Source organism: Taudactylus pleione, unplaced genomic scaffold (assembly GCF_031769625.1).
Source record: "Taudactylus pleione unplaced genomic scaffold, aTauple2 ptg000007l, whole genome shotgun sequence".
NCBI classification, from domain to species: domain Eukaryota; kingdom Metazoa; phylum Chordata; class Amphibia; order Anura; family Myobatrachidae; genus Taudactylus; species Taudactylus pleione.
Window position 1 is genome coordinate 19,766,151 of NW_028284410.1, and position 133,669 is coordinate 19,899,819.

Below are 133,669 nucleotides of genomic sequence, written 5' to 3' on the forward strand. Positions count from 1 at the left end.
AGGCTTTTGCAGAAGCAGCTGGAGAAGGTGAAGGAGGAGCTAAGATGGAGCGATTCCTCTCGGCATGTGGGACTTGTGGATAAAGCCCTTCATTCGCTTTGCCAGGATTCCCGGGTGGTCAATCTGTTGAAATCAGACCACAACATTTTTGCCACCATGCTCGATCCTAGGTTTAAAGCCTATGTGGTGTCTCTCTTTCCGGCTGACACAAGCCTGCAGAGGTGCAAAGACCTGCTGGTGAAAACACTGTCAGCAGAAGCGGAACGTAACACGTCAACAGCTCCTTCTTCATTTTCTCCCGCAACTGGGGCTGCCAGGAAACAACTTAGGTATCCTAAGCAACCCGCTGGTGGTGATGCAGAGCAGGTAGGTTCAAGTTTGGACATCTGGTCCGGACTGAAGGACCTGGCAGCAATTTCTGACATGTCTACTGTCACTGCATATGATACTGTCACCATTGACAGAATGGTGGAGGATTACATCGGTGACAGCATCCAAGTAGGCATGTCAGACAGTCTGTACCTGTACTGGCAGGAAAAAGAGGCAATTTGGAGGCCCCTGTACAAACTGGCTCTATTTTACCTGAGTTGTCCTCCCTCCAGTGTGTACTCTGAAAGAGTGTTTAGTGCAGCCGGGAACCTTGTCAGCGAAATGCATAGGAGGTTGCTTCCACAAAATGTGGAGAAGATGATGTTCTTCAAAATGAATTATCAACTCTTCCAGGGAGACCAGCCTCCAGAAAGTACAGAGGGACCTGTGGTGGTGGATTCCAGCTGGGACTAATTAATACTCTGTGAGGATGAGGATGTACACAACACTGAAGAGGGTGAGGAATCGGTGGATGAGGAGGATGAGGACGACATCTTGCCTCCGTAGAGCCAGTCTGTGCAGGGACAGATTAATTGCCAGCTTGTTTTGTGGGGGCCCAAACGAACCAATCATTTCAGCCACAGTCGTGTGGCAGACTCTTGCGCTGAAATGATTGGTTTGTTAAAGTGTGCATGTCCTGCTTATTCAACATAAGGGTGGGTGGGAGGGCCCAAGGACAATTACATATTGCACCTCTTTTTTTTTCTTTGCATTATGTACTATTTGGGGACTAGTTTTTCAAACTGCCATCCTGTCTGCCACTGCAGTGTCACTCCTAGATGGGCCACGTGTTTGTGCCGCCCACTCGTGTCGCTTAGCATAGTCATCCAGCTACCTTGGTGCAGCCTTTTGGACTAAAACCAATATTGTGAGGTGTTCAGTGTTCAGAATAGACTGGAAATGAGTGGAAATGAATGTTATTGAGGTTAATAATAGCATAGGAGCAGAAAAAAACACAAATTCTGTCATTTTAGCTGTTTTTATGCTTTTTTTTCAAAAAAATACAGATCCAAAACACAAAACCCAGAACCCAAAACACGGAAGGGTGGTTTTGGCAAAACCAATCCAGATCCAAAACACGAAGAAAGATCCAGATCCAAAACCAAAACACAAAATACGAAAAGTGGCTGGTGCACACCCCTAGTACATAATATTTTATATATATATATCTATATCTATATATATATATATATATATAGCTATATATATCTATAATATATATAATATTATATACCTAATGTATAGTATAATATATATATATATATCATATATATTTAGGTTATCTCTCTCTAGGATGCCGGTGCTCGGGATCTAGGCAGTCAGCATCCCGACATGGTTAGGATACCGACACCTGTCGGTTGGTATCCTAACCCTCCCCCTCTCCTTAACCCTGCCTCCTTAGTGCATTACCCTGTCTAAACCTAATCTCCCCCCTACTACCTAAACCTAACTTCCCCGCTCCCTAAACCTAACCCTCCCCCCTTACTGCATTACCCTAACCCTTCCCCTAGTTCCTAACCATATACTGTATATGTAAGGTCCGGCACTCGCTGGTTTCAATGAAGCTGCTTAACGGGAGCCATGCCCCCATAATGCCGTGGCCACACACCCTCTAGGAAGGATGGACCCTGGAAGTTGCTTTACCGGGGCCAGTGGCGGGCTAGGCCGGGGGGCAGGGTGCCATCTGCCCCCCGGGCCGGTACAAGTGTTCAGCACTAGGGCCGCCACTGCGCTCTGTAAGTATATACCAGTGACAGCCGGGGGGTTCCTGTGCCTACCTCCCGGCTGTCAGTGTCAGGCTGTGGCAGTCAAGGCCGGCCCGACCATTGCGCAGCCGCATAGAGAGCCGCAGTGAGGAGTGCGCCATCAGCGTCTGACAGTGACAGGACAGTGAGGGATGCGATGAGGCGTCAGTTGGGCGCCGGGTACTAGAGGGCCGGTAAAGAATAGGTCACTTGCAGGATATATACCCCCTGATGTCATTAGGAGTTAATCGATCACATGATCAGATCATGTGACCATCTGAGCCTATGTTACATACAGTCAGTGTCCCCTGGTCCTGCATCTACAACTGCATAGTTTTTGCAGGCTGCTGTCTGCTTGCAAGTTCATCGCAATAAGGTAAGAAGCTGATAGGCATGTGAAACATGTCAGGGAGATGCTGGGGGCACACAGGAGACATGTGGGGAGCATGCTGCTGGGGAATGGCAGGAGATGGGGGCATTTGGAGCACAAAGTGACTAATGTGGAGGGGGCATATCAGACAATTAGGGCATAAGGAGGCATGTAGGGAAAATGCTGATGGGGCAGATGCTGGGGCTTTGGGCATATATAGAACATGCTGTTGGGGGGCATAGCTGCTGCATATTGGCCACAGGGGGATATGTCGGGCAGATGCTGCTGGGGGGACACAGACAGACGCTGTGAGCAATTGTGACATGGGGGCATGTGGGGAGGATGCTGCTGGGGAGCAGATGCTGGGGTTATTTGGGACACAAAAGTGGGGCGTGTCAGACATATTGGGCACTTGGGGGAATGTTACGAACATTAGCTGGAGGGTGTGCATGTCTCTCTATGTATCCCTGTGTTTGTTTTTCATGTGATTCATGCATTTTTAATTTTTAAAGTCCTGTTGGGGCCATTGTGTTTATTTTTTTCCTATCCGTGCCTATGTATTTTTTTGTTGCTGGTTTTTTTCATGTTTTTTATTTTTTTTCATGTGAAACTTATAGGGAGAATTCAATTAGGTGCGAGTTTGGACCTGCGAGCCGAATTACAGCAAATTCGCATTGCGAATTATATTTGCATTTCAATTCCAAACTCGCATTTCTGTTTCAAAGTAAAATCGCCTGTATTAGTTCGCACCTCCCTGAGGGTGTGAAAAGATAGGGAACATCTTTATTTTAAAGTAAAATGTCGGGGCACAGTGCAGAACCCTTTAGACACCCCCCTTAATGACTAATTAGGCATTTGAAAGTTTTCAATTAGCTTAATTGGACCAATAATTCCATGTAATTTTTGAGGTGAAAAAATACACTCTCGCTGTGAGTAGTACGAATTGGCATTTCTAATAAAATGTGTGTATCTCAGGTGCACACATGAAGGTGAAGTGTGCGAGTTTAATGGCTTTTACAAACTCGCAGCTAACTTAATTTCCCTGTATGTGTTTTATTTTTCCTGTGGGGGGCACACATATGTCTCTATTTCCCCTCCCAGCATGTTTGCCTTAATGCGGATGTGATAAATATTTTAAACCCAAATTCACAATGTGTGTAAATTAATATTTTCATGCAAATTTACTAAACTTACTCTTGCCAGGAGACGGGCTCCGGTAAGAACCTGTCCTGGTGAAGAGCTGGAGGCAGTGTGATAGCGTAACGCTATCACACTGCTTTATGGTTTGGGTCCACTGTCCACTAGGGCCCTTTTCTACATACTATAGGATAACGCCATCTCAAGATGACATTACCCTATCGAGGCCAAACTCCTAAATGCTTCACAATATGCTGGTAGAAAAGCCGGGGCCCCTTGCTTGTGTTTGCCCCGCAGGTTGAAAGTTGACAGCCAGCCCCTGGCCCGGGGCCCAGGATTTCTCTTGGCAACCCTGGTAAGTGAAAGGTGAGGGAGGAGATGGGGGTGGTTGGAGGGAGACACTAATAATGCCCTCCATGGTGCTGTCACACCCCCTCCAGCAGTATGGTTCTGGTCACAAGTAGCCCATTATAATTTCCACTTTCAGGCCCATGTGGTTCTGTTTGCCATTGTTTGTTAAATACACATTATAGGTCATGTACCAGAGACAAAATAAGTTCTGCAGCCTGCTGTGTCTGGGTGTGGGCACTCTAAAGATGTTCAGGCATGCCCATCCCTAGCTCAGGTTCATTGTGTTAATGCCAGCATGTATAGCTATGGTGCTCTGTGCATTTCACTGAGATCAGCATAGTAAGAGGATGGTGTAGGAGGGCACAAATACAGATAGTGCCTATCCATTCCCACAGACAGAGAAGCCTGCAGAACTTATTTGGTTTCAGTAACATTTTAGACATGTGTATTATTGAGTGTTAGAATTAGCCAAGGTAGCCAGCAGTTTTCTAATTTATTGCAGTGAAACAGCAGTCCCGTTGTGTGTGTGTGTGTGTGTGTGTGTGTATGGGCGTCGGAATGGGGGGGGGACAAGGGGGCGGCTTGTCCCCCCACGAAACATTTGAAAGGAGCAGCGGATGGTCAGTGGCTGTGCTTTACAGCAATAGGATGCACGGCCCCTGCACCGCATGGAGGAGAAGGTGTAATGTGCGGTCATTAAGTTACTGCACCGCACATTACTACCTCCTCCGTGCAGTGCAGGGGCTGTGCAGCCTGTTACTATAAATCATAGCCCCTGACCGTCCGTAGCTGCCGCTTAGGTAAGAAAAATGGAGGGAGGAGAGGAGGGGGGGCGGCAGAACAATTTTATGTTGCCCCCCCAACGTAAAATTGTTCCGACGCCCGTGTGTGTGTTCGGGGGAGGGGAGGATATGTATTAAAATGTGGAGAGAGAGATAAAGTACTAACCAATAAGCTTCTAGCAGTAATTTTTCAAACACAGTCTGTAAAGTAACAGTCAGAAGCTAATTGGTTGGTACTTTCTCTCTGGGGGAGATGTATCAAACCTTGGAGAGAGAGATAAAGATTGAGGGTATTTTAAATTAAAGAGACACAGAGTGGGAGCCATACTAGCTAGTGACCCAGACAATGAAGGGTCAAACATATAAGAATTGACATATCTGTGTAGGACTGCATATCTTCGCAATTACATGATCATATCATTACTGTAGTGAACATACGTTAAAATTAATGGCCGATTTTACCTAAGGGCTGCAGGCCCCCCAGTAAAATCCATTACTCCTCCATTGGAAGCACTTTCTGCTAGTCACACTTCAGACAGACTCACTCACCCCTGCTCTGCTCCAACAAGTCCCACACAGCCCCAGCACTTATCTATAATCCTGCCCAGCCCCTGCATGAAGCTATGGACCTGATTCAGACCCGCTAGCTAAGGCGCGATCGCTCGCTCTGAGCAATTTTCGCCCATCTGCGCATGCGTATAATTCGCACTGCGTGTGCGCAAGCCATTCGTTGCGATCTGAATTTGGTAGCTCGTAAGCCACTATCAGGTTGCTACTTTGAGTGGCAGATAGTGCCGTTTGTGGGCAGTAACAGGGGAAGGTGCTTGTAAATGGGGGAGTGGATGTGCGAAAGCAGGCTTGTCAGGCCTCCTAAACGGCGTTTAAAGGGCGTGCATAATTAGCAAAGTAGCGTCATTGTACACGTCACCTGCATGTATTTCTGCCAGCGCTGATCGCTGTGCTTGCGGCAGGCTAAGGCAACCCCAAGGGCTGCGAGCAGCTCTGATGGCTCACGATGGTCTCGATTAATCCTTAATTTCCCGGAGATGACGTGTGTTGCGAGAGGGAAGGGGGTGTCTTCAGACATTTGCGAGCGCACTTTGCCGTAGCTCGCTAAAACATAATGGGCGTCCTTACGCGACGCAGTGCGAGCACTTCATTTAAATATCCGGCCCCTTTTTGCCAGCGAGCGATTGCATCTTGCGAGCAGCTCTGAATCAGGTCCTATGTTTCCAATGGCTGTAAAACAGGGCTATGTTTCATTCCTTTTTACTTCCCATTTTTGCATGTATACTGCATACTTCCCAACTGTCCCAAATTTGGTGGGCAGTCCGTATTCATCAGATCGCAAAAGGATTAACTTTTCAGCGCAAAGCTTACACTATCATACTGCTTCCTGGTTTGGGTCATCTGTGCGTACTGAACATGCGCGGTTGCCAGTGCATGCATCTGTGAGGGGACACTGAGAGGAATCCGAAGAAACCCTCTGGAAAAACCCTGATACAGTAGGCCATGGACTGCTATAGGCTAACGTTATCTTCTGGAGCTTGGTATATCTAACTGCATAACAGCCCCCATAGAAACCTTTGGGGCTGCATCTGTGATCAGAAATGGACGGGCTGGGGCAGATATCAGATATATCTACTACAAACCCTCCTAGGCTCCTCAATATGTTTATGTTCATGTTGCACCCATCAGAGCGCCACAGTGAGGAGGGCGCTGCCATCCCGCAGCACGACAGTGACGGGTTGCCATGGGGTGGCAGGCGGAGGCCGGATCCTAGGGGGGCCAGGGTCGCATCAGATGCAATTACAGTGCTCCGGCATACTCACAGGAGGCAGCTCCTTCCTGCTGCTTCTCTATGGTGAGACACCCGTGGGTCAGAGGAGCGTATCCTCCACTCTGTCTGTGTGTGACCTTTCCTGTATGAGTGTGTATATCTCTATATGTAACCCTTCTGTATGTACCTATAGGTAACCATGCCTATATGTGTGTGTCTCTATATGTAACTCTGCCTGTATGTGTGTGTGTATATATGTCTCTATATGTAACTCTGCCTTTGTTTGTTTATGAGATGTCATTTTGTTTTATTAATAAGGATTCTGCATGGTCTGATGCATATTGGAACACTTTTGAAAATGGATCCAAATTTATATTATTATTCCACCTAAAACAAGATTATTACAAACTACACAACTACAAGTATTTATATTGGTTATGCATGCCAAGAGTCTAGTTCCAGGCCCAAATTTAAATTAAATGCGATAAGAACAAATAAACAAAAGGGTTTATTCCAACAAGGGGCGCCTAAATCTTCTTTGACTTACCAAAAATGTAAGCTTGGACTGGCCCTGTCGTGCAGTGTTGTAACAGGGTTCTATGCTGTTCTATGCCGCCATTGCCCCCTAAACCTGAAGTCATGATGTCACACCTAGGGAGTGGAGCCGTCGGCTCCGGTAAGTATAATACTGCCTGGGGTGTCCTAAGGACACTCCGGGCAGCTCCATAAGCTGCCTGCTTGGCGGGTCTGTGTGAATGGATTTACATTTACCCTGTTTAAATCATACTTGCCTACAGCCATGGCCAAAAGTTTTCAGAATGACACAAGTATTGGTTTTCACAAAGTTTGCTGCTTCAGTGTTTTTAGACCTTTTTGTCAGATGTTACTATGGTATACTGAAGTAAAATAAGCATTTCATAAGTGTCAAAGGCCTTTATTGACAATGACATTAAGTTTATGCAAAGAGTCAATATTTGCAGTATACCCTCATACTGCCCCCTTTGCCGCACCACGCCCCCCGCACCCTCCCTACTGTGCTGGCCTGTGGGGCAGACAGAAATTCGACAACTATGGTGTGAGTATACATTTACAAAAAATTTAATAATATACATTTTCTTTATATAGAATGCTGATATATTAAATGGAATAACAACAGCTTTACAAAATAATGTATAAAAAAATATATTTCCCCATTTTAAATGCATTTTCTTGAAGTAGCATATGGGTATCGGTCATTATATATAATTTTTTAAATATTTAGTTACAATTTTGAGACCTGCACCAATAATACATACAGCACAGAAAGTACATCTGGATGCTGTATATAATAAGATCAGAAGCATTTTAATTGTGCACGCTCAATAGAACTGTCATCAATAGCATTGATTTTATTTTCCTACATTGGTTTGACCTAAAAGGACTGTTCAAACCACAGCAAGAGGAAAGCTAACAAGGGAGCAAAAGAGCGTGCTGCAGGTTCCTCCATTTAGATATGACCTCCCCTGGGAAAGTACACGGAGCTCTGTTCTTCCCCTTGTTATCGGTATTGATGAACACAAATGAAGCAGGACAGTGATAAAAGTAGAAACATAAATAACAAGAGAAAATGCTGCAATCTTAACTTGGGAAATACTTATATCTTGTGTGAGAGATGTTCTAGACAGCAATTGTTCCCCTTCCTATCCTTAAAGAGGTTGGGTACGGGATGCCGGCGCTCAGGATCCTGGGGCCGGCGTCCCAATTGGGTTAGAATCTGACAGCTAGCAGTAAGTACCCCAACCCTATCACTAAACCTAATCCTCCCTCCATGTAGCCTAAACCTAACCCTGCCCCTAAACCCCAATACTAATCATCGGGATGTCAGCGGTTGGTTGGGATGCTGGTGCCAGGATTCTGACTGCTGTCGGGATTCTGGCACCGGCATTCTGAGCGCAGGCAACTCAACCGCCGGGAACAGAACTAAAGGACCGGCAAACCTAAAATTAAAATGTATTAAAAGCGCTACATGCAAAGAGAAACATTAAATATTTAGATCATTGCAAGGTTACAATTACTAGTAAGGTAGTGTCATGCTTGAGCCCTTAGTTTCTGGTTGTTTTCCTTGACTCCCAAAAAGTGACCCAGTCTCCTGCATGACTTCCAGAGTGAAGTGAGTGGCCTGGGGGTTGGATGATACAATTTGCATTGTAACACATCATTATAGCCCTGCTCCTGCTGCAAAATGCGGATTTGATCAGTGGGGTGGAGACATGACAACACAATTGTGGTACATGCTCCAGGACTTTCCAGGGGGCACAGAGGAAAGAGGTGTCATGTTGAAACTGGGATTGGTGACTGTTTCGTGTGGGAGCCATGGAATGTGACTGTAAGAGTGACCTGAACTTGTCAGTGTCTATGGTAAGGATATACAGTAACTACATTGGTACTAGACCATGTGCTGTATGGAGCTTCCACTTCAATGAGGTGCATTGTAGGATGCTACTGTGTATATCTAAATTTGCTAAAGAGGTGGGACTCAAGAGTTACTGTCTAAACTCCACTTCATTTGATATAGAGAAATAATGAATCATGTTTAGTAGCCTATGTTTTGCATGAGTGTTATGATGATGAAAGGTATTGCTATAAACCTCACTGCCAATTAGTAGGCCTTTGTCCTCTTCTGCATGGAGGATAACTGGCCTGAATTTATATGTACTTTTTTGTTCCCTGTATGTCTTCTACCTTTTTATCCTCCTTAACCGGTGGTACATTTCCACTTATGGGCAATCCCTATATCCATCCCAGAGCCAGGTCATCCATTAGGCAACCTAGACTCCTGTCTAGCAGAATTAAGGGGGGCATAAGTCCTTCCCTCCTACCTCAGACCACAGGCCACCCAGCCAGTGCCTGATTAACCATTAGGCTGAATAAGCTGCATCCTAGAGCACAAGACCATCCCATATACCCTGTTGTGGTACCAAAGTTTAACTACTTAGTTATACCATCATGCACCTGGCTCCCTGCAGCTGTCAGATCACGGACATCTTCTAATGATGCTGAGTGGCTGCTACACTGTCACAGTGTGCAGAGGAGAACACTGCATAAAACAGGGATTTGCTGCAAAGGCGCTTATAACAGCATGAACACTATATCAGACCAAAAAATTTTTAAATATATATTTAATATAATACACATAAATAAAACTAATAGCTCCCGGGAGTGAATAAATAAAGTTGAAATCCTTCAGTAGGGATAAAAAATAGTAGTAGGACAGTACATAGGAGAAGTCCCTTTTTACTCACTGCAATTCAGTCCTCTGTGTCAGACTCTGGTCTGAGTATATACCGTAGTAATTCCAGCGGCTGCCGGGCGCAGTGTAATTGCCGGGCCGTGGATAGAGGACCTGGGGAGCCAAATCCGGGACGGTCGTGATCAGCTGACCTCCGGTCTCCTGTGTAAATCCTGGGCCGCACTGGGCCTCCGTGAAGATGCTCCGGAACAGATGACACCTATAGCTTTCCCCATGGTACACGGCTTTATCAAGAAGCGTTACTCAGTTTGCTGGAGCAAGTGCACACATCTTCACAGAGATCCTGCTCACAGAGGCCCAGGATTCACACAGGAGACCGGCGATGAGCTGATCACAACCGTCCTCTGCAATGCAGAGGACTGAATTGCAGTGAGTAATAAGGGACTTCTCCTATGTACTGTCCTACTACTATTTTTATCCTTACTAAAGGATTTTAACTTCAGCTCATCTGCGGGTTATTCACACGGCTGTGGGAAGTTACCACATTTACCTTTTGCTACAATATAACACTGGACATCCAATTTTCACTTAGTGACTGTTATTCATTATCCAGTCTTACACTTAGCAATATTGGAATCTTAATTTAGTTCTTTTTCTGTTACTAGTCAATATCAGCTATTTAGCTCTCATTTTATTCATTTCATTGATTGTTATGTGTTATTATTTATTTACTCCCGGGAGCTATTAGTTTTATTTATGTGTATTATATTAAATATATATTTTAAAAAATTTTAGTCTGATATAGTGTTCATGATGTTAAAAGCACCTTTGCAGCATATCCCTGTTTTAGTCTTTTTGTTATTGGAGACAGGCAACCTCCAATTCTGCTAATTGGCAACTACATCCTCTGAGCCACATTCACCACAGGTCCCCACCAGGCGCCAAGGTTAATTTGTGAGAACACTGCATAGCCTGGACAGAAGGCGAAGCAAAAGGTCAATGCAAGATAATGTGTATTTAGGATAGATTGATAGATAGATAGATAATGTACATAGTTGAAAAAGGGCAAGAAGATGCAGATAGTGTGCCACTGTTTAAAATAGTAAGATACAATCTAAAGGAGCTGCATGTACATTGGATAGAGTTATATCACATTGACTGACAAATAGAATGTTTACATGATGCTGATAGAGACAGAATAAATGTCACTAACCTTAAGGCATATATAGCCTATCCCAAAGGGCTAGTGTAGGTGACTGTACTGGAATGGGTATGTAATCCTGGCAGTCGGGATGCCTGCTGTCAGTATACCGACAGCGGCATCCCACTGCTCAGGATCCCGACAAGGGTCAGGTAAGTATACTTACCCTCCCCCTTCTCTTCTCCTAACCCTCTGTTAACACTAACCCTCCTCTGATATCACACAATGGGCAGGGCAGACATAGTTATAGTTTCATACTAAGCATAATCGATTCAAGATACAAACTGTGCGGCAATATAGTGGCTTCCCAGCGTTGTGTCCAAGCCTCACACAGTGCCTCACGTCACTAGTAAGTAAACTAGTGGTTTAAAAACTAGTGGATTAAGCAAACAATCTTAGCTGACTATAACTAATGGTCTGAGAATTTGTTGTGGCTCTCTAATAAGTAAATTAGTGGATTCAATAAATAATCTCTGCTGACTGCAATATGTTAGTAATTGATAAACTATCAACAATCAAGTAATTTACTGACAAATATAACAATCCAATAGTGTACTGATTAAATATTTTTCTCTACTAACAAAAATCCAATAATGTAGTGATTCGATTTATTTTACTGAATGATAATAATAATTAAGTAATTTACTGAGTAAATATTATTTACATATAGAACAATAATTACATACTAAATACATGTAACAGACTAAGAGGCCAATGTATCAAAGCTGTTTGGTATGAGTGGCATGAAGGAGCCAGCATTAGTAGGGCATGCTGGTTCTAGTAGTGCTAGTTGGAGTTCCCAGGGGTGACTCCCAGGTAAGCTGGCTCTCAATGTGGATACATTTATGTATGTGCCTTTATCAGGAGGCCTTACTTTTGACAAAATTTATATGTGCCTTTATCATGAGGCCTTATAATTGGCATATTTTACATTTGGGGTGAGCGTTCGGGCGTAAGGTCCCCAGGGCTGGTCTGGCTGGGCCCCCTCATGGCATCACCACTTAATACACATAGTTGCTTTTTACATCACATATTATGTTTGTATTTTTTTCATGTAATATTTCACATATATTTTAACCCCTTTTTCCAACACTCATTAATTAGTCTTACACATCTATACTTTACACTGCACTGTCACTTTTTCCATTTTTCGTGTGATGCCCTGGGGGGGTCCTGGGCTGGATGTTTTTCAGGGTGCACTGCGCCCCGGACATGAACCTCCTAATGTTAGGGACTGCTAGTGACAGAGAAGCCGTGACGAGGCCTAGCAGCTTTCCATGTATTTGCAAATGCATGCAACTAATATCTCTGAATTTCTATGACCATAGTCTTCATATATTGTTGCAAGTACTATTCAGTGTGCTGAGGAACAATAGTGGGTTAAATCCCCCTCCTTTTTCTACTTAGTATGACCCCTCCCTTTCATGCACCTGATTAGTGCTGCTATATTGATTGAGCAGCTGCCATTTTTTGGTTAGAGAGAGAAAATTGTAACAAATAAATTACCAACCAATCAGCTCCTATCATTTTTTAAACACAGCCTCCAAAATGTAAATTGGAAGATGATTGGTTAGTACTTTATCTCTCACAGTTATATCTCACTCCCAGCTTTGATACATAGGCCCCTAACTCACACTATATTTTACTAACTATCCAACAACTACAGCCGTGGCCAAAACTTTTGAGAATGACACAAGTATTGGTTTTCACAAAGTTTGCAGCTTCAGTGTTTTTAGACATATTTGTCAGATGTTACTATGGTATACTGAAGTAAAATTACAAGCATTTCATAAGTGTCAAAGGCTTTTATTGACAATTACACTAAGTTTATGCAAATAGTCAATATTTACAGTGTTGACCCTTCTTTTTCAAGACCTCTGCAATTCACCCTGGCATGCTGTCAATCAACTTCTGGGCCACATACTGACTGATGGCCGCCCATTCTTCCCTAATCAATGCTTGGAGTTTGTCAGAATTTTGAATTATTTGTGGGAAAAATGGGAAGAGGGAGGAGCGCAGCACAGGTCAAAAGGAAGTTCTCCAAATATATAGAAAATACAATGTAAGAGAGAGATATCACATGATGTCTAACACAGGTGCTCCCACGGAGTGATAGAACTATATCCACAAGAAGGAAAGAGAAAGGTAACTCCTTTGTGTGGGGCACACTGTGTCACAAAAATAATAAGAATTAACTTTTATTACGATAAATTTAAAACAAAATAAAGCTCAGATACATCATGTTATCATCCAAATATATTAAGAAAACAATAACTCAATGAATGAACAATTCATGATTAAACTCGTTCAGAGAAGTGTAACAGTATATTATAAATAATTCAGCAATAGGGGATGTCAAAGTGCTTAGTGCAATCAAAAATATGTCCCTTGAAGATATATATCCTAGTCATTAAATAAATGTAATGACATTAAATTGATTAATAGTTAATTTAATAAATTGATAATACATATAGTCAAACAGAAAATATACACATTAGCAGCAGAGAACATCAAAGTGCTTGTGCAATTGAAAAATATCCTTAGGTAGGTATCAAGAGAACACAGTCAATAAACGTGTGTGTGCAAATTTGAGCAATGACTTAATTAATGATTGAACTGGTCATAAGAGTATATTTATATACAGAATTAGCAGCAAAAGACATCAAAGTGCTAAGTGCAATCAAAACGTGTCCCTAAAGAGATATATCCTAGTCAATAAATAAATAAAACAATACTGAACAATTAATTAATAAATTGGTGATCACATATAATCAAACAGAAAATATACGTATGTGTTAACACACAAAATTAGCAGCGAAAAATGTCAAAGTGCTAGTGCAATTGAAAGGGATCCTTAGGTGGATATCAAGAGAATACTCTCAGTAAGCATATATGTGCACAAATAAGCAATGACTATTGTCATACCATCCAATATTGATTCCACTGGTGAACCAAATGCAGAGTACAAGGTGCTAATATTTCACTTAATGCAAAGAAAAAAATACACATGAGTCACAAGAAATATATTGTGAAGCTGATCCTCTTGAGCAAGTGATATAACATAATCATATTAGTATAAATAAATACATTATTGTTTGATAGAACACATTTAATTAATAAGAAGTACAGTAGGCGAAAATGAAAACAAATGTGGACATAAATGTCATCAATTAATCAATTACTGCCTATATTAATGGATGCAGTAATAACACGGACCTGACAGTACTATAATTGTAAGATGAATATGAGGTGTCCCTCATTAACCATAAATTGCCCCATGATAGATTAATTAGAAAAAAAAGTGCCTGTGCATTTACAAGGGAATAGGGATCAGCTATTACCAGTCTTACATCTGCATTGGACTGGGAATGAGAGTCCCTGTCCAATAGCACAGTGAAGTATAGAAAGCACTCTCTCTGCTGTCAGCGCGGGCAGTGTAATCCCCCTGTTGCCACAGTATTGCAGGGTGGGAATAACAAAGCCGGCAGGTGATGAGTCTGTTGAAGAAAGAGTAGGACAGAAATACCTCTAACTGATACACTCAGCGGGGAGAGGGAGAGTTGCCTGGACTGCCGTCCGTGTGAACCGGAATGCCTGTGCGCATAGGTGCGCCCATGGCCCGACGCGCGTTTCGCTTAGGTTTTTTCAAGAGGGCTCACGTGTTAGTGTAATCGCCGGGGATAAATACATCCGGCCATCTTATGATTGGATAGGGTTCTCTGATTGACAGAGTAATCCTCCAATCCTCATTATAGTCACAGTGCTCCAATAGCATATTAAGTAATACGTCTTATGGGCGGGTCTAGTGTATCCAAAGGTCTAAGTAGAGACATAGATCAATCTCATGTATGTTAATCTATTTAACTACTGGATGTCTGAAAAAAGAAAATATTGTTAAGCAGTCTGTCTAAAAGAAAAATAAACTGCAGACTGTCTGTTGGAAAAGGAAAATATTTACCAATACAGAAAAGGAGAGGAGATGAGACCATAAATCTTGAGTGCTAGCTATCTCTCCATCATTTTAATTATATTATTCTAAGAAATTATATATGTACAAAGCATATTCCAATAAAGGTAGGTTGGTTATCTATATATATAAAAAAAACCTCATTTGTGGTTAATACATGTCAACCCCCATCACCTCACAAAACATAGTAATATCACAGATAATATAGAAATAAAAATAAATATAAAATATAATAAGGTGTTATAAATTACTCCATTAAATACGGAGATTGATGGGTGTTATGAAAATGGATACCAATAATATATAGTAATAATAAAAAATAAAGTATAATATTACTAAGCTAGAAACAACAATGGATATATATAAAGAAATGTTACATAATAAATAGTAAATAAAAAATTAATAATAAATAAATAAAAACTGTATATGATATGAATGATAAGAGATATAATTTTATAGAGGTGATGTGAAGAAACCATACAAATGTATCCACAATGTGACCAATAGTGATGGAAAATCAAAGTATATACAAAAAAATATTAATAATAAATAAAGATAAGTAAAAAATAAAAATTGGAAAGAGTGAAAATGTGAAATAAAGGTGAAGAAATTAAAAAAAAATAATAATATTAATACTAAATAAAGTAATAAAAAATGTACTGACAAGAAGGATGATGTGTATAACTGAAACTTTAGTTATATCAATGTGACTAAATGTAAGTGAGGTGTATCTACTAAAAGTGTGAAGTACATATAATGAGATTAGAGGTGTCATCAAAATATAGGTGTGATAGATGAAAGTGTATGAAGAGTGTGTGCAGATAAGGGAAGCGAAAAAGAAGGATGGGGAATTGAAAATTATGACCAATAAAATAATCTGTTGTAACGCCAAATTATGTATCCAAAATCAACCATAACATCCATAGCATAAAAAATAATAAATAACCAAATTAGTTCAAAAGTAATGTGAGGAAAGAGGAGGGAGGTGACTCTAGAAATCATGAAGAAAAAAAGGAAAAATACACATTAGCTGTCAAGTATCCAAAAAGGGGATGTAATTGATGATCTCATTGAGGCCATTTGGGTTTACTGTACCCATTCTGAATGTCCACTCACATTCCTTCTTTAGTAACTCTTTCGTAATATCGCTCCTCTAATGTCCAGTTGTATTTTCTCTAGGCCCATTGCTTTTAGGTCCTTCCATGAGCTGTTATGTTGTACCAAGAAATGTTTAGCCACCAAACTAATTTGTTTCTTTTTGGCAAGATCTACCGGGGCATGTTTAATATTGCCTATATGTTCCAGAATACATTGTTTTAGTGGACGAGTAGTCATGCCTATATATTTTTTGTGGCAGGTACATTCAAGACAATACACTACTGCAGTTAATGAATTGACATATTTTGTGGTTAATACCAAAGCGGTCCATGACAGAGTGTTGCTTCATCATAGGAGGACATGCTTTACAGTGACTGCAGGAATAAGAGCAACAAGTCTGAGGCAAATCTCCCTCTCCCCACTGAGAGTATCAGTTAGAGGTATTTCTGTCCTACTCTTTCTTCACCAGACTCTCATCACCTGCCGGCTTTGTTATTCCCACCCTGCAATATTGCGGCAACAGGGGGATTACACTGCCCGCGCTGACAGCAGAGAGAGTGCTTTCTATACTTCACTGTGCCATTGAACAGGGACTCTCATTCCCAGTCCAATGCAGATATAAGACTGGCAATAGCAGATCCCTATTCCCTTGTAAATGCACAGGCACTTTTTTTCTAATTAATCTATCATGGGGGCAATTTATGGTTAATGAGGGACGCCTCATATTCATCTTACAATTATAGTACTGTCAGGTCCGTGTTATTACTGCATCCATTAATATAGGCAGTAATTGATTAATTGATGACATTTATGTCCACATTTGTTTTCATTTTCGCCTACTGTACTTCTTATTAATTAAATGTGTTCTATCAAACAATAATGTATTTATTTATACTAATATGATTATGTTATATCATTGCTCAAGAGGATCAGCTTCACAATATATTTTTTGTGACTCGTGTATATTTTTCTTTGCATTAAGAAAAATATTAGCACCTTGTACTCTGCATTTGGTTCACCAGTGGAATCAATATTGGATGGTATGACAATAGTCATTGCTCATTTGTGCACATATATGCTAACTGAGAGTATTCTCTTGATATCCACCTAAGAATCCCTTTCAATTGCACTAGCACTTTGACATTTTTCGCTGCTAATTTTGTATGTTTGATTATATGTGATCACCAATTTATTAATTAATTGTTCAGTATTGTTTTATTTATTTATTGACTAGGATATATCTCTTTAGGGACACGTTTTGATTGCACTTAGCACTTTGATGTCTTTTGCTGCTAACATACTCTTATGACCAGTTCAATTATTAATTAAGTCATTGCTCATATTTGCACACACACGTTTACTGACTGTGTTCTCTTGATACCTACCTAAGGATATTTTTCAATTGCACAAGCACTTTGATGTTCCCTGCTGCTAATGTGTATATTTTCTGTTTGACTATATGTATTATCAATTTATTACATTAACTATTAATCAATTTAATGTCGTTACGTTTATTTAATGACTAGGATATATATCTTCAAGGGACATATTTTTGATTGCACTAAGCACTTTGACATCCCCTATTGCTGAATATATATATAATATACAGTTACACTTCTCTGATCGAGTTTAATCATGAATTGTTTATTCATTGAGTTATTGTTTTCTTAATAAATTTGGATGATAACATGATGTATCTGAGCTTAATTTTGTTTTAAATTTATCATAATAAAAGTTAATTCTTATTATTTTTGTGACACGGTGTGCCCCAAACAAAGGAGTTACCTTTTTCTTTCCTTCTTGTGAATATAGTTTGTCAGAATTTGTGGGTTTTTGTTTGTCCACCCGCCTATTGAGGATTGACCACAAGTTCTCAATGGGATTAAGGTCTGGGGAGTATCTTGGCCATGGACAAAAAATGTCGATGTTTTGTTCCCCGAGCCACAGGATATTTGGTTATCAGCTTGCCCCAAAGGTCATGGCTAGGTTCCATAATGCCCTCCGGGAGTATTCACTGTAACCTATCTGGCCAGTCCAGCCCTGACTACAAAGTCTTTAACCACTTAACTGATGTGGTCGCATAGGATGCGAATGCAGCCAGCTGTGCTTCAGCTGATAAAGTGCGATCGCACCGACTCGCTGTATTTTTGTATAGGAAATCCGTTCTACACATGTGTAGAATGGATCTCCACTGACTCTTCTGCAGACCTGGCAATTTCTGACCGGTATTGCCGGAAAAAAGTTAAGTGGTTAAACCTACTTCAGTGTAAACCAACCAATTACAGAAATGTTTTATGGAATAATTTTAGCCTTTATTTTAGGAGTTGAAATTATGTAAACTGGACCATCAATACGGACAATTTGAACCGCAGTGCAAAAGGTGATTTTTACAAGTGAAACAAGAATGGATCAACCCAGAGTAGTGCTTGAAATTCAGTTATCGCCAAGTACTAAAGTACATTTTCTTTAATGCAAACACCAAGTACACCCCATAAAACAGCCAACACATGACATCCTTTCAGATTTTAATAACATAATTACAATTTAAACATGTATAAAAAATGATCCTTCTGGGACCAGCAGTGTATTAATGTATGTTATGTAAAGTAGCTTAGAACTTGACCAACACTTAAAATAAGTCCAATCCTCAAATGCGCATTATTTCCTTGGGGAATGAAAAAGATGTCAACCTAAATACAAAAGTCTTTACCACCTCTTGCTTCATGATATAGTATTGTCATATCTTCAGAAACGATGCATGAGGTCCAGGCAGCATAGGGAGAACCAATCAAACTGGTTCTTTTAATGTAGAGAAATGCAGAGACATGAATAGGCTGCAGATGTACAGAACAGTAATGGGTTTGCCAGGCCCAGGCATCACTTAAATATCAAATATTGCTGAGTATTTATAGTTTATATTTCGTTGTTGTTTGTTTTTCAATATTATTTCTAGTACATATAAAAATGACTCAAAGTTATTGTTAGATAGGGACTTTGGCATTCCAAATTTACATAGCACAAACATAGCCCTGAAATCTAGCCACTTCACAGTCCTTCAACTATAGGTCACATCATGCAACTTACACAGTCTTCCTAAAACCTAATGTACTTGTCCAAAGATGTAAAAAAAAAAAACTAAAACTAAACTATTTTTCAAGTAAAACAATAAATAATGGCTTACATAATGCAATTGGTTATGAGGTTTTAGGTTATGTAACACCTTTCAAATCTCAATGATGTTTAAATTTGTGAGAGTATAGAAGTGTTTGTCAGAGATGAGGAAAGGTCAGCCCACTACTGACACCAAATTGAAGGACTCATTGATTAGCATTTACCGGCGTCTGCTCTCTGACTGGGACTTCTTAGACAATCCAAGTTTTTCCAAAGTGCCTACTCAGCTCCATGATTTGTTTAACAGTAATAAAAGTTGGATTCAGAACGGATATATATATATATATATATATATATGAATAAAAAAAAACACACACACAACAATATACAATACTGTTCTTCCTAGGAATCTGAAAAAAGTTTAGGGCACTGGAGACAAGAATATATTAAACAAAGCAGCAAAAATCAGAAAAGCGAAATAGGCAGCAATGCAGATCCAGAACCTGGGGTCTTTTATCAGGTTTTTGTCAAAGCAGCTGAAAACTGTGTAACCAATGGACATTCCAGCAAGTCCTCCAGCAAAGTGAGCTACAAACGAGACCTAGAATTGGTAGGCAAAGACACAAGGAATAAATGTCAAATCCATTGCGAGCTACAGGAAAGTTACAGAATTCCATGAAATGGAATATGTTATGCTGACTTCATATTGTAATATCATATTTTTTGCATTAAAAAAAATCTGATTTTGAGCTATAGGATAGGTTTATTTATAGAATTAAGTCTACAGTAATACTCATGCACACATTATTTTACATGCCACGTTTATCTTAATCGGGAGGTAGTTGAAATCCCAACAGCTGGGATGCAGGCACTCACAATGCTGGCTCCGGAATCCCAACACCAGTCAGAATCCCGGTGCCTTATTCTCTACAGTAAATAGTGGGTTAGGCAGCAGGGGGAGTGCTAGGGTTCGGCACTAGGGGGAGAGGGTTAGGCACTGGGGGGTGGGAGGTTAGGTTTAGGGTGCAGGAAGTGAGGGTTAGGGGGTAGGGTTAGGATACTTACCAACAGGTGTCGGTATCCTAACCCCATCAGGATGCCGGCATCAGGATTCTGACCACCGGGACCCCGAGTGCCAGCATCCCATACACAGCCCCCTTAAAATTTGATTTAACTCCCAGAAAACCGCTCAGAAATTGTCAGGTTTTTTTTTATATTAAAATAAAAAATAGATTTTAATATATTTAAATAGTTTATTTAAAAAAATATATATCTAGGGTGTGTTTAGCAACCCCTCCATCCCTCTGTGCCCGTAGGCCCCATTATAAAATAACTGCCCACCCCATATTGGCATGACCATGAAAGACGAAACTTGCCAATATTTGTTTTATCCCCTTTGGGGGATCAGAAGAAAGAGGTCCTGGTGTTACGTGTGGTGGTGGCTGTAGCCTCAAAATTGTGTAATTGTCAACTCCCCACTACTGCTCAAGGCCGTCATTCGTGCCATGCCAAGTTTCAGGTGGCTTATTTTTGTAGCGTAAAGCTGGCTTCACACCATATAATGGTGCGAGCCAGCGATGGAATGATGCGATGTAACAATACATTGCGCACGCCATACACACTGCACGATCTGGTGAATGACAGCGAGAAGTATCGTTACATGCTGCATGTAACAGCACAAGATCGTTTAGAGCATTGTCCCATCTGCTGTGAATGGTATACAGTATCACTCACAAGTTCCGGAAAAAAAAAAGCTTTTTCGGAATTTGATGAATGACAATTTTTACATCCCCATACTAAAGTAAGGGGAGTTATGGGGGGAGAATTGTAGCTGAGAGATATCAGTCATATCTCCTGCATTACATCTTAATGAATGGCCCTGAACCATAATTAATTACAAAAGTAGGGGAAAATAATAATTTTCACCAACTTTTGTAGAAATTAAGGGATGATTAATAAACCCCTAATTATTAGTGGTCTACATTATATCCATGTCAACATTTTGACTGTCTACAAATTGATTGTCTACATATAGTCCATGTATAAATTTTGGTTGTCTAAATATTGTACCTGTCTAAGTTTTGAATGTCTAAATTTTGACTGCAAATAATTTATCCAACCCATCAAAATCATGGAGATAATGTTGCAGACTAACCATACACTGTAAAAATTTGATTTTGTGTTCTTTAGAAAGTATATTATCCTTCATGGTGTCCAAAGAAAAAAACAATACACCATCTTACCTTTGGGCCAGCAACTTTAGAAATATATCTCCTGAAGAGGGCAAATCCCACATCAGTCCCAACTATACAAAAGGAGAGAGAATATATTTTAACTTGTCATATGTACTTCAGACTGTAATGGCAAGCAGCAAATTAAAAGCACAAACATATGGCCAATGTTCCCTATAATTTGAAAATGTAAAAAGTAATCAGGTTAGTGAAAATAGAAATGTGGGAGAGGTTTGCAATTTTTTTTATTTTTATTTTTTTTTAAGTATAGGACCTGTCCAGCAGGAGGATCTTATGGTTATGGAGAAAAAGACACCAGCAAAGTACTGATAGGGGTATTAAGACACTTACCTTTAATGATAGTACTAAGATTCAGTAACAGTAACAGAGAAAGTATGGTCCTCATGGGAGATTTTAATTATCCGAGTATAAATTGGAACATAGACACTATGCTTCTGTCAAAGGAAACCACATTTGGTATATACTAAACAGAACTACCTTTTGAAAGTGGCAGACTAGACTGGGGGGCTCTGCTTGGCCTGGTAATGTCTAATAAACATATATCAATTGTAAAAGTATTTGGAAAATAATGGGCACAACATGGCAACATTTGACTTGAGCTTCAACAAAACTCTGGATTTTCTGGCACCGTTTAATCAGCTCAGAAAAGCATTGACAAGTGGGCTTTTTAAGAAATATTATAAATATATACTGTGGCAAATACATATACTGTATGGCAAGAAATTTCGTATACAAGACAACGGCTGGTTGAATAAGAAAGAATTGCAGATCTGGAGAGGGTTCATCAAAGTTGAGTATACTTTCAAAAGGTTAGAAATACCAGGTTTGTTTTCTTTAGAAACAAATGGCACCATAGAGGTGACCTAAAATAGGATGTATAAATAAACAAGATCAATATAAATACATTCTAACAAGCCCACTGCAGCCGCTACCATTAGTTAAACACGCTGTTGCCCATGGTAAAAATAGTTGGGGGGATGACTAAAACACTGAATAAATGAAATAATGTCATTCATCCAGTGATTTTAATGTTCCTACGGTACCTCCTCGCAAAGCTATGGCTGCTGAGTTAATAAAGACACCACCAGTAGCTATTTACATGCTGTTGGCTGCTACTCCTACGTTGTCAGTGTTATGATGGAAGACTGGTGCTTGGCTATGATGTCACAGTTAATTACCACATTCAGTGTGAGAAGCTTGCATGTGTGCGTGTGTGCAGTGGGCGAGATCGGGCACCACCTAGAGAGCTGTCCAAGCTTGTACCAGACCTAAACAAACATTTTATACCAAGGGGGAGATTTATCAAACCTTGGAGAGACAGAAAGTGGAGAGAGATTAAAGTACCAACCAATCAGCTTCTAACTGTCATTTTACAGGCCGTGTTAGAAAAATGAGTTAGGAGCTGATTGGTGAGAGAGATAAAGTACTAACCAGATAAAAAACTTAGATGAAAACACGCCAAGAATGGGACACTTGTTCCTCTAGGTGAAATGCTTACACAATAGAACAAGGTTTCTTTCAGGGATACTTTTAAAATATCATGGGGCAAATTCAATTAGCCGCGGGGTTGAATTTGCCGGCCAATTGCCGGCCAAAATCTCCGCAGTACGGGGAAAAGCTATTCAATAAAATAGCCTTTTTCCCGCGTAAGCTGCGGAATCAATGGGTTTTTTCCCCGCACACGAGCCCAATTTTGTGGTTTTTCAGCGAATTTTACCTTGCGCCTCCATGAGCTGCGAGGTAAAGTCCGACTGCGGGGACTTGCGCGCGGTACATCCCCGCTAATAGAATAGGTCCAGCGAGGCAATTAGCTACGGGGTAAACCCCACGGCTAATTGAATATGCCCCTATATGTTTCTAGTGTATCTCCTCAATAATGGTCATTGTACCACTACACGCAGTCAGCCAATGATAAGCAAGGGGGCCACAGACGTCCACTGTTTCACACGTTCACAATGTTGACATGTGAAATGTAGACATTCTGCACAGATCGGCAGCGGAGGATAAGGGTTAGGCTGAGGGAGGGGTGGTTAGGGTCTGGCTGCAGGAGGGGAGATTAGGGTCAGGCTGCGGGAGGGGAGGTTAGGGTCTGGCTGCAGGAGGGGAGATTAGGGTCAGGCTGCACGATGGGAGATTAGGGTCAGGCTGCACGAGGGGAGGTTAGGGTCAGGCTGCACGAGGGGAGGTTAGGGTCTGGCTGCACGAGGGGAGGTTAGGGTCTGGCTGCAGGAGGGGAGATTAGGGTCAGGCTGCAGGAGGGGAGATTAGGATCAGGCTGCACGAGGGGAGGTTAGGGTCTGGCTGCAGGAGGGGAGATTAGGGTCTGGCTGCAGGAGGGGAGATTAGGGTCTGGCTGCAGGAGGGGAGATTAGGGTCAGGCTGCAGGAGGGGAGATTAGGGTCAGGCTGCAGGAGGGGAGATTAGGATCAGGCTGCGGGAGGGGAGGTTAGGGTCTGGCTGCAGGAGGGGAGATTAGGGTCAGGCTGCAGGAGTGGAGATTAGGATCAGGCTGCAGGAGGGGAGGTTAGGGTCTGGCTGCGGGAGGGGAGATTAGGGTAAGGCTGGGAGGGGAGGTTGATGTGGTCTATGGGAGGGGAGATTAGAGTTAGGCACTAATGTCTATGGAAGCGGAGGGTTAGGGCTGGCATACCACCTGAAGAGCTGCTGGATCTTTTTGGGATCAACATCAACTCACCGCAGGATCTGCTGTACCAGGTAAGTGCTCGAATGTCGACAATATATACCACAATAATAAGAAATAGGTTAGAAGTGGCACACAACAACAGCAACTGGCTTTTTGTTTTAGGGGGCCAGTGATTTTCTGACTAGAAGTGCTGCTTACATACTGTAGGAAACTCAGGTAGATTCTGTCAATCCCCATCCTGCTTTTCACGTGCTACCTAAACATTTGTATGGAGTGCGCTGGTATTATTGAGGAGATATTCTGGAGAGATAGTAACTTAAAAGTATCACTTAAAGAAACCTTGATGGGCATAAAACTGTTGTGTAAGAATGTGACCTAGAGGGACAAGATACCCGTTCATGGAGGGTTTTCATCTAAGTGTTTCATCTGGTGTGGCTCTTCGTTTTATCTGGTGACACATAAAGAAACCTCTTTGGTGAATAAATAAAGAATATTTGGTGTAAGCATTTACACACCTAGGGACTTGTTCCCATCTGTCCTTAGCACCCACTTAGATAAACGAGAGACATGCTTCCTACCTACACAATGGCTACAATCCCAATTAGCATCTGACAACTATCCACTCCAATCATAATACTTAGCTTAAATGACTCCTTGTTTTGTATTATCTTACATCGTGGGGGCTCCCTAGTCCTTGGCTCCCCGCATCCCTTTACTCTACTCCCCTACCTCCCCCACACTTTTCTGGATACTTTCTCCAATACCCCACCTTCCTTAATCTCTCCTCTTTCCTATCCTCCCTTCTTTTCTTTTTCTCCTTAACGTTTCCTTCCCTTATAATAAGACACAAGAAGATAATTCTTTTTGTTTATTCCTCTCTTTATTGAAAACATCTTTGTATATGTTTGTTAAGAAACTTACAAAATTGAAGACTTAGGTTAATGATCTTTCTTGTTAGACGCCCTTAGAGGAACTTGCACTATACCACAGACTTTCTTTTTGTTCGTTGCCATGATGATAAAGTCTCATAAAAAATACAGTCAGACTCACTCTCACTATTGTCTATTGTCACTTTGAGTTCTGTGGTTATATCCTTTGTAAGTATACTATTATGCTTGATCTATTTTCATACCTTATATGTGATGTTTTTTCATGTATTTCCTCATGATTGTAAATTTTCCTTTGTCTCAATAAAAAAATATTGATATAAAAAAAAAAGATAAACGAGAGGCACTTTACAGCTCTCTGATAATCCAATACAAACATCACACTATATATAAGAAGAGGCACTCGTATATACAGTAGGGTCTGATTCTGAGTTGGGAATAAAGCAAGAAAGTGTAAGTAACTGTGCACTGGACAAACCAAGTTTAAATGTGAGGGGTGCAAATACATACATTTTACATGTGGGGTAAATACTGGGTGCTTTTGCATGTAGCCCACAAATGCTGGAAAGCTTTATTTTTATACTGTCATTTAAATTTCCGCTTGGACACGTCTCTATCAAATCTAAATCTCTCTGCACATTACATCTGCCCACCTGCAGTGCAGCATGGTTTTACCAAGGTGCACAGTTACTTGCTATATCTTACTTTATTCCCAACTCAGAATCAGGCCCTACTGTATATGTGAACACCTCTTCTTGTATATAGCGTGATGTATGTATTGGAATGTCAGAGAGTTAGAACTTATTTTTTTACACCTATGTTGTCCATATAAATCGATCTCTCTAATAGTGTAGTAGTTCCATATAACTAATCGTTTATATGGAAATCAGGTTTCATGAATTTTTGTTTACTGGGTGAAAATATTATAGATGCTCAGTCCGTTCTATATGAGAAAAATGTTTTCTCGAGGAGAGTGTTATGTCCTAATAATATGGTAAAATACATCCTACAAAAATTATTTTGATCCAATCTCTAGCCATATATATATATGAATAGACATAATACAATCATATTCAGCCGGTTATTACTATCAAATGTCCATAATCCACCTCTAATTGAATTAGTAAATTGCTATGCCCTTAGACATCATAGTATCATGTTTGGCATATGAAGTGCCCTTATAAAACTAGCAGACATTTTTGGGAAAAAATAGATCTGCTGACCAAATTAAAATATGTGAAGCTCTGATTTTCTATGGCTGTTTCTGGACAAAATGATACATACACATAATAAGTCAGATGCCAATGTCAGTGGATTGTTATATCTCAATTGTAACAAAATATTTAGCAATTACCACAATTCTCATGTATCACTGTCTGTTACCATCAAGGGACTATAAATAATGTCCAGAGAAGTCAATAAATTCAAAACAGGGAGTTGATACTGAATTTCCCAACGTAGCTGCAGTATTTACACTTTATTACAGGCTATTATGCCTGTTATAAAAAGCAACAACTGCAATGTGCAATGAGATTGTTTCACTCTATCATCTAAACAATTTGTAATCAAACATCAGAACACTGAGTTATCTTTTAGTAGCAATGTAAATTAATCAGTTTTAAATATCTATCAATTGAGGCAGACGACTCTGTACCCTCACTGAATGTAATATTAAGAGTTATGGTAGATTTACCTTTGTAAACTCTATTTCTTCGAAGTCCATAGGATCCACAGGGATACCATGGGGTGTGTGTGGTCGGAGAGGTCCAGGCACCAAACAGGTAAAGGTTTAGCTCCCAAGATGCACTGGTCCTCCTCCACATATACCCTGCCCCCATCCACAGGCAGACCGTTTTGTAAACAAGCCCAAGGCAGGAGCAGGAAAGAGGAGAAGGAAGAACTGTATACTCAAACATTCTCCCAGAAGATGAAGGAATCAGTGATCAAGAGAAAAAATACCCATTGAAGCCAGGTGCGTCAGGGTGGGCGCCCTGTGGATCCTACGAACTTCGAGGAAATAGAGTAAACAAAGGTAAGTTTCTTCTTCAGGGTCCATAGGGGATCCACAGGGATACCATGGGGATGTCCCATAGCAGTTTCCCCTAAGGGTGGGGACGAGCAGAAAGGAGAATCCACCACCCAAAGGAAGCATCCTGATAGGCAAAGGTATCAAAGCGTAGAACCTGAGAAAGGTGTGGATAGAAGACCACGTTGAATGCGGAGAATACCCTGCAAGAATGTTCTAACATCAGGCAGGGGAGCAATCCTTCCCTGGAACCAGATCAACAGAGCAGAAACCTGAACTGTAAGGGAGGCCAGGCAGAGGCCGACGTCTAACCCAGCCTGGGGAAAGGCAAGCACCTGGGAGACCCTAAAAACTGTAGGGTCATAGCCTCTGGGGGAGCACCATTGAAAGTAAGTGTCAAACTCTGTAATAGATGCGGGCTGAGGCAGGCTTACACGCCTTGAGCATCGTCTGGACCACAGAGCGAGATAAACCTTTGGCTCTTAAGGGGGATGACTCGAGCCACGCCGTCAAAGACAGATGAGGTAGGTCTGGGTGCAGGCAAGAACCCTGCACTAACAGACCCTGCCTTAGAGGAAGTAGAAAAGGAGTATCTATGGAGAGACTCTGTAGGTCAGTGAACCAATGTCGCCTGAGCCAGGCTGGGGCTATTAGTATCACCGTGCCGCCTTCTTGCTTGAACTTTGGAAGAGCCCTTGGGAGGAGGGAGATCGGTGGAAAGAGGTATGCCACAGTAGCCACAACCTTGTCCAACTCTGCGCCAAACAGCCTGTCTCCAGAGAAGGTTAAGGATTTGAGTGCCTTCTTGGATCCCGTGTCTGCCTTCCAAGACCGCAGCCAAAGGACCTGGCGGGTGACTACCGAGATCACAGATGCCTTAGAGGCAAGGATTCCAGTCTCCAAAGCAGCTTCTTCCAAATAAGAGGCTGCTTCCTGAATATGGGAGATGTATGCCAGTTGTTCCCTAGTAGCATCTGATGGCAGGCTCTCTTTTAGTGCCTCCTTTGATAGCCTTAGCAACCCAGGCTGCAGCCATAGCCTGCCTAGTGATAGCGCCAGAAAGCAAGTAGACTGACTTGAGACAAGTTTCTAGTTTTCAATCTGTGGCATCCTTAAGGGATGATGTGGACGGTAAAGGCAGCATAGAGCTTCTGACTAAGCAGGCCACGTGCGAATCAACAGTGTGAGGGACTTCACACAGTATATTCCTTAGTAGGGAGAGGGTAAAAAGACGCTTGTCTTTTTGGGACCTGGAACCGTTTGCCAGGAGTACCCCAAGATTCTCCCATGAGTTCAGTGAGCTGTTTTGATTTAGGGAATTCAGACTAAACCAACTTTTGACATTTAAACATTGGGGTTTTAGGCCTAGGGGCCGGTTCATCATCCTCTATATTCAGGACTGATTTAACTGCCCTCACTAAAGAAGGAACATCCACGGTTGAATGACGGTGCTCCTCACCTGGGTGCGACTCGGTGAGAGAACCTTGTGCGTCATCTGCCTCCTCAGATGATGCATCAGAATTCAAAAGCTGGTTGGACTGAGAGGATGATACAGTCCACCTATGTGCCTTGGTGGCTAACGGTTTGTCCGCCTGTAACCTATGCTGATAGACGGCAGACGTTTGAGCCATATTCTGAACTGAGTGGGCATAAACATCCATCCAGGGAGGATGCCTAGGGTGTACTGACATAGTAAGTTGTAATAGCTGTGGGTACCCCATGGTGGGAAGCAGCGTGGGGACTGACAAGCAGTTCTCTAGCTGTGTCATAACCTGGGACAAGAAGGACGTCCAAGGTGGTTTCTGAACAGAGGCTGGTACAGTGGACTTCAAAGATGGTACATAACAAATAACACACAGACCATCCTGCACGAAATCCTGAGGGGACGAGCCCGCTGAACAGGATCTGCAAGTAACCAGCAATGCGGCCTCAGGCCCCTGTTTTCCCTTAGAAGACATAGTAATAACCAGCCAGCAACACACAATCACTGTATGGCTAGTAAGGCAGTGTGACACCCTTCACAAATACAAGTAAATGTGAAGTAATATTGAACCCCTACATACCCGGTAGTTGAGGGTTAAACAAGAGCAGCAGGGATATAACTGACAGTCAGAAATTTTTAAGATAGTATATCCCCACAGCAGAGCTAGCACAAGTCACATACAATTCATATAAATATACTTATAATGGGCACTAAATCAACTATTTAAGCCTCCTAGGGCTGGTAGGATTTGTGCGCTGTATAACATGGCCCAAGGGAGAGGTATACAGGGAGACTGGACCCAAAACTCCTGAGACATGTAGCTTCAGAAAAGCCCAGATTAATGTCTCATATGGCGAGGTGGGTGAGGAGAGGAGCAGCTCAGAGGTGGGAATGAGGGATCGTGATCTGGCCTGGGGAGGGGCTGCCGGGGGAGAGCCAACCTCTCCACTGCTGCATCAACTGCCAGGTACCGTTGGCCTCTACATGGTCCCCGATGCCAGCTTTTAACTGCCCCGGTGGGGGAGCAGACGAACCAGTCGCCCCACTGCAACATCCTCCGGCAGGTCTCCACCGCCAGAGGTAAGGACTGCACAACAAGCGTTGAATCGCCTTACCTGTACTTCTCCGTGTATCTGGCCGAAATCCTGGGTCCCCAGTGGAGCAGCTAGCCGAGCCCCACTGGCGCCTGCCGTAATCACCGGACCACTCACCAGTGTTGCAGCACCAGCGGAGGTACCTGGAGCAGCTGCACAGGCGTCCATTAGGACGCATTGCTGCTTGCTCAGGTAAATAAAATAAAAAAACTCATAAAAATAAAGCTTGGGGCTGTCTAAGCATTCCCCCTGCCTCAGGGAGCGACCGGTCCTGCCATCACCAAACGAAAAACTGTGGTATGGCTGGATGTCGGGGGACAGTGGTTTAACACTAAGCCTCTGACGAAGCTGTTTTACACAGAGAAACGCGTTAGTCGGACCTCACTTGCCACCGTGGATTGGGACTCGGTACTCCTTCACTGGATACAATACTGCACCACTGTCCCCCGACATCCAGCCGGACCATGGTTACATTCCTCACAGGACTATAGGATCTCCCGCTGCATCACGCACCAAGCTGCTCAGTGGCCGAGCTGTTACCATCGCCGGGAGATACCACCATATTCCATCATCCGTGGGACATGGATTGCCACTAAACCCACCTACAGGATAGCAGAATTCCCCCTGAAACGCTGCACAAGTTGCCCAGCTACTGAGCTGGTATTGTCATGGGGAGAAACTAAAGTACATCGATCACCAAGTGGGATATGGATCACCAGTAACACCAACCAGCAGGTTAGGTAACTCTCAAATATACAGTGACGTGCCTGAGAATTCTCATACTTTCCCATTTGGGACTTACCAATCCAGTCCCCCTTCTTTTTCATATGTTGATTTATCATTGATTTATTGAATTTTTAACTGTTCATTGCCTAAATTAATCTATATATATATATATTTATTTTTTTTTTTTTTTTTCATATCAAACGACTCATCTACTCATGATTACCATGGACAATATACATATTTTGAATATGTAATGTCGATTTCATTTCAAATTTATTAAATATATGCTTCTTATACATCTGCCTTGTGATAGGTTAATTAAGGGTTATTCCCTACACACACTGTCCATCCATTCTCTGCACACAAATCTGACCTAGTTTGCGCTATCACCATCTTTTCCTTTGATATATTCACCAAATGACCACTGTGTTATTGATAGCAGCAGCCTATTTCCAGTTTATTTAAAATTCATAGATTCAACAAGCTTTACTGTCCACGGCATAATGTAGATGATTCTTTAGCGCTGTCACTTTTATTTATTCGAAAGAGGCTTACAGGGTCCTGCGTGTGATCACGAAGGACCCATTGTGTACTTGCACAGAACAGGTATGCGCACCCGCAGATTCCCAATAATCAGGAATTTGCGTTCAGCATTGCACATACGTGTAATGCTGAATCAGGCCCAATGAGCAATCTCTGTCCATTTTGACTTCCATCGGGTATTGCACATGGCTAGGATCCCGATTCATAGTTGTACGCTATGCTGGTGTTTTCTGTACGCTATGCTGGTGTTTTCTGTACGCTATGCTGGTGTTTTCTGTACGCTATGCTGGTGTTTTCTGTACGCTATGCTGGTGTTTTCTGTACTCTATGCTGGTGTTTTCTGTACTCTATGCTGGTGTTTTCTGTACTCTATGCTGGTGTTTTCTGTACTCTATGCTGGTGTTTTCTGTACTCTATGCTGGTGTTTTCTGTACTCTATGCTGGTGTTTTCTGTACTCTATGCTGGTGTTTTCTGTACTCTATGCTGGTGTTTTCTGTACGCTATGCTGATGTTTTCTGTACGCTATGCTGGTGTTTTCTGTACTCTATGCTGGTGTTTTCTGTACGCTATGCTGGTGTTTTCTGTACGCTATGCTGATGTTTTTTGTACTCTATGCTGGTGTTTTCTGTACGCTATGCTGGTGTTTTCTGTGCGCTATGCTGATGTTTTCTGTACGCTATGCTGATGTTTTCTGTACGCTATGCTGGTGTTTTCTGTGCGCTATGCTGATGTTTTATGTATGCTATGCTGGTGTTTTCTGTATGCTATGCAGGTGTTTTCTGTACGCTATGCTGGTGTTTTCTGTACTCTATACTGGTGTTTTCTGTACTCTATACTGGTGTTTTCTGTACGCTATGCTGATGTTTTCTGTACTCTATGCTGATGTTTTCTGTACGCTATGCTGATGTTTTCTGTACTCTATGCTGATGTTTTCTGTACGCTATGCTGGTGTTTTCGGTACTCTATGCTGATGTTTTCTGTACTCTATGCTGGTGTTTTCTGTACGCTATGCTGGTGTTTTCTGTACTCTATGCTGGTGTTTTCTGTACGCTATACTGATGTTTTCTGTACGCTATGCTGGTGTTTTCTGTACGCTATGCTGGTGTTTTCTGTACGCTATGCTGGTGTTTTCTGTACGCTATACTGATGTAGTAGCTACAGGGACTGTGATAACTAGGCTGGCTATTTCCACAAGCGCATGAATCGGGACGGTGCTACCAGCTAATATCTGCATCTAGTTCCGTGCAAGCAGTGCGAGTACAATTATGGCCAACTTGTGTGCACCTGTGCATCAGCCCGAAAGCTTTATCTCTAAATGTGGCAGTATATAATTACTGGCCATTGGATAAACTATAGTCTAGCGTTTATAGAGTGTTGGTAATATTTCACTAATAAGTAAGAAAGAAACATCATATTATACAGACAAATAACAAGGTCATATTAATGTGTATGATTGCTGGTGACAACACTTACCTATAACTAAAATGACCAATATTCTAAAAATTCCAAACAGAGGTACCATATTTTTGAAATTCTGTGGAAAGAAATAATGTTTAAAAGCATATTATTTCTGTATATTTAAAAGAACACCTACACAAAAATGGTAAGTTGCCTAAATCAATTCATTGGTCCACTATAGGTGCTTGCGAGGGAGGGGCAAATCTAGGCAAGAAAGAAAAACACTGAATTTTCCCACTACACCATAATGGACCAGTAAATGAGATTTAGAAATATATAAATTAATCTGCTATTATCATGTAACATAAGAAAATACACAAACGTATGCCCCAAAGTGGGTGCTATTATCATGTAGTGTTAGTACCACCATATCAGACACACCTTGTAGTGGCTGGTGGCTTAGCCATTTATTTGCAAATATATGTAAACTGAGATCTCTGCATTACTACTATCATATAGGATGTAAATCTCTGTTACTGGTCCATTACAGTGTGCTGGGGGAATTTCTTATTTAAAAGAACACTCATGTATATGGGAAAGGTAATTAGATTACAGTTTATGTGGTCTACAAGCTGTTGTGGAAATATACATTCCAGAACACAGGGCCGCCAAGAGGAAGTTTAGGCTTAGATGTGTCTGTTACTTGTTTACTAATACCCCTTTTCCACCAAAATTCCGGGTCTGACCCGGAGTTGGAACAGGGGCCCTGATTCAGAGCCGGACGCTCTGACCAGAGCGCTCGCTCTGAATCAGGGCCGTCCTATTTAAATTTGGAGCGGCCTTTTGGACGCTCGCATAGCTGTGGGTGACCACCCACAGCTTATGCGAGCATCCATTATGATGGTCACGATGGTCAAGACCATCGCGACCATCGGGCTTGCGACGAGACCCTTGTGGTAGGGTCTCGCTGCCGCAAGCCCTGGAGTGATTTTGGCTCTATCAGAGCCAAAATCACTCCCACTGACATCACCCTGCTATTTACCTGGGTTGGATTGTCGGGTCACTCGACCCGGCGATCCAACCCTCTCCCTTTTTACACCAAGGAGCTGCCCGGGTATCCTACTCGCTGGAGCAATGCTGTATAGCTCCGACTGCTGAACAGCTACTCACGAGAAAGCAGCTGTCCCAGGAGCCTACACTGCCACTTTTGTTTACATGCATGTGTGACCTGTGACACCAGTGATAAACTGCAATGTACTAGTATAGCTAAACTTGCTTGTTGTCTATTTCATTAAACATTATGCACATGCTAGACATTACTGTGTGAAACCATTACTTTAAACATATTTGCTGGCCCTTACATTGAAACAGTACTAAAATTGAAATAAACTCACCACTATGACATTCATGAAGTAGCCCCCAATTAAGGCATAGACTCCCCCAGAGGCTCCAACCAGAGCTAGGTGTGGATCGAAGATGGAACTGGCCAGAGACCCTGGGGAAAAAAAAACAAATCACTCAAACATGGATGCGCCTGTGCTTAAAATGTATAACAATTCAAAATATGATCAGACGAATGCTGCTTCATGTGCATTATTGGAGACTAGGCATGCACAGAAGCCAGCTCAGAGGTTGCCGCTTTGGCATTTCCCCCTCCATCGGGTCATAGACTACCCTGTACAACCCTCCCTCTGGGACATAGAATGCTCACCGGGGCAGCCAGATGAGTCCAGGCGAGTAGTGTATATCACGGCGGGAGGGGGGGACAGGGTAGTCCATGACCCAGGGGAGTGGGAAGTGCCCAAGCAGCACCCCTGTGCCGGATTCTGCACCCACCTATGTGGATAATTAAGAATGTTTTTTGTTTCAAAGTCAACAGGATTCCTTGGTTTTTAAAGAAATCACCATCTGACCCATTTTCTCCTCTGTATATTCAAATTAGAGTATGCACAATAATCATAAAGATGCACATGGGAAGCCTATCTCATTTAATATACATACAATAGACAGTACAAGCAGAAGTTGTTAGTTTGAATAATATGGTAGTGTAAGGGTCTGGCTCATACAGATGTGTCCTTGCTCGTCTAGCCGCAATATGCCATGCAGCACGATGTGAAAAACAATATATAAAGTGGAGCGCTCAAACTGACACAGTTGATGAGTCTATTTTGCTCTTTTATTAAGATAATAATTAACATGTATTGCACATATCATAAAACATATAGGCCCTCATTCAGACCCGCTCGCAAGCGGGTCGATGGTTAGGGCCAGTGCACGTGCGCAAGCCCCGGAGTGAGTGACAAATTCACTCACTCCAGGGCTCGCTACAAATGGGACGGGGACAGCTCGCCCCGTTTTGTAGGCGGGGTGGCCGGACAAACGGAGGCTTTCCTGAAGGAACGCCTGCCGTTTGTAGGCGGCCCTACTGACATCACCAGTGATGTCAGTAGGGAGCTTCCTGCTCTGTTAGAGTAGGAAGCTACCTGGGGCTTGCAGTAGACGAGACCCTACCGCAAGTCCTGATGGTCGCGATGGTCTCGACCATCCCGACCATCACCTGGTCACTCGCTAAAGCTGTGGGTGGTAACCCACAACTTAGCGAGCGGCCATGAGGACATCTTTCAAAACAAAAGTGGACGCCCTCATTCAGAGCGAGCACTCGCTTTTTGCGAGCAGGCTCTGAATGAGGGCCATAATCCAATAAGAAACAATCTCCATCCTAAATGCAATCTGAAAATGCTATATGAACATATATCATATTCTCTATATGCATATAGGAATCAACATAAGGCTCAACTAATTAGAATGAACCAATGTAGCAGTCAGTGGCAACGTATATATATTGAATAATAAATGTTACTTGGCTCTAGGACAATAGCAATGTCTCAATAATGATATAAGCCAGTTATTGGTAGAAACACTCCAAGAATGCTGGTCCCATTAAAAAATATTCCTGTCAAAAAGGAGAGAAGGTCTTTTCCAATCGGCAGGTTGGTTCCAAATAAAGCACTCCTTGTGTAACACAAGCTGCGGCTGTTGTGGTGTCCTTAACTCCTGGCGCTCGTGGGTAACACGGCCCCGCTGGCAGATCACCACCAGTACCTGGTAGCCTTTGATGTCTCCTAGTGTCGGCAGATGGGGTTGAGTGTTCCAACAGGAAAGAGCACGGGCAAGCTCCGTTCTTTCAGTCAGTGCTTCATGTCAGTAAGTAGTGGAGAACGGTGGGAGCCAGCTGATATGTTCGGCGCAGACCCGCTGATAAGTGCTGTCAGCAGCAGGTCTCCTTAGCCGCCTCCTGGTAATCAACCAATATTAGATGATAGTATGGAGGAAAGGCTATTCCGTTGCTCACAATGCGGCAGTTGGTAACAATTAAATATGCAGTAGGAATCTAACCTTCTGAGGAAACCGGGGGTATAGAACCCAGAGAGACGAGTCAAGGATTCGTGCTGCTAATCTGCAATTTGTGTTCTCAGTCTCCTACTGCATATATAATTGTTACCAACTGCCGCAGCTTTTGCGAGCGGGCTGGAGACCGTTGCGATTATTGCGACCATCGGGCTTGTGACGAGACCCTGGGGTAGGGTCTAGCTTCCGCAAGCCCGAGTGGACTTCCTGCTCTAATAGAGCAGGAAGGCCACTACTGACATCATTAGTGATGTCAGTAAGCCCTCCTACAAATGCCAGGCATTCCTAAGGGAATGCCTGCGTTTGTCCGGCCACCACCCCTACCCGCCCACAAAACGGGACGAGCTGTCAATCAACATCGACAGCCGCCCCGTCTTGTTGTGAGCCCCGAAGCGACTGAACTTCAGTCGCTCTGCGAAGCTCGCGCATGCGCACGCCGGACGCGGCACATGCGCAGGGCTATAACATCAAGCAGCTTGCGAGCGGCTCTGAATCAGACCCATAATCAGCCCCTCTGTCCTTTATTTTTTTTCTGGCCTGCAGTACCTCTGTGCCACCAGAGGTGCTGCTGATGTATTCTGACATTTTCTCCTCACATGGAGGAGTTAATCTCACTCCCCTGTTTAATCACCTGCATCTGCCTCACAGACTATTTATTCCGGCATCTTACCATGCACATTGCTGGTCATTGATTGTTTTCCACAGTCTGAACCTGCACTCCTATCCACTTGCCTTCTGCAAGCTGAGTCTCCACTGCTGTCTGTGAGTCTGTCTCTTCTACTCTGCAACTATTTGCCTTTGGTTGTTTCCAGTCTGTATACCTCCAGCCTGTAATCTGTGCAGCTCCAGCCAGCTGGGGCCTCTGCAAGCTGTTTCCTATTGCTGCATGTGAATCTCACTCATCACTCTGCAGAATATGATTATTGTTGTATCCAGTTTTGCATAACTTCAAATTTCTGTTTACCACTGATTCCAGTCCGGTTCAAGTATCACTCCTGGTTTTTCTGCATTTCCTGGACTATGTTTTTGTTTCAATAAACAGTTTATTTTTCACTATGCTCCTGACTCCACAGCAGTCATGACAAGTATCCAGTTACATAACCCCCACATTCACTATAGTTGGATGGTCTATGCCCACGATTTGCTAATTAGTACTTGTATAGTTACATGTGAAACCTGCCAAAGGTCCATGGAGATCTGACCTCAGTTTAAAAAGTACACCACAATGGCGTAACTAGGGTATTTTGAGCCCAGGGCAAGATGAAAAATGGAGCCCCCCCCTCCATGTGCACGCTCTGACATGGTGGGTATGGCCACTTGCCACAAGGGGCAGGACCACTGGAAAATGGGGGTGTGTCAACATGACCCCACCGTTTCTCGCCACTCTGGGAACATTCTTTTCCATTCCATATGCACCTTAATGCTCAAAGTAGTAGTGCCCCTCTTGCAATGACCACTGTAGTGCCCCTTATGCAATTTCCCCAGTAGCAGTGCCCCATGTAGTACTGCCACTTATACAGTGCCCCGGTAGTGCACCCTTATACAGTGACCCTTATAGAGTGCCCCCAGTAGTGGTCCCCCTATGCAGTGACGACAGTAGTGCCCCTTATACAATGCCCCCATATTGCCCCTTATACAATGCCCCCAGTAGTGCACACCTATACAGTGCCCCTAGTAGTGGTCCCCCTATGCAGTGTCCCCAGTAGTGCCCCTTATACAGTGCCCCCAGTAGTGCCCTTTATGCAGTGCTCCTTATACAATGTCCCCAGTAGTGCACCCTTATAAAGTGCCCGCAGTAGTGGTCCCCCCCTATGCAGTGCCCCTTATACAGTACCCCCTAGTGATGATCCCCGCTATGCAGTACCCCCCCATGTGGTGCCCCTTATACAGTGCCCCCAGTAGTGGTTCCCATATGCAATGCCCCCAGTAGTGGTCCCCCCTATGCAGTGCCCCCAGCCAGTAGTGCCCCTTACATAATACATATACACAGACATAGACAAAAACAACTTAACTGAATCCCAACTCCTGCACCCGCCGCTGTCCGCTCCTCCCACTCGGCACTATGGGAAAGACATCCTGACGTCTCTCCCATTAGCCACTGCAAGAGCCGGAAGGCGGAGCTCATGAGTGAGCTCCAGCCCGGCTTTGGCAGTGGGTGCAGCAGCCAATGAGAGTCTGTCTGACTCTAATTGGCTGCTAAAGCAAATACACCACCGCCAGGTAGTACGAGTGTACTACCTGGCGCCGGCGGCGATGTGTTTGTTACTGTGTAGTGCGGACCGGTACACATTTTCTGATTTCTATGATTCATTTATATTATGCCAGTGGTCAGACACTTTACTACCATATTTATTTATATAATTTCCCTTTTTTTAGCGATGCAACTTTTTTTGTTTTTGCAATCCCTTTTCTTGGTAAAAAGGTAAATAGCAAATTAGGGATCTACATGTTCAAAGTAAGAAAGTAGCAGTCTTGAAGTTTTATCAAACACCTTTCACGCTAATACTATGCGGTTTACCCAGTTGTTTTAACTTGCGCCTTATAAAGGCTTCCTACCATTATAACCTGTTATGTGCACAGCCACAGATTGAACAAGGGACCGACAGAACTTCACACTTAATTGAATCTGCCACTAAAATTGTAACAAACTTTTAATAAGTATAATTTTAGGAGAGACTGCAGCAGATATCAGATATCTGCTGTGATCCCCCCATTTTCATTTACAAAAGCGGCACCCAATGCTTTCTAGGAGGACTTCTTCAATGCTGAATTTACTTTACATGGCATTAACCACTGTAGCCTATGGGCTATTTACACGCAGATTACTTCAGGAGAGGGATCCGTTACTGGAGACGCCCGCTTGGTACATGCGCTGGCGGTGCATGGGGCAGAACCAGGAAGTAAAGTGATTGCATATGTGATCGCTTTACTTCTTACTGATTGTTAGGACAAGCGCCTTTCATAGCCCCTTCCCAGTGACTCAGAAATGATTAATTATTCATTCCTGCTAATAAAGAGTCCTTATTGCAGGGGATAAGGATTTTTTAATATTGAGGCTGGCTGCAAAATGTAATAAATATGCCCCCAAAGTGTCTAGTACACTTCTTATAGACAGACAGCAATAATAGTTTGTATGCTGCCTTGTACAGATGAGCGAATTTGCATAGAAATTTAGTGCAAATAGAGTTTGGAGGCAGAAGTGGATGTTTTGCAGAGATGTGAAGTTCCAACAATACAACTTCCACTTCTGCTTTTGCTTCATTATCTCACATTGTATCTGTAACTTATGAAAAGAGCTAAATAGTACATTCATGCTGCAGTGTGGTGTGGATTTGGAAAGGACTGAGGGAGTCATTCAGACCCTCTCGTGAGCGGCAGTACGCTCGCAAGCGGGTCGATGTTCCCCCACTGCGCATGCGTACGACGGAGGGAGCTCCGGAGTGCGCAGGCGCGAGACCCGGCGAGCGACGGGCTCTCCATCGCTCCGGGTCTCGCACCAAAGGGGGCGTGCTGTCGATGTTGATTGACAGCACGCCCCCTTTGGTGGGCGTGCCTGCCAGACAGAGGCGTTCCCATGGAAACGCCTACCGTCTCAAGCCGGCCCCACTGACATCACTAGTGATGTCAGTGGGAGTGATTTTGGCTCTGATAGAGCCAAAATCACTCCAGGGCTTGCGGCAGCGAGACCCTACCGCAGGGTCTCCGTCGCAAGCCCGATGGTCGCGATGGTCAAGACCATCGCGACCATCATCATGGACGCTCGCTATAGCTGTGGGTGGTAACCCACAGCTATGCGAGCGTCCATGAGGACGCTCCAAAAAAAGGTAGGAGGGCCCTGATTCAGAGCGAGCGCTCTGGTCAGAGCGTTCAGCTCTGAATCAGGCCCTGAGATCAGGATGATCCAGAGGGGAAGTGATTAGGGTGACTGGTCCCTGTAACACTTCTCCCCTGCACACTACCGCTGTCCGCTGTATAGCAGCATAGTGGCACATCAGGCAGGGAGAGAGCAAAGACTGCTGCAAATTCTTTCTCCTGATCAGCACACAGCAGAGTGGTAGTGGGCAAGGGAGAAGTCCACCCCTGGAACTTTTAAGACCAAATTCCACTTTTGAAACATACAAAACATTATTTTGTTCATCTCTACTTCTTTATTAGAATGTGTTCCTCAAATCCATTAAGCTGACAAAAACAAAATCATACAGGTATCAGAATATGCAATGAACAAGCAAGGTGACCAAGTAGATTTCGGTCATCGACCTTTTGGCTCTACAGCTCAGTGTAAAAAGTTCATGAATAACATTTTTCTCCATTAATTGCAGCATACAGGGAGATTCATGCTTTAAGAGAGAACCTGAGTTCCAAGAGGGAGTGTGTAGAACCCAGTTAACAGTAAAGAAAAGTTGGTGACACTACTGTGAGTCATAGAGGCATATGCAATTTGGTGCAAGGAAAAAAAAAACTTGCGCCCTTTGCATCCAATTTTGGATTACCGCGGGTATGCGCGCTCCCGATACCAGCAGTATTAATTAAAAAAGTGGTCGCTGGGTTTTCAGAGCTGAAAACCCTGTGGTGTGTGAAAATAACAATTATACTTGCATGTCTGGGGGTCTCCATGACTCCCGGTGGCCTCCCCTCCATCTTGTAACTGGGGAGGGGGGTGCTTGGAGGCTAAAGGCCTGCTGGGAGATGTAGTTCTCCCAGTGCCAGTTACAGGGGACACACACACACACTCATATACACACGGACATACCTTGCTGCAGAAAACCCGGCTCCCGACGCTGGAGGAAGAAGATAGCGCTGCAAAAGGTAGGTAATTAAATACTAAGTAAGCTAATTGCAAATCTCCAATTGCATAATTAGTCCACAAGTGGGGTGCCACCGGGGTCCCAGAGCAAGTCCTGCTGATTTTTACTTAAAAATACTGATGTTAGGAAAAATCAGACTTGCTCTGGAGGTGCGAGGGAAAAAAAAACTCCTGGCGCAATGACACTGTACACTCGTAGTACTGATGTGAGGGAGTAGATGGGAGCTAAAAGGAAGAGAGATCCTCAAATAAGGTAAAACAGAGTATGACAATTCTAATCATACATGGAGGGAAATGTCACAGCCTGCAAGACGCAAGTATTTCCAAGGTCCTAGCAAGTCTGCATTAGTTTAAAAAGCAAAACCAACTTGATTTTGCCTTTGAAACTATCGCCACTTTAAAAGAACGGGCAGACTTGCTGGGATTTTAATGATGCCTTCTTCTCGCAGGCTGTGACATTTCTCCTTAGTCTCATCTCTGGAAATAAATAAGTGATTTGTATTACAATTATGGTTTAGGCAAGAAGTACAGTTCAGAAAATCTACTGTATATTATAAGTATTTATCAATGACGTCCATTAATATTGTCAATTGTTTGTTGCAATCATGTGTCGTGTGTATGTGTGTGTGTGTATATATATATATATATATATGTATATATATATATACATACATACATACACAGTCAGGTGCATAAATATTGGGACATTGACAGAATTTTCATATTTTGGCCTCTATTCACCACCACAATGCCTATGAAATGAAACAAACAAGATGTGCTTTAACTGCAGACTTTCAGATTTAATTTGAGGGTAATTACATCCAAATCAGGTGAACGGTGTAGGAATTACAACGGTTTCTATATGTGCCTCCCACTTTTTAAGGGGCCAAAAGTAATGGGACTATCAACTCAAAAGCTATTTCATGGACAGGTGTGGGCTATTCCCTCGTTATTTCATTATCAATTAAGCAGGTAAAAGGTCTGGAGTTGATTCTAGGTGTGACATTTGCATTTGGAATCAGTTGCTGTCGACTTTCAATATAAGATCCAAAGAGCTGTCACTATCAGTGAAGCAAGACATCATTAGGCTGAAAAATCAAAACAAACCCATCAGAGAGATAGCAAAAACATTAGGTGTGGCCAAATCAACTGTTTGGAACATTCTTAAAAAGAAAGAACGCATTGGAGAGCTCAGCAACACCAAAAGACCCGGAAGACCACGGAAAACAACTGGGGTGGATGACAGAAGAATTATTTCCCCTTCAGCTATCTGCTTTGAATGAGAATTGAGCATCAGTCACCAGATGTAGCACTGACCTCCAATGACGCCTGCTAGGTACACCAATCCGATCCGATGTCCTTTGTGGACCATCTCCAACGGGATTCCAAGAAAAAGCTGGAGGAATAGGTTGCCTATGATGTGCTGCACTCTGTGGATGATAAGCATACATAAATTCTATGCTTATCTTTATTTTGGTGAATATTGTTCATGCCCAGTACACAATCCCATGGGTTTCCACTTACTCATTGGAGTATAAACCATGCACCCAACAGAAATGATATATAAAATAGAACAAATACTAAAGAGTACTGCTTGTGATCTTATACTCTATAGATGTGCTTCCCCAATCCAGTCCTCGGAGAGCCGGTAAAAGTGTCTGTTAAAAACCCTGGTGCTGGTTAGTGGAAAGTCTGGGGCACCCCATGCTCTTTGCCCTGACAATTTTTCCAATACCAGCCAAGGCTTACAAGTCTAGGGCGGGTTATCAAATTGAGAGGGACCCCATGACCCCATACAAATGTATGCATTATCGTTTTAAAAAAGAATGCACACAGATCCTAGGGATTCATGCAGAGCATCTACAATACAAATGATGCATGTCGGAAGCAGGTCATTTTCTTGGGGCAGGTTTATACTGGTTTCTAAACCTGCTGTTAGTAAATGTGGGCTTAGTATAGTTTTAACAGGGAATATTCGGGATGGCAATTCCACATTTCGTTTAATATCTTTATTCCATTTTCAATTCTCATTAAGTTACACAAACAAAAAGAGAAGGATAATACATTCATATATTATGTCCAAATATTTTACAAATACCTTACATCACTTTATTACACAAATAGTATAATACTAAAATGTAATATCTAATATGCCCAATATGAACCTATTATTTACAAAACTAGTACCACTAAGGAACTTCGACACAAAAATAAAAATGATAAATGCGATACCTTTACTATATATTAAGTACATTATGCTGCAAAACCCACACCTATTTTCCATCTCATTATTACTCTCTAAAAATACTACTATAAATAACTGTTTAAATTAATATCGGTGCATATTCACGTCAAATATATAATACTTCCTATACATAAACTAAATAAAGATAGAAAAAAAAAAAAAAACCTATGCAGAAACATGTTCATTCCATAATAACCGCTTACTGATGTGATCATATCTCTGTATTCTCAGTAGATCTTTATACCTTCTAGTTTCAAAACTAATATTTCACATAAAGTGTCTGTGCATATCAAAATCCAAATATATAATCAATGTAACAAAAAGAATTATAGATAATATCAAAGTAAATAAATGAATCATGCCATCTCTAATAGTTCCAGAACTTTGGATCAGCTGCTTCATATCTTTCTCAATGTCCAAAGCTACAATATTCTTAGCTTATCGCTGTACCTTCTATTTTCATGACTAACATTTCAAAATATCCAATTTATATAGTTACTAAAGTATAAGTGCGTATCAAAGTCCCAATATATAATCAGTGAGATAAAGAAAAACAAAAAACTATGGCTAATGTCAAAAGGGGAAGACCAAGAAAAAAGAAAAATATATAGCTCAATCATACAAGCTCTAATAGCCTCTGCAATTCAGGCCAGTTTCTCCATTATTCCGCAGCATGTAAAGCCAGTATAGGACCCTTAAATTACCTTTTCCTGACTCTTGTAAGGTTAGGAGAATAAGTGATTAACAGTCTTAAAATCAATTTCCAGGGGGCTGAATCATATAAACTGAAATAGCTACCACAACTTGCTTCAATTTCTCCATGCATTTTTCAGCATCGAAAGCTTATCTAAAATCTTTAAAAGTTTCTCCCCCAAATACACGCTGGATACAATTGTGTAAATTTGTGGTCTAATTGAAACAAACCAGGACAGATGGGGGTGAATGCTTTCCTAGCCCCTGTAAGCTTAGGAGAGTAATCTTGAAAAATTTTAAACTTAAAATTGTTTCAGGATAAATTTCTTTACTGGTGTGGGGCTGTCCATATTGCCTCTTTTATGTAAATAATTAAGACAGCAGAACAAAATAGCTCTAGGTTTAGATTTAGTTGTGCTCTAATAGGCCCAGTCCTGTGAGCTTTTTCAATAACAATGTCGCTGCATACATCTTGTATCTGAAGAATCTCAGGTAGTGTGTTTCTCTAAAAGTGATACAACACAGGACCTTATGCGTTTCAGGCAAGACCACAATTCTCATATTATTACGCCAAGATCTGTTCTCAAGATTGTCTAATTTAGCCAATATTTGCTGGTCAGACTGTTGTAGTTTAGAAGTCAGTGATTTTAATTCTGCTATGAACTGAAAGTTTCCCCACACCTCTATTCCAACAGAGACACTTATCAACTGCTCTATCTGCTCTTTAATATCTGTTACTGCTTGCTGCAAATCTACAGCCTGTTCTTGTGCCCGCTCTTTAAGTGGAGGACTCAATGTTTCTTGTATGGCTTGCACAACAACTGCATATGTAAAGCTGGGTACACACTACGCAATCCATTGCACAATATATCGTTCCGATACGAATCGCATTGTTTGTACACCCGATTGCACGTTACCAAGGGTCGTTCATCACATCGTCACAACTGCATGCTCCTAACTGCACTCTGGAACTACACATCGCGCCATTGTCCACTGCATCGTGCTGTGTGTACGGATAGCGCAATGTATCATGCCGTTGCATTAAGCCATCACTGGGTACACTCATCATGTAGTGTGTACCCAACGTAAAAGATGTAATGTATAACTGACCGGGCTAGTCAGCGTTGGGGTGTGGGGATTATTTTTTGTAGAAGCCACAGATGCCCCACAGGATGCAGCGTTGGAGACTAGGCGTTTGATACAGCTGCAGCAACCACCTTAGCATGGGATGCCGCACGGCTCCGGTCTTGGCGTGTCTTCTGTGATTTAGGCATCGGGGGGCTAAAAATGTCTCCTTACACACCACTCAGTCTCCGCAGTCGGGGGGGATTGTTGCTACACAGTGTGGGGTTGCGGTATGCCAATGCTCAATATACCAGCACCGGAATCCCGACCGCTGGTAAGTATCGAGGGTTAGGGTTAGGCACTAAGGGGGAGGGTTAGGTTTAGGGTGTGCGAGGAGGTTAGGTTTAGGCAGTAGGGAGGGAGGTTAGGCACCAAAAAGGGAGGGTTAGGGTAGGGAGAAGGAGAGTGTTAGCATACCGTCCAACAAGTGTCAGTATGTTAACCCTGTTGGGATCCCTACGTCGGGATTCTGACCGCTGGGATCCCGACTCATACCCAATCCGTGTGATACCATTGAGGGTGGATATGATGTTATTGGGTATGTCACCAGAAGGGACCCAAAATACGTCAGAGAGAAGGTAAAGGTGTAGCAGACACAATTGCCTAAGTTTTCAAAAGCCTCTAAGGAGGAGTAGAATAATACTATAGGTAACATTACATGTACATTCTCTTGTGCTCTGTACAGCCAAGCGAAGGATATATTTGAGGCTACTTTTAATATTGGTTTTACCATTTACAATGTCGGAGGAAAGGCATGTGATAACAATATAATAACTTGGGGAAAAGCACTTCTGAAACAAATAGCCAGCTTTTGTGGTATTTTGTGTAAGACTGCGGAATACATTTTGATACGTGTACCACGTAAAAAACAATGTTTTTAGATAGGGGGTGGAAGATATAATTTGAATTTGGCTCATAAATATGTATTTGTGATGATAGTGAGCCACGGAATTATGTGTCGGACTGTAGTGATCGGTCCACACATAAAAGAAAAAGGAGGTGTGAACACACATAAGGGTTACCTTGTGTACAGAGCCCAGGTGGGGCTGATGAGGCAGACCAGTCAGGCAGCCAGAGGAGACATTCTAAGTAGGACTGTGGCAGCTAAAGAGCTCAGTGTGCCTGGAGGCCAGTGTCCAGACCTGCAGAAGGCAGGGAGGACCATAAAACTCTAATGCTGTTTGTGAACCTGTTGCAGCCAAGCTGCAGGCTAAGAGGCCAGTGTTCATACCTGCATAGGACAGGGTGGAACTAAAGAGAGACTTTGCGTGGCAGCCAAGCCAGGCGGCAGTGTCCATACCTGCAGGCAAGACTGAGACTGTGTTATGATTGCAGACTAGCTGCCCATTATAGTTAAAGTAGTGAGGTAGTGCCCTGCGTGAGGGCTAGGCTGGTTTTGTTTTTCATTCACTACTGTATGCTGACAGTTTATTTATTGAATCTGAAAGTTGTGTGGACCCGTAGACCCTTTTTTAAGCACCTAGACACTACACCACTGACCCCTCTACCAAGGTTGTCACAATATATTATATAAATACTGTATGGACACTATAGTATTGGACAAAGCTCCCCATACATAAAATGCAGATAAGTGTATTAGTATAAGATTACAACAATAAGGTGCCCATGTATTATTTATTGGGTTTAACAAATTAATTTCAACCCAGATGTATTAAAACTCACATCCAGGGACAAGCACACCGATAGCGACCCTGCAATGTGTAAAATAAAGTTATTCATCAGCAATCTCTTTACTTTATGCTGCGGACCTACTGCACATGTGCGGTCATTAGCAGAGACTGATTTAGACCTCTGGGGCCCCCCTCCCTCAAACAATCCATAGCACTATATTTTCATTCCTAATTCATGCCGCTGTACAGCATCCTGAAGGAAAGGTCCATCGCGGTCTTGAAACGTCGGCTATGGCGTATATTTACTAAAGAGAGAGTTTTTAGAAGTGGAGATATTGCCCATAGCAACCAATCAGATTCTACGTAACATTTAACTAGCACCTTCTAAAAGATAATAGCTAGAATCTGAACGGTTGCTATGGGCAACATATCCACTTCTAAAACTCTCACTTTAGTAAATATACCCCTATGTATTTACAATACACTTGATCTTCGCTAGCTATTGCTAAGCTTTTCCAAGTTTGGCCCCGCTGATTTCCCCCTCTATTAGCTCTCACTGCCAGCCCATTCCATATCACACTGACCCACTGCCCTCTCACAGCAATCATTCACTCAGCACACTGACATCCATCCCTGCTCATTCATTGCTCCCATAGCACACACACTGACCCAGTTACTGCCCATCTTACTATGGTAGAGCTTATTTCCCCTTCGTGCTGGGGACCTGGAAGTGACGTGAGTGAGGGTGGAAGTGCAGTTTCCTGCCCATAAAGGCCACCTAAAGAACAAACTTGTCCGCTCGCCAAGCTTCGGCCTTGGTGGCTCGCTACACTCGCCACAAGGTTGTATTCCCCCTCTAATCCCACATGGATGGTAGGAAATGAATGACGTTGGACAGTAGTTTATGACGTCAGGGTCCTGTCTGCGAAGTGCATCTAGCATTACCATATTTTACTACAGCACCATATACTGCCCTCTCACAGCACCACTTACTGCCTGTCTCACATCACAGAACCCCTCCCCCTTCTCAGCACCACTCTCCCCTCACAGCACAGACAACTCTCCCCTTTAAGAACAGACCCTCTCCCCCTAAGAGCACAAAACTCCTCTCTCCTCACAGCACAGACCCCACGCAGCACAGATCTCTCATCCCTCACAGAACCCTTCTCCCCTCACAACACAGACCCATTCTCAGCACAGACCCCCTTACCCTCTCAGCACAAACCCCCCCTTACCCTCTCAGCACAGACCCCCTTACCCTCTCAACACAGACCCCCCCTACCCTCTCAGCATAGACCCCACTACCCTCTCAGCACAGACCACCCTCCCCACAGATCCCACTACTAACACAGACTCCTCTGCCCTCACAGCCACCACAAACCACTTTAGCAGAGACACCTCCACCCAAACTTGACCCTTTCCCATCCCCCCACAGCACCTTTCTCAACTCCACGCCAAAATTACCTGCCAGGGGCGTTTGTATTAGCGCCTCTGACCTCCATGGCTCCTCAAGCGGTTCTTCCTCTGCCTCCGTCAGTGTAAATTGCGATGTGACGTGATGACGTCACATCACCTTACGGAGCAGTGCCTCCTGATAGTGCAGGGAGGGAGGTTAGACACGTGACTGAACGGTGCTCTAACTTGCCTAATGATTGATGCCGCCCCTGCCTCCTCCCCCGTGCTGCTGCAATGCTTACAGAATGCTGCCCTGTGTCCGCCGGTGTCCTCTCCCCTTATGGTGCGGTCAAAAGAAACAGCGCAGCCAGTAAGTACTTCTCCAGGGCCGGATTTCAGGGGAGCCCAGCCACGGGCCCCTTGGGACACGCCAGGCCCAAGGCGGCCATCTAGGATGGGTAGCGGTAAATCCGGCCCTGGATTAGACAGCGTATGCACAAGTGGCTGTTACTGGGGAGCAATTCAGAGGATCCCTCTCCCGGTAAATTGTGCAATGCATTCAGGGTATACTTAAATTTTGTGGGTATCCCCCCCAAAATTTTAGCTTTTGGGAGGATTTCCCACAAAATCGTATAATAAATATGCCCCTAAAACATAACTGTAACATGTGAGTGACTTACCTTCATGAAGAAATCGAAGAGAGAGGATCCACTCAGCTTCCACTCTGGCTGAGCTGTGCATGGAGACTAATTTCCAGCTGAACCCGGTGGGAAACGAGAAGAGGTGGAGGTGTGCCGTGAAGAGGGTGCTGCTGTGAGGAGGGGTTGGAGATACCACGAAAGGGGGATGCTGTGAGGAGAGGTTTGGTAGTGCCATGAAGGGGGTGCTGCTGTGAGGAGGGGTTGGCATACCTCCCAACATGACCCTCTCCAGGAGGGACACAATGCTCTGGTCCATGTAATTTATGATTGGTGGCGGCTCCAGAGGTGGGGCTGCAGTACAGTCCAAACTTCAAATAGGGGAGTCACACCAACTGCCAGTGAGTCCCAGCCAGTGATGTTTGGCAGCGGTTGAAATGGCAGTTGGTGTGGCTCCCCAATTTGAATTTTGAACTGCACTGCAGCCCCACCACTTACCAGGGAAGTCCAGGGCCAGAGCATTGTGTCCCTCCTGGAGAGGGTAATGTTGGGAGGTATGGGTTGCGGATACCACGAAAGGAGGATGCTGTGAGGAGAGGTTTGGTAGTGCCATGAAGGGGGTGTCGCAAGTGAGGGGGGGCACCTGGTCCAAGGGGGAGAGAGAAAGGTCAAAGTACATATGGAAGGTGAAGAACATATGACGTGGGAGGGGAGAATGGTGTAGGGCTGGTCCCAGAGGAGGGTTCAGTCCACAGTTACTAGCCACACACTATAGGGGTCAGAGCTAAGTGAAGGGGGGAGGAAGGAGCATATATATATATACAGTCATGTGCATAAATATTGGGACATTGACAGAATTTTCATATTTTGGCCTCTATTCACCACCACAATGGCTTTGTAATGAAACAAACAAAATGTGCTTTAACTGCAGATGTTCAGATTTAATTTGAGGGTAATTACATCCAAATCAGGTGAACGGTGTAGGAATTACAATGGTTTCTATATGTGCCTCCCACTTTTTAAGGGGCCAAAAGTAATGGGACAAACTAAACAATCCTAAATCTAACTTTCACTTTTTAATACTTTGTTGCAAAACCTTTGCAGGCAATTACAGCCTGAAGTCTGGAACGCATAGACATCACCAGATGCTGGGTTTCATCCCTGGTGATGCTCTGCCAGGCGTCTACTGCAAATGTCTTCAGTTCCTGCTTGTTCTTGGGGCATTTTCCCTTCAGTTTTGTCTTCATCAAGTGAAATGCATGCTCAATCGGATTCAGGTCAGGGGATTGACTTGGCCATAGCATAACATTCCACTTTTTAGCCTTAAAAAACTCTTTGGTTGCTTTTGCAGTATGTATATATGTAGTTAATAAACTACAGTACCCGGCGCTCCAAAGTAGATATCAAAAATAATAATATTAATCGTCCTCCTGCTAGCTAGTAGCAATCTTTGATCTAGTTGGGACCCAAAAAATTTGTAGAAACCTGAAAGTAACAAAACTGTGTAGCTACTGCGCAAGGTGGATAATGATACTTTATGTCTATACAAAAAATGAAATGAATCGCATTTGTGCTCTCTGTAGAAATGGATGGGAGACTGGATGAATAAAATCTCTATTTAATATCCAATGAATACACATATATAAACAAACAAGATCACAAGCCAATATGTAATAATTCCTCTAAATGACACTGTATAATGAAATGCCAATAACTGTTCAAGTGGCAGGTCTGATAAGAATGGTGTCAACTAGATAGAAATCACAATTGTGAACACATGAATTACATAAAATAATGCTGATATAAAGGTGCTGGCGTCCCAGCTACAATGTATAAAATATATTAAGAAATATAATATGAATTTAGCTAGATCTCTATGTAACCAACAATAATTACTTAAAGCATGGCCACGCTAAAGATGTACATACAGTCCCATGGTGATAATCATAGTCATATCAAGAAATCAAATGGGTATGGGGTGAAACTCACGGGATGCGGTGATATCCGCTGATGATATAAATCAAGTGCACTGGTAAAAATGCTCTTCTAATCCTCCAAATAATAATGCAGACACAAATGGCAAATACCGCTATGTGTAGAACTGGGAGGGCTTGCTGGGCGATATGTCCTCCAGTGACTCCTGACCCGACTGTAGATGATAGTGCGGCGGCTCCGGTTTCAGGCTGGGTAATCAGCAGGTTGTACCTCAGCTTCTGTAGCCAATTCCCAATGGTTGTAACTGCGTCCTAGGTAAAAATGGGTCCCAAAATGATTGCTGGATGGAAAAGCTTTTGGGCTGTATAATATCCTAGGTCTCCTGAACAAATGAAATCAAATGGGTATGGAGTTTCACCCATACCCATTTGATTTCTTGATATGACTATGATTATCTCCATGGGACTGTTTGTACATGTTTAGCGTGGCCACGCTTTAAGTAATTATTGTTGGTTACATAGAGATCTAGCTAAATTCATATTATATTTCTTAATATATTTTATACATTGTAGCTGGGACACCAGCACCTTTTTATCAGCATTATTTTATGTAATTCATGTGTTCACAATTGTGATTTCTATCTAGTTGACACCATTCTTATCAGACCTGCCACTTGAACAGTTATTGGCATTTCATTATACAGTGTCATTTAGAGGAATTATTACATATTGGCTTGTGATCTTGTTTGTTTATATATGTGTATTCATTGGATATTAAATAGAGATTTTATTCATCCAGTCTCCCATCCATTTCTACAGAGAGCACAAATGCGATTCATTTCATTTTTTGTATAGACAAAGTATCATTATCCACCTTGCGCAGTAGCTACAGTTTTGTTACTTTCAGGTTTATGCTTTTGCAGTATGCTTCAGGTCATTGTCCATCTGCACTGTGAAGCGCCGTCCAATGAGTTCTGAAGCATTTGACTGAATATGAGCATATAATATTGCCCGAAACACTTCAGAATTCATTCTGCTTTTGTCAGCAGTCACTTCATCAATAAATACAAGGGAACCAGTTCCATTGGCAGCCATACATTCCCACGCCATGACACTACCACCACCATGCTTCACTGATGAGGTGGTATGTTTTGGATCATGAGCAGTTCCTTTCCTTCTCTATACTCTTCTCTTCCCATCACTCTGGTACAAGTTGATCTCTGTCTCATCTGTCCATAGGACGTTGTTCCAGAATTGTAATGGCTTTTTTTAGATGTTGTTTGGCAAACTCTAATCTGGTCTTCCTGTTTTTGTGACTCACCAATGGTTTACATCTTGTGGTGAACCCTCTATATTCACTCTTGTGAAGTCTCCTCTTGATTGTTGACTTTGACACATATATACCTACCTCCTGGAGAGTGTTCTTGATTTGGCCAACAGTTGCGAAGGGGTTTTTCTTCACCAGGGAAATAATTCTTCTGTCCTCCACCACAGTTGTTTTCCGTGGTCTTCCGGGTCTTTTGCTGTTGCTGTGCTCTCCGATGCGTTCCTTCTATTTAAGAATGTTCCAAACAGTTGATTTGGCCACAGCTAATGTTTTTGCTATCTCTCTGATGGGTTTGTTTTGATTTTTCAGCCTAATGATGGCTTGCTTCACTGATAGTGACAGCTCTTTGGATCTCATATTGAGAGTCAACAGCAACTGATTCCAAATGCAAATGTCACACCTAGAATCAACTCCAGACCTTTTACCTGCTTAATTGATAATGAAATAACGAGGGAATAGCCCACACCTGTCCATGAAATAGCTTTTGAGTTGATAGTCCCATTACTTTTGGCCCCTTAAAAAGTGGGAGGCACATATAGAAACGTTGTAATTCCTACACCGTTTTAAATTAAATCTGAAAGTCTGCAGTTAAAGCACATCTTGTTTGTTTCATTTCAAAGCCATTGTGGTGGTGAATAGAGGTCAAAATATGAAAATTATGTCAATGTCCTAATATTTATGCACCTGACTATATATTATATGAAATTACAAGGGTAACTAGACTGCACTAAAATAAAACCTTATTTTAATTGTTCCTTCTTTATACCCTTATATTGGTTGTGGGCAGCTATTCTCCAAAAAAGGTCCCTTGCTAGTGGGGACCTATCAATGTCAATGGCAGTTTTTGTTTTTTGGAGAGCGCCAGTCAATATTCAATTTACCAATATGCAATGGTTATAAATGGTTGTAAATTAATACAACTATTTATATAATCAACTGCATGATATCATGTGTCTGAATATATGATTAGTATGTAATTTTAACATCAATACTAAATTAAATACAGAATACACCCAAAACAATTTTTCTAATTTTAATAAAATATTTTTAAAACCAATTTAATTGCATTAAAAGCAAAATTTATAAAACATTTTTACATAATACAAAATTAACATCACCCTTGTAAGGTACAGATTTTACTCTTATTACCCCTTTAACTTTTTAAAATTCTGCTTTTAATGCAATTAAATTGATGCAATTAAATTGAAAAAATTAAACATTAACAGGTGCTCTCCAAACATTTATATTTTATTTATATATATATTTTATTTATATATAATATATATATATATACACATACACATAAATACTGCTGCACTCAGTATGTCAAGGGGCTCTGTGACCTCGAAACATTGGCTATTTGCTATGCATGATTGAAATATAATCGGAGTTGAATCTCCTAAATCCTGGAGTGCCGCAGTATTTCTTTCCTTCCATGTCTGCCTTTATCTGAAGGCACCCGGGTACCTAACAGTCACGGCGTGGACAAGTGCCAGATTTCTTCGCACACACTATATATATATATATATATATATATATATATATATATATGTGTGTGTGTATGTATATGTGGCAGGGTCAGCATAGTTCCACATGAAGTAGATGTGGAATGTTCAGATATCTCCGGTTTCGCAGAGCAAAAGCAGTAGGACGGAAGGCTCCAGTTCAGGTGTTGCCTCAATCAGTTGTCATCTAAATAATTAAACTGCACCTTTAATCAGCCTTTAAGAATGTGTTCAGAGCACAGAATGGGGCTTCGGACGGTGACTAGCATCCAGAAGGAAGGTGTGGGATGTCAGGACCACTGTTCCTGTGATATGATCTGGAGCTGCTATGTTGATATACTGACAGGTTCCTGTGCAACTGTGAGCTGATGTGAACCTGTACTGCTGTAACATATGCTGTTTGAAGAACTGCTTAATAACCTAAACTGCAAGACTGGTGTATAAAGCTGTAACCTGTTTGTGCTGGTAATAAAGAGTGTTGGACTTTCATCCTGTATATGTGATTTCTTGTCACAATAAATTTGCCCCTGAAGCCTGCCGCTTAATAAATTTACACCAAGACCTTCAAACGTTCATACTCACCCAGCGTGAACCAACATATAAGATATAAATCGCCATGCTTGCTCTCGCTTATCTGGCCGGTAAATAAAGGGGCTATCCCAAACACCAGTATCCAGAGTGATCCATTGTTTCTGAGGCATCCAAACAGCATAGTATATAAACACAGCCAGCTGCATCAAGATAAAGGAAACAGACAAAAGTCAAAACACATTTCTTGGAACTAAGAGTTCTAGAAGGATAACAGTAACACTAGACGTTTTGTAATAGGTGCAATTCAACTTAAACAGTTAAATAATGTATGTGGTTTAATGCCACTTTCTGCTTCTGTGCAAATGATATATTCCTGAGTATGGTCACCACATTAGTACAGTGTAAAGTTTTAAAAGTCTTTGGGCCTTTTTTGGGAAGCATAATAAATATACACATTTCCATACTATGCATGCACACCAAAATGCTTCCACACTTTGTTTTTAGAATCGCTTAGACTTACGCTCCCTTAAACCTTGAGAGGCAAAAAGTGACAGGTCAGGCATAATTACATTAGAGGCGGTGTGTAGAGTTTATATAGTGATATATGCAGATTCTCTGGGGAAACTAGGAAGTTTGTTTCTGTTTGAATCTGGTTGTTCACATACCTCCCAGTGCCAGTCGTAGTGTGGTCTTGCGGCAAGGAGACTGGCCTCATGAGAAATGCCGTGCTTGTGAACCATGTCGCCCATTTTTACACACTGGGGGCATGCCCAGCACTCTGGGAGCTGCTGCCCATGCCCCCAGTCTCTCTCTAGAGAATAGATGCCACACGTATGTGTATGGTAACTGTCGAAGCCGGATAATTGGCTGAGACAGGATCGGTTTAAAATTAGATCTGCGCAACGCCATTTTGCAAATGGCAATGAGACGCCATATTGCGACTGGCCGCCCAATGCCATTTTAGTGAAAATCGCCATTATAAGTACATACAGCGATGCTATTACTTAGCGTTGTGCGATTCTCACGCAATAGAAAGAAGTTAAAAGTCCTCACCATGTAAATACAGACAGTCACTAAAACATAAAGTAATTATCCCTTTAAAACATGCACCATAATGTACTCCACAAAACATAGAGTCGCACAATGCTAACTAGCGTCTTTTCCCAATTCCCCAATACTTACACACTGCACACTTACATAAAAGGTTCCCTAGTATTAAAGTGTAATATTCAAGGTTTATTCAGTAATTATTAATTTTGTGTAATAAAGGTTATTTGTTATCTAAGGTTTAGTACATGGTAAGCAGACCGTGTCTGGTGTTGTACTGATCCACTGTGTCTCCACAGATTTCCGCTACCATCGGTGAGAAGATCGGAACCTGTGTCTGCAAACTATGGACTATAGAGAGTTAAAACATTAAAAATGTACTCTGTAATGTTAGCAGCTTAGATTAGCATGCAGCGGGAAAAAGGACACAAAGGGCGGTAGGAGGCTATTTGTGTCCATTTGAAATTGTCTTTAGATCACAGCGTGTAACCATCTGTTTTTATACTGAATAATAACTTTTTGTGCTTTGGAACCACATTCAAAGTCTGAAGGCATTTATTTACTGTGCGCTAAATTGCGACAATTTTAGAAGGTATAGGCAGGATTTAGAAGGTATAGGTAGGATTGCATAGAGGTTTAAATTAGGTATCAATAGTTGGGTGGTCGCAGTGTTAATCACACTACCGGTCACTTGGTAACACTTGGTAGCGATCTCTCAGCAAAAGGGTGGAGGCGCCTAACAGGAGAACGCATTGTGCCTTCGAAATCTGTTACCATTGTTGTTGCTGAGAGTCCGCTACCTGTTATTGTGGCTTTAAGAGCGCTGATTGAGAATCCAGGGACGAGGGAGGAGAAAGTTTGTTTTCCTTCATCGTTAGCTTTTTTTGTTTTGTGTGTTAAAAAAAGGGAAGTCGCACTATAGCGAAAAAGTCATTATACGTGTTGGGTAGTAGTCACATTATTGTGCATGCGACTAGTCGCACAATAGCGTATACGTATTTCTTGTATTGCTGCCACGTGTTTTAAACAAAGACGTTGAGAATGCATTATCAGTGTTGCCAATAGCTGGGTGAACGTGTATTCTTTTTCTGCGCAGGAAAAAAGTGTGTAACAGTGAGCATTTGTTGGTTTAGGGTGTAACACGGTTCCTAAAAGTTTAAGGGTATCGTAGGACCCTTAAGTGCTAGGCGCAGGAGATGGCCTAGTGACTCGGTAGTAGCTAACCGTTTATATACACATAGCAGGTGTATGGGTTGTTATTTTTGTTAGGGTTCGGCTCTCAGTGTGATTACAGTATTCAGTGATCAGTTACGGTTATTTGAGTATTGTAATTGAACCGCATAGTTTTGGCTAAACTGTGATTGTGAACTGAAGAGAGGGTGGAGGCAGCTTCTTCCATATGTGTGTGGAAGCATCTAGATTTTCTTCCATAGGGTTTGTGGATATGCCCTGTTTCCAAGACGTCCACAGGTAAGTGAAAGTGTCTTGAGTGTCTTTCACCAGTTTAAATCTTTATTGAAAAACGTAGGGTTCTCCCAGATGGGAGCCAAGCAAACGGTAGAGATGTTAGATGATGTGCTGCTGTTGGAAGCGCCGCTTGGGTCAGCACACCATGTTATGCATACTAAGTACGGTGCTTATGCAATTAGGTACGGTGATGTATGGTTTAAGATGATGATGAAGAGTGTTAGACCATTCCCCAGAATTGGTAGCTTTGATAAGGATGTATTGAACAATGTCTGAGATAGCATCTGTATGGTGCGTTCTCGAGTGAAAAAAGGTAAAATATATGTTTAAAATTATGGCAAAATAAGGGAGATGCGTGGCTTAAAGGTGTGCATGCGACGCAAACTAGTGTCTCGAGCACGTTACCGGAGAGTACACCCACAGCGCTAAACTGCGGTGCGTGTGCGCCGCGAGATAGTGTGCACATGCAGCAAGGTAGCATTGTGGAAGGTATTGCCAGTGGTTCACGCGCACCACCGCCGCCCTATGCGGATGGGGGTGCAGGTACAGTTGTTGAAAAAACCCATAAAAATGTAATAAGTAATTTGTACCCTCTCTTGAGAAATCATAAGGAAAATGTTTATGATGCGGATGATTAGCCTATTGTTATGTCTGCCATTTCCCATGCTGTACACATGTTAGATGCTCCACCACGACAACCTAAAGACCCGAGTTCAGACCTCACAACCTGGCTGGAGGGGAGTCACTGTAGACACCCTCATAGAATCCGCTATTGAACATGATAAGAACATCTCTAAAAAGAGAGAGACCCAGAGCGAGAAACTAATGGCTGTTAGTATTCAAGCTCTAGAAGGAATGATTGTAACATCACAGCCAGAAGACACACCTGCACCTGCACAGCTACACGTCCTCACCAATCCTGCACCACCGCAAACACAGCCCTATCCCACTTATCACACACAGCCACAAAACCCATACTATCCACAACCACCATATTTCCCTCAATATCCTTATCCACACACACCACCTTTTCCTTCTGCTCAACCCACACAGCAATCCTTTCATCCACCCCACTCACGAAAGTGCTTTAATTGCAACCAAGTGGGACATGTGAGTAGGAACTGTAGGGTGAAGAAGGTAGGACCCCCTAACCAGGGAGTACCTGGATATCCCCATACAGGATATGCACAGAGTACAGGAAACCCACAACAGTCACCAGCTCCAATTGTGGCCGTAAATTCTGTATTGGAGAGTGGAAGTCAACGCTAGGGGTCAGGTCATACCTGTAGTCTACAGATAGTCAGGTTAACGGGAAGTACTAGGGAAGAACCGGCAATGATGGTTGATGTAGCTGGTACTAAATATCCTTTTCTTGTAGACACAGGGGCGACTAGGTCAGTGATAAAATTTCCCGTTAATTTACAGGTAACCAGCGAGACAGTACCAGCAATGGGTGTAACGGGTAAAGTGCAACATTATCCTTTAACAAATTCCACAGAGGTCACTATCGGGCCATTGCATACCAGGCATTCTTTCCTCCTGGCAGCAGTGGCTCCTACTAACCTACTGGGAAGGGATTTGTTATGTAAAATGGGATGTGTCATATTGTACTACTGATGGTGTATTTTTAGATATCCCAGAGAGAGTTGCGCATGAGGTGAGGGATATATTGGACACTCCCCAAAGGATAATGTATCACTCTACTGGTTTAAGTGAAAATCCATCTCACGTAGATCAAATGTTATCCCAAATTCCAGATTCACTTTGGACCAAGGATGGCCAGGACACTGGATTAATGGCAAACGTAAGTCCCGTAATGGTAAATCTAAAAAGCGGCAGGCAAGCTCCAAAAATTCCCCAATACCCATTAAAACAGGAGGTAGAATTAGGGGTTTATCCCATAATTGAGCGATTGTTACAGCAGGGAATTTTAGTTCGTACAGCTAATGTAGCCAACAGTCCCATCTTTCCTGTGAATAAGAGTGGTGGGAGGGGTTATAGGCTGGTACAAGACCTTAGAGGGGTTAATAAGGTGGTAGAGAGCCAATTTCCCGTAGTGCCAAATCCAGTTGTCATTCTCATGCAGATCCCACCAAATGCAACCCATTTCACTGTCATTGACCTCTGTTCTGCTTTCTTCTCTGTGCCTCTTCATCCTGACTGTCAGTACCTGTTCGCCTTTACATACAGGGGTGTACAATACACATGGACACGATTGCCCCAGGGTTTCATAGACAGCCCCAGTATCTTCTCCCAGGCCTTACACGACTGTTTACAATCTTTTCAAGCTGCCAATGTATCTGTTCTAATACAATATGTGGACGATTTATTGTTATGTTCTAATTCATTTATGTCATGTTTAAATGATACTAAACTTTTGTTGCTTCATCTCTCGCAAACAGGACACGAGGTTGCTATGGACAAACTACAGTCATGCCAGTCCAGGGTTAAATATTTGGGACACTGCCAAATGGAGCATAAACACGGTCAGATTTGTCAGATGAACGATTGAACGATTTGACCAAAGTTTTGAATGATTTGAACGATTTTTGACTGCATTTAAAATGAATGGAATCGTCCAAGTCTGACTGCAAACACATCAGATGTCAGATATCGTTATCTGACAAACGGGAACGCACATCGTACATCGTTCAGACATGTCAGATTTTCCTTCAGATATGAACGACTGAACGATTTTTAAATCGTTATCGTTCAGATCTGAAGGAAAAATCTGACCATGTGTATGCACCATAACTCAGGGGTTACAACATCTCACAAACGACAGAATCCAGGCCATACAGAACATGACACTGCCACAGAACCAACAGCAAATTCGTACCTTCTTGGGAATGTGTGGATACTGCAGAATGTGGATCCCAGGTTTTTCTATTTTGGCCTTGCCATTACAGGACTTAGTCTCTTCCTCAAAGCCCAATCGTGTCATACACACAGAGGAATCAGAGCAGGCTTTCCTTAAACTTAAGGATAGTCTGACAAGAGCACCTGCATTGGGAATACCTGATTATGAAAAACCTTTTGATTTGTATTGTACGGAAGCCGATGGTTGCGCAGCAGGTGTCCTCACACAAAAACATGGTCATGCCAGTAGGCCCGTAGCATACTACAGTGCACAATAGGACACTGTGGTAAGATCACTCCCAACGTATTTAACAAGTGTAGCAGCAACTGCTCTATTGGTCAGTAAGAGTGAGGATGTGGTACTAGGCCATGATATGATTGTCTATACCCCCCATGCTGTATCTGCTTTGCTAAACTCAGCCCAAACCAGACATGTCTCGATAGCTAGGTTCACAACATGGGAACTAGCCTTAATAGCACCTGCAAACATCAACATCAAAAGGTGCAGTACGTTAAACCCAGCTATGTATTTACCATATGTGCAACATGATGCACAAAGGGTGGAGAGAGGTGAGCCGCTGGCAGCAGGTGAGTTCTGCAGGTATATTGATGCACATGATTGTATTGAATATCTGAATCAGACCTGTACTGCAAGACCTGACATACGGGATACACTTTGTGACAAAAGGTGACATTTTACATGGATGGGAGTTGTCATAGACAAACTGACACTGGAGAGTTATGTACAGGTTATGCTGTTGTAAATGACGAAGACATCATAGAAGCCGAACCTTTAGGACCACCACACTCGGCCCAAGTGGCGGAACTGGTGGCACTAAAGAGAGCGTGTGAATTAGCGAAAGGTAAATCTGCTAATATCTACACTGACTCTAGGCTATGCCTTCGGGGTAGTACACGACTTTGGTGCCTTATGGCATCTGAGAAAATTTATGACAGCAGCAGGCACACCAATTGCACATTCCAAACATATAAAAGGACTACGAATAGCAATCCAATTGCCAAAGGCAGTGGCAGTAATTAAGTGTAAAGCCCATACATGTGAAGATGATCTGGTGTCACTGGGCAACAACAGGGCAGACGAAGCTGCAAAATGGGCAGCAAGGTTAAAAATTAATGCATCAACTGAACAATCATGACTTTTTCCAAACAATTGATATGCTGAAATTAATTGAGATGCAAAATTTGTGTTCTATCCAGGAAAAGTCAGTCTGGAGGTCCAAGGGATGTGGGAAGAGTCCTCTGGACTCTGGAGAGACAGACAAGTTAAGCCAGTAGCTCCCAAGGCATATTACCCAAGCCTGGCTGAGGCAGCGCACGGTCTGACTCATCTGGAAAAGCAAGGTATGTGTAAATTGGTGAGAGCATACTGGTGCGCACCGGGTTTTTCTTCTCAAGTGGAAAAGAGAGCAAAGTCCTGTCTGACCTGCTTGAGGCAAAACATTGGGAAAACGATCCCTACCGAACCATCTCACATTCCCCCGACTGACGGACCTTTCCAGGTAATACAAATTAATTTCATCCAATTACCACCCTCCAGGAATCTCAAGTATGTATTAGTGTGCACTGATGTGTTTTCCAATTGGGTTGAGGCTTACCCAGCTGCCACTAATACTGCTGCGTTTACTGCCAAGAAAATTGTTCAGGAGTTTGTGTGCAGATATGGTATCCCTAAAATTATCGAGAATGACAGGGGTACTCATTTCACAGGTTATATTTTTCAAAATATGTGTAAGATGATGGGCATTAATAGTCGACTTCACTCACCCTACCGACTGCAAGCCAGTGCCAAGGTGGAGAGGATGAACGGAACTATTAAAAACAAAGTAAAATCATGGCAGAGACTGGACTAGGATGGCCAGAAGCATTACCGTTGGTTCTACATAGCATAAGGACCACTCCTAGACCCCCTCTAAATCTGTCCCCATTGAAATACTGTTTGGTAGACAACCTCATTTGATTATAAGTAAGCAGGAAGATTTGAAAGGTAACAACGAGGAATCTGTAAGGTATCTTATATCAATGAGTACATAGCTAAAACAGCAACAGCAGAAACTGAAATAGTTGTCCCATGATATGCCTGAAACAAACTGTCATGATGTTGAACCTGGAGAATATGTTATGATCAGGAATTTCTTGCATTCAGGTTGTTTGACTGATCGTTGGGAGTGTCCATATCAAGTGTTGCTGACGAGTACCACATCTTTGAAGGTGGCCGAGAGAGATACCTTGGTCCATTCCACTCACTGCAAAAAGGTCAACCAACCGGTGGAGAAACAAGGCGGAGACGAGGCAGATAACGTGGACCTGTCGATTGCGAGCTTGTTCCAGGAGGATTAAAAGGTTGGAGTGAGATATCTGAACTAAAAAAATTTGCAGGTCCTTGCTGAGGCAATGGACTGGTCTGCTGTGTTCATTTTTATATTCTCTTCCAGAGTTTCCATCATCCTGGTTTGTTCAGGGATTTCTGGTTTCTGTGATAGGGGACCGATAGAGGAAATGGGAGCTGATGGCAGTATGGATGGAGTGGAGTCGAAAGGAGGAGTGCTATGCCAATCAGGGGAGTGTTTATCCAAAATAGCAATTACAGTGCTAAAATTGGTCACTCGGGGACAGTGTGATGGTCTATCGTCTGAGGATTATTGTATGTGTGAGTTCTGTGGGTCCGTAATTGATGAGAGATGCATCCAACGTTGTCAATCCAACTATAATCAGTATTGGGGTGGGTATCCTTTAGAGGATTATCACACCATGGTGGGCAAAATTTTGAACCAAACCGACTGTTGGGTGTGCTCTCACATGCCCCAAGGACAACATAATGTAGGATTAGTGCCCTTCCCGTTAAATATCTCTGAAATTCTAGAATTGCAAAAAGGGAAGACACTAGATGGAAAATTTCTTAATACCAAACCACCCCATTTTAAACTCCACCAGTACCAAGTAGATAAATCACTTATGTTTAAACATCACCTCCAATGACCCAGGAAGTTGGGAGGTGACCGGAAATAATCAGATGATGACCTTCTCACAAAGAGCTGACCGTGAGCCTATGAATTATGAACTGTTACGCAAAATTAGGTCAGGTGGAAGACACTTCTGGTATAAATATACACTGAGTTCCACCAAAGAAATGGTTGGTAGAATACCAGAAAGGTACTGTGCTAAGGTTGTACAACCAGAAACATATATTTGCCAGATGGGAGAACCTGAGATAGGATTATTTGTGAGGGAAATGTGTCTAATGATCATGATGCATACTATTCCTTATGTTCTTCCCGATGATGTATATTTTATATGTGGAAGGAAAGCGTATAAGTGGCTCTCTCTGAGTTCCGAAGGTTTGTGTTACCTGGGAAGAGTAGTCCCAGAGATTATGGCCCTCACACATGATGAAATGCTTGGTATTCATAAAAACACACCATCACCATATCTTCACACACAGTATGAATACAGAGGCAAAAGAAATATGATACCTGGTGATGTGCATAAAGCCACACAGTTAATTAGTGAGACAACTGGCTTTCAAGTTTTGGTAGCACTGGATCCCACCAGGATCGCTCGGGGTACACTAAATTTTAGATATTATCTATTAATTTAGCAAAATCTTGGATATATCACCGAGATGTATGATGACACATTCAGGTATACAGGTAGGGAGTTGCAAGCGTACAAGAAAGAATTGGTGCAACACAGACTAGTGTTAAATTTAACAGCTGTCATTGGAGGGTATTGCGAAACTTTGGCCACCCAATTTGGAGTAAAGTGTTATGTACTTACATCACAAATGATACCAGCGACCCCAAGGAGGTGATAGACCGGAAGATGGATGAAATTCTGCAGCTAAAATGGGAATTTCGAAAGAACCATAATGCTTCAGTGGCTGAAGTAGAGGAGAAGGTAGAGGAATGGGTTTCATGGTTGAACCCAGAGAGATGGTTCTCCGGTCTGGGAGAATGGGTCCAGGAAATGATTGCGAGCATAGGTAAACTCTTGATCTTCATACTGGTTGTCATCATAGTAATTGGCCTATGTGTCAGGTGTGTTCATACTGTGTTGAAATGTGGAAAATGTAAATATAAGGTAAACCGGAAGAATGAAATTATGATGGTGGTCAATGGTAACAATATGAATACTAAGGTAAATGTAGGACTGCATTACAACCCTGAACTAGAAGGTACCATCGTATAATGTATAATATTTAGACATGCATAAAATGTGTTATTAAAATGTTATTGTTGAATAATGTAAGTCCCTATTCCCCCTCAAGACTTCCTTTATAGGATTGGTGCATCCCCACATCTTTCCCATGATCTCCCAAGATCCGCGGTGTGCATATAGGGGTAGTTTTATGTTCCCACATAGAGACACATTATTGAAGGATTAAGAACCAACTTGTGCCATCCCATAATATAACATTAAATGATATGTCATAATGTAAGCCTAAAATTAATTTTAAAATCAGAGTATGATAGCAAGATCGGTTTAAAATTAGATCTGCGCGACGCTATTTTGCGAATGGCAATGAGACGCCATTTTGCGACTGGCTGCCCAGCGCCATTTTAGTGAAACGCGCCATTATAAGTACATACGGCGATGCTATTATTTAGCATCGTTTGATTCCTACGCAATAGAAAGAAGTTAAGTCCTCACCATGTAAATACAGTCACTAAAACATATAAAATAATTATCCCTTTAAAACACGCACCATAATGTACTCCACAACACATATAGTCGCACAACGCTAACTAGCATCTTTTCCCAATTCCCGAATACTTACACACTTCACACTTACATAAAAGGTTCCCTAGTATTAAAGTGTAATATTCAAGGTTTATTCAGTAATTATTAGTGTTGTATAATAAAGGTTATTTGTTATCTAAGGTTTAGTACATGGTAAGCAGACCGTGTCTGATGTTGTACTGATCCACTATGTCTCCACAGATTTCTGGTACCATTGGTGAGAAGATCGGAACCTGCATCTGTAAACTATGGACTATAGAGAGTTAAAACATTAAAATGTACTTGTAATGTTAGCAGCTTAGATTAGCATGCAGCTGGAAAAAGGACACAAACGGTGGTTGGAGGCTGTTTGTGTCCATTTGAAATTGTCCTATAAACTATCCTGTAACAGAAACACCTTTAAGAAGAACCAATGGAATCATGCCAAACTTGTCTATTGTATTGCCTATCCCTGAAAGATTATATATGTGTGCTCTCTGACCCCAGTCTGGAGTCTTCTTGCTGATGCTGTTGACGGAGGTTTCTAATGCTGATGCCTGTATCTGGGCCCAGAGCGTGTGCGTATGTAACAACTGTACCTTGGGTCTGTATGATTTATTTGCGCTAATTGTCTTTAGATCACAGCGTGTAACCATCTGTTTTTATACTGAATAATAACTTTTTGTGCTTTGGAACCATATTCAAAGTCTGAAGGCATTTATTTCCTGTGCGACTCATTACGCTAAATTGGGACAATTTTAGAAGGTATAGGCAGGATTTAGAAGGTATAGGTAGGATTGCATAGAGGTTTAAATTAGGTATCAATTCATCTGTTCACCACTTGCAGAGCAGCTGGTCTCCCAATCTACCCCCCACCACGGGAACACGGGAAACTGCGACCAGCATATGGGAAAGTGCATTAAAAGTGGGACTGTCATTTCAAAATTGGGATGGATGGGAGTTGTGTTTTTGTTGCACAAAGGTTCCCGTATCACTTATGCTTCTATTACTCATTCCTGCTGTTGCTCACCCTCTACCACTCATTGCATACCCCATTCATCCTGCTTTTTGGCTGACAGTCCCGCTTTCCGGGCACTGCCCTGTGTCCCACCTGTGGGCCGTAGTATCCCACGAGGGAGGGGGGGGAGGGGAAGAGGCTGGGGGAACATTCAGCTGATGAATAGATGCTGCATCTACTCAGTGCGATGAGAGCTTGGGCGCAGTCCAGCATACCTGGGAGAAATGGGCACTCCGTCAGAGTGATGAAAACGGGGGCAAGGCTCAAGGCAATGCCCCTTTTTGGGTCCGACCTTAAACTCACAAATGCTGGGAGGTATGCTCATTTGAATATAATAAAAAACAAGAGTGGAGGGGTGATTATGTGAAATAATGAAGGGATGCAAGTAATAGCAGAGGTATAGTTGGGGGGGGTGATGAATTACAAGGAATGAGGCCTAATAAATGTGTGTGCTGTTGATTTTAATTTTTGGGAGTAGGGGTGAAAAATACCTATAACTATCCAAACAGGGCCCCAGTTCTCCAGGATTTAAACAAGCAGCATTAGAGGTTAAAATAGCAGCAGCAGCAGCAGGTAGTCAAAGCTGCAGGAACAAGTAGGAGACAGCAGCACAACTGCCAAGTGCCCTGATGGTTCTTCAATAACACATGTACCAGAAGCAGGTGCATTCAGCCGAGAAGGTGTTTTGAGGGGATGGGTAAGATGATTGGGTTGGCCCATACTTCTGAAGTACTAAGCATACCAACAGCTGTGTCACAGTCCCAATGCCCCCGTATATCATGACCACGCATTCCTCTATACTGTGAAATATTTTTTTTCATTAATTCTCGCCTTTTTAAGATGCATTTATGGGTTATATTCAACTCCAACATGACCCATTTCAAATCATACAACTTTATTATATATACTGTAATATAATTACCAAGTCATAGGAATTTGATGCTAGACATTTGTCATTTTGATTTTGTAACCACTGTTCTGAACGTTTTGTTGTACATGCAGTATGGTTCCTGCACATGCGCAGTCCACCCACCATTGGACCTGTACACAAACCAGCTAGTTTGCAAATAAGTCTGAGTCAGGCCCAATGTTCAGATTGTGCATATATGTAATGCTGGGCATACACTCTACAATTATGTCAGATATCTGTCTTGTGGGAAAGAATATCTGGTCCGCTTTCTAGTGTTTGGGAGCAAATTTCTAATGTTATTTGCTCCCATACATTACCAGATTTTCATTCCAACCAGCCAGATTGGACAGATATCTGACAGATAATTGCATAGTGTATGCCCAGCATAACTGACACTGCAAGATAAATGTTCTGCAGTGTGTGAGAAAGCTACAGATGTGTAGTATACATCTATCCTCCGTGCACTACAAGAGACGTTACACACCACATGAGACCTGTGTGACTTGGTAGCAGAGAGTATATTTTCGTGCAACTTTTTACCTTCAAATGTGTTTTATTTGCACTGTGATGCGACTAGGATGCACAAGCAGCTTTTGGTGATTAAAATGATATGCGGCATGCTTATATTCTGTGCGCATTTCTGGGTGCATCTGCATGCAAAATGCCAAGTTACAGTGTCAGCGGCTGTAACACTGTAACGTAGCGTTTAGCATGATGCAGATACACCCGCAGTCACACAGAACAGAGGCATGCTGCACATTATTTTGATCATCAGAAGCTGCTTGTGCATCCTGTTCGCATCACTGTGCGAATAGGATGCATTTGAAGGTAAAAAGTTGCACAAAAAGACGCTCTGCGCTATCGAGTCATTCCACGGCATGGAGCAACTAGAAGGGCTGTTTAATGTGCAAGGTGGCTAGGTGTACAAGGACACATCTATAATTTAAGCAATAATCTGTATTTAATAAGATAGTTAAACTGCTTAAAGGCAGCACAAGCAGGGTAACATAAAATGTACCTTAGAAATGATTCAGCATTTAGAAGAAGAAATAAAGGACTTTTAGCAGCCCTGCTAATCAATGGTCTCCTAGACAGCTATGAGACACTTGTAACAGCACTTGATGCTAGACTAGCTGACAGAGTATGTTAAATGGAAACTTGTGGATGAATTCAATCATAAAACAGAGTGTGCAAATAAGCATTATACAGCATTGAGAGTTCAGGACTAGAAGCACTAGTCAGAGACCAGAAACATGTGAATGCTTTGTGTGCAAGAAATCTGGTCCTTAAAGGCAGATTGCAGAGTCTGTAAAGTTATCTGAATCAGCTAAAGATCAAGATGCAAAGCAAAAAGTGACATAAAGGAGCTGAAAAGTACTTCTAATGCTGAATGTGCTTTCAATACAAAAACAGACAGTGATAAATGCTTGGTGTATTGACTTAGGAGCTACAAGTCATATGACAAATGATAAGAATTTCTTTGCTCAGACCAAAGTAATTCAGAAACATTAACCACAGCTAATGGTCATTATATGGTCTCAGAAGGAATAGGAGAAGCTTATATTTACTGTCCAGTCTTTCCAACATTTACCAGAAAGATACTTATGAAGAATGTCTTGTGTGCGCCTAATCCTGACAACATTCTGTTGTGTGTGAAAAACTTACCAAGCAAGGACATGCTGTGACATTTGAAGGTGATAAATGCATTATTATAAACAACAGACACACACTTGCAGAAGGAAATAAAACACAAATCAAATGTACCAGATAAATTCTAATGAAGCTGTTAATACAGCTAAGTAGGTGCATTTTAAGTGTATTTATGTATGGAACAATTGTCTATGGCACAGAAATCCAGACGCCAAGAATACTAGCCCAAGAACGGCATGCAAGTGGTATAAAGATTGATCCCTGCATCCAAAGGTAATGAAATGTATAAGATAATTAAAAGGGAAAATTACAAGGAAAAGTTTTCCAAAAACCAGTAACAGCAGAGCTAAGAAGTGCTCTAAATCTAATTCACACATTTGTGTACCAATGAAAAATGTCACCACAGGCCAAAATAAATATTTTCTCACATTCATTGATGATTACTAAAAGTTCATAACACTTTACCTGCTGCACAGTAAGGATGATGTATCAAAAAAACCTGAAGAATATCTTGCTCAAAGAACAATTTTGGAAGTTTTTCAAAAACACTACGTTCAGTTAATGGGACAGAATAATCAAGTGGCAAGACACAAGCCATTCTGAAAACATATGATAACTGTATTGTACAATCCAGAGCAGAATGGTGAGAGGATGATTTGGACACACTGCGAAAGTGGGCAAGGCATGCTCTTTGATGCCAATATGCCAACAATTTACTGGGGAGAAACAATTATGACATTCTGCGATCTTAAACTGTTTATTTTGAAAAACAATTGAAAAGACTCTTTATGAACTATGGAATGGACAGAAACCTGACCTACAACATATTAAAATATTTGGAAGCATTTGTATACATACCAAAGGAGAACAGCTCAAAGTGGGATACACGTGCAAAGGAGGAGTGCTTGTAGGCTACAGTGATCACAAAAGGATTACAGAATTCTGCATAAAGTGTTGTTATTGATGAAACCTCAGTGCATCAGTCATTTCATGAAACTACACAAGCAGAACAGCATGAGGAAGAAGTTCAAACACCACCACCAGAGGAAGGGAAAAATGGAATTGAGATTACTATGGTTTTTCCAGTTATTGTTGAAGAGGGAAGATCACCTTTTCCTTCAGTCAGGAGATCTACTAGGTGGAATAAGAGTATACCACCAAAGCGTTTATCTTACATACCCATGAAAAGGAAAGATGGATTAAAGCTGCTGATGAAGAGATGGAATCTCTCAAATAGCTCCAGACACGGGATATTACAGAGTTACCTCCATGAACCCATGCAATTGGATGTAAATGGGCTTCTTTGACCAAATGTAACTTTGGATGTAAATTTTACAGATTTAAAGCAAGATTAGTGGCAAAGGGGTATTCTCAAAAATATGTTGAAGATTATGATGTCACTTTTGCTTCAGTTGCTAAACAGAGTACTTTCAGAACCTTCATCACCATAGTTGCCTTAAGAACTAAGCAAGTGGGACATTATGACATCAGTACTGCTTTTCTTAATGGTTATATAGAATAAGAATTGTACATGACACAACCTGAAGCTAAAGTCAAAAGGGCCAAGAATTTTGTTTGCAAATTCTGAAACTCGCTCTATGGTCTTAAGCAATTGGCAAGAGCATTGAATTGTAAAATTAACAGTTTTATTAGAGCGAGATCCTTGCCCACACTCAAAGTTTGAAAAAGGGAAATGGATGTATCTGCTCTGTTATGTGGATGATTTGATTATTGCCTATGTAGATCACAAAACTAAGTGAAATTCTAGATTCACACTTTGATACTAAAGACCTTGTATGTACGATTCCACATACAGCAAGAAGAAGCAGTGGTGTCACAAGGAGGGTGTGGGCCGCACCCTTGGTGTCACCAGCCGAGGGGTGACACCAATGTGCCGACTCCTCCTCAGTGACAGGAGTCGGGTGCTGCACTGTAGCATTACGTGTAGCACTCGGCTCCTGACACAGTAAGGGAGCCGGCACTGCACAAAGAGTGGTACCCGGGGCAGTCCACACCTCCGGAACCCCCCAGAGTGACTAAAATGGTTCGGGTTGTGAGGCCACACCCCCTTTTTACCAATGCCCGCCCTGCTATACTCTACCAGGATTCTGCACCAGGTGTCAGCCAGGTGAGTGACGCGACTGAGAAGTAGAATGGAAGTTTTCTACTCAATCACCTTGTTAAAATAAGTACAGTTCTCAACGAGTTTGTAATGTCAGAAGCATAAGGTGTGACAACACCAATTGATGTATTGGGGTATATTTACTAAAGTGAAAGTTTTTAGAAGCTTTTAGAAGGTGCTATTTAAATGTTAAGTAGAATCTGCAAATCTCCACTTATAAAAACTCTTACTATAGTATATATACCCCATCATATCTGAAATTAGAAAGAGAAGATTTTCTCTTACCAAATAATTAATGGTATAGATTAGCAGTGGGGGCACAGTGGCGTAACTATGGCCCCCGCGGAGGCGGGGCGTCGGGGACTGCTGCTTCGCCACTGAAACTGTGAATGCTGGCCTCTGAAGTGATCAGAGGCTAAGGAAGATCCAGTCAGCTTGACAGCGGGATCAGGTAAGTACTGGGGGGGAGGCACTACTTTAAGGGGCACCACTACAGGGGCACTACTTCAAGGGGCACAACTACAGGGGGCACTGCATATGGGCAGTGCTACAGGGGGCCTGCATAAGGGGCACTGCTAGAGGGGGTCTGCATAAGGGGCACTGCTACAGGGAGCACTGTATAAGGGGCACTAACTTGATACACGCAGTTTACAGGTTATTACCTATGTTCCCAATAATCTACACGGACATAGAAACTGTGCAACCTGTCTTGATCTAAGGTGACAGACTGGCAGGAGCGGAGAGGAGGGTTGGTGAAGTAGAGTTTTCAGGGTGGGTGTGGCACAATGTGCTATTAGGGGAATTACTTAGTGTGACAATGTGTTGTAAAGGGCATTACTGTGTGGCATGTGTTATAAGGGGCAAAATGTGTAAGGGGCATTACTGTGTGACATAATGTGTTGTAAGTAGAGATGTGTGCCGACCCCCGTGTTTTGGTTTTGGATCTGGATCTCCCCTGGTTTTGGATCTGAATCTGCTTTTGGATTTTTTTCCCAATTGTTTTGTTTTTGTGTTTTGGATCTGAATTTTTTCTTAAAAAATCATAAAACCAGCTAAAACCACATAATTTGGGCCTGTTTTTGTTCCTACAGTATTACTAACCTTAATAACAATGATTTTCAGGCATTTCTAGGCATTTTTAACCACCTCACAATATTGATTTCACTATTTTTCACCAATATAGGCCAAAGGCTGCAGCGAGCTGGCTGGCTAAAGTAAGCAACAGAGCAGAAGCACAAACGTACGGCAGTTTAAAAAATATCAGACATCTGTGAAACATTGCCACACAGCAGTGGCAGACAGGATGGCAGTTTAATAAACTATAATAATGTCAGTTGGCAATGCCCCAAATTGTGCAAAATGTAAAGGAAAGAGGCGCAAGATGGAATTGTCCCTCCCGCCCACTCTTATGTGGGATATTAAAAAGGACATGCACAGTTTAACAAGCCACTAGGACTGACACTTTTGTGGCTGAACTCCTTGGTTTGTTTGGGCCCACAAAACATTTTTTGGAAGGACTACCTTCAAGTATTAAGGAGGAGGTTGATGATGACGGTGTTGGTGTTGGAGATTGCATGTTATGGTCCAAACTGCTGGTAGCTGATACTGATACTGGACTGCTTGTTATTAAATTACAAATTATAATTTTGTTATACAAATTGCATGAACTTGCTGCACATGACGTAACAGGGAGGAGGTGCCTAGATGGTTAACGTCCCTTCCTCTGCTAACTTTGGCTTTACAAATGGAAAAGATGCCTTCACAACTGTAGTCAGAATTTAGATTAAAATAATTCCACACCCAAGACATTGCTTTTCTGGCTTTCTTTTTATCATTAGCAAGAAAGGCTGCCACTGGTGGCTGATTTATGCAAACCACATCCTTATCATCAACATCCACATTAGCGTCAGATGGGACACAAATTTCCCCCTCATCTTCCTTTTGAACTTCCTCCACACTATCATCCTCATTTTTTATTATTTCACCATCTAATACTAGCACAGCTGTCATGGCGTCAGTGATCCGCTGTGAAACTGGGTGACAGCTGTTATACTTACTTCCTCTATCAAAGGACTGTTTAATAGTCAATTGTTTTTTTAAATTACTTCCGATCACGAATGAGGATGTAGGTGGTGATGCAGGTGTTGGTGTTGGAGATCGAAGGCGCTTGGATCCCACAGAGAGGGAGCAGGTAGGTGACACTGGACTTGTTACGTTTTGAGTTTTGGAACTTGGCAACATACACTTTGATATTTGATGAATGCGCTCCAAGTGACGTAACAAGGAGGAGGTTCCTAGGTGGTTTAGGTCCCTCCCTCTACTCTCTCTAGCATGGCAATGGGCACATATGGCTTGACAACTGTTGTCCGGATCGGGATGGAAATAATTCCACACGTGAGAAGTAGATTTTTTTGTCTTTTGTCCCGGCATGACAACAATGGGCTTTGGCTTTTTCAAACCATGGGCAACAGCTGTTGCCTTACTTACACAAAGGACATCCTCGGCATCAACATCCTCATCACCAACATCTTCATCATCAACATCCTCATCGCCTTCAACTACCAAAATATCCTCCTCCTCCATGTGCAATTCCACAAAAGCATCCTCAATGACTACGTGTGCAAGATGTTGACTGCCCTTGCCCACATTTACAGAGGGCACCCAAATGTTGGAACTTGGAGGATCCTCCAGTACACTAGTATTTAGGTCGAGCTCACACATGGCAACCGCGGGCACACTTGCACTCTCCTCGGGGATTTGAGATTTAGATTTCTCAGGGCACACAGTTGGTTTTCCCGGAGCTGTCTTAACAACTTTCACATTTTTAACTGGACCACCACCACTACTACTACAAGCAGAAGGGCTATCAGCAGTCTTCATAAAGAAAGGCCAAGGCCTTAGCCTTTCCTTTCCACTTCGTGTAGTGAATGGCATATTGCCAATTTTTTGTTTATCTAAAGGCAAATATCCTTTCAATTTTTTTTTCTTAACATCAGTAAAACTTGCTTTACCATATCGATGGCGTGACTTAAGCCACAGCTACAACATGTGGTTCTTGGCCTTGCTCTCCTATCATGTGACAGCCCTCAGGCTTAACTGCAGTAGGGCACAAGAGCCAAACACCCACGAGCACACATAGAAGAAAAAAAATATAAGACACTTTTATTGTTTTTGTTTTTTTAGCACGACTGTAGTCGGACAGCACAAGGTTGCGTGCATTGCTGGCTGGCTCTTGTGAGCTACTGTGGTTAAGCTTAACACCCACGAGCGCACACAGAAAAATATAAAATGCATTTGAATTTTTTTTTTTTTTTGGAGTCCAGAACTTGGGCCCAGAGATGGACACAGCACAAGCCCAGGACACAGCAGACAGCCCAGATGGATCAGCAGACAGCACAGTGAGTGACAGTGACAGCACCGTGTCCAGAGACCAGAATGGATCAGCAGACAGCACAGTGATGGGGACAGCATCGTGACCAGAGACCTGAATGGATCAGCACCAGCCCAGGACACAGCAGATAGCACCAACACCTCTCCCAGCCCTACACTACCCACCCTCCCTGTTCAGTATCCACAGCCAAAGTGGAAATGGCGTCCGTCGCGTGGTCCCTTATATACTACATTGATCATAGAGACGAAAGCTCGCGAACCGTGAGATTTCAGACTCTATCGTTTTGCCTCGGTTTCGAGATCAGAGTAAGGCGAGAACCTCCGAGCCTGCTTGGATCCGACTCGGATATGCTAAATTCGGGTGGGTTTGGTTCTCTGGGATCCGAACCCGCTCATCTCTAGTTGTAAGGGGCATTACTTAGTGTGTCATAATGTGTAAGAGACATTTTTGTATCATGAACCACACATCTTAAACATAGTCTTTGAGTGTGTTTGTTTTATGGGCAGGGGAGAGAGGGCGCCTGAAACTTTTGTGGCAGGGGGGAGCAAAATTTATAGTTACGCCACTGTGGGGGCACTTTTATATGTGGCAACTACTACAAGGCCTGATATTTCAATAGCTATGTCTCATCTTTGTAGATGTGCGAGAAAACCTTGTTGAATAAATTAAAATGCAATTATGAGAGTGATGCAGCACCTTAAACACATACAGGACTTGACTCTGATATTGTCAGCAGAAAGTAAACTTGAATTGCAAGGATATATAGATATAGATTAGACATGTGATTACAGTGATCGCAAGTCAACAAGTGGTTACTTGTTCAATCTTAGGAACAGTCCAATGTCTGTGAAAAGCAAATGTTGGTTGCTTTATCATCAACAGTAGCCGAATACATTTCAGCGCCAGTGTCAGACTGGGGCATGAAGGGCCGACAGGGGAATGTAATGGCAGGGGCCCACTGTAGGGGTGTGACCAACCTTGAGTGGGTGTGGACACCAAGTGGAGCCCCCCTCCCTACCCCAATTTGTTCCTTTATTATAACCTTTTATTAAAATATCAATAACCTGTGTCTCAACAATAGCAAAAATAGGTGTCCCCTTTATTATAATATCAGTAATCAGTGACCCTATTTTACATATACATAACATATACGCAATATGCATACATATACAGCAAGAGTAGGCAAAGTCCGGCACTTCAAACGCTGTCCTGCCACAGTTTTAGAATGCCCTAACACAGTGGTTCCCAAACTGTGCGCTGTGGCACCCTGGCGTGCCTTGGGACACTTGCAGGGGTGCCTCAGGTTGGTGGTCCAGCACCAAATCAAATTATTTATGGTCAATGTAATGTAAATATGTGAACAGAAGCGCAAACCAGACCACCACCACATAACTGATCCTAAGGATGACAGATCAGCACAATTTACTTCACTTTACTATATTACTACATGTTTTATCTGAATTTCTCAATAATAAACTTAAACTTAGGGGTGCCAAGAAAACAATGCTGATACTATAGGGCGCCGTGATTCAAAAATGTTTGGGAACCACTGCCCTAACAGCAAAATTGTGGCAAGATATGGTGGGATGTGTATGTCCACAGCAGCTGGAGTTTCGAACGATGCATAGGCAATATACAGTGAATCTATACTAGAGATGTGCGGTTCAGTTTCTGTGGAAACCGAACACCCGAACGTAAAGGTTCAGAGTCGAACCGAGCCCAGGCTAAGGTCTTTCTGCCAAATTCAGATCCCAAAATGAGGCAAACATGTCATCCTCTTGTCATCGTATCTCACGTATTTTGGATTGCATATTAAAGTCCGTCCCTCGTGATCGGGCGCAATTTCATATAGGAGACTGGAGGAAGAGGGTGTAGGACTGGGCTGGGCTGCATCTATAAAGAAACAATTAGGTGTACTGTGTTAAAGGGGCACTGTATAGGCAGTGTGGACTGTGGGCTGCAGCACTGTAAGGCACTGTGTTGTGTGCTCAGGGCCAGGCACTAAAAAACGTAATTAGGAGCACTGTGTAAAAAGGGGCACTTTGTCATTAAAAAATAATAATTCATAGAGGCACTGTGAACTGTCAGGCACTGTGTTGTGTGCTCAGGCTAGGCGCTGTGTTAAGCACACTGTGCCTGATTCAGGGATGTATGCTAACCATCGGGTTAGTGTACATCACCAATGTTTAGGCACAGGACCTGTTCTGCACATATGCAGAATGGGTCCTGCAATCTTGTTCACAGTCCCCCCTAGCCACAGCATGACTGACATGCTGTGGTGTTTGGGTGGCGGAGCGAGTGCGTGGTTGGTCACAGTTCCCAGAAATGGGGGAAGGTCGCCTCTGTTTTCCAGGAGGGGCGAGGCCAGGGTCTGCGTCGGTGGAAGCAGATTTCCTGGCTTCACAAATGACCAGGCATGGCCAGACTGAGGTAAGCTTCAGCTTACGCAGCCTGGCCAATGGAGCAACCATCTCGACCATGATGATGGTTGCGATGTTGATCCGAGGCAGAGTCTATGGGTGCTGCACTCAGATCGCAAATGCAGAAAGGAGGTATCTACAGACACTTCCTGCTGCCCTTACATTTTGTTGGACGGTATTGCATAGCCACTTCTGCGTGGCTGTGCAATACCATCCATCTCAAGATCAGGCCCAGTGTGTTGTTTGTTCAAGCGCTATGTTAAAAAATAATGTCATTATGGTGCCATTACTAGAAGCACTGTGTTGTATGTTAAGGCACAAAGATAAAAAAAAAATCAACCTTTTGAGTGTTCAGGCACTATGTTAAAAATAATTAATGTCACTAGAGTGCCATTTTTATACTAGGAGCACTGTCAGGCACTGCTATCAAAATAATAAAATTAAAAAACGTAAAAAAACACACCTTCAGCATGCACCTGCAATGTTAAAAAAAACCATGGGCATACTTGGGGGACCCCTTGGAGTCGATTTCGCTAGTTTTTAAGTTTGTCCCCCAACTTTGTTTTTTTCGCCCCCAAAATGAAAGTACTTTTTTGTGGTGATCTAAAGTAATTGTTTTACTTTTTTTATGCAGTTTACCTTTTGGGGGACTGTCCCAAGGCTGCAGGAGTGTTGCCGCAACTTTGCACCCCAAACCCCAAATTCTGCACTTTATTCCGCCTCCTTTCAGAGGCGAATCTTTCCCGCTGGTTAGAAGGCGCAGACTTTTCGTACCGGCAGAAAGTCGATGGAATTGAATACAGGGAAAAGTTCTTGCCTGGCAAAATGATGTCACCGGCGAGAACTTTTCGCCGATCTCCGCTTTTCACCGGCAACTGAATACGACCCTTAGTCTACATGTGTCACCTTTAAAACAGGCAAATCAGCTCACCAAAACTAAGGCTCATGAACAAACTGCATTTTCACAAACTTTACAAATCCCTGTGGACAGTCCAAGTGTGTCCACGAGTACTATGTGCGAGTCTGACATTTCTGACACTGAACTCCTAGAGAAGTCTCCTTCCAACATTTCCATACTCCTTGCAAATGTGGGGATTAGCAGCAGTAAAATAAAGATGGTGACTTATGGCCAGTATACACTAGACGATGTTGCCAACATGTTGTCTGATCTGCGCATAGTCAGCAACATCACCCGTCAGACCTGCAATGCAGGTCCAATGGGCGACATAGTCAGCATGGCCCCCGCTGTCGCAATGTCTCTTCCAACACTAGCAAGTGTGTATGCACAACAGGTCAGCTGGGTACACATCGTTAAATATGTACCCAGCGTTATAAATTGAGGATGCTACTGTGGAAGTGCAACAGGATGAGAGGGATATTTGTGCATCTGACACAAGAAAGTTGATTATGAGGATGTTTTTTGTGTCAAAGTAAGTCAGCCACAAGTGGCATCAATTCTTGCCCGTGATTGTCATGCCTGGGCATAAAATCAAAAAAGTCACCTCTATTATGTCGAATTATTTTTACCCAAATCCTGACAACATTTGTCAAGGCATCTGTAACATTTGTGAAGCTAAAGTAAGAGGTAATGGTTTTAACCATCTAGGAACCTTCTCCCTGTTATGTAATTTGCAGCAAGTTAATGCAAATGACAGTATTTGGGAAATTCTTAAAAATTATGTAAAAAAATAATAAGCAGTCCAGCAGCAGCTGCCAGAAGCTTGGTGAGAACGCAGCACATACAATCTCCACTGACAACAACTTTATCGTCAATATCCTTATTAATGATTAAAGGTAGTTCTCCTGCATCCATTTTGTGATCGCTAACAGACTCCTGCCCTATCCGGGATCCCCCAAAAGAATACTTGTGTGCTAGGGCTGCTGCTGCTGGGGGTGAATCTTCATCCCAGAAGGGGACCAAGAAGACTATTTTCAATCAACAACTGACTGTGAAACAATTCTTTGCAAGAGAAAGCAAGTATGAAAGCTGTCATCCAGTTGCATAACAGATCACTGAAACCATAACGGCTATGCTAGCATTCGATCTGTGTCCAATATCAACCATAAATGCATGGGGTTTTAGACCGTTAATTGAGGTCATGCGTCCCTGCTACCAAATTCCATCTTGATTCCATTATACCAGTACAGCAATTCCTTGTCTGTACCGGGACGTTAAAAGAAAAAAAAATATGTCTTGGACAAGAAAATGCCATTGTACCCACTATCCAGAGATATGTGGACAAGCAGTAGTGGTCAAATGAAACACATAGCTGTGACAGCCCACTGGGTGGATGTATCGCCTTGAACAGAAGCCAGCTCATTTACTACAGCTACTATCTGTATCACCAGCTTCACTAAGAAGCATACCAGTGTCAACCTGTTTGAAAAACCCAGAACAAACTGGCTTACCCCATTAGGACTCTCCTTAAGATTTTACATTTCTGTTAACACAAGTAACAGTATGAAAGCATTATAACTGGGTGAATTTGAACATGTCCCATGTTTTGCCCAGTCAATAAACTTAGTGGCTCAGAATTTTTGTAAAAAAATGAAAGGGGCATCAGGAGATGCTGTGGCCTGGAAAATGTCTGGACATTTTTGGTATACAGCAACCACATCTAGAAAATTTGCTGCGGCTGCAAGAACATTTCAATTTGACATGCCACCAACTGAAGAAAGAGGTAGTGACCGGGTGGAATTCCATCTTTTATATGCTTCAGCAAAAGGAGGAACAGCAACAAGCGATCCAAACCTACACAACAAACCATGACATAAGGAGAGGAGGGAGACTGTACCTTAGTCCAGCACACTGGAGAATACTCTGTTTTATGCAAGCTACTGAACCCATTTGAAGCAGTAACTAATGAAGTGAGTTTAGACACTGCCATCTTGAGCCAGGTGATTCCCTTAATAAAACTACTGGAAAAGCAGTAGAGAAACTGAAGGAGGAGATGAAACTAAGGACCTGATTCAGACAGGCTCGTTAGGAAGCGTTCACTTGTAGCTGCAGATGGTTCACATTGTGTGCATGTGTATGCATCACAATGCACATGTGCAAATTTGTCTGAGCGATTGGGAAGCATACGCTCGCCGAGCATAGACAGCCCAGCTGAATGAGTGACAGGACAAGCCATTTGTGAGTGGTAACAGGTGCAGGCCACTAGAAATGGGGGAGTGGAAGTGCGAACGCAGGCGTGCCTGATCGTCTTAATGCCGTTTCAGAGGCATGCATAATTAGTAAACGTCACCTGGTTGAATTTTACACTGAAGTGCTTGCGGTAGGGCATAGTCAACCTCAAGTGCTGCAAATGTATCCAATGGTACTGGATGTACCGATGGTTGCATACATTTCCTGGAGATGATGTGTGCAAGTGGGCATCTTAAGACAGGCTTGTGGGCATCTGCATACACAAAGTGATTGCACACCAAGACATAGTGGGCATGCTTATGTCTTGCCATGCAATCGCCTGCCGTGTCGTCACTTAGCCGGCGGGTCTGAATCGAGCCCTAAGTGATTTTGCTAAGTATTTCTTAATTCGCTTTACCAGGACCAAAGGGTTGTCAAGATCTTGCAATTGGATCATTGCATTTCGCAACCATGCTTGATTCTTGGTTTAAGTTGTTCGTAGTGGCTGATAGATGCAAAAAGCTCCTTGTCAACTCAAATGGCACATGACATAACAAGGTCTCCTGCTTCAGTTTGTCCTGCAAATGCTACTGCCAGGAAAAAAAACTGACCTTTTCCAAGATACCCACATTGCATGAAGAGTCAACTCAGTGCACCACAGTGAACCACCATTTTGACACTTGGATAGGCTTAAAAGAATTGCGCATGATTATTGACACCACTACTGTGATTAAATCTGATACACTAAGCATCAATAGAATGGTGGATGATAAATTAGCATGTCACACAGTCCTTTTGATCACTGGGAGGAAAGAAAGGCAATTTTGAGCCCCTTGTACAAACTAGGTTTGGTGTACTTAAGATGCCCACCTTCCAGTTTGTACTTGTCAAGAGTGTTTAGCACAGCCGGGAACCTTGTGAGTGATCGGTGTAGGAGGCTACTTCCTCAAAATGTGGAAAAACTCATGTTCATAAAAATGAACTGCAAATTCTATAAAGGAAGACCTTTACCGAAAAATGCAACAAAGTACAGAGACTTCTGTAACGTTGGATTCCAGTGGGGATGAGCCTATATTGTGTGATGATATTTACTGTACACTGAAGATGGTGAAGATAAGGACATCTTCTCTGTGTAGAGAGAGCTTGTTTTGCGGGGCTCAAACAAACCAAGTACTTCAGCCACAAAGCTGGCAGTCCCTGTCGATGAACTTCTCAGTTTGTTAAACCGTGCATGTCCTTTTTAACTTACAACATAAGGGTTGGTGTGAGGCCCAAAGGACAATTCCATCTTGCACCATTTTCTTTTCATTATGGACTATATTTTTGGGGGGCAATGGTGACTGTCTTTTTTGCATAGAGAAACATTTTTATTGGTTATTGCTCTAATAAATTACTAACTTCCAACACATTTCTAACCAGAAATAATGTGGTGTCTCACAATAAAAATAAAATTACTAATTATTTAGTAATATGAATGGAGTGAACATGATAAATTGTATTATTCTATGGACATTTCTCAGTGCCTGCAAAATAAGACCACATCTCAAATTATATTTTCTTATTAAATTGATCAATCGTTTACCTCCCTTCCACTATATACATACTCCACCTCCATTTCCCTGTACTGCCATTGGGTCTCTGATCTAGCTCTTGATTAATGAAAACATTCTTTTTATGGGGTCATATAGTTTATTAAACTGCCATCCTGTCTGCCACTGCTGTGCGGAAATGTTTCATAAATGTGCTATATTCTTTTAAATTGCTGTGTGCTTGTGCCGCTGCTCTGTTGCTTAGTTTAATCAGCTAGACTTTGGCCAATATGAGCGAAAACAGTATTGTGGGCTGTGAGTTGGTCAAAATTGACTGGAAATGACTGAAAATGAATGCTATTGAGGTTAATAATACTGTAGGAGCAAAAACAGACCCAAATTACATGATTTCAGCGGTTTTGATCTATTATTTTTTTTTAAAGCAGATCCAAAACAAAAACACGTGAGGGTGGTTTTGGCAAAACCAAAACACGATGATGAATTAGAACCAAAACACGGGTGTCAACGCACATCTCTAACATATACATACCTAGGCATTTAATACATATGCACATTCAGGTGAATATATGCACCGTAGAGGTTTTCATGACTTTTTGTGCATGATCAGTAGCAAATAATCGCTCAACTGCGCAAACATCGGCATTGTGTCCACCTATGAATCAGGCCCAGAATGTTTTAAATCATCCAATCAGTACAAAGTTACTAATGAAAAAGTAAAAAACTATACCAAACAATCATTAACCTCTCTGTGTGCTTTTAAACTTAAACTTTGCCCATGCAAACACAATAGGAAATCCATGTAAACACTGCGAACACATAAACTTCATGCAGATAGTGCTTTGGTTAATGTAAAACCTATGGCTTCAGTGCTGTGAATATGCACAACATTCCTATATACACACTCTTTAGTAGCTACTTTCATTTAGTACAGGTCCTCCTGCTTGATAACTTCTCCACCAAAGTGTATACATATGATATGTGCATACCTCAGCAGATTACTATAGATCTTTAAGGTTAACAGTAACTAATAGCTGCATCATGCAATTGTGCTTAAATATAACATGCTACGCAGTTTTCCCATTTTATTAAATATACATTGTTTCTCCTTGGGTCAGTATTTTTATTTTTTCTGCCATATCATTTAATCAGCTCATCTAGTTCACTTTGCTTAGGTATCTATTTCCCTAGCTCAGTCTTGACACTAACGACCACTTTTAAGAACGTACTTAAATACCAGCGGCATATTTAGTTTAGTATTGCAGTGATACTAACGCATACGACACTGGCATTCAGCATTACTCACCTCTCCAGTGAGGTCTAGTGAAGATCTCCCTCCTCAGCGGTGTCCTCTGTTCTGTTGCTGGCAGCCAATGTATGTGCATGACACTTTCACCCAGTGGGGACCGGGCAGGGCCTGGAAGGCTTTGCTGGAGCCTAAAAGTCTGCTGTCGGGGCCCCATTGCTAGCAATAATCACCATATCACTCTCGTCATCAAGATGGCGTAAGTGATACAGTGACATAATCTTAGATTACCGCTGTTTGTTAAATATTGAAAGTAGCACATAACCCCTTTAGCGAGTCTAAAAGTGTTATGTCTCGTTGATAAATGGTGCCCTGGGCTGGGCCTGATGCAGATATGTACAGATATGCACCGCCATAGGGAAGCAGTTGGTCAATACCATAGAACTAAAATGCTAATACTTGCAGGAGGTGCTTGCGCATGTGTAGACCCCAAAAAATTGGATATGTACGATATGCGAACGTATGATCTATTATTCTGTCGCAAATCTGAATGATATATTGCACAGATCATGCAGTGTGTATGCCGGTATGCAATCAGGAAGCCGGCGGACGTAAGCCCGACAGCCGGCTTCCCGACTGCTTTATCCTGGCGAGGGTTAAATGACAGGCGTCTAGTTGTAGACGCCTGTCATTTTACCGACGCCGGGAGACCGGCGCCCGGCATCCCGATCGAAGTGATGCTGGGCGCCGTTGCGGACAGCCGCGCGGGGGGGAGGGTTAGGTTTAGGGCTCCCGGGGGGGGGACTTAGGTTTAGGCGGCGGGGAAGGGGGGGTTAGGTTTAGGCACTGGGGGGAAGGTTAGGGGGGTTAGGTTAGTTGATACTTACCTGAGGACGATCTGGATTTTCAGCCGTGTTGGTCTGCCGCTGTCGTGATTTGAACCGCCGGACTTGTGTCCGGCAGTAATTCGTATGTATTTTGTGTATGTCTGATCAGTCATTCGTGATGGACGTTCAATGTATCATCCAATCTGCTGTTCTGCACAACAGATGGGATGATACAATGAATGACGCCTTGCTGCTATATGCAACATGGAATGATACATAGTGCCATTGAAAATCTGATTGTGTAGTGTGTATGGTGTGTGCGATGTATAGTTAAGAGTCATTCCGTTGCTGGGTACACACTATACTTAACACACCCCATTCTCATAATATGTTGTTTAATATCCGCTGTGACCTAATTTGTGCTTCAATTTGAATAGATATTGCCGTATATATCCAGTCTATCATTACTTTCTACCATTAATTAACACCTCCAGTCCCATTGTCACCACTACCCCAAAGCCTAGCCCTCCAATTTAATATTTCACTTATTTAACCAACTTGTCTGAACGACTATTTTAGGTATTTAGGTGATACCATAAAGTATTATTAGAGTGGAATTAAAGAGGGTGGGGGGCATGTGCCCTAGGTCTCCCTCTTAGGGAGCCCCTCATACCATGAGGCGGATCAAGGCATTTGGGGGCTACAATGTGTAGACACCAGCAGGGGGTGCAATGGACTCTTGATTGATTCAATTACATCATACTGGCTGGTCCTTTCCCCGGGACCAGCCATCATTGTTCTGAGCCGTAGACCAAAGGCTTGACCCTCTTTCCCCTTTATTTCTAGTCTACACACCTCCAATCTGCATGGTGCCTGTCCTGTACTCATTTTGTCAAGTGATGTTGATGCTCCTCCTTGACAGCCTGGGGAGCACTGTAGGGCCAACTGAAGAAAACTACTGGACCTGTCCACAGTGTGCTCAGATGGAGGACAACTGGGGATAAATTAATTTTATAGCATGGAAGTTAGTGCCTTCCTGCTCTCAATGTGTAATGCATGTCTGAATTTCAGTGAGCTGTGTAAGAACACACGCTACTGCCCATGTTGCTGAACAGGGGAGATATTGAGTGGACTGAAATTTTAACCACCAAAATGTTTCTGATTATACCTTGTAAACCAGATAAAGTAGGTACCTCCCCTCGCCCCCCCAGTGTGTCGTCAGTATCCATTATAATGATAACACCACTTCTCCCCGCACTAAAATTTTACTGATATCCATTATCTGTGTCCTAAATCGTGGACACTGGGATGCACACTGTCATGGATGGTGGTTACTGGGATGCAGTGCCCTGTATGTGTCATGACCCTGGCTACTTTTTTACCTTTTTGACTTGAGACTAATGGTGCGTACACGCGGTACGACTTTTATGAGCGATTTGAACAATATCATTCATATAGTTATCGTTCATAACGTTCACTTTTTGCAGTCACCAACCTGACAACGACCATCGATGCGCTTTCCCGCATGAACGATAACGATATCTATGGTTTTTTATGCATGCAGGCCAACTTGGACGATTATGTAAAGATTTGCCTGTAAAAAGATAGATATCTATGATAGATATTTCAGTGAAGCTATCAGTGTGTACAACCAAAATCGTTTGACCTGCACTACAGAAAGTTGGAGGGAAATCTATCAACGATATTTATGGTTGTTCAAGTTGTTCCGTGTGTATGCAGCATTACCCTTGCTAACTGTCCTGTGGATCTGTATGTGCAATTCGCCTGGGAGATCTGCTCTAATCATGCTGGCTGCAACACTTCTGTGTATACATTTGGACTATGCTCTCCTTTCCATAGTGATTATTCACCTGGGCCCTTTTCTGTCTGTGAACACTGCTAGCCTAGATTGAAATCGCAGGTGTAGTTCTGACTCTCAGTACTGCTGATATGACTGCTTCCTCTGCATGTTGTGCCCTCCACCACTCAGAGGACCTCATTCAGAGTCGGTCGTTGCGGCCGCACGGTCGTATACCACTGATGTTCGCTAAACTGCGCATACGTAAAATTCGCAATGCGTGTGCGCAAACTAGCTATTACGATCAGAAATTGCTCTCTCCTTCAACTTGGCCAGGTCGTTAGTTTGAGTGACAGGATGAGGCGTTTGTGGGTGGTAACAGGGGAAGGTGCTTGTGAACGGGGGAGTGGAGATCCGAACGCAGGCGTGCCTGACTATGCAAACGGTGTTTTATGGGAGTGCATAATTAACTAAATAGTGTCATGGCACATGTGACATGGGAGGTTTTTACACTGACTTGATCGTAGTGCTTAAGAGAGGGTATGGTCAACCTTAAAGGTCTACGACCAGCTCCGATGGTTCCAGATGGTCTCGATTAATCCTTATATGCCCGGAGATGACGTGTAATGGGAACGAGAAGGGGGCATTTTTTTAGTCTTACGGCCGCATCCTCCCCTCGCTCGTCCAGCTAACGATCCCATCTTAACGACGCAACTTGCGAGTGCTTCATTTGCATATCCGGCCTCTTTTACCTTACGACCGTGCGGCCGCAACGACCGACTCTGAATGAGGTCCAGAGTGCTTCTGCCAGACCACCTGACCGAATCCACCAATTCCTGCCAGACTCAGGGTATAACAATCCTCCTCTGATAGCATTCGGGGCCTGAGCATCTCGTTACTTCTTGTGGTGTACAGATTGTGCTACTTCTCTCTCCCTGTGTACAAGTGTATCCCAGGCTCCTGCTGGTTCCCAGACCATTCATTCAGTAATCCTGCTGGCAGCTCTACCTGGCACATCCGGAAATCCTGTGGTTCCCAGACCAGTTCATCCAGTAATCCTGCTGGCAACTATACCTGGCACATCCAGAAATCCTGCTGGTTCCCAGACCAGTGCATTAAGTAATCCAGCTGATAGCTATACCTGGCGCATCCAGAAATCCTGCTGATTCTCAGTCCAATTCTGCAAGCCCATCTACTGGTACCCCATCCAGCTCAGCAAGCCTTCCTGCCAGTCCCAGTTCGGTTCCTCCAAGTTTTCTACTGGTCCCACTCCAACGTTACAAGTTTCCTGTTCCTGTCATTTATCATCAAAGGCAGTTCTCACTGCCATACAATTCATATGCAAATAGAGCTATTTACGTCATCCATGGTTCCAGCCAAGCCGGTCTCCGCTGAATCCAGTTCAACACCTGAGTCAGGTAACTCTCAAACACCAACCGTGACAGTATGGAGGTCACTAGGATGAACAGTGTTTTGTATGGAAGTCACTGGGATGTAGTGTCCTGTATGGCAGTCACTAGGATGCAGTGTCTTTTATGGTGGTCACTAAGATGCACAGGCTTTTGTATGGCAGTCATTGGGATTTACAGTGTACACTCTTCTCAATGATTAATATTAATTTTTGATCATATGGGTGTCTTAATTGCGCAGAGCACCCCAAAGTCTTAATCTGGCTCTGAGTAAAAGTAGTATATGGTTTGTAACCTTATTCAGACACCAAACTACTGATATTGTGCAGAATATGTGAAGTTTGGTAGTGTCAGTACAAAACTTATCACTAATTTCTTACTTTAAGATCTGACTTTGATTGACTGGCAGAAAATATACTGACTGTAAATAGTACCTGGTTGTCAGTTCCCTTTACACAGTGTTTATTGCAACTGCATTAAATAGGGTGTAGAAATGTTTCCACATGCTGGAAATACACCCTGTGACCCAACCCAGTATGTTTGGTGATGGAAGGCCCCTATGCTAGGAACCAGCCACCTTTTAAGACTTCTAGACTGCATGATCCTTTTCTCCTTTTCTCTCTGTGGGCGGGATGTACTAAATGGAAAATGCAGCCAAAACCCCTAGGGGCTTCTTACCACATTGTGCACAGAGAGGGATCCAATCAGATCCCTCCCAGCTGTCCTTTGCAATTTTAATTGAAATTCTAGGTACATACAGGTGTTAATGCCAATATGTACCTGATAAGTTGCGGGATGTACCATATTTAAAATGCAATGTGTAGTAAATCCCTCCCAGTGTGTTCCCACCACGTTCTCTTCCCTATCGAGAGCATGTCACCAGCATGCCAAGGCTGTCAGCTGGGTTGTGTTCCTTCCTGAACTAGCAGCATGGTGATGCTTATAGTATTGTGAACACCTTTATTAGAGTTGCGGCATCATAGATTATCGTGAAGTAATATATACATATATTGACACACATATCCGGTAGCATGCAAAAGTTTTAGGCAGGTGTGGAAAAAATTCTGCAAAGTAAGAATGCTTTAAAAAATAGCATTTAATAGTGTATTTTTATCAATTAACAAAATCTGAAGTGAATGAACAGAAGAGAAATCTAAATCAAATCCATATTTGGTGTGACTACCCTTTGCAGTCAGTCACTCACACAGCACAACAGTTTTTTTCTGCGACTTGCTGTATTCCAAGCCTCAGTTTCAGATGCTCTCTTCCTGTTTCAGCACCCAGGCCAGCTTCCATACAGCAGCTTGGTGCTGAATTTTTTTCGGTGGCTTGCTTCACTAAAATAGTCACTGGTCTGCTCCCTTTTGATACAGATTAATGGTTCATACATCTAAGCCTTCTTCAACCAATGCTGTATAGAATAGTGAAAACCCCATCAAACTCCGTCCAGTGGTTCAAGAGATTAGCCCAAATGACCACAGACCCCTAAACTTAGGACTTGTATAAAATGTTAGCAACACCCCTTGCATGCTGGTCATGCTCCCTCTGGTGGCTTTGTGTGGAACTCTCCCTTTAGGCATCTGAATTACAGAAGAGGACATAACCTTGAGGTATCAAAGACTTTGAAAGGCTTTGTCAGTAATTAAAGGTCAGATCAAGTGTTCATTTGAGGTTGCAAGCTTAAAATAATAAAAAAAACATAAATAAAAAAACAAAGAGCAAAGCAAAAAAATAAAAATGGAAAATATGCCTGGTCTTTAAACAATGAAACAACGGTGGTCGTTAAGACATTGTACTTTGGCTTCCCCACATACCTCGGTGATGCTGATGGAAATTATGAAAATAGGTGGGGGCAAACAGTTTGCTCTTTCCAGATACTTGTCTCTGAGGTCTGTGGGGAGCATCCAGTTGGAAACGGTGGTATGGAATTTATCCCAGCAAGTTGCAGGTGGAGAGTCTTCCTTAGGTTCCTCAGTCTCATCAGTCCAACCCGCCATCCCTTCCAGCTCTGCATTGTTCATGTTTCCTGCAAAATCACCAATGTACTTTATACACACAATGACATTCTGTATGAATCACCGTTATATATAACTATGAGATATGGCGTCTCAAAAACAATGTATGATTATTAGTCTGCTGAGGCTTATTAAAACGGGGGGAAAAAAAGTGACTGCACTAATCAAATCTCCCACTTGTGGACTGTAGTCACTGGATGCAGGGAGATAGATCACAGTGTACAGTATGGTAAACAATCACTTGTTTTTAGGTTTAGAATCTAATTTTGCAGAAATGTACTAACTCATTAAAAGATAAAATAAAACAAAACTTTGCATCTAATTCTTATACTTGACCCTATACCACTTATATGTGCAAGTTTCTAATTTGCAGTCATCCTACTGTACGAGCAGTTACTCAAAAACTGATACGTATAAGGTAATATGACAGTTGGTCCACCTTGCTGGACATTGAGAAAGGGGTTGTCAGATTTTCTAAGAAATGGGGGCCATATGTGGAATCATTATACTCAGCTGAATAAATATGGGTGCTCCAACTGTTTGATTCAACAGAATGGTTTCTTCTCAGTTAAGGTGGGTACACACCTGAAAGATATATCTGCAGATGATGGTCATTCATACACACTGAATTGTCATAATCTGCTTATGCCCTCAGGGGGCGGGACCCGGCGGGCAGGTCGGGGACATGTCCCGCCCCACCTCCTTGCGGCTGCCGCTGTGTATGTGTGTGTGTATGGGTGGTGGGGAACAGGCCCGTACACACCTGCCGATGGACAGATATGTCTGTAGCCATATCTGTCCATCGGCTGTGCAGCACAGCGAATGCGATATGTACGTAAACGTCATCGCTGGTACACACTGGCCGACGTGCAGCAGATATATTGGCCGATCAATTGATCGTCCAATGTATCTGTCAGTGTGTACCCAGCTTTAACAATGGCACAATATGTAGCTTCTTATTCTGTTTACGTAGAGACGACAATGCTAGGTGACTCAAGAAGTCTAAATATTTTATTTGATTACAACTCTTCCCTTCCTTGCCCATTGTATTTCGCTCATTGTACTAGTAGTTACCCTTTTGTATGTCTATTTACGTTCGATTATATGTCGATGGGTTCAACAGAGATCTCAATATATTGCCTTATTGGTTGTGTTTTCAGTGTTATTATCAAGAGATAAGATTTACATAGTTATGGTTCAGATTTCAAGCTTAAATAGTCAGCTCTACAGTCATATTAGACAAATTTCTCATATGTACCAAACTCCAGAATGCAATACATTTCCGGAGTTTGGACCCAATAGAAGCCTATTGGTTTCTTTTCACAATGCCCCCTGAGAGTGATCCAATCGGATCCCTCCTAGTTCCCTCCACAGCATGCGCAGAAAGATGCCAGAGGGACTTCTGGGTCATAAACCCAAAAGTCCCTCTATCGCAAAGGACAGTTCTTACCAGGTGAGCTTTCCTTTACAATTTTATAAGTACATACCAGCGATATTATTGCCGGTTTGTACCCATAAAGTGGCGGAACCTACAGCATCGCGGGTGCGATGCTTAGTACATTCCGCCCTGAACTATTGGGAACAGTACTACTTTTTTTGTTGTATGCCAATACACCTTTAAAATGGGCTCTAATCTCATACTTTTATGTTTTTCCTTTATATTTGTCTAATCTATTAGTGGTTCTGAACCTCAACCGTCAAGTTTTCCTAACAGGTCATGTATTAAGGATTTTTGTCTGTGGAAAGAGAGGCCTTGATTCAGAGCTGGACGCTCTGACAGAGCGCTCGCTTTGAATCAGGGCGTCTTTTTGGTTTTTTTATGGAGCTGCCTCCCGGCCGCTCACATTGCTGTGGGTTGCCACCCACAGCTAATGCGAACGGCCATGATGATGGTTGCGATGGTCAAGACCATCGCGACCATCGAGCTTGCGACGAGACCCTTGTGGTAGGGTCTCGTGGCCGCAAGCCCCAGAGAGCTTTCGGCTCTAACAGAGCCGAAAGCTCTCCCACTGACATCACTTGTGTCAGTGGGGCCGCCCCCAGACGGTAGGCGTTCTCATGGGAACGCCTCCGTCTGGGCAGCCACCCCCCCCGGCCCGCCCACCAAAGGGGGCGCGCTGTCACTCAACATCGATAGCACACCCTCTTTGGTGCGAGACCCGGAGCGACTGATTGTCCGTCGCTATCCGGGTCTCGCGCATGCGCACGACGGAGCCGGCTCTGTCGTGCGCATGCGCTCTGGGCCACCATCCACCACTCAGTGCTTGCTACCGGGTCTGCATCAGGCCCAGAGTGTGGCCAGCAACATATATTATCTCACCTGTACATGATTAAAGAAAACCACAAAACATAACCTATAGGTGGTACTTGTGAACCTCGGTAATATATGAAGAATGACTGTATAAAATGTTATTAGTTTTATGTACAAAACTCACCATATAGTACAGTTCCATTGTTTCCTTTCTTTCCCTATAATTAATTTGTCTCCTCCCAGAAGTGGTATGATACGCCCCTCACAATAATAACTGGAGGCTCTATGCATAGGTTGCAACAGCATTGGGCATGTGACCATGCCGAGAAAGGTAAAGTAATATCACAGGAAGCAGGTAAAAAAGGTAGCAGACAAAACTGTAAGTTTCCTCATAATCTGCTCACAAGAATAGCATAAATCTTATATCTGCTACGTACATTCCCCATTTGCAGGTACAATTAAGTACACCAGAAATTTGAGGTTAGTGTTTTTTTTTATCGAATTCAGCTATATATTACATATTTAATATTGATAACAGTGATTTATATAGTGCACACACAATTTGCAGTGCTTTACAAAGAATATTTAATTCACATCTGCCCCAGTGGAATTTACAATCTGTTACCTAGTACATGGATGCTCACATACACACAAACACTAGGGTTCATTTTTGGTCAGAAGCCAGTTAACCTTCCTGTATGTTTTTGGAATGTCGGAGGAAATCGGAGCACACAAAGGAAAATCACACATACACACACGTGAAGAACATACAAATTCCACACAGATGGGCGATGACTAGGAATTGATTTTATGACTTCTGTGCTATAAGTTAGTAATTCTTTCTTACTCTCCCGGAAGGCTCATAATTTTTCAGGTAACCCGCCGCACCCCCAGAAGAGTAGGCACTTCTCCCACATCCTGCCCACTTCCTAGTGAAGTGGGGAGAATTTTCATGAAGATCTTATTTAAGTATGAGTTATTCGCAGCAATTTACAGCAAGGGGGAAAGGGCTTAATGACATGAAAAATCCAGCCCCACCTCCATCACCGCCCACCTGCTTCTCCTCCCCGGGCTTCTCCTGGGGAGGAAGAATAGAAAGTAGGCAAGTATGAAGTTAGTAATGGTAATCACTTTGCCATCTGGAGATGTAATCACCATCCTGGTGCAGACAATAACTGCGTACAGAATCCCGGCTCCAGAATCCTGACGGTGAGTATTAGGGTTAAGCACTAGGGGCTTAGGCTGCGGGAGGGGAGGGTTAGGATTAGGCTGTGTGGTTATAGGGTTAGGCTGTGGGAAACGTGGATTAGGATTAGGAAAGGTTTAGAATATTTACCTGCATGCATCGGGATTACGCTGCCGGGATTCTGACCACTGGCATTTTCTGTGCCGGGATCGGGTACCCAATCCGCCATCTGTGCTGCCCCATATTAAAAATAATAATTAAAAAAAACAATGGCCCAACAGTCTTTTATATACTCACTTGAATAATAAATAATAGTATTTCAGAGCTCCACAAAAGAATAAGATCCAGTGGCGTAACTACAGAGGGTGCAGTCAGTGGCGTAACTAGGGTATTTGGAGCCCAGGGCAAATTTGAAAACGGAGGCCCCCCCCCCCTTAACACACCGATGGGCGTGGTCACTTAAAAATGGGGCGTGTCAACATGACACACCCCTTTATTTTCACGCTGAACATTCCTATCCATATGCACCTTAACCCCAGTAGTACCCCTTATACAGTACCCCCAGTATGCAGTTGTGGTCCCTCTTATGCAGGCCCATAGTAGTGCCCCTTATACAGTATCCCCAGTAGTGGTCCCCCTTATACAGCCCCCAATTAGTTCCCCTTACTCAGTACCCCCAGTAGTGGCCCCCCAAATGCAGTGCCCCACGTAGTGTTCCCCCTTATGCAGTGCCCCCAGTAGCAGTATCCCCTTATGCAGTGCCCTTTATATGGTGCCCCCAGTAGTAGTCCCCCCCCTATGCAGTGCCCTTTATATAGTGCCCCCAGCAGTAGTCCCCCCCCCTATGCAGTTTTCCCAGTAGTGGTCCCCTTATGCAGGCACCCTGTAGTGATCCCCCCTATCCAGTGCCCCCTGTAGTGGCCCCTCCTATTATTGCCCCCAGTAGTGGTCCCCCGAGTGCAGTGCCTCTAGTAGGCCCCTTTTATAATGCCCCTTTTATAATGCCCGCCTACCTCCCCATCCCACCCCAGTGCCGGCCACACCTTCCCGAACAATACACTCCCCTTCCTCGGGTTACTGAGAGGAGTCAGTGAGGTGCTACAGGGAAAGTGGGGTGCTACATGGTAAGGACGGGGAGTGAAAGGTGCTACAGGGTGACTGAGGGGAGTCAGTGAGGTGCTACATGGTGAGGGGAGTAAGAGGTGCTATGAGGTGAGGCGGAGGGGAGTGAGGTGCTACATGGTGAGGAGTGAGAGGTGCTATGAGGTGAGGGGAGTGAGGTGCTACAGGGTGAATGAGGGTAGTCTGTGAGGTGCTACAGGGTGAGGGGAATGAGGTGCTACATGGTGAGGGGAATGAGAGGTGCTATGAGGGGAGGCTGAGCGGAGTAAGGTGCTACAAGGTGAGGGGACTGAGGTGCAGGGTCGGATTATAGGCGGTGCGAACGGGGTGGTCGTCTAGGGGCCCCCACACATTGCCCCTACCTGGCCCACTCTGCTACCTCCCTTGCCCAACCGGCGTCCGCAAGCATAGCTGCCTTGCACACTTCAGTTGGACCCTTCCCCTACTCACCTTCCAGTCCAGGGTAGAGTCCGTGTTTTCATCAGGCGGCGGAGATGTGCTCCTCGGCGCTCTGCTTGCTTGAGTGGCTCCCCGTTCTACCAGCCCAGGCTGCTGCTGCTCCTCTGTGAAAGCCGGGCCAGTGACACCATCTCTGGCAGAATGAAGACGGCAGCTGATGGCGTGATGCGCACCACTCGCGGCCACCGGGGTCCTGACAGATAAAGCACCTTGTCCTGGCCCCCTCCTTGTATGTGCGTTTTGCCCTCCACTGTCCATTGCGGCTGTGATGGGGGGCTCCAGCCGGCAACCTTGCATTGCAAGATTGTACCTGGCTGCCCAGAGATCTCCTTCCTGCTGGTTCTACTGCTCCCAATGTTCCCTACTGCCATGTGTCGTACTATCATGCAGGGGCATAGGAGAGGCAACAGGCGGTTAGTGTCTATTTGATTGGTTGGGGCCCCCACAAGTCTTAATCCGGCCCTGCTGAGGTGCTATGAGGTGAGGGGAGTAACTTGGGTGGTACAAAGGGACCCTTACAAACTTTTGCTATGGGGCCTTCAAATATTTAGTTACATCCCTGATAAGATCTTAAAGGTTTTTGATGGGAATGACAGGGTTAAATTTGTTTCCTTATAGCGATTTTAAAATACTGCTTTTAATTCTATTTATACTTTAGTGGTTTAGAAACTGCATCCAACATACAGAGGAAAAGTTTAATTGGTAGATGTAGAAAATAAGCATTGCACTCCCTAAGCTTTGCAAGGAGACGCAGGATGTGGCTCCATAAACTGTCGCTATGTGCCACCTCTGCCTGCATCTTCACATTTTCCATTAACATAACCTATTTCACATGAATCCTGGTGATTGTCCATATATAAAAGAAATGCTCAGCTTCTCTAAAGGTAAACAATCAGGCTTTCTGTTCTTTCCACACAATGTTGAATAGGATTTGAAAAGATACAAGCAACACAAATTTAGAATCTAGTTATACATTTCATTTTGCATAAATAATTGTAAATATCTACTTCATCCCATATAGGTTCCTATGGTCAATATATTAATATATGTGTGTGTGAAAGAAACGAATGGAAGCAATATAAATAGTCTCACATGTACACTTTCGACCAGAGGTTTCTAAACGCGGTCCTCTAGGCACCCCAACAGTTTAGGTTTTAGAGATATCCGTTGTTGAGCACAGGTGGTTAAATTAAATTGACTGAGGCACTAATTAAGTCACTTGTGGTCAAGCATGGCTATCCTTAATAACTAGTTTGGGAACCTCTGTATTATGCTGGCCATACATGGGACGATTTTTCACACGATTTGGGCAGTTTCTACAGGTCGGACAGACCAATCTTATGAAAATATGTGTATTCTGTGTCTTCTGCGACCCCGATGCGCGTCCCCGTCGTCGTCTAGTTGGATCGCAGATCAGATGGTTTTGCAGAGGGACCTACGATCTTTTGAGTACAAACTGATTCACTTCTATGCATCTTATCCTATGATCTTAATGATGAATCGAACACCATTTGACCACATCTTATGAAGAATTTAAAGGGAAATCGTACAACTGATCCTACCAACTTTGAATCTAACCATGTATAGCCACCATTAGACATATGTATAATTAATTAGCTTATCAAAATATCCCATTGAACTTGAGAATCCGTCGCCAGATCGCAGACATTTGACATTTTAAATGTCCGCGATTAGACAATTGTGATCATTTTTTTGATCGCGATCGTCAAATTGCCAAAATCCAACATGTTGGATTTCTGCGATCCTGCGATGCCCGGTTGCAGCATCGCAGCAATCCGTCGCATATGTATGGGGCCCATTACATAGGTTCTGTGGCTAGCTGACTTCAAGCCTGCATTTCACCTAATTTTAGTCACAGAATCTGTGTAATTCATGAGTTTCTAAGTTTGAAGGGATAGTATTGAAAGCCTAAGTATGGATTGTTTTGGAAAGTAACTAAGGGGCCTATGTATTAATAATCCCTGGGGGGGGGTTGGGTATTTATCAAAGCTGGGAGAGAGATAAGATTGTGAGAGATAAAGTACTAACCAATCAGCTTCCAATTAGCATTTTGCAGGCTGTGTTTATAAAATGATAGTTAGGAGCTAATTGGTTGGTAATTTATGTTATACAATTTTATCTCTCCCCCAGGTTTGATAAATATCCCCTCCATGTTACAGGGGATATTTTGATATTTCATGAAAATATCCCAGCTATGTACAAAGGGGAACTCGCATGTACAGCTGTTGCGGTAACCGATGTCCCTGTGAGTTATATCCCCGGCATTTAGAAGGAGCCTTTCATGTTTGTGAGAGACTTATTTTGTGGAAGCTGACACTGCGCATGCGCACAGTGTCAGCCTCTGGAGACTGCCGGTGACTGCGAGATAGAGATGGAAAGATTTCTCTCCTGCTCCTAAAGGTGGGTACACACCTGACAGATATATCTGCAGATCGAGTGATCTGCAGATATATCAGCAGATGATGGTCGTTCATACACACTGAACGAACATCATCTGCATGCTGTAGCGGGTCTCGACGGCCGGGAGCGGGTAGGGGGCGTGGCCTAATTACGGCAGGCATGGCCACGCCCCCTTCGAAGAAACAAAAAAAACATTTACGGAGCTGGGGAGGGGGGTGCTGTGTGCCCCTCAGCCTGGAGCACAGCCAATGGGGGTCGCGAGCAGCATGATCGTTCCCCCCTTTGGCATAGGAGACTGCTTGGGCTGCTGCTTTAGCAGCCTCGGACAGTCTCTCACTGCAGCCCAGCACACAGCAGCGTGTGCTGGGCTGCTGTGGATGGGGAGCTGTGCCGGACCCAGGTAAATAGTAGTCGCTCGCGGCTCCCTCCACCTCTCTGCACTCCTGTGTACGGGCGATCGGCTGATCGCCCGTACACACTTGCCGATGGACAGATATGGTTGCAGACATATCTGTTCATTGGCTGTGCAGAACAGCCAATGCGATATGTCTGTGAACGACGTTGTTCACAGACGTATCGTCTGTACACACTGGCCGACGGGGGCACGATATATTGGCCGATCATAAGCATAGGCTTAAAGCCGTTTACAGCATCGCTTTTCAGAGTTTGGTACATACTGTAGTGCAGAGATTGTAGTCCCCATTGATAATAATTGGGACTGCAATCTGCAGCGCTAATTAGCACTCTGCTAAAGATTTCACAGAAATCTCCTGCATTATGCTATTAGTACATAGCAGTGCCCTAGCTACCGCTCCTGGTGTAGGCCGCACCACTCCCACACAGGGCCGTAGCTAGGGTAGTGCGGCCGGTGCCATCGCACAGGGCACCACAGGTCAAGGGGCGCTGTTTGGGCCTGTAAAATTTCTGTTTATTATCATTCTCACTTGTAGCTTCCTATTATTTCATCCCCAGCATCTTCTGGCCTCCCCTATCTCTTCCCTGGCCCTTCCCCATGAGGCCATACCCCTTTTTTGGGTGCATCGTGTCCCTTTGAAAAATGAGGGGGGCACCAAAAAGTCTAGTTACGGTTCTGCTCGCACATACCCTAGTTACCGCCCTGGTACATAGCTACAATTCATAAAATTATGCAGAAACTGCAGTTTCTACATAATTTTATAGAAAAAAACCTTGATACATCAACCCCTAAATGACAAAGTGGGGTATTTATCAAAGCTGGGAGAGAGATAAAATTGAGAGATAAAGTACTAACCAATCAGCTTCCAATTTACATTTTGCAGGCTGTGTTTATAAAATGATAGGAACTGATTGGTTGGTAATTGATTTTTTACAATTTTATCTCTCTTCCAGCTTTGATAAAATACCCCCAAAATGTGCTTTGTAACAAGGGTTAAGTTGCACATGCAGTGTATTTACTAATAAAGTGCAGATGTGACCCATAGCAACCAATCAGGAACTAGGTTTGAGAGATCTCCGTGCTAGTTCTGTACTTAAAACAAATGAACAATTGTTTTGAATTTTACATACTAAAGCTTAATAATAAGTCTAAATGTACAAAGATTATAAAATAATAAGAAAACATGAGAAATGCATCAATTATGTAAGCAGTACTTTTATTTTAGTTCGTTTTATGAATTAGAGAGGATGTCAGAGTCAACAGTGGCTGTTTCTGGTGGTAATAAATAATACATTTAGACTCGATTTATCATCTTGCCCAATGTAATCTAGATACTCATTTAACAGGGCAGCAAAGTCAGCTCAGCAGCCTTTAGTTGTAAAGAGTGGAATCCCTTACCTGCTAGTCTCCAGACGCCTTTTCCTATACACTTCTGAATGTGTGTCTGAAGTTGGGTGTGTTACTATACTATAGTACTTACACTTCCTCTCCCCCTCAGCCAGTGTACTCCTCCTCCAGGCCACACACTGGATTGAAAGAATGCAGACCTGGTTTGGCTGCCTTAGGCTCCAGTGCCATTTGCATACCAAAGAAACAAAGTGCATTTCATTTATAAGACCAATATTATTTGATGCAAGGAGGAGTTTATCCTGGAATCAACACAAATTAAGGGTGTGACTTTTTATAGCATTGTATGAGTTTCTTCTAGTAAGCGTGCGGCAGTTGAAGAGTGTAATCAGTTTAAATATGGGAGTACAATTTTTTTCCACTGATCTTGAGCTTTTTTTTCTATTAGTTCATGTTTCTTGTTTATTTTCTACAGATACTGCCTCATGGTACCTGAGCAGGAATGTTGAGATGTTATTCAAGGGTTAGCAAGCACTAATTGTTAAGTTTCTAGTAAATGTAGGCAAGCTATACATTGTTATGCCAACATATTTTATTTTTTGTGTCTTAATAAATGATTCACTTCTGTGCAATCTCATCCTTATACGATTGAGGCACACACATTACAGTCTGATCGGTTTTAATCTGAGTGTTGGTTTTTAATCCGCACCAAATCCATAAGCAAATGACTGCTTCATGTAGGATGGAGTTCTGATCTGTCAGAGCAGGAAGATGCCCAATGTAGAACAGTTGTTGGATCGTTATGGAGATGACTGTGATGAGGGGGAGTGAAAGGGGCTATGTTGAGGGGCAGTGAAGAGGTGATATGAGGGGCTGTGATGGAATGACTGTGATGAGGGGGATATGAGGGGCTGTGATGGAGTGACTGTGATGAGGGGGATATGAGGAGCTGTGATGAGGGGGAGTGAGAGAAGCTATGTTGAGGGTCTGCGAAGGGATATGAGGGGCCTCTGATGGAGGGGCTGTGATATGAGGGGCTGTGAAGAGGGGATATGCGGGGCTGTGATGGAGTGACTGATGAGGGGCTGTGAAGAGGGGATGTGAGAGGGTCTGTGATGAGGGGGGTTGTGATGACTGGGGCTGTGGTGAGGGGTTGTATAGGGGGGGATGAGTGAGCTAGGATGAAGGTCCACCGAGGGGTGCCAAAATCTATTCCCGCTTAGCAAAAAACATTGGCTCGGGGGTGGTGACGGGGGAGTGGTTGGAGAAACGCAGGCGTCCGTTTGAAAGCAGTTTCCTTGGCGTGCATAAATTAGCCACTGCAATGGCATTCGCAGCTTGAGTACTCACTGCGTGTGACGAGACTTGTAATTTCTGAGACAGCTCAGGCCTGCTGTAATTCTGCATTAGAGTCCGATGTTACTTGGGATTGCCGAGGTTTTACGGATGTGAGAAGTGGGCATCTCTATGCTGGCTGAGCAGTTGCAGACATTATCATATTTTGGCAGCAGAACTGCGTGCTTAGTCGCAGCTGCGATCGCAATAGCGATCCATAATGAATCAGGCCCCAAGTCTGCACACGGGCCCAGTCCTCTCTTTAAACTTCCCTGAGCCCCACATTGCTCTTTCTGGGGCATTAATATAACCTGCCTAATGCTGGGTACACACTGACAGATACATTGGCCGATCAATTGATCGACCAATATATTTGCTGCACGTCGGCCGGTGTGTACCCGAGATATGTCAGTGAACATCGTCGTTCACCGACATATCGCATTGGTTGTGTCTGCAGACATATCTGTCCATCGGCCGGTGAATATGGGAGGTCGGCAGACCGCCTGTACACACACAGCGGCAGCCACGAGGAGGGGGGCGTGACACTCCCACCGGCCACCGGGTCCCGCGGGCACAAGCAGATTATGGCCGTTCAGTGTGTATGAACGACCATCATCTGCAGATATATCTGTATAGTGTGTCAGTGACTCCTGATGTAAAATGGACCGTTTGTAGAAATTTCAGCATTGAGTAATAAATTATTTTCTGAATAAACCAAGGTGCTCTGAGCAGTTTAGCTCACTCTGTACTGCAACGTATACCGATGTAGGTTATCTTCTTGTAGAAGCTATATACTTTAATGGTTGACTTCTTTTATTTTACTCTGACACGGAAGTGCATAAGCTGATTTACAGAAGAAAATATTGAGTTACCCGGCCCAGGCAAAACCAACAAGAAACCTGACTCACACTTAATACCATGTCTGTTATACATGAGACTAATACATTTTTAAAAATGGTTTGTTAGCTGGAGGTTGCTGGCTTGATCCTAAAAACAAACAGTCACAGTTAGCTTGTGGGTAGAGCGACTTTCCTGGTTACAGGGGAATTGGAATCTAATTTCAGTATGAAAAGAGAGTCTGTTCATGAAAATCCTTTCGGAAATGTGTGCTACAAATGGGCTACATATTATACAATAATTATCTAGGAGCAATAGCTTTTTCTTTCCAGCAATGAAAATGACAAAAATGAATTATGGGGAATATGAAATTTTTTTATTTTTATTTTTAAATCAAAGTATAAGGGATTCATCAACACTTAGGGCCTCATTTACTAATGAGTTATCACCAAAACGAGTGATAAATTTCACTGTGTATGATAAATGGTGCTCCAGCCAATCAGCTCCCAAATGTCATTTTTCTAACAGTTGACAGTTGGGAGCTGAATGGCTGGAGTGACATTTATAACTCGTTTTTGGTGATAAAACTAGTTAGTAAATGGGGGCCTTAATTTCTACAAAAGCAGGCGAAAATTAACAAGAAGGTAAAGCAAGATATACCTCCCGGAACGGCCCGCTGTCCCCATACACTAGTATGGGGACAGAATTAATCAAGCTCCAACAATACAATACTTTCGGAGCTTGACTGCGGAAGCGTTCGCCATCTTCAGATGGCATTTGCTCCCACTCACAGCTCGAATCCTCTCGCATCCCTTCGCCCCTCTCCTGCTCCTTCCACCGGACGTTGGAACTTTTGTGTGCCTGCCTGACTGTAGGCGATGCAGGTGCACTAGTGTCGCTGCTCCGACAGGAGCAATATAAAGATTCACTGCTCTGAAAGGTGCAGTGAAGCTTTTCGGGGAGACAGCTGGTTTTCGGATCAGTTGTCTCCGTGGCGGAGCAATGATAAATTGCTCTGGCGCTCGCGTCGTTGGTATGTTAATTGTCCGGGGACGCAGATAATTAATATAGCAAATAGACCCCAGTGCCCCAAGTAGTATGATTATTTGTCACATGCTATGGCCGAAGCACCACTGTAGAGGTTTCTTGGATACCTAAAGTACATTCCCTGCTGGGGACTCCTCTTTCCCTTCAACATATTAGTCTTCTAAACGTCAGAATTTTCAAAGCCACCAGTCATCGGTGACTTTGACCAATGTTTTCAAAAAGCAACAATAACATAGGTTTGCGAAATTTTAAGTATTGAAAGCTTTTTTAATAATACTTTTATATTCTTAATTATACTCCTGTGGACATCAAGAAATAGTATATTAAAAAAAATTACCACATCACATTTACCTATAAGGGGGTTACATACATTTTTAAGAAAAAACAAGGTTGTTTTTGACATATTTATTGTGAAATACGAAGAAATGTAGATGATATCACTGTGTTTTTGTCTTAATTACATATAAAATAACAATAAAATCAAACAATAATAGAAACAAAACTATAATTATTGAAAAAATCATTAATATCTTGTTTTTTTTGTCTTCAAACTTCGTTTTGTTGCTTTTCGCTTATAAGCTTTTTCTGTGTCATGTCTGTGTAGCAGTAGTCAGCCATCATGCTGATGTCCCAACGACCCTGGTATCTTCTTTCTACATCTTTAACGTCTTGGTGGAACCGTTCACCCTGTTCTTCACTGTAGCGTAGTGTGTACTCTGTGTGTGTGTATGTGGTGGTAAGCAGGGGTTAAAATGAGCCCGGCACAGGGCAAAACTGTGTTGCATTTGGTTCCACCTTTGCCATCTCACCTTGCAGTTGTCATGTGTGTGCAATGTTCCTTCAGAAATTATGGTGTTTAGGCTCTTTGTAAGTTTCAGCTCCAGGCCCTTGTGGACCTTAATCTGGCACTGGGCGGGGGGAAGTTTTATGACGAGAACTGAATTGCAACGTTCTATACTACCGACTGAATTCATTTAAGACAATGTTTTATAATAAATGTAGGCAGAATACATTTTTTACTTTAAATAATATGAAAAAAATGACTTTTGTGATATGCAAAATCGGGAGTAATTTTCATGTTCAGAAGCTAATAAAGTATCGGGTGCGTGCCCGCTTATCCCCGAATTCAATTAGGAATCAGCGAAAACGGGAGCCGGCGGAAAGATACGTATTGAAAAATCCTGGGAATTTTCGGGAAATGTCCCTGGCACCCGTCTAAAGATGTCCAGACATGGGGGATCACTATGGGTACCCCTGATTTGGGCTGCTGAAGGTAGTCAGGGTTTTTAATAGCCGCGGCAGGTGCATAAATGTGGCTTTGGAAAAAGGGGTGAAGAATAGTACTTAGGTTTTTTTTTGGGAAAAAATAACTTTTCCCATCAAATTTGGGGTACTTGAAAATGGGTGCAAGCATATTTTTAAGTCCCTAAAGTAATTTATTTTTTTAATTCTTCAAAAATGCATCTGCTGCAACCACCCGCAATGAAGAAAACATCTGCCGCATACTTGGGAACCCTCCCTGAATTAATTTTGCTAGTTTAGAAGTTTGTTTCCCAAATTTTTAATTTTTTTCGCCATGTAAAACATGGTGAAAATTTATCCCCGTTTTTTAACAAAGACTTTTCGCACCGGCGAAATGTCTTTGAAATTGAATACAGGGATAATCGAAACATGCGAAAATTACGTCATTGGCTTTTCGCAGCCTAATTGAATACCCCCCTTAGAGGGGTATTCAATACGAAACGTAAACTTCGCTGTTGAAGTTTACGTTTCATATCGGAGCTTTTATCTGAGATAAAGTATCGGGCGCGCGCCCGCTTATCCCCGTATTCAATATGAAATCTACGAAAACGGGAGCCTGCGAAGTGGGATTTGCGTTAAATTACGAAATTTTCCTTCAAAAAATTGTAGAACCCCCCTAAAGCTGTAAAAACATTTTAGCCTGCAAATGAAAGTTGGGTATTTAAATAGCTGCGGCAGTTTTTTTTTTCCCGACATTGAAGAAGTGATGCAGAAGAGCACTTAGGTGTTTTTTTTCGTTTTTTTATGTGGTCCCATTAAATTTGGGGTACATGAAAATGGGTACTAGCATATGTCCCTAAAGTCATTTTTTTTTAATTCTGCAACTGTGCACCTGCCGCTATAATTCTATTCTAGAAAACACCTGCCGCATATTTGCAGAATAGCCCTGAACCCATTTCCCTATTCTTAAACAATTTTTTCCCTTTTTTTTTTCACTCCAATTTTTAAATTCATTTTTTGGGGCGTCCCTATTTTTTTTTTTTTGACACAGTTATTTTTAAAATGTCATTCCCAGGGGTGCAGGCTATTTTTTTTTAAGCCTGCACCCCTAAACCCCAATTCTGCACTTTTTCTCGCCTCCTATTCAGTGGTAAAAAGTTATCCCCGTTTTTTTTCAAAGACTTTTCGAACCTGCGAAAAGTCTTTGAAATTGAATACAGTGTAAAACTAAAACCTGCGATAATGATGTCATAGGTGCGATATTAACGCAAAAAACGGACTTATCGCTCCATATTGAATTCCCCTATTAGTGTCAATATAATTCTCAAAAAAATAAATTATGAGTTCAATCAAGTACCCTCACATCCGAATACTTACTGTGGCTGCCCCCCTTCCCTGCACATGCTGTGGGGAGTGTTTTATTAAATAGTGTTCCCATTGAATTGTATTGCAGGCACAATGCATCTTGTACAGTGTATAATACTATGAAAGTGTTCAGTGAGCATATATCAGAATGTATTTAAGTGTATCTAATATTTACAACGAGATAAAATCATCCACCCTTATACATGATGGATTCAGTGGATCCCAACAGTGTTTATTGCTGCCCCTGTTACAGCTAAAAATAGGACAATGGTCCAGTCTGATTCATGGGAGAGATAATGGAATAAACATGGACTAAATACCCATGTTAGTGTATAAGATCTTTACTACCTTAAAGTGTTGGTTTGTGTGTAACAGTTTGAGATATAACTGAGCATTAAACTTCACTATCCCTCCATAACCAGCTTCACAAGGTAGTGGCTAAATGTGAAAGGAATTAAACAGAAATTGTTGCCAATCTACTTGACAAGATAAGTTAGGAAATGTTAGACCTCCCAGGGTCAGGGTCTCATTCAAGCAAATGGCATGAAATAAGAACTAGGGTCAAACAAAATAATGGTTAAACACTAGGGGGTACATTTACTAAAGGTCGGTTTCAAAACTGACAGAAAGTGACTACTAATGAGGGCGTGTTGCTGTCTAACCCACCTAAATCCATAACCAGCCCCAGAACTCTGTCTGGTCTAGTGCTAGAAAATCAGGGGAAAAAACAGGGTCTGGTGCCCCCAATTTGCCAATAACCAGCCCCTGGGCTGAACCAGCCAGGGGGCTTACCCTATAGCAGGGAGACACACAGCATAGGGTTCCCCTGCAATAACAGCCCCAAACTGGTCAGCCTAGGGCTGGAGATCCTCAGAAAGCCGGGATCCCAAAAATATATTTTTGGGGTTCTCCTTCCAGAGGATCAACCAGCCCTGGCCTGAAAGCCGGGGTTATTCCCCACACACCTGGTGGCAGTGGGTGCTGGGTTAATGGTGTAAAAATAGATATGAAGGAGTAAATGTACTAAGAAGGGAGTTCTATTTGAGAAGTGATGTTGCCCATAGCAAACAATCAGATTCTACTTCTCATTTATCTAGCACCTTCTAGAAGATAATACCTTGAATCTGATTGGTTGTAATGGGTAACATCACTTCTTAATAGAACTCCCATCTTAGTAAATTTCCCCCTAATAGTGGGCCTGATTCATTATGGATCGCTATTGCGATCGCAGCTGTGTTTAAGTACGCAGACCCAGTGCTAAAATATGCTAATTTTTGCAATCGCTATGCCTTCGCAGCACAACATAAGGACACCCCCTTCCTCACATCCGTAATACTTTGCAAAACCACTAAAGGGGGCATGCTGTCACTCAACATCGACAGCACGCCCCCTTTGGTACGAGACCCGGAGCGACTGATTGCCCGTCGCTATCTGCGTCTCGCGCACGACGGAGCCGGCTCCGTCGTGCGCATGCGCTCTGGGCCACCATAGACCCGGTTGCGAGCACTCAGCGCTTGCGACCGGGTCTGAATCAGGGAATGTTCATTCCACAATACATGCTAATCTGGCCAACTACAGCAATTGCCAGCTTAATGCCAGTCATACACTATTCCTCAAGAGAGAATACAGCGGCGGCTTACAGCTTGGCTGGACGGAAGGTTTGTAATTGTGCACATGTGCAGGATCGCAATCCTGTGCATGCACACAACTTAAATAAACTGGCCAGCTTCTAGGGACTGCATTGGCTGCAGCCCATAGAAGCCGGGAAGCGCTGCCATGATAGCAGGGTAGTGGCTTCCTATGGGGAATGCTTTCTACTATCAGGGAAGGGATAACACTATGCAATAACTCTTCCAGACTATGATGATTGTCTGAAAACACATTGTTTCTTGCATTACTCAGTCTGAATTTCTGAATCAGAAACATTTCTACTAAGATCCTAGCTTCATGATTCATGCCATTGCATTTAACCAATGAATGTCCTGACAATCACCCCGAGACAACAGGTCCTGTCAAAGAGTCAGCCCGTTCTATGGACCAACTGCCATGTTTAGTACCAAACTTTTTTTGGTCAGTTTGGTACCACTAATATTACTGGACATTTTTCCTTAAAATTTTCCTGAGGACTCAAGGGAGCATGGGCATTGGTGGAAGAAGAGTAAGCCAGCTGAAAGTTCCAAGGAACAACCAGAGCATCTATTAGAATGCTAATGGATCCATTTGGGGAACTAGAGAGTGGTGGGCCCAGGTGCAAGAATATGCTTTGGGCCCCCCTATGCAGTGCCCCATATACAATGCCCTCAGTAGTGCCCCTTATACAGTGCCCCCCCCTTATGCAGTGTCCCCAGTAGTGTTACCGCCTATGCAGTGCCTCTTATACAGTTCCCACTGTAATAGAAGCCACTATGCAGTGCCCCCAGTAGTAATCCCCCCTATGCAGTGCTCACAGTAGTGCCCCTTATACAGTCCCCCAGTAGTGGTCCCCCCTATGCAGTGCTCCTAGTGTCCCTTATACCGTGGCCCCAGTAGTGGCCCCCCTACATATATAAGACAAACACATACACAAAGAAAAACACACACTTACCTGAATCCTAGCTCCTGCGCCCGCCGCTGTCAGCTCCTCTGTCCTCCCGCTCTGCATGATGGGAGAGAAGTCATGATGTCTCTCCCATCACCCACTGCGAGAGCCAGAAGGCGGAGCTCATGAGTGAGCTCCAGGCCGGCTCCCTACGTGGATGCAGCAGCCAATGAAAGTCTGTCTGACTCTCATTGGCTGCTATAACAAACACCCCAAAATAAAAGTAAATTTTTTGGGGTGACCAAAGGACATTTTTAAAAATGTTTTGACATAGAAAAGCTTTGGGGGACATTACAAAGGGTGCAGGCTACTGTTTAAAGTCTGCATCCCAAAACCACAATTCTGCACTTTTTTCCGCCATGTTTACATTATTAAAAAACGGGGATAAGTTTTCACCAAGACTTTTCGCACCTGTGAAATTGAATATGGGGATAATTGAAACAGACGAAAATTACGTCACTTTTCGCCCCATATTGAATATGGCCCTATAGCTATAAAATATGAGATATGGTAAGAACTTACCCTTGTTATCTCTATTTCTACGAAGTCCATAGGGTTCCACAGGATACCTTGGGGTATAGGTGTGACGTCAGTCGCAGGGCACCAAAGAGTTAAGCTTTCAGCCTCCCAGGATGCACTAGGTCCCCCTCCTATACCCCGCCCCCGGGCCAAGGCACCTCAGTTAGTTACCAAGCCATAGGCCGGAGGAGGAGAAGGAAGAGAGAGAACAAAGATCTGGACACATACAAGAATCACATTCTCACCAGAGGGAGACGGAAAACCGGTGACCAGAGCAAAGCCCATCTGCAGCACAGGTGCGACAGGGCGGGAGTCCTGTGGAACCCTATGGACTTCGTAGAAATAGAGATAACAAGGGTAAGTTCTTACCATATCTCATATTTTCTACTTCAGGGTCCATAGGGTATCCACAGGATACCTTGGGGATGTCCCAAAGCAGTATCCTTTAAGGGTGGGGACGCTCCTGTGCAGAAAGGAGAATCCGCCGCCCGAAGGAAGCATCCTGAGAGGCGAAGGTGTCAAACCTGTAATACCTCACGAAGGTATGGACAGAAGACCACGTAGCAGCCTTGCAGATCTGAACTGCCGAGGCACCACGTCGAGCTGCCCACGAAGGACCCACAGACCTAGTGGAATGAGCCTTCAGAGAAGGAGGGACCGGTAGGCCTTCATGAAGATAAGCTTCAGAAATAGCCATACGGATCCAGGCTGCCAAAGTTTGCTTTGAAGCAGGCCAACCCTTTTTACGGAAGCCATAGAGGACAAACAAAGCGTCCGACTTCCTAAACGAAGAAGTGCGGTCAACATAAGTCCTTAAGGCCCGCACAACATCCAAAGAGGCCTCACCCACGGAAAGACCCGGTGAGTTAAAGGCCGGAACAACTATTTCCTCGTTAACATGAAACCGGGAAACAACTTTGGGAAGAAACTCGGGCCGAGTGCGGAGCACTGCCCTGTTCCCATAAAAAACCAAGAAAGGGGGTCTACAAGAAAGAGCCCCTAACTCAGAAACACGTCTGGCCGAAGCAATGGCCAGAAGGAAAACAGTCTTAGCTGTTAGCCATTTAAGATCCACTGAGCCCAGTGGTTCAAACGGCGGTCCTTGGAGAGCCCTCAGGACCACAGCCAAATCCCAAGGCACCACAGGTGGAACAAAGGGCGGCTGAATGCGGAGAACACCCTGCATAAAGGTGCGCACATCCGGGATTGTAGCAATCCTACGGTGAAACCAGACAGATAGGGCCGAAACCTGTACCTTCAAAGAAGCAAGGCGAAGCCCATGATCTAGTCCCGCTTGCAGGAAGGCGAGAATCCGAGACAGACGAAACTCCCGCGGTGCATAACCTCTCGGTCGACACCACTGGAAGAACGTATGCCACACGCGATGGTATATCCTCGCGGAAGACGGTTTCCGAGCTCGTAACATGGTACGCACCACAGAGCTGGAAAACCCCCGGGACCTCAGCATGGCCGTCTCAACAGCCACGCCGTCAAAGACAGCCGAGTCAGGTCCGGGTGAAGGCAAGGACCCTGAGACAGAAGGTCCGGTCGTAGAGGCAACCGCAGAGGACTGTCCACGGACAGACCCTGAAGGTCTGAGAACCAGTGCCGTCTGGGCCACGCGGGAGCTATCAACAGGAGCGTCCCTCCTTCCTGTTTGAATTTCCGGATTACCCGTGGAAGAAGGGAGACCGGAGGGAACAGGTATGCGAACCGGAACGTCCACCGGACGGACAGAGCATCCACCAGAGACGCCCCTTCGTCTCTTGTGCGAGACCCGTACACCGGCAACTTGTTGTTGTGCCGGGACGCCATGAGGTCGATTTCTGGAAGACCCCACCTGTCCACCAGTAGTTGAAAAACGTCCGGGTGCAGGGACCATTCCCCCGGATGAACGTCCTGGCGACTTAGAAAGTCCGCCTCCCAATTTAGCACTCCCGGGATGAAGACCGCTGATATGGCCGGAAGATTGCGCTCCGCCCAAACCAGGATCCGAGAGACCTCTACGAGAGCCGCCCGACTGCGAGTTCCTCCTTGCCTGTTTATGTAGGCCACGGTGGTAGCGTTGTCCGACTGGACCTGCACCGGGCGACCCTGGAGAAACCGCTGTGCCTGCTGGAGAGCATTGAAGACCGCACGGAGTTCCAAGATATTTATTGGAAGCTCCGCTTCTGTCGGCGTCCACCTGCCCTGGAACAAGTGTGGACCCGAAACTGCTCCCCAGCCCCGAAGACTGGCGTCCGTTGTCAACAGGACCCAATTTGGAACCCAGAACGGACGTCCCTTGTTGAGGTGGGTCGTCTGTAACCACCACGCAAGGGACAGGCGAACCTCCTGGGTGAGCACAATCGTCTGGGACTTCAGAGACTGAGTCAGCCCGTTCCACTTGGACAGGATCAGGTGCTGCAGAGGTCTGGAGTGAAACTGGGCGTATTCCACCATGTCGAACACCGACACCATGGAGCCCAGTAACCTCATCGCCGAGTGTAAGGACACCCGGCGGCTGTGCAGGCAACTGCGCACCCTTGACTGTAAAGCAGAGATCTTGTCCTCCGTCACGAAGATCCTTTGCTGTCCCGAGTCCAATAAGGCTCCAAGATGCAGAATCCTCCGAGATGGGATTAGAGTGGACTTCTGCCAGTTGATTAGCCAGCCGTGCCGTTGCAGCAGTGCAATGGTCAGGTCCAAGTGGCGTAACAGGAGCTCTGGAGATCCTGCCACCAATAACAGGTCGTCCAAATACGGCAACATGCGGACTCCCTGCAGCCGCAGAGAAGCCGCCATGACCGCCATCACCTTGGTGAAAACACGTGGTGCTGTTGCCAGGCCAAAAGGTAACGCCCGAAACTGGAAGTGGTCGCTGCGGATTGCAAACCTGAGGAACTGTTGATGGCGCAAAAGAATAGGGACATGCAGGTAAGCGTCCTGTATGTCCAATGACACCAAGTAGTCCCCAGGTTCCAGCGCCAGAATGATGGACCGTAGGGTCTCCATCCGAAACTTCGGGACCCGCAAAGACTTGTTGAGTGCTTTGAGGTTGAGAATCGGACGATATGACCCATTGGGTTTCTGTACCAAAAATAGATTTGAATAGAAACCCTGGCCCCTCTGGGAGAATGGAACAGCCACTATAACTCCAGCCTGGAGCATAGTGTGCAATACCTTCCGCAGCTCCGTAGCCTTGTTCCGGTCTGATGGGAGACCCGTGGTGAAGAAGCGAGCCGGGGGTCTGTGCCGGAAGGAGAGGGCGTATCCGTGGGAAACCACCTCCAGAACCCAAGTGTCTGTCGTAGTGGTCGACCAACACTGGGCGAACTGTAGCAGGCGGCCTCCCACCCTGGGATCCCCCAAAGGGAGGCCCGGACCGTCAGGCCGCAGGCTTGTCATCTGGCTTGGGGGCCGGACGTCTGGTACTCCATGCCTGCTTCCGGGGCTTGACCGATTTCTTAGGGCCAGCCTGTCGAGGAAACGACTGTGGTTTGGGCCTGCCCTGGGCCCTAGATGACCGAAAGGACGATGGTCCCGAACCAGAAGGAGCAGCGGCCGACGGGAGACAAGCAGATTTGGCTGCCGCCAGCGTGGCCACAATCTTATCCAGATCCGGACCGAAGAGAACTTCTCCGGTAAACGGCAACGCTTCCAGACCTTTCTTGGAATCTGCGTCCGCCTTCCAGGATCGCAGCCACAAGGTGCGACGAGCAGCTACCGCTGCTGAAGAAATTCTAGACACCAGAGTACTAATGTCTAGAGCCGCCTCGTTGATGTAGGTGGCCGAATCACGGAGATTGCCAATCAACTCCGCCTGTTCGGCCGGACAGTCGGATTCAAAAGAAGCCTCTAATGAATCCGCCCAGCGCTCCATCGCTCCGGCAACCCAGCAAATGGCCATAGCCGGCCGTGCTGCCCCCCCTGCAAGGGAATAAGCGGACTTCAGGCAGATTTCTACCTTGCGGTCCGTAGCATCCTTAAGGGAGGACATGGATGGCATCGGCAATGTGGCACTACGGACAAGACGGGTCACGTGAGAATCCACCTGTGGAGGGGATTCCCACTTAGCAAAATAATTATCCGCGAACGGATAAGCCACCGCCAGGCGTCTCTGCGGCTGGTATCTTTTGCCAGGTTGTTTCCACGCCTCCTCTAAATGGTCCACCAACTGACCCGAAAGAGGAAAGACTGTGGCATCGCCCTTCACATCTTTGAAAAAGGCATACTTAGATTTAGCCGCTGGGGGAACTTCGTCCTCAATCACCAAGGCTGTGCGGACCGCCCGAATAAGTCCAGGAATATATACTTTGGACTTAGCATCAGCGTCCTTAGTATGGAGAGGTTCCTGATCGTAAGGATCCAGAATCTCCCCATCATCAGACGTCCCTTCGTCATCCTCATAAGGAGCGGTCAGAGACGCCACCGGCCTTTTATGAGGCCGCATCACAGACTCCCCTTGCAACACATCCGACAAGTGCTGTACAGAACTCGTCAGGGAGTTAACCCACGCTGGCTCCTGAGAACCCGGGAGCGGGGAAATAGGGAGACTGTGGGGTACCACCAATTGTCGTGGGAACCCCTGCATGGGTGACGACACCACAGACTGCTGGGACAAACCCATCGGAGTAAACGCGGGCTGCGGAGCTAACTGGCCCACTAAAGCTGTTAACGCCTGAGCGAAACAAGCCCAGGGCGGCTCCTGTACCGGTGCTGTAACCGTAATAGGCCGCGCCATGGACAAACACTGCCGGCAAAGGCCCTCCGCGCTACCCTCCCCCTCCGCTAACGGTACTTTGCACGTGGTACACTGTAGCCGGAGGGGAAAATCACTTTCAGACATGATGGCACCACGTATGTGACCTCTCTCACCAATTAATTATTAAATAGGCGAGAGACCACCCTGCAGCACCGCACCGCAAGGGCTTTAGCAGAAGAACAGGGACAGTAATAAAGCTGACAGTTTAGAGAAGAAAAGTTACAGGCAGCGCTAGCACAGTCACATACAATGCAGAGAAATAACAATTCCTGCACTAACAGCGCTGATTACTCAACTACACAGACACAGGGCCTGGTAGGACACAGCGCTGCATACACAGACCTGAGCCACAGCGGAGAGGTATGCGGGGGGACCCAGACCACGATGCTTCCGTCCAGCGCTTCCAGCAGCGTTCACCATGCGTTCTGGAGAAGATGGCCGCCGAGGAGCAGAGAGGAGGCTGGCCTGGGGGAGGAGCGCTGCCACAGGACCAGTCGGCAGCATGCAGAGAGGGCTGTGTGCAGCGGGGGAGGCGCCGGCTGTGAGACAGGGAAGGCGCGCTCCCCTGGCATGCATTTAACCCCTGGGACACCGCAGCGCTACCGCTCTGCTGCGGTCCGCTGTCCCAGGGGTTAGTGGAAGCGCAGGTTGGTCGCCTGGCTCCACGCTGCAGCCAGTCCCCAGGGAGCCCCCTGTCTGGGGACTTAGGACCATGTGATCAGCGGGGACCCACCGCGGGACCCCGCTGCTTACCTCTGTCCCCCTTGAATCCGGCCATGGTCCGGAGCATCTGGGGTCACCGCTAGCTGTGACCCCAGACGCCCACCAGCATCCCCGGATCAGTACCGGCGTTCTGGTACCGGCGGGGTGTAGGGAAGACAGCATGGACGTCAGGACTGACTGTCCATGCTGTTCATCCAGATGTGCAGCCACAGCTGCATGAAGAAAAAGCTTCAGGGGCTCTTCTAGCCCCCACTCCAACAGGTGCACCCGACTCCGGCCGGGCACCAAACTAAACTGAGGTGCCTTGGCCCGGGGGCGGGGTATAGGAGGGGGACCTAGTGCATCCTGGGAGGCTGAAAGCTTAACTCTTTGGTGCCCTGCGACTGACGTCACACCTATACCCCAAGGTATCCTGTGGATACCCTATGGACCCTGAAGTAGAAAGTCTGCTGCACTATAGGAAAAGGCACTAGCTTCTCTATATAATAACGGGCAGTCTCAGCTAGTAGTCCTACGTTTGGCAGCTATACATTAGATTACAACGCTGGAAACATCATTGACAACATTTCAATTGACAGTGGCGACAGGAATGCCTGGGCTGCTTTTTTTAAGGCCTGCTCTAGCTATTATTTCTTCTGCTTAAATAAATGCATGCTCATGCATGATCCCCCTACATACTGACTAGTGTTTCTTCAATTACATGCCCCAATGACTGAAGGCCCCCATACATCAGAGATTGATTGCAGCAACCGTGCAATCGATTGAAAAAGGGAAAGATTTTTATACACAAATCGTTTGTGGCAATTCTGCCTTTAGTCCAGTCACAGAGCAGGTCAGAATAGCAGCATCAATCCAAGGCCAACACACTCGACAAATAAGGGGTTTATTTAAGAAGTGGTGAAAATACATTTTCCCTGCTAATTACTAAAGGGTTAACACCAGAGAAATTAGTGAGGCTGTCCATATTTGTAACAAGTTAATGCCATCTCAGAATGGTGTTAGCTATTCCTGGCAATGGGGACAAGCAAAGCCAAAGAGACTTTACTGGAACGCCTGCTGGATTAAACCAATATGGGCATGCAGGGACATTAACCTTCACGGAGGAGCAGTGTTTTTGCCAGGGATCCCAGAGCTGCCTTGGCAAGATAAATATTTGAGATACAACATTCACTGTGATGTGACAAAACAGAATGTTAATTACTGCAGCGCTATAATAAATAGACCCCTAAATAACAATAAAAGTTTTCTGTCTTGAGATGTATAATTAATTGGCTACAATTTTTCAAAACCTGAAATTTTCAGGGCAGGATTTCAAGTGGTGATTTTTTTTTAAAGGTGAAACCTGGCTTGTTGGGTTGGAAAAGATATAACATACAATATACAAACTCCTTGCCTCCTTTAAGAATACTAATGTTGCAGAAATTTGATTGGCTTCTGTGCTATTCTGGAATTGTCCTTTGTTACAGTTTTTGTCCTATTACCATCATAACCTAGTCATCTGCAGAATATACTAATTTATAGGTATAGAAGATTTTAATCACGTTAATTTCAGTGGGAGCAAGAGCTTTCCTTTAGCAGACAGTAGATGGCACTGCTGTATTAGCAATGAGCATGATCACAGTAAAAAGTTGCTGTAGCATAAGGATTTACTACGAGTATATAGCGTGCTGAATTCATGACGCTGGTCTGTTGCTATGTAGTCAGGGTGTACAGTAAGGAGGTCTCGGTCATGAGGATATGACAAAAATTTTACCAGAGGCTGCCTGTAAAAGTGAAGATAAAACAATTATGGCACCAGGGCTGTAACTAGGGGTGTGCGACGGGTGCCACTGCATAGTGTGCAGGGCTCTGTAGGCGGTACCGCCAACACCCCGCAGCCCTGGCTTCTGGCTATCAGGATGCCTGAAATGGCACCCTGCAGCCAAGATTGCTGCTGCAGTCCCGCCGGTGCGTCCTTTAGATGCTCCAGACAGGCACCATGCAGCCTGTACAGCCGATCAGACGTCCTCAGGACTCTCAGTTGAGCACTGCACTTACCTGTGGTGATGGCTCAGTTCCCCCCAGCACGACATAATGACATCATGTGTGCAACATCATGCTGTTGGGCGCTATGGGAGTGGGCCGGCACAGGTCACGTTTGAGCACCGTTACGGTTCTGTATGGCACAATTGAACACTGCAGAGTTTGTTAGATATATCTTAAGCCCATATTTAATTCTCAGCTATGTGCTACCACACTGCGCATGCCACAACATCGCCAAGTTTTCCACAAACCATGACCTGTATTTTAATTGCCACCTTTTTATCACAAGAGAACTAAAATGACGATCTGTAAAAATTTGATAAGAGGGGTTTGTCCAACCCCTCTAAGTAACTGCTCATCCAAATAGCAAATGGGTGCTAGAACAGCAAGGGACGGACTTTCGTCTAGTTCTCACCTATAGACATAAATAGGGGTACTTTGTTGCTCTCTATGGTGATATTCGCCTCTTCCAACTTCTTAGAGTAGCTGCCTTTTTTCATCCACCTGGCCTTAGCTCAGAATTTCTCGATAACTTTGCTTCCTGGCTCTTCATCTTCAAATGGGCTCTCAAGACCCTTTTCTTCCTCAAAGCTTTCCAGCGCTCATCCTAACCCACTACACCATGCTTCTCCCTCACAATCTAACCCATCTGTGTCACCCCTGTTGGTCTGCCCCTCCCCTTTAGAATGTTATCTCAGGGCCCTCTTCCCTCACATGCTTCTCCTTGCCTTACTTATACTTTCATTTACAACAGCACCTTGGTTGCTGACATCTTGCTTCTTATTTAAAGGTTATGCAGCAATGTTTATAAATCATGTATTTCTCCTGCATTGTTTGTACGGTTAATAACGTTTTTTGTGTACTCATTTGTTTATGTACTTTGTAAGGTGCTGCGGAACCCTTGTGGCACCGGAAAAATAAAGGATATATAATAATATGGGAGAGGGGAGGATAGACAGTTACGCAGCACTGCAAGCTCACAGTACTATGTTGCACCTGGTTGTGATTGATTTGGAAGTTGAGGGGATTTTGGGTTTGGGAATAAGTAATATTCCTATTTAAAATGAGAATGCTTCTACTGTATACCCAAATTATTACACCCCAATTGTCTACTTCCTAGCATTATAAAGCTGCAGACAAATGGCCGTCAGTAAATCAGTGTTTGTGAGGAACAAGCTGCACCACATAACTTATATACAAAATAACAAAACATTACACATCATACATTATGGTGATAATGTTATTATTCCTTTATTAATGTCAGTGACTAAGCACGTGGAATGGATTCATATACCAGTAAGCCGGAATCAGCCTCTGTATAATGGTATAACTAGCCAGAGCCGTTATGACATACATTGAACAATAAGACATGTAAGGTTAAGTTTCTCCTGTTTTATTAATAGCAATTAGTAAACCCAGCATAGGCCAGGTCACCTCAGTCACTCACTTCGAATGTGCTTCCCTCCCGCCACACACACAATAGGACCCCTCAGAAATGTGTCTGTACAAAAGGCATTGATTCACTGCATTCTCCACTACCACATCTGGGGTGCAAGTGGAATGTAACCACATTATTTAAATCATACTTAACTTTGTGAGCAGAGCTCTGGGAGGTCCGAGGAGAGTGTGATCCAAGTGGGCAGTGCAGGGTGAGGCACTGCAAATTGCATCCCGGTCCCTGCAACAGTTTCCCAAAACTATTTTGCACATGAATGGGACCACCCACTGTATTCAATACAGATATTCTTGGTATGTTTTTACTGTAATTCTTAAAAACTAGCTCTGGAAATAAGAAATAAATTTAAAAAATCATAAATAAATGAAGTGTTGTTGCAGATGGGCTACAGCAGCAGAAGACCACATTGGGTTCTACTCTTGCCAGCTAACAAGGGGAAACTGAGACAACAGTGAGTTACGGATCACCAATATGGGACAGCTAAAGACTGGAAAAATGTCACTTATTCTGACTAATCTTGATTTTTTCTGCAACATGCAGATGGCAGAGTCTGAACTGACATAACCAGCATGAACCTATCCTGCCTAGCGTTCTCAATTAAGGCTAGTCATGTTACTGCTATGTGGGCAATGTGGTCTTGGCACACATTAGGCCACTTAATACTTATTAAGCATTGCTTAAATACTAGTCTAGCTGAGTTTTGTTGCTGACCATGTGCATCTCTTTATGGTCACAGTCTATGCATCTTGCAATGACTACTTTAAAAAGGATAAATATGTCACAAAGCACATCTCAAAGTTGGTTAAATGACCATGACAATTGCAGTGTACACCAATGGCCTCCACTGTCAGCAGATCTTAATCTAATACAGCATCTTTAGGAACTGGTGGAACGGGAGATTTGCAGGATGAATGTGCAGGTGACAAACCTTCAGAGATTGAATGATAATATCTTGTCAACATGGCACCTTTTTGAATCTAAGCCAAGAGGAACTCTAGATGTGCTAGGTGTAAATAGGAGTCCTGCCCAGTAATAAGAAGGTCAAACTAATGAAATATGGGGGGGAGAGAAAATATATTAAATATATACACACACACTTTGATAACTATTATTTTATTGCCACACAGAAATGCCAGTCACCAATAACACCCTGCCTCTCCACGTGATAGCATACCCACCTCCTGTCTGCCCTCACTTCCCGTGACAGCCTTTACCCTCTTTGTCCTCTACAGGACAGTCTCCTCCTGTAACCGCCCATCTCAGCTCTAGGTCTTCATTCCACAGGATTTACAAGATTTAGATCACAAGTGGGGCCACACTGACATGCACATGACACCCTCTGCGTGAAGGCAGTAATGGAGACAGGCTGCCTTCTAAAGTGTACAGGTTCTGCTTGAATGGCAACATAGACTTTAGGTTAACATGTTAATATGACTGGATCCCGTAGAGTCCAGATAGAAAGCGGTAACTGTGTAAAGACTTTGTGTAATAGGGCTGGTTTTGGATGGGGGACTATTCATTTAGTGGGAGGAGTGATGGGACTTAATAGAATACAGGGGTCATTTGCAAATACTAGTAACCATGGTAATAAGTATGGTGACTAGAGAAATAATGGTTTTTAATGTCACTCCTGTTTACATGTTTCATTTATGTTTTCACAAGCATTAAGAAGTATTAATGCTAATCTGGTGGGGTATCTTGAGGGACTTTAGCACCCCCAATAATTTTAATTGAATTTGGGGCCTGAGTGAGGGGCGAGGAGCTACTTATAAAACACAAATGCTATTAGTTTATCACCTTGAGATAAATATAGGCAATGACGCTTCAAACAACATAAATCCTAAATAAGTTATACTTAATGGTGTCCAACAAAGTAAAAACAAACAATGGATCAGCAAATGAAATTTACATCCTACATGATAACAGCAATGCAGAGATCACAGCTGCTTTTTTCAAAACTCATTCTCCTTAGCCTCCAAACCTTCTTACAGACTTTACCCAGTGCAAAGAAGCAGATTGTTACAGGTAATTTCTGTTTCTTCATGGCAGCCTTTATGGTAGTTTGGTATCCAATTCTCTTTTAGGTAGAAACAGGGAACTCCATCACCCACTTCATCTTATTATATTAGGCAACTCCTTTCATTACTATTTGTCTGAATTTATCGAATTGATCTTGAACACATCACAAACCCGGGCAGGTAAGTTGGTCATGGAATTCTTATAACAAACAGGATTTCGATTTAGAAGCTACATTTTTATTTCTACATTCTTCCATAGCAGGCTATACAATGGGATATGTCCATGTAATATAGAGAAGAAATTTCACCAAAACAAAAATCGCTCTCAAATATAAAAAACAAACAAAAAACACACCAACTTTATATTTTGTCCCCATTAAGAGTTCAACTTCCAAAGTTAGCATATGAAATAGAACAGAGGTTCTCAAACACTGTCCTCAGGACCCCACACTGGTCACATTTTCCAGATCACCGAGCAAGTACACAGGTGTATTCATTACTCACAGACACATTTTAAACGATCTACGGGTGGCGCTCATTATTCTGTCAAGAGACATGGAAAACATGACCTGTTTGGGGTCCTGAGGACAGAGTTTGAGAACCTGTGTAATAGAATAAACATCCAAAGCATAATGACTGGTAAGTGTGTGAATGGAAAGAGCATGCTACTGCCCTGCAAAGCATTTTTGCCAGATGCCTGTGCCTTACATGTCCAAGAAGCCAGACACTGCTTTTGGAGAGTGCATCCTGAGAAATTCCATCACTTTACATCCTTCCTTCTAATGGTGCATACACATGGTCAGAATTTTCTTCAGATAAGAACGATTTTTTTAAATAGTTATCGTTCAGATCTGAAGAAAAATCTGACATCTGTCAGATGAACGATTTCAACGATGCGCGTTCCCGATGGTCAGATAACAATATCGGACATCTGGTGTGTTTGCAGTCAGACTTGGACGATTCCATTCATTTTAATGCAGTCAAAAATCATTCATCTGACCGTGTGTATACTCCATAAGAAATGAACACAATGTGTTGCAAAATTAACTTCTGTTTTTACCTGTGTTAATATACTGTAGTATAGTATACAAATAAATAACAAAATCAGTGATACTCTAGAGCAAGTGTGTGTGATAAAGGCCAGAACATTTAAAAAAAGAAAAACTTCTGGAAAGTTCAATCACATAATAAAGGCCCAGTTATTCTTTAACTTTATCTCCCAATATCTAAAGAAAACCAGAAAAGGAAAGGACAAAACGTATCAAGAAAAAAATACTCATTCCAATAGTGGATACTGCTACACCCACACCTTCCTACCCTCCCATTTTCAGCAGGAGGGTTCTGCCATCCTACATGCAGACCACAGTGTCCCGTGGTGGGGGGGGGGCAAGTTGGGGATAGCACAGCATCTGTTCACTGTGCGTGGAGAGTCCTGGGGGCAGCCCGCATCTCCGGGCGGGCTGGGTACACCGTCAGAGTGATGAAAAAAGGTGTTTACCATGAGGCCATGCCCTCTCCTACTAGGCAACCTAACCTTTTCAGGCACGCACAGTACCCCAGTTTCTAGTTTGGATATGTTGGGTGGTATGCCCATACTGGTTGGTTCTCAGCACCACTGTCTAAAAAAAGATAATTTAAGAGGACCTCTTTACTTACGCTCTATAAAAGTCAAACCAAATCTTTCTTCCTTGCTTGCTTGCTACAGGTGTGAAAAAAGCACTGGGGAAGTTGTTGATGGGATGAATATATACGTTTTGGGGAGGGAAAGAAACTTCCGCACAGGAAATGAGCAATTCAAGGTATTGATATAAGGTAAACCAACATAAAAGTATTTAATTGTTACACATAGCAAGGTAATCATATGTGTTGGTGATGCTCCCCGGAATAACAAAATACATTCTTACAAATGTGTGGTTCTTTGCAGGAGGGCAGAGAAAAGACAGCGATTACTTTGTGGGGGTACTCTTATCATAAATATTTAAACCATAACTTAATAATTTACATTATGAGGATTATTGCTGCATACTTAGGTCCCAAAAAAGCTGAGTAATGATAATGCACCTTTGATTTGTCAATAAGCTTAGATGGGCCAGAAATCCATGCAAGCTCAAATAGCTAGACTATATTAATAATCCTGGTATGTCAAATTGGACCAGGTAAAAATCAACCAGATGGATGATTAATAATAGTCCAATAATATGGTTAGATACTCTTATTGTGTATCAGAGTGAAAATAGTTTATAAAGATATCATATTGAGCACATCTCAGTAACCTACTCCAATTGTCTACTGTATGACATAATTCAAAGGATCTGAACATCTTAATATCAATGATGGACTATATGGATAGATAACTAGTAGTGAGAAAAAGACAATATATTAAAACAATTATTAAATCAATCCAATATGTTCCTGTAAATGTAAGAAATCAATCAGCTTAACCTAGTTGAATATGTTAATCAATTGTCAAAAAAAAATAAAAAAATGAATGAATGATCAAAGGACAAGCACCTGTCATCATAGGATCATCATAGCCCTGCTTCCCTGATGGTTTAAGCATGCCATTAATCATGTTAGAACACACCTTGAGGCACTTGACATGTAACAGACTGAAGGTTACAATCTCCCTACAAAATGTTCTAATTTTCAGCAAATTCAAAAGATCATTCCTTCATGTAGATTCTGTTGTCTTAACCAGATATGATGTATGAGAGAGAACTTGTTCTGTTACCCAATTCCAGACTTTTCCATAAGCAAAGAGACTGTTAGATACTCAACTAAAAATTCAATTTGAGCAGAGCCGCGGTAACTTAACGCAGCCTGGACTTAACGCTGGCTTTGCCTGTTTTCTAGGCGTTAAAGTATCACGCGCATGCCCGTGTATCCCCGTATTCAATTTGAAACTAGGCAAAAACAGGACCTGGCAATACTTGGATCGGCGGTAAAAACAGGAATTTTCAGAAAACAATCCTAGGACCCCCCCTAAAGATGTCCAGACATGGTGGCTCACTATGGGTACCCCTGTTTTTGGATGCAAAAGAAAGTCGGGTTTTTAAATAGCTGCGGCAGGTGATTTTTTTCCCGACTTTGAAGTGATGCAGAAGAACATTTAGCTTTTTTTTTCGTTTTTAAAAATGGTCCTATCAAATTTGGGGTACATGAAAATGGGTACTAGCATATTTTTAAGTCCCAAAACACAGTTTAAAAAAAATTCTGCAAAAATGCACCTGCCACGGCTATTTTAAACCCTGACTTCCTGAACTAGTTAAAAATAGGGGTACCCATAGTGATACCCCATGTCTACACATCTTTAGGGCGGTCCCTACAATATTTCTTAAAAAACAAGAGATATGGTAAGAACTTACCTTTGTTATCTGTTTCTACGAAGTCCATAGGGTCCACAGGGTTGACCTTGGGGATATAGCTGGATCAGGATCCATGGGCACCACACAGTTAAGCTTTTAGCTCCCAGGATGCACTTGGGTCCTCCTCTATACCCCGCCCCCGAGCCACAGGCACCTCAGTTGGTAAGCAGCCTAGGCCGGAGGAGAATATGGAACAGAGAGAAGGAAGACTGGAACACACAAGAAACCATACTCACAGAAATGGGAGACGGAAAACCGGTGACCAGCCACACAGCCCATTTGAAGCCAGTTGCGTCAGGGCGGGCGCCCTGTGGACCCTATGGACTTCGTAGAAACAGAGATAACAAGAGATATGGTAAGAACTTACCTTTGTTTTCTACTTCAGGGTCCATAGGGGGTCCACAGGGTTGACCTTGGGGATGTCCCAAAGCAGTTCAACTAAGGGCGGGGACGCTCCTGTGCTGAAAGGAGCACCCGGCACCCAAAGGATGCATCCTGAGAGGCGAAGGTGTCAAACGCATAGAACCTCAAAAACGTTTGAATTGAAGACCAAGTGGCCGCCTTACACAGCTGAACAGCAGAAGCGCCACGTCTAGCAGCCCAAGAGGGACCCACAGAACGAGTGGAATGAGCCTTAACAGAGGCTGGCACAGGTAAACCCTCCTGTGCATAAGCCTCACAAATAACGGAATGAAGCCAACGGGCTAACGTTTGTTTGTTGGCAGGCCAACCCCTCTTGTGAAACCCAAAGAGGATAAACAAGGAATCAGACTTCCTAACCGAAGCCGTCCGGTCTACATAAATTCTAAGCGCCCGGACCACATCTAAGGAAGTCTCACCAGCTGAAAGATCAGGGGACTGAAAAGCTGGCACAACAAGTTCCTGATTAATGTGGAACTTCGAGACCACTTTGGGCAAAAACTCAGGACGAGTGCGGAGCACCGCTCTGTCCTGGTGAAAAATCAGGAAGAGGAGGGCGACAGGAAAGCGCCCCCAATTCAGACACCCTCCTGGCTGAAGCAATTGCCAGGAGAAAAACAGTCTTAAATGTCAGCCACTTGAGCTCCACCAACTCAAGAGGCTCAAACGGAGGACCCTGCAGGACCCGTAGCACCACTGCCAAGTCCCAAGGAGCCACAAAGGGAGGCTGGATCCTGAGAACACCTTGGAAAAAGGTGTGAACGTCTGGCAGTATTGCAATCCGCCGTTGAAACCACATGGACAAGGCGGACACATGAACCTTCAGAGATGCAAGGCGTAAGCCGAGGTCCAATCCGGACTGAAGAAATTCCAAGATCCTAGAAACTCGGAACACCTGAGGATCATAATGTCTAGACTCACACCACTGAAAGTGTGCCACACTCTGTGATAAATCCGTGCTGAAGCAGGCTTGCGTGCCCTGAGCATGGTACCAATAACCGAACTGGAGAAGCCCCGAGACCTCAAGACGGCTGTCTCAAGAGCCACGCCGTCAAAGACAGCCGACCCAGATCCGGGTAAAGGCAGGCCCCTGAGACAACAGGTCCCGACGCTGAGGAAGAAGGTACGGCAAGTCGATGGAGAGGCTCCTGAGATCGGAGTACCAAGGCCGTCTGGGCCACGCCGGAGCCACCAGCACGAGCGTGCCGCCGTCCTGCTTGAATTTCCACAGAACCCGAGGAAGTAGGGATATCGGAGGAAACAGATACGCCAGGTGAAAAGACCATTTCACCGACAGTGCGTCCACCAGACTTGCGCCTGCGTCTCTTGTCCTTGACCCGTAAACGGGCAACTTGTGATTGTGACGGGAGGCCATCAAGTCCAGCTCCGGCAGTCCCCATCTGTCCACGAGTAGCTGAAACACCTCTGGGTGAAGCGACCATTCCCCGGGATGCACGTCGTGACGGCTGAGGAAGTCCGCTTCCCAATTGAGGACTCCGGGGATGAAGACCGCCGAGATCGCTGGAATGTGACCCTCCGCCCAAGTCAGGATGCGAGACCTCCGACATCGCTGCCCGACTGCGGAGTTCCGCCTTGGTGGTTGATATACGCCACCGTGGTGGCGTTGTCGGACTGCACCTGTACCGCCCTTCCGTGAAGAGCGGGGCCGGACGACTGCAGGGCCCTGTATACTGCCCGCAGTTCCAGGATGTTGATGGGAAGAAGTGCTTCTTCCGCAGACCAACGACCCTGGAGAGACAATGAGCCGGTCACTGCCCCCCAACCCCGGAGACTGGCATCCGTCGTGAGCAGGACCCAGTCCGGGATCCAAAAGGGGCGCCCCTCGACCACATGAGCTGTCTGAAGCCACCAAGCCAAAGATTTCCGAACGTCCAGAGACAACACCAGCACCTGAGAGCGGATCCGGTGAGGTAACCCGTTCCATTCCGATAGAATCAGCCCCTGCAGGGGCCGGGAATAGAACTGGGCAAATTCCACCATGTCGAATGTCGACACCATGGACCCCAGAACTCTCATAGCCGAATGGACCGACAGGCGGCAACTGCTCAGGCAACTGCGTATCCGCAGCTGTAGGGAGGCGACCTTCTCCAGAGTCAGGAAGATCCTTTGCTGACGCGAATCCAGCAGGGCTCCCAAATGAACCATCCGCTGTGATGGAATCAGGGAGGACTTTTTCCAATTTATCAACCACCCGTGTGCTTGCAGGCAAGCGATCGTCAGGTGGAGATGTTGAAGCAGTACCTCCGGGGAGCTCGCCAGCAACAGGAGGTCGTCCAGATACGGCAGCAGCCGTACATTCTGGTTCCGAAGATGTGCGGCCATGACCGCCATAATCTTCGTGAACACCCTCGGTGCCGTGGAGAGACCAAAGGGTAGCGCCCGGAACTGATAGTGGTGTTGAAGGATAGCGAACCTCAGATACCGCTGGTGCCAAGATGCTATCGGAACATGGAGGTAGGCGTCCTGGATGTCCAGGGACACCATGTAATCCCCCGGTTCCATCGCCAGAATGATGGAACGTAACGTTTCCATCCTGAACTTGGGAACTCTGAGGAATTTGTTCAGAGACTTCAAGTTGAGGATAGGGCGATGAGAACCATTGGGTTTCTGCACCAGAAACAGAGATGAATAATACCCCGTCCCTCGTTGTGATTGAGGAACGGGAACAATGACCCCTGCTTTCAGCAAGGACTCTATAGCCTCCTGAACCTGTAACGCCTTGGTCTTGTCCTGAGAAGGACTCGTGCAGAAAAACTGGTGGGGTGGTCTGTGCCGAAAAGACAGGGCGTACCCCTGGGAGACCACTTCTCGAACCCAGGCATCCGTGGTGGTATTGTGCCAGCACTGGGCAAATAGAAGAAGTCGGCCTCCCACTCTGAGGTCCCCCAGAGGGAGGCCCGTCCCATCAGGCCGCAGGTTTATCTTCCTGCTTGGAAGAAGGGCGCCGAGCACTCCAGGCTTGCTTCTTGGGTTTAGAGGCAGTCTTACTCGCAGACTGTCTCGGGAAGGACTGACCTTTCGCCTTACCCTGAACCTGAAAGGAACGAAAAGCCGAACTCCGAACCTTAGCAGGCAATGCCGCCGAAGGGAGGAAGGCCGACTTGGATTTAGCCAGGGTATCCACTATTTTGTCCAAGTCCGGACCAAATAGTAATTCCCCATTGAAAGGTAAGGCCTCCAGACCTTTCTTTGAATCAGAGTCCGCTCTCCAGGACCGCAACCATAAGGAAAGGCGGGCAGACACTGCTGCAGCCGATACCCACGAGGTCAGCAGACTAGCATCTAAAGAAGCTTCTCCAATGTAAGAAGCAGCGTCCCTCATTTGTCCCAACAACGCCCGCTGGACATCCGGAGCGTCGTCCACGAAGGTATCTTCCAATGCATTGGCCCACCCCTCAATGGCCTTGGCCACCCAGGAGATGGCCATGGACTGTCGGGCCACCGCCCCGGAGAGGGAGTAAATAGACTTTAAGCAAGTCTCAACTTTCCTGTCCGTGGGATCCTTCAGCGAGGATATCGACGGTAATGGTAAGGTAGCGCCCCGAGTTAAACGGGTGACATGGGAATCCACCGCCGGTGGAGTTTCCCATTTTTTACAATGTGCCTCAGGGAAGGGATAATTAGAAGCCAACCGCTTCTGAGGAAGGAATCTCTTACTGGGCGCCTGCCAAGCTACCGCCATATGATCCGCCAACTGATCCGACAGGGGAAACACCGCAGAAGCCACCTTAGTTTTTTTGAAACTAGGAAACTTCGACTTAGGAACCGGTGCCTCATCCTCTATAAGAAGAATAGCTCGCAACGCCCTAACTAGTGCTCGCACATTAATGGACGACTTTGTATCCATTTCCTGGACCGAGGCGTCCGAGTCAGTGTCATCAGGGACCTCCCCATCATCTGAGGAACCCTCTGAGTCTGATACCTGAGCAGCCCGTGTCATGAGTGGGCGTTTTGAAATCCTAGAAGGCATGTCAGTCTGCAACATTGACTGAAAAGCTGAGGAAGCGGCCGCCAAATTTTGCACGGAGTTGGAGAGCACATCCACCCAGGGTGGAGGAGTCGCCATAGGGGCCTGAAAAGGTACCACAGGCTGCTGCGGCACAGGGGAAGCCTGTATATACATAGACAATCCTGCATAGGGACCCACTGACTGAGACCCAGGAGGACTCCGCAATAACTGCGGGACACCCGGGGAATGAGGGATGGTCGGCTGGGGTAACGCCCTAGTAGGGAGAGCAGTCGGGACCGACAGACGGTCCGCAATAGACACCAGCACTTGAGAAAACATCGCCCACGGTGGTTCCTGCGTCAGAGAAGGTCTGGATGGGCCAGGAGCCACCTGGCATCGACTACACAGGCCATCCTGTGACAAATCCTCCCTATCCACTCATGCAGAACAGCGTCCGCAGGAGGCCAACACCGGAGCCACTGAGCGCTCAACCTCCTCGTCTGACATGACAGAATATATTATATAGTCAAAAAAAATATATATTTGGCAACAGGGCAGAAGTAAACGCACTCACCGGTGTGCTGAACAACAGCCCACAATATGGCACTGTGTAGCACACAACTGTATGTGACGGACCTCACAAATACGTGATCTATATAAGTGAGGTCAGTAGAAACGCCCCTCCCCCACACACCTGTAGGGCTTGTAGGAGAAGTAAAGGGATAGGTATAGGCTGACAATAAGCACAGCCAGGCAGCACTAGCAAAAGTCACATACCATGCAGAGAAGATATACTCACTGCACCTTTCCACTACAATCAACCTGCCCAGATTCAGTGTCTGGGAGGGCTATAGTGCTGTGTACACGGTCTATAAATCAGGGGAGAGGTACACAGGGGGACCGGTCCGCATGCTCCCTGAGATCTGCGCTGCCACAGAGAAAATGGCCCCCAGAGGAGTGGCCGTAGAGTCTGCAGCTCAGCGACGCCAGACTGCGTGCTGAAAGGCGCGCTGAGCTGAGGGGAGGAGCCGCTGACAGGGAAGGCTTCCTCCCCTGGCTGGCCATAACCCCAGGGATGCTGGCTTCCCGCATGCCTGTTAACCCTGGTGGTCTAGTGGTCCCACGGGTTATGGGGGGCCCGCCGCCACTGCCAGCAGCCTCCGGTCTGTCCCCAGGACCGGAGGCTAAAGGACTGCATTTTAAGGCATTCCGCGCGCCGCCGCTAGCCAGCGACGCGCGGCTTACCTGAATCCCCGGCGATTCCGGCAGCAGTCCTGGGAGGTAGACAGTCCGGCTAGCACGGACTCTGTCCTCCCGCCGCGATCCCCAGATCAGTACTGGCATCGCGGCGCCAGACGGGGATCAGAGCGGCAGCGTAGGCATCTGTAGTAAAAAGAAAGACTAAATAAACAAAATCTATGTTAAACTAAAAAAAGCTTCTGGGGGCTGCTCCTGCAGCCCCCCCCTGCGCGGTGACAGACTCCGGCCGGGCACCAACTTACACTGAGGTGCCTGTGGCTCGGGGGTGGGGTATAGAGAAGGACCCAAGTGCATCCTGGGAGCTAAAAGCTTAACTGTGTGGTGCCCATGGATCCTGATCCAGCTATATCTCCAAGGTCAACCCTGTGGACCCCCTATGGACCCTGAAGTAGAAATTCCCATTTTTTTTTTTAACCTGTAAAAAAATTACAAAAAATAAAAATAAAAAAAAATATATGACATAAGGTCATCCCCTCCCCTCCCCCAAAAGCCAAACCAGCCTCAGGCTTGCCAGGTAGTGGTGGTTTCTAAAAATACAGGGAACAAAATGTGTAGGGTTCCACCGTATTTTAGAAACCAACACCAGGCTGCAGGGACTAGTGCTGGTTTTAAATATAGGGGGCAAAAAAAGAGATGGGGTACCCCCTATATTTAAGGCCAGCACCAGACCCAACCGACCGGGGTGTAATGCCACAGCCCGGAGACCCAATCACCGGGGCTTCAGGTCCAAAGCATTACACCCCCAAGTCGGTCAGCACAAGCCGGTGATCTTGGGGGAGTTGGGGACCCCCCAAAAAAGGGTCCCCCCTCTCCTGAGCACCACAGGCTTACGCTGAAGCCTGGGGCTCATCACCATACCCCTGGAGCGGTGGGTATGGGTGGGCCAAATAATGTAACACTATTGTGCTTTACAGTGGAACTAAAAGTGCCAGCATGCCAGCCCTTTTGCACTTGTGGAACTACAAGTGCCAGCAGACATGCGGCACTTGTAATTTCACTGTAAAATAAATAGTTAAAAAAAAAAAACACTGCGACAGTATAACTTTATTACACACACCTACCCATTCACACATACTTGCCTATACCAGATGAATGTCGCCTTCTCCCGTAGAACATCCGAAAAACATGGCCCTGCAAGGAAGATTTCATACTCACCTATAGCCTTGCGCTGGTCTCCGCAGTAATCCACGTACTTGGCAAAAAAAAGAAAAACTACACAACCCACGAACTACCTATGAGTATGTGTGTTGCCACACATACTCATAGCTCCCGAATGCTAGCTGACTGCACATCCACAGATCAGGCAATCCCGAGAGCCAATCAGCGACCGTGCTGACTGTAGAGCGGCCGCTGATTGGCTTCAGTTACTGACAGTTCCTTCGTGGTGTGACTCGCCCACGTGGGAACTGGGCGAGTCATAGCAATGACAGCTATTCTTTAGTTTGGTCTACCATCCATGAACATAACCATTACAAAAGGTGGAAGATCTACCCTTGGCTATCAAAATCATTGTATCTTTAGAAGCTTGTACAGCTTTTTCAAATATCTTCCATTTCTTTCATTAACTCTTGCCTGCTCACTTTCTCCAGTGAACCAGAATATAAGTTATTCAGCATCTTATTGGTCTTCCAACAGATGACATAGCAACAGAATTTTCAAAGAGACCCTACACGTATTGGTTTGCCGGTGAGACCAAGGAGCCACTCTGCAAAGAAAACACCCATGGGAAAACCCACGCGAGCAGCCATCCACTAGGAACCGACTGAGCAAGAGGAGAACTCTGAAATAATAATAAAAAAAGAAAAAAAAAAAAAGTGCATTGGCTCCCCAGAGGAAGCCATATCCGCCAATCTGAAGAGGCTGGTTAGCCAGGACTAAATCAGCAGCAAACAAAAAGCATGTCTGCTTGACGTATGGCTGCAGACCTGTCCACAGAAATACGAAGAACCCCAACAACCTCTTTAAGGGTCTAGAATGAAGGTGAATCTTGAGGAAAAGAAGAACTGGTACCACAATCAGATGTTGAGGTGTAAAATAAAAAAAAATAAAAAAACCCTGTGGAAGAAAATCCAAAGTTGTACAGGAAGCCGCTCTATCCTCGTGAAAAACCTAGGACTGGAGGACAACCGGATAGAGCTCCTAGATAAAAAACACCCTCCTGGCGGAAGTGTAACCCTTCATTAAAAGTATAATAACTCCGACTGTAGAGGGTCGAACAGAGGAGACTGTAGAATGGAATTACGAGATTTGAATTCCATGGAGCCGTAGGAGAAACAAAGGGTGGTCGAGACCAAACAACACCTTGAAGAAAAGGTTATACCTTTGAGCTTCTGTTAGGGATAAAACAGTCAGAGCTGAAAACCGAATTTTCAGAGAACCCAGCCGTGAAGAGAAAACTAGCTAGCCTAAAAAACAGAAAGCTGGCTAAATTGAATTCTGTAGAGAGACTATGTCCACACCCTGAAACATAAATCCTCTAACACCGGTGGCAATGATTAGAAGTAACCTCTTTTCGGGTGCTAAGCCTTTTAGGGTTTACCCTGGATGGGATCCTTCAACAGCCACGCCTTCAAACATAGCCACTTTAAGTCTAGATAGACAAAAAGACCCTTGTAGGAAGAGATGTCCTCTTAGAGGCAGTGGCCATGGATTGTAGGGCATGAGAAGTAGAATGATGTGATACCAAGCTCAGTGAGGCCAATCCAGAGCTACCAATAGAACCCTGGCCCTCTCCCTTTAGACACATTGTAGAATCTGAGGGAGAGGAGGAAACAGGTAGACAAACTGAAACTGTCACGGCGTTGACCGGGCGTACCCTGTGACAACCTCCAGGTCTCTCGTCCAAAAGCAGTAGAGAAGCAGTCAATGATTGTGTTAAAGCCCTGATGTCAACCTGTAGAAGATCCCAGCAAAGGACTAGCTGTAGAAAAACTTGCGGATGTAACCCTTGGATGCATCCTGCCGGCCAAGGTAGTCTGCCTACCAATTGTCTATTTGTATAGCGAACTCTCGCCCAGGTGTGAATTCGGCTTACTTCTTTCAAAGCCGCTCACCATCTGGAGCCACCGTGCATGAACGCCATTGTCATGGCGAAGTCCGACTGGATCCTTACTGCTCAGCCACGCAAAAGGTGATCTGCTGTACAAATAACGTAGAACACCCTGATGCATGGAGTTCTTGGATTCATAATTTCAGCCTCCCATTCTCTCGAACTCACTTCTGTGGTAACAAGAGACCAATCCCACACTCTGAAATCTCTTCCCTCCAGTATGTGTACCAAGTTTAAGCTCAAAGAAGAGGTGTTCGAGTTCTGGAACCTAACCTTACCTGTTAGTGTACAGAATCCCATCTTTTCCTTCACCGAGAGGAGGCTGTTCTGAGGGAGGAACACTCGCTGACATAAGGTGTCCCTGATCATACCCAGAATTGCAATGTCTGCCAGTTGCAGAGACGACTAGGGAAAATTTCAGAATTCACCCAAGATGAAAGACTGCTGTGATTTTTGTGACTACCCTGGGAGCTAAATAATAAGCCGAAGAGTAAGTGGAAATGAGAGTTTCGAATACGAAACTCAAACGCCTGGAGAGGCGACTAGATAGGGATTATTGATATCCAAGGATATCTTGATCATTCCTAGTGCCTCACTCCCCGAGGGAAGGGACTCTATTTTTAGGAATAGATAGAGATACATCAAGTTCGTAGTAGGCCTGACCAAGCCGTCCTGCTTCAGAACCACGAAGAGACCAGAATAAAACCTAATTTTCCCCAGTCTGGGGACCTGGACCACCACACTTGTTGTTATAATACAGTAACACGATGCTCCTGTCGTACAAACCTGTGGTAAAAACCTGCAAAAACCAAAGTAGAGGAGGAGACTAAAAAGTCAAACTCCCGAGTGATGAGGACCTGGACCTAAATGTCCGTAGTAAATTCCATTCTTACTACTCTGAAGTCCATAAGACGCGCTCCCATTCTGGGGACCCCCAGGAGAGAGGAAAACTCAGCAAGCACTATGCTTTGTAACAATGTTGCTGTGACCTTAGCCCCGACCTACAGAAATCACGTGAAGTTGATGGTCCCGTGAGCAAGCTGTAGCACTAAAAAGGACCCAGGTGAGGGTGCTTAGAAAGAACTGTTAGGGGGAGGAACCAGTCGGAATATAAAAAGGAGTTACCTCCAATAGCTTGAGAATCCAATTATCTGGATCTACAGTAAGTAAAACACTATCCGCTAATGGAAGTGATATTTACAGTTGTCTCAATAGAACTGACGCCCTTAAGCAGATTACAATGAAAGGCCGCAGTATCACCCCTGCAGAGTATAAATTGACTTGAGAGTGTACTTAAAACTCCAGCCCAATCTTTAAAAGACAGTCCCAGGAATCGGTAACATCGATAATAATGAAACAGATTTACCTATTGTAGAGAAGTTACTGCGATATGCAAGAAAAGAGGAACAAGAACCTCTGGGATATCTGAAACTTGTTTATCCAGAAGATCAAGCTGACCACAGAATATAATCCAGTTTACTGAAACTGGATATACAATAGCTTGACTTATTTCTTTGAAAAGAAATATGGTGTAGCAGGAGTAGAGTCCTAATCCTGTAACTGCAATACCAGGCGTAATGCAGAAATTAAAGCCTTTCGCATGGGAAAGAGCCATAATTCTAAGCTATGGTTATACTTGTAGAATCTACTTTATCAGAGAAGCCTTCAGCACAGCATAGAGAACCACTATGTAAGCCAAAGCGCTCTACGCGCCGAATCACCTCATGAAGGCGTACAAGGCAAAAGTAAATGGACGCCAAGGAAGGCGCCGCTTTTCATATGTTATGCTTACTTGATAACCTCCTTAAAGGGCAGTCAGTCAACAGTCCAAAGCTCAGTTGCTTATGTAACCTGCGCCATTCAAGACAGTGAATCTGCCATCTCAGAACATAATTGTAGAGGATACATAAGCCTACAACACCTGGTATTACCTGGGTGTATAAAGGAAGGAGTGGCCTTAGGTTATATAACAGGGAGAACATACAAACCACGCTCAGCCAGAACCATAGCGGCAAATGAAACTCCAATGCTGCAACGCCAACCACCACACCATCCGCGCTACACGATAGGGAGTTAGATGACTGCCTCTGTGTAAACTATCCTGCACAATATTAGTTGAAGGTAAATAGACAAGATTAATACAGACCCCCCACACACACACACACACACACACACACACACAGTAAAGTGTAGTTAAAAAAAAAAAAAAAAAGGTCAAATTAAGAACTGGGATACAGAGAGGCAGTTTAGAGTCACACTATGAAGGAAGTATTCACCGATACTTAAAACTCTCCTGCCTTGCCTAAACCCTGCTGTGTACTTACAGTCCAGGATTAGGCTACCAGTTTTATGCAACAGCGATATTCAGACAGCAAACACCAGTACTTCCAGGGAAGCGTTGGGGCCGCTGGTAGGAAGCAGCAGGACTCCGGAGCTAAGCTCCGCCCCCACAGGACTCCAGGACTAAGCTCCACCCCCCGCTATGGCACTCAATCTTAATGCTGAGCGCGTTATTAACACTGACTTACTCAGCTTGGTTACATACAGGACATCTCAGCCAGTCTTTGGGAATGACTGTACACGTTAACACTGGCTTTTTTACAGCAGAGTGTAGTGCGACAGACCCCGGGGATATGCAGCAGCCAAAGTGGCTCCAATATCTGTGCTGTCTTGCTGCTCTGTAATCGGAGCAGCCTGTTGTAATATAAATCGCCTTGTAATATAACAACCTGGCTACCCCGCTACTCGGGGAGCCAGGTTCTACTCACCAAGCTGCTTATGCTGCCGGCAGCGGTGTGACTGACGGGGGCCTCTATGCGCGCAGCAGCATGCGGAACCCTCTGTTTAATAGACGGTGGTCTAAGCAGTTGAGGACCCCAGGCGAAGTGCATGCACTTGCGAGTGGGTCCCCCCCGGCAGCTCCATCGTTGCAGACAGACAGTGCAGCTACTGCCCGTCTGCCCTCAATGTATGTTCTTACTTCAGCGCTCTTTCATTTAAAAAAAACCCTGAGGAGAATGTCAATACATCCAGCTCCACTCAGGCACAAACTTAGACTGAGGCTTGTAGGGGGGTATAGAGGGGGAGGAGCTAGTCACACTTCTTAAAATTTTAAGTGTCCAGCTCCACTTCGCACCATCAATACTTCACTGTCCATAGCCTCCAATGTCCCCTAGTGGCTGAAGGAGAAATCAACTTTAGGGACAAAGGGAAATATTCCATTAGCGACAAAAAGTCAGAGGTCGGACTCTTCACAGTCATTGCAGGTTTTCCTGGTGATAAAGTATTGGGCGAGTACCCGCGTATACCCATATTAAATTAGGAATCCGCGAAAACGTGACCCGGCGAAAAAGTATCGAAAAGTCCTGTCACTTTTGGGGAAATCAGCCCGTCACCAAACCCCCCCCCTCCCTCCCCCCCCAAAAAAGATGGTCTGACATGGGGGATCACTATGGGTACCCCACGAAATGGCCTGATAAAAGTTATTTGGGGTTTTTAAACTGTCGGCAGGTGCTTTTATATATGTGGTGAAGAAAAGCATTTAGCAACTTTTTTTTGGTAAAAAACTAGTCCCATCAAATTTGCAAGCATATTTTGGAGGTCCCTAAAGTGAACTTTAAAAATTCTACAAAAATCCACCTGCCACAACCAAAAAAACTGCCAAATAATTGCCCCCCCTACCCTACCCCCAATTCACCAGCTCACAAGTCGCAAACGGCTGCCATTGACGCTGCCCCCCCCCCCCCACCCCCCAATTCCTACTTGACTTCTCCCTTTCCAAAGCTCAAGGAAAATACTTGTGGGAGGACTTTTGCGTCTGATGACGATGTCATTACAGCTGTACAGGACTGGTTTGAGGACCTATCACCGGATTTTTTCCTTAATGAAATCAAGAGGTTGGAGCGTCGATGAGAGAAATTAAGTAAATGGACATTGTCCAAAAAAAAAAAAAGCCATTTGAACTTAAATTTCTCTTTTATGGTCAGGACACTGACTTTTGGATCCACACTCTTATTAATGGGCAGGGCAAAGTGGACCGTTTTTTTTTTTTTTTTTTAACATCATGATCTTATCCCTTTCATGCATGAATTATGATAACCTAATGCAAGATTTTTTTATAATTATTTTTATTAGTCTTCAGGACTTCAGTTTTTTAAACTGTAAACCTACAAAAAAGGTAAACACGTGTCCACTTGTGTGAACATACATCAGATAGATATAGATAGATATAGATATAGATATATATATATATATACACACACACACAATAATTGTTGTGGAACAGTATTTTAACAGAGAAAGGACGTTTTGTTTGTTTTTGCATAAAAAGGTAAAATGAAAAAAAACACAAATGTCTGGCATGGTTCCAATATGTTGCTTTTTTCCTCTAGAAACAAACAAAAAAAACCTAATTAGAAAACAATACATTTTTTATGCCTATTTATAGATCTATTCATGCAGAAATAAAATGAATTATTCTGCTTTTGGAAAGAAAAAAAAAAAAATAGAGACTTAAGGACATGCACATTTGTTCTATTTTTAAAATATTTTTCAATTCTTAGCTTAATTTGAGTCATACCTAGAAAGTTAGCCTCACTTTTGTGAACTGAATATGACTGATTAAATTCATAAGTCCACTTCTGTGGACGTCATGCAATAAAAAGTACGGATGTCTGCATTGCAGGATGTCCACTGAAGTGGAGATAAGATTTTACATAAACTGCAAAAAAAAAAAAAAAAAATTATATATATAGTATTTGATCAAAACATCTACCATATTATGCCCTAAATATTACTTTTCTTTAATTTATTTTTTTACCTGCTCTGAGTAAATTGTTTTTTCCAGAGATCCCTGAAGTGAACGGAGCTGGTGAACTTTTATCTGCCATTCTAATTTGACCTTAATGGTTTTGTAGGAATTAAAAGCTGACACTATGTGGTATACTATACTTTTGGTAGAGGTCCAAAGAAGAGGACACCATGCACTAGTGATGTTGAGAGTTTTTATAGGCGATAACTTAAAACAGCTGTCCACTGTAGTTGCCTCTGTGCATGAAGGGTTAGATATTTAAAAGTTCATACGGAGACATTATAGCTTACTATACTCCAAATTTAGAGTTTACAATTGGTGATACACTGAAAACCAACTGTTTGAAATTTCAATAACCAGATGTGGTCTTGGCTTAAGATGCAAGATTTTTTTGACGACTGCTCAGATTCAGAGGCAGAACTATAGGAGACAATGGAGGCGCCTGCCACCGCGCTCCAGCTCTGAAGGGGCACCTCCTCCATTGTTCACAACATATTCAACCCACTTAGTTACAGCGCTATGTACCTGGAGTGTACCATCATGGCTCTTCACGGCACCAGAAAAGCCACCATACACTACACTAGTGGAGACCATCAGCTGCTGCCTTCGTCTATCTACAGCCTGTCAGCATGCAAATTGCTACATTACAGTATTAGCGGCTGTGACCTGAGGGGGGTTGAGACTCAGA

At 43.9% G+C, this 133,669-nt stretch overlaps 1 protein-coding gene across 3 annotated transcripts; it reads right to left on the reverse strand.

Annotated features, from left to right (window-relative positions):
* Nucleotides 1-18,547: 18,547 nt before the first annotated feature.
* RHBDL2 (rhomboid like 2) lies at nt 18,548-96,438 on the reverse strand. 3 transcript variants are annotated; one of them, XM_088460565.1, is made up of 9 exons: nt 96,273-96,303; nt 90,608-90,686; nt 86,820-87,031; nt 53,482-53,630; nt 41,724-41,836; nt 33,589-33,689; nt 32,270-32,330; nt 21,384-21,445; nt 18,548-19,741 (listed from the first exon to the last, which is right to left on the reverse strand). In XM_088460565.1, exons 2-9 carry the CDS (start codon nt 90,684-90,686, stop codon nt 19,562-19,564), a joined length of 957 nt encoding a protein of 318 aa, XP_088316691.1. In that variant the 5' UTR covers nt 96,273-96,303; the 3' UTR covers nt 18,548-19,561. The 3 variants fall into 3 exon arrangements, with proteins under 3 accessions (XP_088316691.1, XP_088316693.1, XP_088316692.1); XM_088460567.1 differs by lacking the exons at nt 90,608-90,686; nt 96,273-96,303 and adding an exon at nt 96,355-96,438; XM_088460566.1 differs by lacking the exon at nt 90,608-90,686 and having other exon boundaries at nt 96,273-96,313.
* Nucleotides 96,439-133,669: the final 37,231 nt, after the last annotated feature.

What these genes read in the sequence shown, in the direction of transcription:
- RHBDL2 (XM_088460565.1), bottom strand. Translation starts at nt 90,686, where the DNA reads ATGGCGGATTGGGTACCCGATCCCGGCACAGAAAATGCCAGTGGTCAG. An exon ending in TTTCCATCAGCATCACCGAG is followed by an intron (nt 53,631 to 86,819) that starts GTATGTGGGGAA and finishes ATCTTGATGCAG; the next exon opens with CTGGCTGTGTTTATATACTA. An exon ending in CTAAAGTTGCTGGCCCAAAG is followed by an intron (nt 19,742 to 21,383) that starts GTAAGATGGTGT and finishes TACCAATTCTAG; the next exon opens with GTCTCGTTTGTAGCTCACTT.